Source organism: Anomaloglossus baeobatrachus, chromosome 7 (genome assembly GCF_048569485.1).
Source record: "Anomaloglossus baeobatrachus isolate aAnoBae1 chromosome 7, aAnoBae1.hap1, whole genome shotgun sequence".
Classification (NCBI taxonomy): Eukaryota; Metazoa; Chordata; class Amphibia; order Anura; family Aromobatidae; genus Anomaloglossus; species Anomaloglossus baeobatrachus.
This window is the reverse complement of record NC_134359.1, coordinates 275,428,583-275,572,761: the sequence shown is the minus strand read 5'-3', so window position 1 is coordinate 275,572,761 and position 144,179 is coordinate 275,428,583. Positions and strand designations below refer to the sequence as shown.

General features: G+C 48.7%; 2 protein-coding genes across 7 annotated transcripts; one reads left to right on the top strand and one right to left on the bottom strand.

Moving 5' to 3' along the window:
• The first annotated feature begins 27,847 nt into the window (after nt 1–27,847).
• Nucleotides 27,848–122,635, top strand: LOC142245443 (uncharacterized). Of its 6 annotated transcripts, none has more exons than XM_075318148.1 (4): nt 27,862–27,948; nt 92,029–92,103; nt 97,727–97,835; nt 117,289–122,635. In XM_075318148.1, the coding sequence occupies exons 3-4, from the start codon at nt 97,775–97,777 to the stop codon at nt 120,225–120,227; spliced, it is 3,000 nt and encodes a 999-aa protein (XP_075174263.1). In that variant the 5' UTR covers nt 27,862–27,948; nt 92,029–92,103; nt 97,727–97,774; the 3' UTR covers nt 120,228–122,635. The 6 variants fall into 6 exon arrangements, with proteins under 6 accessions (XP_075174262.1, XP_075174267.1, XP_075174263.1 ...); XM_075318149.1 differs by having other exon boundaries at nt 27,868–27,927; XM_075318150.1 differs by lacking the exon at nt 27,862–27,948 and adding an exon at nt 67,838–67,908.
• A 13,578-nt stretch (nt 122,636–136,213) lies between these two features.
• LOC142246726 (protein FAM200C-like) lies at nt 136,214–138,151 on the bottom strand. Its single transcript, XM_075319779.1, has one exon. It carries the CDS (start codon nt 138,149–138,151, stop codon nt 136,214–136,216), a length of 1,938 nt encoding a protein of 645 aa, XP_075175894.1.
• Between the last annotated feature and the right edge of the window lie 6,028 nt (nt 138,152–144,179).

The window sequence follows — 144,179 nt, the reverse complement described above, 5'->3', positions numbered from 1 at the left end:
GTCATAGACTATGTTTTGAGGGGACATTTTAACCCTGCGCTTTAAAGTTATTCGCCAAAAAACCTGTTTACATTAAAGTCAATTGAGCTCGGAGCTACAGGACATTAATAGGAGCTGTGATTGGTTGCTATAGGCAAGAAAGGACATTCTTAGTATAAGAAGCTTCTGTGTGAGGTAATATGATATCGGTGGAGAGACAGACAGACAGACAGGAAAAGAGGCAGACAGGAAAAGAGGCAGACAGACAGACAGGAAAAGAGGCAAAATGAAAGCATAAAGAAAAAACGACCAGACGTCTTGATTGCAGGTGAAAAAATATATATATTTATTGATCAAATAAGGTGGAATGAAATACTTAACAAAAAAGTGTGAAACAACTGAAAATATGTCTTATATTCTAGGTTCTTCAAAGTAGCCACCTTTTGCTTTGATTACTGCTTTGCACACTCTTGGCATTCTTTTGATGAGCTTCAAGAGGTAGTCACCGGAAATGGTCTTCCAACAGTCTTGAAGGAGTTCCCAGAGATGCTTAGCACTTGTTGGCCCTTTTGCCTTCACTCTGCAGTCCAGCTCACCCCAAACCATCTCGATTGGGTTCAGGTCTGGTGACTGTGGAGGCCAGATCATCTGGCGTAGCACCCCATCACTCTCCTTGTTAGTCAAATAGCCCTTACACAGCCAGGAGGTGTGTTTGGGGTCATTGTTCTGTTGAAAAATAAATGATGGTCCAACTAAACGCAAACTGGATGGAATAGCATGCCGCTGCAAGATGCTGTGGTAGCCATGCTGGTTCAGTATGCCTTCAATTTTGAATAAATCCTCAACAGTGTCACCAGCAAAGCACCCCCACGCCATCACCCCTCCTCCTCCATGCTTCACGGTGGGAACCAGGCATATACACTGTGTGCAGAATTATTAGGCAAGCTGTATTTTAGAGGATTTTTTTTATTATTGATCAACACCTATGTTCTCAATCAACCCAAAAGACTCTTAAATATCAAAGCTTAATATTTTTGGAAGTTGGAGTGTTTTTTTTTTAGATTTGGCTATCTAAGGCTATGTGCGCACACTGCGTTTTTACCCGCGGTTTTACCCACGGTTTTGCTGCAGAAAATTTTTAAGAAATGTTTGGAATCTTTCTGCACACATTTCCCAGCAAAACCTATGGGGAAAAAAATAGCTGTGCGCACACTGCGTTTTTTTTCTCAAGAAAATTCTTTCTGCAGAATTTCTTGAGAAAATTTCTTGAGAAAATGAGCATGTCACTTCTTTTCCGCAGGTGGTTGCGGTATTTCACTCCATTCACTGTAATGTAATTGCGAAATACCGCGGGTATACCGCAGGTAGCAAATGATGTGCGGTATACCCTCGGTATAGCCGCGATTTACCTGCGGTAATGTTCATCACTGCCTGCGGTTTGCAGGGAAGTGATGTCATTATGCCAGGAAGAGGAAGCGGAGCAGAGTAAACACACACATCACACTACCTGGTCGCTGCATGGAAGCACTTCCATGTGACCTCCAGGTGCCCGTGCAGTCTGTGTACCGCTCCAGCCCCGGGCTGCCGGCACTGCAGTATCAGTGTCTGCCCACAGTATCAGCAGCTTCTCACACTGCAGTGCTGGCAGCTGCGGGGATGACGAGCGCTGACTTCAGGAGGTTAGATGAGATCATTGGGACGACCTGGACTCTCATGGGTTAAAGTTTCTTAACATTCAGCCAGACATATTGTTCTTTGGTGTATTAACTCATGTTTGCTTAGCTATTGTTTCTCCAGACCCTTCCAGTAATCATTGTAATGTAGTTATGTATTGCTAATGTAATTACCTAAGTAGCCATTGTCTAGTCTGTGACTTGCCGACTCCATGTAGATATGCTGAGTCTTTCTATGCACATCATTTAAATGAACATTATCCATGCAGCTTGAAATTCATCCAATGGGAGAAGCAATCTTGTCCAACCAATCTGAGGAGGACGCAGTGTATCCTAAGGGAAAATTATGGCTATAAAAGGGATTTCTTTAAGTCACCATGTGGTTGTTGTTGATGGATGTGCATGATCCAGTCTAAGCTCTTAGGAGCTGACTAGAGGATCAGAATACCTTCTGGCTTCAATCTAGGGACTCCGGTTCTGATTGGAGACCATATCCCCAGTCTAGGGATTTCGACTCTGGCTGCCAGGATTATATCATCATACCAGAGACTACTTAAGGAAGAAACCCAGGTTGGGACAATTTGGTCACCTGGCTACAGACTTTGTAGACCTCACACAGCTTCCTAAATCTGGCGCTATTCCTTTCTCGGTGGGTGCCCGCCGAAAGCGGGGTGCTGCTGGATTGGAGTAAGTGACCCTGGAAGCTCTGAGGCAAGGACATTCTAATCCCTGGTGAGCCAGCGGAAGGGTGAGACTCTGTTGCCTGTTACATTTGCGTTTTGCTGGTTATGTGTTATGTGCCGTTAATATTTTGGGGATCCAATAAAGTCTTAATATTGTGATTCCCTCACCCTGTGTTGTCTGAGTAGTGTTCCACCCACGGTTAAGGAGGTCGTGCGTTCAGTTGGGATGAGCCCTGAGCCACGCTGTCTTTCTAAAGGCGGCTGGTTCAGTGGACAAGAGCACCCACTGAGCCCCGTGTCTCCACAATCATTACCTGCTGTGACGATCTCCTGCTCTGCTGACGTCAGCGCTGTCACTGCCTTCTATGCCCATCTCGCAGGCGGCCCAAGACTGTCACTAGCGGTGACGTCACGGGCTCTCGCGATACTGCTGAGAACGCGGAGGGCATAGAAGGCAGTGACAGCGCTGACGTCAGCAGTGCAGGAGATCGTCACTGCAGGTAATGATCTCAGCTAACCTCCTGAAGTCAGCGCTCATCATCCCCTGCAGTGACCTGGGCTGACCTATTGATGTTAGCTCAGGTCACTGCATTACTCTCCCAGCCAATGGGGAACATTCTGTTTTTCATTGACTGGGACATTGACTATGGTATGGATCGTTGTGAGACCCCCTTATTGGATTACTCCGGACCTGGAATTGATTGTTCTTTTCAATAAATTGGTGAAAGAGGGAATGTTTTGGGGTGTGTTTTTTCAAATAAAACTTTTTTTGTTGTCTATTTTTTTTTTTTTATTACTGACTGGGTAGTGATGTCAGGTATCTAATAGACACTTGACATCACTAACCCCAGGGCTTGATGCCAGGTGACATTACACATCTGGCATCAACCCCATAATTTACTCCGTTTGCCACCGCACCAGGGCAATTGGATGAGTCGGGGCAAAGCGCCAGGATTGGCACATCTAATGGATGCGCCACTTCTGGGGCGACTGTGGCCTGCTATTTTTAGGCTGAGGAGTGTCCAATAACGGTGGACCTCCCTAGTCTGAGAATACCAGACCACAGCTGTCCGCTTTACCTTGGCTGATGATCCAATTTGGGGGGGACCCCACGTTTTTCGTTATAAATTATTTATTTAATGTAAAATAACAGCGTGGGGTGCCCTCTGTTTTGGATTACCAGCCAATGTGAAGCTGCCAGCTGTGGTCTGCAGGCTGCAGCCGTCTGCTTTACCCTAGCTGGCTACAAAAGATATGGGGGACCTCACGTCGGTTTTTTTTTTTAATTATTTAGTTATTTCTTGGCTAAATACAAGGCTAAGCACCCTTTAGTGCCACATGAAAGTCTCTAAAGGGTGCCAGAGCTTAGAATATGTAGGGAGGTGGGACATTATATATGTTTTTCTCATCTATTATCTATCTATTCATCTATCCATATTTCCCTCTATCCATTATCTGTCTGTCTATCTATCGATTATCTATATTATCTATTTCAGTTACAGCATAAAAAACCGCAGGGACCTATCTGCGGAAAAACCGCGTCATAATCGCGGCAAAAACACATGCGGTTTTGGTGCAGTTTTTTACTGCAGGTTCGGTAATCTTCAACTCCCAGAAGTTTCTCGTGAAATTTTCTTGAAAAAAAATCACTTTTCTAGTGCGCACATAGCCTTATGAGGATATCTGTTTGAGCAGGTAACTATTACTGTGCAGAATTATTAGGCAACTTAATAAAAACCAAATATATTAACATCTCACTTGTTTATTTTCACCAGGTAAACCAATATAACTGCACAAAATTTAGAAATAAATATTTCAGACATGCAAAAACAAAACCCAAAAAAATGAGTGACCAATATAGCCACCTTTATTTATGATGACACTCGGCAGCCTACCATCCATAGATTCTATCAGTTGCTTGATTTGTTTACGATCAACGTTGCGTGCAGCAGCAACCACAGCCTCCAGACACTGTTCCGAGAGGTGTACTGTTTTCCCTCCCTGTAGATCTTACATTTTATGAGGGACCACAGGTTTTCTATAGGTTCAGATCAGATGAACAAGGGGGCCATGTCATTATTTTTTCATCTTTTAGACCTTTACTGGCCAGCCACGCTGTGGAGTAGTTGGATACATGTGATGGAGCATTGTCATGCATGAAAATCATGTTTTTCTTGAACGATACTGACTTATTCCTGTACCACTGCTTGAAGAAGTTGTCTTCCAGAAACTGGCAGTAGGTCTGGGAGTTGAGCTTCACTCCATCCACCCGAAAAGGTCCCTCAAGTTCATCTTTGATGATACCAGCCCATACCAGTACCCCACCTCCACCTTGCTGGCGTCTGAGTTGGAGTGGAGCTCTCAGTCCTTTACTGATCCAGGCTCTGGCCCATCCATCTGGCCCATCAAGAGTCACTCTCATTTTTATCAGTCCATAAAACCTTTGAAAAATCAGTCTATTTCTTGGTCCAGTCTTGACGTTTTATCTTATGTTTCTTGTTCAAAGGTGGTCGTTTTCAGCCTTCCTTACCTTGGCCATGTCCCTGAGTATGGCACATCTTGTGCTTGTTGATACTCCAGTAACGTTGCAGCTCTGAAATATGGCCAAACTGGTGGCAAATGGCATCTTGGCCGGTTTACGTTTCATTTTCCTCAATTCATGGGCAGTTATTTTGTGCCTTTTTTGCCCAACACGCTTCTTGCGACCCTGTTGGCTATTTGCAATGAAACGCTTGATTGTTTGGTGATCATGCTTCAAAAGTTGGAAATTTCAAGACTGCTGCATCCCTCTGCAAGACATCTCACAATTTTGGACTTTTCAGAGCCTGTCAAATCTCTCTTCTGACCCATTTTGCCAAAGGAAAGGAAGTTGCCTAATAATTAAACACACCTTATATAGGGTGTTGATGTCATTACACCGCACCCCTCCTCATTACAGAGAGGCACATCACCTGATTTACTTAATTGGTAGTTTGCTCTCAAGCCTATACAGCTTGGAGTAGGACGACATGTATAACAAGCATCATGTGATCAATATACTCATTTGCCTAATAATTCTGCACACAGTGTAGAGTCCATCCGTTCACCTTTTCTGCGTTTCACAAAGACATGGTGGTGGGATCCAAAGATCTCAAATTTGGACTCATCAGACCAAAGCACAGATTTCCACTGGTCTAATGACCATTCCTTGTGTTCTTTAGCCCAAACAAGTGTCTTCTGCTTGTTGTCTGTCCTTAGCAGTTGTTTCCTAGCAGCTATTTTACCATGAAGGCTGCCGCACAAAGTCTCCTCTTAACAGTTGTTCTAGAGATGTGTCTGCTGCTGGAACTCTGTGTGGCATTGACCTGGTCTCTAATCTGAGCTGCTGTTAACCTGCGATTTCTGAGGCTGGTGACTAGGATAAATTTATCCTCCGCAGCAAAGGTGACTCTTGGTCTTCCTTTCCTGGAGCGGTCTTCATGTGAGACAATTTCTTTGTAGCGTTTGATGGCTTTTGCCACTGCACTTGGGGACACTTTCAAAGTTTTCCCAATTTTTCGGACTGACTGACCTTCATTTCTTAAAGTAATGATGGCCACTCGTTTTTCTTTACTTAGCTGCTTTTTTCTTGCCATAATACAAATTCTAACAGTCTATTCAGTAGGACTATCAGCTGTGTATCCACCAGACTTCTGCACAACCCTACTGATGGTCCCAACCCCATTTATAAGGCAAGAAATCCCACTTATTAAACCTGACAGGGCACACCTGTGAAGTGAAAACCATTTCCGGTGACTACCTCTTGAAGCTCATCAAGAGAATGCCAAGAGTGTGCAAAGCAGTAATCAAAGCAAAAGGTGGCTACTTTGAAGAAACCCAGAATATAAGACATATTTTAAGTTGTTTCACACTTTTTTGTTAAGTATTTCATTCCACATGTGTTAATTCATTGTTTTGATGCCTTCAATGTGAATCTACAATTTTCAGAGTCATGAATATAAAGAAAACTCTTTGAATGAGAAGGTGTGTCCAAACCTTTGGTCTGTACTAATTATATATATATATCTATATATATAATTGCCTTATTCTGTCTGTCTGTCTGTCTGTCTGTCTGTCTGTCATGCTCCGAAATTGTGTCCTTACGGTGACACAAAGCTGATTGGCCGCTGGGCTCGCCATGGCCCCGCCCCCCCACACGGATTGGCCTCTCTCCCCGGCTCTCTGCAGGCCCCGCCCCCCTCACGCAATGCACGCTCGCTCTGGCCCAACTGACACGGAGCCGCGACTCCCAGGTGAGTACACACACGCATCAGATCACACTCACTCTCACACTCACTCTCACACACACCTCCCACATCACAACATGCTGGGATATCGCTTGCTTCTACACCGGCTCCGTCAGGATCCCGGCAGCGCCAGACATAACCTTGCGATGCTGGGATCTTGACGGAGGCCGTGAAAGCTGGTAACCATTATACACATCGGGTAACTAAGGTCCCTTAGTTACCCGATATGTATCATAGTTACCAGTGTACACCGGCTCACAATCACTCTCACACACACATCACACACACATCACACACACATCACATCGCATCCACACATCAAGGTCCTGCAGCGGCGGAAAATACAGACACATAACAGCACACACACATAACAGCACACACATACACACAAATCAGATCACACTCACACACACCTCACACATCACATCGCATCCACATACTCACAACATCCTGGGATATCGCTTGCTTCTCGGCGGCGGTACTGTGCTGTTAGCTTCCAGGACCTGCGGGAGGATCACATGGCCAGAAGCATGTGATATCCCCGGATGTTGTGAGTATAAGCGCGTATGTGCGATATCGTCAGTGTCTGTGTGTGTGAGTGGATGCGATCGGGTGTGTGTGAGTGGATGCGATCGGGTGTGTGTGAGTGGATGCGATCGGGTGTGTGTGAGTGGATGCGATCGGGTGTGTGTGAGTGGATGCGATCGGGTGTGTGTGAGTGGATGCGATCGGGTGTGTGTGAGTGGATGCGATCGGGTGTGTGTGAGTGGATGCGATCGGGTGTGTGTGAGTGGATGCGATCGGGTGTGTGAGTGTCGGCAGAGGAGCACGGCGTGCTGGAGGAGGCTGGGAGCAGAGAGGCTGATCATGGGGAAGGCTGGGAGGAGAGAGGCTGATGCTGGGGGAGGCTGGGAGGGGGAGGCTGGGACGAGGGAGGCTGATGCTGGTGGAGGCTGATGCTTGGGGAGGCTGATGCTGGGGGAGGCTGGAAGGAGAGAGGCTAATGCTGGTGGAGGCTAATGCTGGTGGAGGCTGATGCTTGGGGAGGCTGATGCTGGGGGAGACTGGGAGGGGAAGGCTGATGCTGAGGGAGGCTGGGAGGAAGGAGGCTGGGAGGAGAGAGGATGATCCTGGGGAAGGCTGGGAACGGGAGGCTGATGCTGAGGGAGGCTGGAAGGAGAGAGGCTGATGCTGGGGGAGGCTGGAAGGAGAGAGGCTGATGCTGGTGGAGGCTGATGCTTGGGGAGGCTGATGCTGGGGGAGACTGGGAGCGGAAGGCTGATGCTGAGGGAGGCTGGGAGGGGGAGGCTGATGCTGAGGGAGGCTGGGAGGAAGGAGGCTGGGAGGAGAGAGGCTGATCCTGGGGAAGGCTGGGAAGGGGAGGCTGATGCTGGGGGAGGCTGGAAGGAGAGAGGCTGATGCATGGGGAGGCTGATGCTGGGGGAGACTGGGAGCGGAAGGCTGATGCTGAGGGAGGCTGGGAGGGGGAGGCTGGGAGGAAGGAGGCTGGGAGGAGAGAGGCTGATCCTGGGGAAGGCTGGGAAGGGGAGGCTGATGCTGAGGGAAGCTGGAAGGAGAGAGGCTGATGCTGGGGGAGGCTGGAAGGAGAGAGGTTGAGGCTGGGAGGAGAGAGGCTGATGCTGGGGAAGGCTGATGCTGAGGGAGGCTGGGAGGGGAAAGCTGATGCTGGGGAAGGCTGGGAGGACGGAGGCTGGGAGGAGAGAGGCTGATCCTGGGGAAGGCTGGGAGAGGGAGGCTGATGCTGGAGGAGGCTGGAAGGAGAGAGGCTGATGCTGGCGGAGGCTGATGCTGGGGGAGGCTGGAAGGAGAGAGGCTGATGCTGGTGGAGGCTGATGCTTGGGGAGGCTGGGAGAGGGAGGCTGATGCTGAGGGAGGCTGGGAGGAGGGAGGCTGGGAGAGGTAGGCTGAGAGAAGAGAGGCTGATGCACACACACACACACACACACACACACACGCGCACTGCACAACACACCACACACACACACACACACTGGGAACCACAAACAACTGCCCTACACAGACACCCACACATACAGACAACGCTGCACACACACAACACCCAACACACAAACACCGCGGCACACACAAATATACGCACATACCGCACAACACACACATTGCACAAAACATACCTCCCCCCAAAACACACCACACACACACAAACCGCGCAACACACACAACGCTACAGACACACAGCGCTCCACAAACAACGCAACACACGCAACACACATACAACACCGCTCTCACCCCCCGCCACACCCAGACAACACCCAGAACATGTACAGCGCCTACACAAACACTTGGTAACTACACACAACAACATCTCTCTATATATATATATATATATATATATATATATATAACAAAAATCATACATGAACTACACAATACGTAAATTCTAGAATACCCGATGCGTAGAATCGGGCCACCTTCTAGTATATATATATATATATTGGCTGTATTATTAATTTCAATGGTACCTATATCAGACTACTCTATATAGCCACCAATGTTGTGAGGACCGTGACTGTGCCAGGAACCCCTGTTGTTCTTGTTTTTTTTAATCACATGGTGTGTCCACCTCAGGGCCGGCGTCAGCACGTGGCAAACACGGGCAAATGCCGGGGCCCTGGACAGCTGGGGGGCCCACTCGCGAGTGCCGGGGACCGCAGTCCTCCGCAGGAAACTGAGGCTGCCGTCCCTTTAAGGTGCTGCATCCTCCTGGTTTGAGCTTCATGTGTGGGCGGAGCTACGGCGCAATGTCCTGCTCCAGTCCCACAGAACAGATGAAGGAGGTGCAGTGCCAGCCAGCGACCCCCAGCACAGCACTGCCCACCGGCGCTGTGTGGGCCCCCTTCTCCACCAGTAATTTTGAGCGGTATGTTCAACACCCCTCCGCTCCACCCGATCTGCATGTGCCCTCAGTCCCCGCCCCCCACTTTATATACCCCAGTGAGTTGTAGGGGTTTCCCCCCTCCGAGAGGTTTGCCACCCAGAGCCGTGTGTGTGGGGGCCCCAGAGCTGTGTGTTCGGGCCCCCCAAAGCTGTGTGTGCACATTTCTCAGATGTCCCATCATAAGCTACAACTCCCTGCATTGTAAGGAGATAACTACAACAGTGTGTGTGTGTGTGTGTGTGCCTGTGTGGAGCAGAGCCGAGTGCGTGCCTGTGTGGAGCAGAGCCGAGTGCGTGCCTGTGTGGAGCAGAGCCGAGTGCGTGCCTGTGTGGAGCAGAGCCGAGTGCATGTCTGGGTACAGGAGAGTCGAGTGCGTGTCTGTGTGGAGCAGAGCCGAGTGCGTGTCTGGGTACAGGAGAGCCGAGTTCGTGTCTGGGTGCAGGAGAGCCGAGTGCGTGTCTGGGTGCAGGAGAGCCGAGTGCGTGTCTGGGTGCAGGAGAGCCGAGTGCGTGTCTGGGTGCAGGAGAGCCGAGTGCGTGTCTGGGTGCAGGAGAGCTTTGTGTGTCTGCAGCAGAGCTGTGTGTATGTGTGCAGTAGAGATGTGTGATATATACTCTGGACAGCAGAGCTTTGTAAATATGTGCTGTTAGGGCAGTGCAACAGAGATGTGTGTGCAGCAAAGGTGTGTGTATATATAGTCTATGGACAGGAGAGATGTGTATGTGTGCAGCAGAGCTGTATATATATATATATATATATATATTGTGAGACTTATGTGGGATTAGTGGATGAGGGCAGGTATATCTCACCCCGGTATCGGTCCTATGTGACTTAGCCTGGCCAGGATCACCTGGCTACTAATGGATTAATGGGAGGTGAAGGACGGAGGTAAAAGGAATCTGGGAAGTTGGGGGAGGGTCTCCATCTGGGAACACAGTAAGCCTGTCTGTGTAGGAGACACTTGTGAGGAGCAGTGCCTGATGTTTGTATGGTTTAGCTGGAAGGGAGAAGCCCTCCAGTTGGTAGTTAGGATAACACCGTGTATAGTTAGTGCCGGACAGGCAAGGATTTATTTTGTTGGTGTTTTTTTTCTTTTTGTTTATGCTTCACTGCAATAAACCTGACCAAGCGTCAGTTACACCTTGAATTCGGCTGTCTGCCTGAGGTGAATACGTGCCCTTTGAACCCAGCAAAGGCAATCCCGGAGCGTGTTATCACATTGTGGTGGAGAACGCGGGCAGCACGTTACAGCGCATCATAATGGATGACGTGGTGAAAGCGCTGGTACAATCCGCAGCTGTGCAGCAGGAGGCTAATCGCTTGATGTCGGCACAGTTGAAGGAACTGGTGGAATCGACGGTTAAAGACCGCCAACTTTTGCAGCAGGTGGCGCAGCGTCTGGCGACCGTACTGGAGAGTAATGCGGAGGCTGACCAGAGGGTGATTCATGTGAGTCGGTGCTGGCAGAAATTAACCACAGAGGACGATGTGGAAGCTTACCTGACCACGTTTGAACGGACGGCGGAGCGGGAAAAGTGGCCAAAGGAGCGATGGGCCGACTTGCTTGCACCGTTTCTGGCAGGTGAGGCCCAAAAAGCCTACTTTGATCTTGAGCCTGAAGCAGCGCATGACTTTGATAAACTAAAAGCCGAGATCCTTGCCCGGCTGGGAGTGACGACGGCCGTGCGAGCACAGAGAGTTCATCAATGGACTTATCAGCCCGATAAACCACCGCGGTCACAGATGTTTGACCTCATTCACTTGACCAAGAAATGGCTACAGCCCGAGGTTTTGACGGCGCCAGAGATGGTACAAAGAATCGTTCTTGATAAATACCTAAGAGCTCTACCGCCATCTCTGAAGAGGTGGGTAAGCCATGGAAACCCCACGACAGCGGATCAGCTAGTGGATCTAGTGGAGCGTTATTCCTTGGCAGAAGGACTTATGGACGATGCTATACATCCTCGCTCTTCCCCTTCTCGACGAGGATCTGGTAAGACTGTTCCAGGGTCATGGGGAGGAGGAAAACAGGACTGCTGGCCCTGTGAGGGCTAAGGTGCCAAACTATGGTCTTAGCAAGGGGCCCGTGAGGTGTTTCCGCTGCCAGGAGGCGGGCCACATTGCTGCAAACTGTCCAGTAACTGCAGAACCGATGCAGTGTGATGTCACGGACTTTGAAAAACGCAGGGCTATGGTTGCACGGGTAGTGTGTGTTGCTGCATGTCAAGGCGATATGAAAAAACACCTGTGTGAAGTGTCCATTGATGGCAATACTGTTGTTGCACTATTAGACTCGGGAAGTGTGGTGACTCTGGTAAAGGCCAGTCTGGTAGCAGTCCCGATGGGACCGTCAGATAAATTTTCTGTGACATGTGTGCATGGAGACACCTGCTCGTACCTCACAACGGTCTCCTGCATTACTACGCCCTATGGGTCTGTGCATCATAAGGTGGGACTAGTACCAGCACTATTGCATGATATCATTTTGGGCAGGGAGTTTCCCCACTTCTGGCAGTTGTGGGAGAACCAATTAGTACCCCAGGGTAGCCACACGGATGATCCTTCTCCCACACCTTGTGTGGGCCCGGAGCCACTAGAGGATGCCCCACAAGAGGGTTCAGAGGAGGAATCCGCTGAAAACAACCCCCAGTTCCCCTTTTCAGTTCTGGCGGGTGATTCCGATGAACCCGGGGCAGAGGCGGACACGGGTGGCTGTCCCCCTTCCTCTTGGCTGAATTTGGAAGTCCAGAAAGATGACTTCCAAAGTGAGCAAATGAGAGATCCTACCCTTTCTCAGGCTATAAAAAATGTTAAAATGATAAACGGGGTGCAGGTGGATGCAGGTACTAGGCTGTCTTACCCCTACATGGCACTGGAGAATGACTTTCTCTATCAGATAGAGAAGAAGGGGGATGACACAGTACAACGATTGGTTGTGCCGAGAGCCTACAGGCAGAGAGTGCTGGACCTGGCACACGGACACATGATGGGGGGACACCTGGGGGTCCAGAAAACTACCGAAAGGATATTACACTGTTTTGCTTGGCCCGGCATGCATCACGATATTCGCACCTATTGCGAGTCTTGTCCCGACTGCCAAATCTCTGCGCCTAGGCCCCGTTTCTGTAGCCCCTTAGTACCTCTGCCTATCATCGAGATCCCATTTGAGAGAATTGGGATGGATTTAGTTGGACCCCTCCCCAAGTCTGCACGAGGACACCAGCACATCCTTGTCATCTTGGATTATGCCACTCGTTACCCCGAGGCCATCCCTTTGCGTAACACGGCCACCAAGACCATTGCCAAGGAGCTGGTCCATGTGTTTAGTCGGGTTGGTGTCCCAAAACAAATACTCACAGACCAAGGAACACCCTTTATGTCTAAAGTAATGAAAGAACTCTGCAGGCTGTTACAAATAGCACAGTTACGCACCTCCGTGTATCACCCTCAAACGGACGGACTGGTCGAACGGTTTAACAAAACTTTGAAACAGATGCTCCGTAAGGCGATAGACAAGGACGGGAAGAACTGGGACTACCTACTCCCGTATTTGCTTTTTGCCATCCGGGAGGTGCCCCAGTCTTCCACCGGGTTCTCTCCTTTCGAGCTTCTGTACGCCCGACGTCCCCGTGGACTGTTAGATGTCGCTAAAGAAACCTGGGAGGGACAGGTCACCCCGTTCAAAAGCGTAATAGACCATGTAACCCAAATGCAGGACCGTATTGCGGCGGTGATGCCCATCGTTAAAGAGCATATGATACAGGCTCAAGGAGCACAGAAAAGGATTTATGATAGGGGGGCCAAGATCCGTACTTTTGCACCCGGAGATAGGGTATTGATCCTGGTCCCCACGGCAGAAAGCAAATATCTGGCAAAGTGGCAAGGCCCCTTTGAAATTAAGGAACGGGTGGGTGAGGTAAACTACAAAGTGTACCAGGCTGGTAAAAGGAAGCCTGAACAGATTTATCACGTGAATCTGATAAAACCCTGGAAGGACCGCCCAGCTCTGTCAGCAGGTCTGGCCCTTCCGGTCTGCAAGCAGACCATACCGGATGTCGGGATGGCGGAGACTCTGTCGGAGCGGCAAAAGACCGACGTCAAGCAGTTTGTAATCAACAATCACGAGTTTTTCTCGGAAAAGCCCGGGCAGACCACTCTCATTAAACATGACATCATAACAGAGCCTGGGGTAACAGTTCAGGTAAAGCCCTACCGAATACCGGAGGCTCGGCGGGAAGCTGTCTCCCGAGAAGTGAAGACCATGTTGGAGTTAGGTGTAATCGAGGAATCGCATAGCGCCTGGTCGAGTCCGATTGTGTTAATACCGAAACCAGACGGCTCCATTAGATTCTGCAATGACTTCAGGAGACTAAATGCGGTCTCCAAATTTGATGCATACCCTATGCCACGGGTCGATGAATTAATAGATCGGCTTGGAAAAGCCCGGTATATCACGACCCTAGACTTAACAAAGGGCTATTGGCAGATCCCGCTAACAGAGGCCGCTAAAGAGAAAAACGCGTTTTCTACACCGGAAGGTTTATACCAGTATGTGTATATGCCGTTTGGACTACACGGGGCACCGGCAACCTTTCAAAGGTTGATGGACCGAGTCCTGAGGCCCCATAGGCAGTATGCTTCTGCGTATTTGGATGACAGTCATTTACAGCCTGGACTGGGAGACGCACCTCCAGAAACTAGAGGCTGTGATTGAGGACCTGCGGGAGGCGGGTCTAACAGCAAACCCCAAGAAATGTCATATCGGGCTGGAAGAAGCCCGGTATTTGGGATACGTAATTGGGAGGGGAATTGTTAAACCCCAGATTGACAAGATACAAGCCATTCAGAAATGGCCGCAACCAGTCAACAAGAAGCAGGTGAGAGCGTTTTTGGGAATAGCCGGCTACTACCGACGGTTCATTCCCAATTTTGCGGCTACCGCTGTTCCCCTGACGGACCTTACCAAAGGGAAAGACTCTGTCATGATCAAATGGACCACGGCAGCCGAAGAAGCCTTCCATAACTTAAAACTAACTCTTTGCTCTCAACCTGTGCTAATGACTCCTGACTTCCGCAGCGAGTTCGTGGTCCCAACGGACGCTTCTGATGCCGGTATAGGGGCTGTATTGTCACAACTGAAGGACGGAGAGGAACATCCGGTCCTTTATCTTAGTCGGAAACTTAATAAGCATGAACGCAACTATGCCATAGTGGAAAAAGAATGCTTAGCCATCAAGTGGGCTCTAGAGTCCCTTAAATATTACTTGATTGGAAGGAAGTTCCGGCTGATCACTGACCATGCCCCTCTCAAGTGGATGCACTTGAATAGGGAACGGAATGGCCGAGTGACCCGGTGGTTCCTTGCACTTCAGGCCTACCGTTTTACAGTGGAGCAACGCCCGGGGGTGCGGATGGGGAATGCTGATGCCCTGTCTCGTGTGCACTGTTTTGTGGGTGCTGTTGCTCAGCTGCAGTGGTCTGAGCAGAGGGGGGGGATATGTGAGACTTATGTGGGATTAGTGGATGAGGGCAGGTATATCTCACCCCGGTATCGGTCCTATGTGACTTAGCCTGGCCAGGATCACCTGGCTACTAATGGATTAATGGGAGGTGAAGGACGGAGGTAAAAGGAATCTGGGAAGTTGGGGGAGGGTCTCCATCTGGGAACACAGTAAGCCTGTCTGTGTAGGAGACACTTGTGAGGAGCAGTGCCTGATGTTTGTATGGTTTAGCTGGAAGGGAGAAGCCCTCCAGTTGGTAGTTAGGATAACACAGTGTATAGTTAGTGCCGGACAGGCAAGGATTTATTTTGTTGGTGTTTTTTTTCTTTTTGTTTATGCTTCACTGCAATAAACCTGACCAAGCGTCAGTTACACCTTGAATTCGGCTGTCTGCCTGAGGTGAATACGTGCCCTTTGAACCCAGCAAAGGCGATCCCGGAGCGTGTTATCACAATATATATATATATGCAGCAGAGCTGTGTGTGTGTGTGTTTGTAACTACATATGCAGCAGAGTTGTGTGCAACAGTGCAATCAGGGTGTGTGTGTATCTATCTGTGTAGCAGAGCTGTGTGAGTGTGTATGTATGGAGCAGAGCTGTGAGTGTGGCCCCCCCCATAGCCATCTGTGCGCCCCCCGAGCCGTATGTGCAGCCCCCGAGAGCACTATGCAACCCACCCCAGTAATGTGTATACCCCCAGAGCTGTTTGCTACTCCAGTAACAGCTATGCCCTCCAGTAATGTCTATGCCCCCTGCCCCTCCTGTCATGTATATATTGTAGCCCCCAGCCCCATTTGTGATGTATATACAGCAGTGTCAGTGTGCACTGTGTACGGCCATGTCTGATAGTGACGACCATCATGCAGCACAGCCACATGGCCAGGAGGAGCTGGATGGAGACAAGCGTGAATGTGTCTGTATGTATGTATGATGTGTATCTATGTATGTCACTGTATATGACTCTGTATAGATTTGTCTGTTTATATGTATTTTGGTGAGTTTGTCTTCAAATATATATATATGTATATATGCCTGTACGTCTATGTATCTGTGTATAAGCATGTCTGCATGTGGATGGGGCCCACTGAGACTCTTCCGCCCGGGGCCCACAAAAACCTGGAGCCGACCCTGGTCCACCTTATTTGAGGAATGCAAATCAATCAACATATTTTCCAGGACGCCACATGACAGCACGGTAGGAGTTGCTCCTTTGACCTTTACAGGGACAGGAAACGCAAGAGTTTAAAAGCCCCTCCCCATCCCCCTTTCCTCAGTGTTTTTCCTGTCCCTGTACAGGACGGACGCAAGTCTTACCGTCGGGATGTACGGGGTCCAGGCGGATCAGGGGGGGGCTTGCTCTCTCCTTCCGGCCTGTCAAGCAGCCCCTGGCCGACACCTCTACAGGAGAGGTCCCTCAGCCGGCCGGTGGAGCAGGAGTTCCCGGCAAAAGCCGCTTCCCTCAGGTGAGGGCTCTCGGCATCCCGCTGTTTGCCGCGGCCATGTGGCACTTCCGGGTGTGCGCACGCCATGCGTTCCAGCCTGACACGCTGATGCATGTGCAGCGCAAAGTCTTCCGCATTTCCTGGTCGGAATATGGCGGCGCCCAGGAAGGCGGCGTGTGATCCGGGTCGGAACACTGGAGGCGGGAACGGGCCCTGTCGTCGCCCAAACAGGTATCAAACCTTGGGAACGGGGAAATATGCATTCTGTGTGTTTCTGTATAACGACCTGCTCACTGCTTATTACAATGGATGAAGGTGACAGGTCTGATGCTAGCCCCCCTGACGAGTCCCAGGGTCACGTAAGTGCAGGTGCGTCAGGAATCTGACCTGTAGTGGTGTGGGTAGAGCCTGATTCAGTCTCCCCTTCCGTTTAGGATTCTTCCACGGCACGCACCGGCACTATCCCTAAAAAAGTTCAGAGGAAGTCGGCCAGAATAAAAAAGTGTGCAGTCTGTCATTCACATCTGTCAGAGTCCTGCACTAAAATTGGAAATTTAGCCTTGGAACTTTCTAAGTAGATTATGCTGCATGGTGAGGTTGCTGCCTCATGTTTTGCTGGGCTCAGCAGACCTCATGTTTAAGTTCAGAATTTACCTGTTGATGGAACCTTGTGTGGATCCTCCTGTTGTGGTTTAATAACACATTTGATTCCACTCTTATCTCACCAGACCAGGTTCTGTCTGATTTACTCCTTCTATAGGAGGGAAAATTGTGGATATTAGGCTATGTGCGCACTAGACCGTTTTTCCCGCGGATTTACCCGCGGATTTGCCCCGGAAATTTCTTGAGAAATGTCTGCAATCTTTGTGCAGACATTTCCCATGAAATTCAATGAGAAAAAAAAATAGCTGTGCGCACTGTGCGGATTTTTCTCAAGAAAATTTCTTGAGAACATTTTCTCGAGAAACTTTCTTGAGAAAATGTGCATGTCCATTAATTTCCGCAGGTACCTGCGGTATTCCGGGGGTATTCCGCAGGTAGCAATGATGTGCGGTATACCACCGGAATAGCCGCGATTTACCTGCGGTAATGCCCATCGCTGCCTGCGGTTTTGCAGGAAGCGATGTCATTATGCCAGGAAGAGGAGCAGAGTAAACACACGTCACACTCCCTGGACGCCGCACAGAAGCACTTCCGTGCGACCTCCAGGTGCCCGTGCAGTGTGTGTCCTGCTCCGGCCTCGCGGCTCCCAGCACTGCAGGGTGTCAGTGTCTGCCCGCAGTGTCAGCAGCCTGTCACGCAGCAGCGCAGGCAGACACTGACATCCTGCAGTGCTGGGAGCCGCGGGGATGACGATCGCTGCTGTCAGGAGGTGAGATCATTACCTGCTGTGACGATCTCCTGCCTCCTGACGTCACCGCTGTCTATGCCTGTCTCGCGAGCGGCCCGAGACTGTCACTAGCGGTGACGTCACGGGCTCTCGCGATAAGTCAGTGACAGCGCTGACGTCAGCAGTACAGGAGATGATCACAGAAGGTAATGATCTCATCTATGCTCCTGATGGCAGCGCTCGTCATCCCCTGCAGTGACCTGAGCTGACCTATTGATGTTAGCTCAGGTCACTGCATTGCTCTCCCAGCCAATGGGGAACATTCTGTTTTTCATTGACTGGGACAGCGACTATGGTATGGATCGCCGTGCCCCCCCCCCCCTTATTGGATTACGCCGGACGTGGAATTGATTGTGCTCTTTTCAATAAATTGGTTAAAGAGGGAATGTTTTGGGGAGTGTTTTTTCAAATAAAACTTTTTTTGTTGTCTATTTTTTAATTATTACTGACTGGGTTGGTGATGTCGGGTATCTGATAGACGCCTGACCTCACCAACCCCAGGGCTTGATGCCAGGTGACATTACACATCTGGCATCAACCCCATATATTACCCCGTTTGCCACCGCACCAGGGCGCGGGATGAGCTGGGGCAAAGCGCCAGGATTGGCACGTCTAATGGATGCGCCACTCCTGGGGCGGCTGCGGCCTGCTATTTTTAGGCTGGGGAGTGTCCAATAACAGTGGACCTCCCTAGTCTGAGAATATCAGACCCCAGCTGTCCGCTTTACCTTGGCTGGTGATCCAATATGGGGGGGACCCCACGTTTTTTGTTTTAAATTATTTATATAATTTAAAATAACAGCGTGGGGTGCCCACTGTTTTGGATTATCAGCCAAGGTGAAGCTGCCAGCGGTGGTCTGCAGGCTGCAGCCGTCTGCTTTACCCTAGCTGGCTACAAAAAATGGGGGGACCTCACGTCATTTTTTTTTAATTATTTATTTATTTTATGGCTAAATACAAGGCTAAGCACCCTTTAGGCTACTTTCACACATCCGGCTTGAGCTCTGCGGCTCAATCCGGCTGTGCAAGCTATGCAACGGATGCGGTGAAAACACCGCATCCTTTGCATAAGTTTTTCCTGTGCGGCCAGTCCGGTTTTTGCCGCTTGCGGCATGCTACTGAGCATGTGCAGTGGCAAAAACCGCATGCGGCGGCCGGATGCGGTTATTGCCGCATCGCGCCGCATCCGGCCGCCATAGGCATGCATTGAAAAATGCGCCGCATCGGCCGAATGCGGCGCGATGCGGTTTTTTTTGCCACACGAAAAAACGTGCCAGGCAACGTTCCATCCGGCCGCCGCATCGGCTACATCTGCCGCATGCGGCAAAAAACGGACGGAACGCAAGGCCATGCGGCACAATGCGGCACTAATTAAAGTCTATGCAGGAAAATCGCAACCGGCAGCAAAAAAAAACGGTTGCGATTTTCATGCAAAGTGCCGGATTGTGCCGCATAGCAAAAACCGGAGGTGTGAAAGTAGCCTAAGTGCCACATGAAAGTCACTAAAGGGTGCCAGCTTAGAAAATGCAGGGAGGTGGAACATTATATAGGTTTTTCTCATCTATCTATCTATCTATCTATCCCTCTATCTATCTATCTATCTATCCATCTGTCCCTCTATCTATCCATCTATCCCTCTATCTATCTATTCATCTATCTATCTATCCCTCTATCTATCTATCTATTCATCTATCTATCTATCTATCCCTCTATCTATCTATCTATTCATCTATCTATCTATCCCTCTATCTATCTATCTATTCATCTATCCATCTTTCCCTCTATCCATTATCTGTCTATCGATTATCTTTATTATTTATTGCAGGGACAAACCTGCGGTAAATCCGCGGTAAATCCGCGGCAAATCCGCGGCAAATCCGCGGCAAAAACGCATGCGGATTTGGTGCGGATTTTTTCCGCAGGTCCGGAAATCTTTCACTGGCAGAAGTTTCTCAAGAAATTTTCTTGAGAAACTTCACATTTCTAGTGCGCACATAGCCTAACACATTATCTCGCATTGGAACTTGCCCTCCAGCTGAACCTCAGGGTGAGTTAATTGGTTCAGGTGTGACTAATTTGGCATGTAGGATACCACTCATGCAGTAGGTGTATCCTGAAGTTCACAGGTGAATTACACTCTTAGGGGTATCTCTGATCGGGCCTCACACCTCTGGCCTCGCGCCTCAGGGTTCTGGCCTCGTGATGACTCTGGCTCACGCCTCACTGCTCTGGCCTCCTGGGGCCTCGCACCTCCTGGCTCCGGCCTCGCGCCTCCTGGCTCGTACCTCACAACTTGGGGCTCCGGCATCGCGCCTCATGGGTTTGGCCTCGGCCCACACGCCACACAGCTCTGACCACACGCTAGCTTGACGCCTTGGGACTGTCAAGGCCTCACTGCTTGACGTCTCTGGTCTTACTGTTTCTCAGCCTTGCCATTCATGGCTTGGCTTCACTGGCTTTGGGCCTCTGGGCTTGTGCCTTGGGCCTCTGGGCTTGGGCCTTGTGCCTCTAGGCTTGTGCCTCGTGCCTCTAGGCTTGTGCCTTTGGGCTTCTGCCTTGTGCCTCTAGGCTTGTGCCTCTAGGCTTGGGCCTCTGGGCTTGTGCCTTGTGTCTCTAGGCTTGTGCCTCTGAGCTTGTGCCTTGTGTCTCTAGGCTCGTGCCTCTGGGCTTGTGCCTTGTGCCTCTAGGCTTGTGCCTCTGGGCTTGTGGCTTGTGCCTCTAGGCTTGTGCCTCTGGGCTTGTGGCTTGTGCCTCTAGGCTTGTGCCTCTGGCCTTGTGGCTTGTGCCTCTAGGCTTGTGCCTCTGGCCTTGTGCCTTTTAGGCTTGTGCCTCTGGGCTTGTGCCTTGAATCTCTAAGCTTGTGCCTCAGGGCTTGTGTCTTGTGTCTCTAGGCTTGTGCCTCTGGGCTTGTGCCTTGTGTCTCTAGGCTTGTGCCTCTGGGCTTGTGCCTTGTGTCTCTAGGCTTGTGCCTCTGGGCTTGTGCCTTGTGTCTCTAGGCTTGTGCCTCTGGGCTTGTGCCTTGTGTCTCTGGGCTTGTGCCTCTGGGCTTGTGCCTTGTGCCTCTGGGCTTGTGCCTTGTGTCTCTAAGCTTGTACATCTGGGCTTGTGCCTTGTGCCTTTGGGCTTGTGCCTTGTGCCTCTGGGCTTGTGCCTTGTGCCTCTAGGCTTGTGCCTCTGGGCTTGTGCCTTGTGCCTCTGGGCTTGTGCCTGGTGCCTCTGGGCTTGTGCCTGGTGCCTCTGGGCTTGTGCCTGGTGCCTCTGGGCTTGTGCCTTGTGCCTCTGGGCTTGTGCCTTGTTCCTCTGGGATTGTGCCTTGTGCCTCCGGGCTTGTGCCTCCGGGCTTGCGCATTACGCTTCATGCTTCTGGCATTGTGCGTCTGACATTGCGCTTGTGCCTCTGGCCTTGCGCCTCCGGCCTTGCGCCTCTGGCATTTGCGCCACTGGCCTTGCGCCTCTGGCATTGTGCCTTGCACCTCTGGCATTGTGCCTTGCAACTTGGGGCTTGCGCCTTGCGCTTCATGTTCCGGCCTTGCGTGTCTGGCATTGCGCCTTGTGCCTCTGGCTTTATGCCTTGTGCCTCTGCCTTGCGCCTCTGGCCTCTGGCCTTGCGCCTCTGGCTTTGCGCCTCTGGCCTTGTGCTTTGCGCCTCTGGCCTTGCGCTTCCGGGCTTACGCCTTGCGCTTCCTGTTCTGGCCTTGCGTGTCTGGCATTGCGCCTTGTGCCTCTGGCTTTATGCCTTGTGCCTCTGCCTTGCGCCTCTGGCCTCTGGCCTTGCGCCTCTGGCTTTGCGCCTTTGGCCTTGTGCTTTGCGCCTCTGGCCTTGCGCTTCCGGGCTTACGCCTTGCGCTTCCTGTTCTGGCCTTGCGTGTCTGGCATTGGGCCTTGCGCCTCTGCGCCTTGCGCTTCTGTGCCTCTGCACCTTGGGCCTTGCGCCTCTGCGCCTTGGGCCTTGCGCTTCTGCGCCTTGGGCCTTGCGCTTCTGCGCCTTGGACCTTATGCCTCTGCGCCTTTGGCCTTGCGCCTCTGCGCCTTTGGCCTTGCAGTGGCCTCGTCCCTTGCGCCTCGGGTTGCATACTTCGCATTGGGTCTCTCGCATCGGCTTTGGTTAGAGGGGCCTCACACTTCTGGAACGGCACTTGGCTTAGCCGTAATAGGCTGTCATGTTTGAGTTGGCCTAGTTTTCTCCTTATTATGGCTCAGACCTGGAATCTGAGTTCAGCTACGGTCCTTCTTTTCTAATCAGTAGTATTCAGCGGTGCTTAATTGCTTAGCTCTGGTCTTTCTTTTATAACTTATGACTAAAGAGAAATGTTATCGAGTTCATCCTATGGTGGAAAGAACTGAATGTAGCCAATCATGGTAATAGCCCGTTTTACTGTGACAGGTCCTTTGATGGCAATTGGACTGGTTTTCTGGCCATTGTTCAACATCCAGAATCTCGTAAATAACCTGTGAGGTTTTCCAGCCTCTTGTGGCAGGGAACTCCATAGTCTCCCTCATAGGCTCGCTGTTCTCACGAGAAAACATCCAGGGTCTCACCACTGCCAAATGAACTATCACTCTGTGATTATTGGAGGCCCTCACTCCTCTGGAGGATGTTCCCTGGTCACTATGGAAGACTGTGTGGTATGTTTACGCTAGTGTCCGATATAGTGGTACTTACAGGCTAATGGAGTATAGTGCATTTCTGGTTGGGTAGTCTACCCAGGTGGTAGTGGTTTTATTTCCGCCAGCTCAGGGCAACACTAGTCTCCTGTGTTTGCTGCCACGGATATGGCAAACCACTTCTTTAAATTCCAATATATATACTGTATACAGTGTATCTATGAGGTTGGCCACCTACATTTTCTGGGACGCTTCCTCCCATCCAGATTCCATACCCCGCTGTCCTTGGCATCTGCATCTTGGGAACAATGCTTCCTTCAGGTGGTCGGATGATGTACTTGGCTTGCTAATATCGGTCGACGTGCCTTCCGGACTCCAACTCTTCACGTCTTTGGTTCATGATGGTCCTTCTCATTACTCGAGGTCCAGTAGTTATGCCTTGTCATCTTGGGCTTCTGGAGCCAGGATATGAACTCTGGCGGTACGGTGGGCTGGTCTGTGACCAGGGGTAATCGTTTGAACCTCGGAGAGCTGATGTCCGTACTGACCTGGTTTATTAAGCTCGGACATGTTTATTCTTGATCTAGCCGGTGGTCATTCTATCGGGCTGTGGTTTATTCATTCCTTGATAGGCTGTTAAGGACTTTAACTTCTATTCTATAGTTGCGGTGTTCAGAATGTTCTTTAACCCATTTCGGGCATGTCTCACTGTCTCTGGTCGCTGTAGTGTAAGCTGTCTACCTCGTTTATTCTCAGTCCCAACAGGCAGAGCTCCTTCGCTCTTGGACGTCAGACGAGCAGTTCTGGCATATTTAGAGGCTACCAGAGTTGGCGCATAGCTTCTGCCCTCTTGGTGCAAATTGCGGGAAAGTGCTGAGGGAAGTCGATGTCTAAGACAACTGTCTCGGTAGGTTAGGTCCGCTGTTTCAGCTACTTACCAGTCCGCGGGTCGGGACCTCCCAACTCGCATTGGGGCCCACTCCGCCAGGGCTCTGTCCACTTCTTGGGCGGAGAAGGTGGGGGTTTCCTTGGATCTGATTTGTCGTACGGCAACGTGGTCGGGTCCCCACACGTTTTGTAAGCATTATAAACTGGGCCTTCTCACCGATCAGCACATGTTGTTCAGTAGCAGGGCTTTGCAGGCTGTGGTCCCCCCCTCATAGGGATTACTTTGGCATTCTCCTACCGTGCTGTCATGTGGCGTCCTGGAAAATAAGAATTACTACTTACCGGTAATGATGTTTCCAGGAGCCAACATGACAGCACGCTTATTTCCCTCCCGTCTGATTATGTACCGTGTGTTGTGCGTTCTGCATTAATAAAATGGTGTTATCTCCCATCCTGGTGTGGTACTTTAAAAAACACTGAGGAAAGGGGGATGGGGAGGGGCTTTTAAACTCTTGCGTTTCCTGTCCCTGTAAAGGTCAAAGGAGCAACTCCTACCGTGCTGTCATGTTGGCTCCTGGAAACATCATTACCGGTAAGTAGTAATTCTTATTTTTTCACCTGCAATCAGGACGTCTGGTCGGTTTTTCTTTTTGCTTTCCTTTTGGTTGTTTCAATTGCGACTGGTCCAGTATATATACGTAATCAATAAGTTGCTGTCAATGCTGCATTAGACTCATAGATTTATACGCAAATAACCAATATACAACTATTTTCCCTGTGGCTTCTGCTTTTCTGCTGACAGGGAAAGAGGCAGACTTGGAGAGATAGATGGACACTTGGAGAGACAGATAGAGACTTGAAGAGAAGGAGAGCGCTAGAAAGACCGTTACTTTCCTGGGCAATGCTGGGAAGTACAGCTAATATATATATCTCGCTATGCAGATACTCAGAGTTGCACCATGTATATAAGACAGGACACGTATGCTCAGCTACAACATATATGCTGCAAGCTATTATATCCACAGCTCAACATTATATACTGAGGAGCTATGTATATACTACATAGTGTAGAGACGTGTATATACTGTAGTGTGGATTCCGCAATATATACACAGGACCAAACTATATAAACATCTCTACACTATATACACACACAACTCTACATTATACACTATATATACCCAGCACCATACTATATTCTGCTGTATACATCAGATATGATACACAAAGACTGGTGTTTATACATCCTATGGGAGATAGTAACTGCAGGCATATATCCTGGATTATATACAGATGCACATATATAGGCAGGATTCCACACAGACACAGGCAGGTTTATATACTATATAGTGTGTGTGCGCTGCTCGGCATTGTGTGTGTGCGCTGCTCGGCAGTGTGTGTGGGCTGCTCGGCAGTGTGTGTGTGTGCTGCTCGGCAGTGTGTGTGCGTGCTGCTCGGCAGTGTGTGTGCGTGCTGCTCGGCAGTGTGTGTGCGTGCTGCTCGGCAGTGTGTTTGTGTGCTGCTCGGCAGTGTGTGTGCTGCTCGGCAGTGTGTTTGTGTGCTGCTCGGCAGTGTGTGTGCTGTTCGGCAGTGTGTGTGGGTCGCTCGGCAGTGTGTGTGTGCACCACTCGGCAGTGTGTGTGTGCGTTACTCGGCAGTGTGTGCGCGCTGCTCAATAGTGTGCGCGCTGCTCGGCAGTGTGTGTGCGCTGCTCGGCAGTGTGTGTGTGCGCTGCTCGGCAGTGTGTGTGTGCTCTGCTCGGCAGTGTGTATGCTCTGCTCGGCAGTGTGTGTGCGCTGCTCGGCAGTGTGTGTGTGCTGCTCGGCAGTGTGTGTGGGCTGCTCAGCAGTGTGTGTGTGCTGCTCGGCAGTGTGTGTTTGTGCTGCTCGGCAGTGTGTGTGCGTGCTGCTCGGCAGTGTGTGCGTGTGCTGCTTGGCAGTGTGAGTGCGCTGCTCGGCAATGTGTTTGTGTGCTGCTCGGCAGTGTGTGTGCTGTTCGGCAGTGTGTGTGGGTCACTCGGCAGTGTGTGTGTGTGCGTTGCTCGGCAGTGTATGTGCGCTGCTCGGCAGTGTGTGTGCGCTGCTCGGTAGTGTGTGCGCGCTGCTCGGCAGTTGTGTGTGCGCTGCTCGGCAGTGTGTGTGTGCGCTGCTCGGCAGTGTCTGTGCTCTGCTCGGCAGTGTGTGTGGGCTGCTCGGCATTGTGTGTGTGCGCTGCTCGGCGGTGTGTGTGGGCTGCTCAGCAGTGTGTGTGTGCTGCTCGGCAGTGTGTGTTTGTGCTGCTCGGCAGTGTGTGCTGCTCGGCAGTGTGTGCGCGTGCTGCTCGGCAGTGTGGGTGCGCTGCTCGGCAATGTGTTTGTGTGCTGCTCGGCAGTGTGTGTGCTGTTCGGCAGTGTGTGTGGGTCGCTCGACAGTGTGTGTGTCACTCGGCAGTGTGTGTGCGCGCTGCTCGGCAGTGTGTGCGCGCTGCTCGGCAGTGTGTGCGCGCTGCTCGGCAGTGTGTGTGCGCTGCTCGGCAGTGTGTGTGTGCGCTGCTCGGCATTGTGTGTGTGCGCTGCTCGGCAGTGTGTGTGCGCTGCTCGGCAGTGTGTGTGGGCTGCTCGGCAGTGTGTGTGGGCTGCTCGGCAGTGTGTGTGGGCTGCTCAGCAGTGTGTGTGCGTGCTGCTCGGCAGTGTGTGTGCGTGCTGCTCGGCAGTGTGTGTGCGTGCTGCTCGGCAGTGTGTGTGCGTGCTGCTCGGCAGTGTGTGTGCGTGCTGCTCAGCAGTGTGTGTGCTGTTCGGCAGTGTGTGTGCGTTGCTCGGCAGTGTATGTGCGCTGCTCGGCAGTGTGTGCGCACTGCTCGGCAGTGTGTGTGTGTGCGTTGATCGGCAGGGTATGCGCGCTGCTCGGCAGTGTGTGTGTGGGCTGCTCAACAGTGTGTGGGCTGCTCGGCAGTCTGTGCGTGCTGCTCGGCAGTGTGTGTGGGCTGCTCGGCAGTGTGTGCGCGCGCTGCTCGGCAGTGTGTGTGCGCTGCTCGGCAGTGTGTGTGGGCTGCTCGGCAGAGTGTGTGTGTGGGCCGCTCGGCAGTGTGTGTGGGCCGCTCGGCAGTGTGTGTGGGCTGCTCGGCAGTGTGTGTGCGCGCTGCTCGGCAGTGTGTGTGGGGGCTGCTTGGCAGTGTGTGTGCTGCTCGGCAATATGTGTGTGTGCTGCTCGGCTGTGTGTGTGTGCACTGCTCGGCAGTGTGTGTTTGTGGGCTGCTCGGCAGTGTGTGTGCGCGCTGCTCGGCAGTGTGTGTGGGCTGCTCGGCAGTGTGTGTGTCTGCGCAGCTCGGCAGTGTGTGTTTGTGGGCTGCTCGGCAGTGTGTGTGCGCGCTGCTCGGCAGTGTGTGTGGGCTGCTCGGCAGTGTGTGTGTCTGCGCAGCTCGGCAGTGTGTGTGTCTGCGCAGCTCGGCAGTGTGTGTTTGTGGGCTGCTCGGCAGTGTGTGTGCGCGCGCTGCTCGGCAGTGTGTGTGGGCTGCTCGGCAGTGTGTGTGGGCTGATCGGCAGTGTGTGTGTGTGGGCTGCTCGGCAGTGTGTGTGTGCTCTGCTCGGCAGTGTGTGTGTGGGCTGCTCGGCAGTGTGTGTGTGTGGGCTGCTCGGCAGAGTGTGTGGGTCGCTCGGCAGTGTGTGTTTGTGGGCTGCTCGGCAGTGTGTGTGTGCTGCTCGGCAGTGTGTGTGTGCTCTGCTCGGCAGTGTGTGTGTGGGCTGCTCGGCAGTGTGTGTGTGCTGCTCGGCAGTGTGTGTGTGCTCTGCTCGGCAGTGTGTGTTTGTGGGCTGCTCGGCAGTGTGTGTGTGCTGCTCGGCAGTGTGTGTGTGCTCTGCTCGGCAGTGTGTGTGTGGGCTGCTCGGCAGTGTGTGTGTGTGGGCTGCTCGGCAGAGTGTGTGGGTCGCTCGGCAGTGTGTGTTTGTGGGCTGCTCGGCAGTGTGTGTGTGCTGCTCGGCAGTGTGTGTGGGCTGCTCGGCAGTGTGTGTGGGCTGCTCGGCAGTGTGTGTGGGCTGCTCGGCAGTGTGTGTGTGTGGGCTGCTCGGCAGTGTGTGTGTGGGCTGCTCGGCAGTGTGTGTGGGCTGCTCGGCAGTGTGTGTGTGTGGGCTGCTCGGCAGTGTGTGTGTGCTCTGCTCGGCAGTGTGTGTGGGCTGCTCGGCAGTGTGTGTGGGCTGCTCGGCAGTGTGTGTGTGTGGGCTGCTCGGCAGTGTGTGTGTGCTCTGCTCGGCAGTGTGTGTGGGCTGCTCGGCAGTGTGTGTGGGCTGCTCGGCAGTGTGTGTTTGTGGGCTGCTCGGCAGAGTGTGTGGGTCGCTCGGCAGTGTGTGTTTGTGGGCTGCTCGGCAGTGTGTGTGGGTCGCTCGGCCGTGTGTGTGGGTCGCTCGGCAGTGTGTGTGTGTGTGTGTGTGTGTGTGTGTGTGTGTGTGGGTCGCTCGGCAGTGTGTGTCACCATGAGGCGGGGGTCTACAGTGGAGTTGATTTTTTGAGGGAAGACGTCACCAAAAGGGGCGGGGCCTCCTCAGTGCTGAGCTGTGGGCGGGAAGCAGCAGTGCCCGGGCCCTGTGCAGAGCGGACGGATCCTGACCCTGAGGTGGAGAATATTCAGCTTTTGGTGATTAGTTATAAATCTGGGGTCTTACACTGTATTTTAGGGGCAGAAATAAGTGTCTCCTGTCAGTGCTGGGGGCTGCAGGTCGTGTGTGTTTAACAGGGAATGTACTGAAGCTGCAGCACGGTGCTGTGGAAATTTCCATAAAGAAGAGGGGGGGAGAGGGTTACACAGGGCAGGGGGCGACGCTGCATGGGGAGAGGGGCTTGCAGGGGGAGAGGCTGCGTGTTGGGGGGGGGGTTGTTTGTAGGGGGAGAGGCTGCATGTTGGGGGGGTTTGCAAGGGGAGAGGCTGCATGTTGGGGGGTTTGCAGGGGGAGAGGCTGCATGTTGGGGGGGTTTGCAGGGGGAGAGGCTGCATGTTGGGGGGGGTTTGCAGGGGGAGAGGCTGCATGTTGGGGGGGTTGGCAGAGGGAGAGGCTGCACGTTGGGGGGGTTTGCAGGGGGAGAGGCTGCACGTTGGGGGGGTTGGCAGAGGGAGAGGCTGCACGTTGGGGGGGGTTGGCAGAGGGAGAGGCTGCACGTTGGGGGGGTTGGCAGAGGGAGAGGCTGCACGTTGGGGGGGGTTGGCAGAGGGAGAGGCTGCACGTTGGGGGGGGTTGGCAGAGGGAGAGGCTGCACGTTGGGGGGGGTTGGCAGAGGGAGAGGCTGCACGTTGGGGGGGGTTGGCAGAGGGAGAGGCTGCATGTTGGGGGGGGTTGGCAGGGGGAGAGGCTGCACGTTAGGGGGGCTCGCAGGGGGCCGTGCTGCACGTTGGGGAAGTATTTTTAGCCAAAGACGAGAACAACATAATTTGCAGCAACTCAAAACTGTAGTACATACCGTAGATGGGGATCCATAAGGTCCGTGTTAAAACAGGTGCAAGCCACATGTACCGGTATGGTCGTCCGTGTGGTACCGGTAAAAAATGCATGATACTGAAATGAATGGTTGGTTTTTAATGTGTAAAGCCTGAAACATTATAGAGAGATATAGAAAGATAAATAGAACAGATATACATGTAGTTAGCTTGACCAGCTGTTTTACACCATTTTTATTTAAAAAAAAAAAAAGACGTGGGGTCCCCCCCAAACTTTCATGTCCAGCACAGGAACAGCAGCAGGTGGAGGCTGCATCCCTCAGCTGTCTGCTGTAAATTGGCTGGTTATAAAAAAAATAGAGGGGATCCCACGTTTATATTTTAAATTTTTAGATTTAAAAAAACTACGTGGGGTCCCCTCCATTTTATTAAAAACTAGCCATGGTACAGCAGACAACTGGGAGATGATGTCATTAGGGTGGAAAGGGCCATGGTTATCAGCAAATAGTCTTATCTGTCAGATATAACGAAAACATAAAAAGCCAAATAGAAAAAAACACTTAGAGCAAATATAAGCTTAATACCATAACTCAAATAGAGCAACCACTTCAATTAAATATAACCTGGTGGTCAGAAACAGTAAGGCGGGCTTTGCACGTTGCGACATCGCAAGCCGATGCTGCGATGTCGCACGCGATAGTCCCCGCCCCCGTCGCAGGTACAATATCTTGTGAAAGCTGGCGTAGCGAAAATTATCGCTACGCCGGCTTCACATGCACTCATCTGCCCTGCGACCGTCGCTCTGGCCGGCGATCCGCCTACTTATTAAGGGGGCGGGTCGTGCGGCGTCACTGCAACGTCACACGGCAGGCGGCCAATAGGGGCGGAGATGAGCGGGATGTAAACATCCCGCCCACCTCCTTCCTTCCGCATATCCTACGGAGGCCGCAGTGACGCCGGTAGGAGATGTTCCTCGCTCCTGCGGCTTCACACACAGCGATGTGTGCTGCCGCAGGAGCGAGGAACAACATCGGACCGTCGCGTCAGCGTAATTATGGATTACGCCGACGCTGCACCGATGATACGATTACGACGCTTTTGCGCTCATTAATCGTATCATCTAGGCTTTACACACTACGATGTCGCATACGATGTCGCATGCGATGCCGGATGTGCGTCACTTTCAATTTGACCCCACCGACATCGCACCTGCGATGTCGTAGTGTGCAAAGCCCGCCTAAGGCCCATCAAGAGATGGGGAAAAGAGTACGTTGGTAACAATCTCTGCCTAATAATAAAGGGAGGTGCAAGGAGACCTGGCCTGACGCGTGTCGCTAGTTCAGCTTGATCAGGGGCGGTGGGTGTGACACGGTGAGAGATATTAGCATCATATTTTATATCTCGATTTTTCATTCGCCTAGATACTAAACACAACGTATCTAGCATGCTTTTATTGGCCAATATCCATTTGTTGCGATACCAGCGATCTCCTAGCAAAGCCAAACGGTGCGCTGGATTCAGTGCTCCGTGGGGACTCTGGCAATATGCTTTTCATATTTCTACGGATTCCGCTCTTTTTCAAAAGGGCGGATTGTGACGGAAGGAGAACAACGCAAGTGTGAAAGTACCCTTACCAAGAGCACTATAGTTAGGAATGAACTTCCTATAGTACCCTGCTGTACCCAAGAAGGATATTACTTGCTTCTTTGACTTGGGGGTAGGCCAGGAGGTGATGGCATCAATACTCACCTCTGTACATCCAGGTGACCCGGGCACAGATCCTATGCCAGTAGAGGGCGCCCTCCTCCTGCTGCATGAAGAGGTCAGAGTGAGAACGAGGAAGAATGGCGGGGAGGATGCTGGTGTAGGGGTTCAGGCCCTCATTAAAAATAGTAAAAAAAAAAAAATGAATAACATAACACGCACACTTGTAATTCCCATATTTTTGCATTAATAGAAGTAGATAATTGTGAGGTAAATCCGGAGATATGACGATAAATCATGATATTCAAGTATGTCAGGAAGCCCTCTCCTGGTGTCACCCCCCCTTTCCTTCACACAACTGGTTTAGCAACAAATCCCATGGCCATCTCCTGTGATATGGAGATGAGGTGGTGTGGGAACAATGGACACAGGATGACTCCCTGCCGTCACCCTGTAACAAGAGTTGTATCTCATTAGCAAGGCTATGGAAATAGCCAGACAGAACGACTCCAGTAAAAAATGGTTCATATCTCGCAAGCCATATTTCCGATAAATATGTCAACCATAAAAATGGTGTCTCCGCATGCGGACGATGCCGGCACACCCTTTTTATGGGAGCAGGACATTGGGAAATGCCCCAGGCGTGATATCAGCCAATGGGGAACTGGCAGGCAGGTCATGAGTCCCCTCGTTCTGTAGCTAAATTCATAACTGTCACAATGAGAGCATTGGCGTCCGCCTACGACGCTCCCAGGCAAAGTTATGGCCATATTCCATGTTGTGGATTTTGTCCATAACTCCAGCCAGGGGTGGAGCAGTGCTCCCTCTGAGGTCACGAAGGTAGGAGGGGACCTGGATTTGCCCAGGTTGATAACCCTACTTCGGCCATTTTCCAGTGTTCTTTCGCTGGGGGTCACGTGTGAGAAACATCTGTGGGAGTTCCTGGAAACCTGGTCTACAGCGCCCCCCTGTGGCCAGACGCACAAGGTAACTGATTGAATTTGCATACCTGTTTGTAAACCATGCTTTATCTGTAACTGTACTCTGACATATGTATATTCTGTAGATTCCCTATTGTATATATTGTAGTTTCTAGTGTGCTTTAGGCTGATTAAATTATATAATTAATCTTGGGCTGTTCTGCTATCTCGATCTTGAATCCCACGTCTGTGTGTTCGGCTAATAGTTACCGTGAAGCGGTTGGTGGCAGCGAGTTGTGCCAAGGATTATTGTGGGGAGGCCAGTGAGATTCGGGGAGATTTTATATATTCCGCCCGCGGAGGTCGGGGGAATATATACCCTACTCTCACCGGGGACCCTTCAATAATCGGCATAAGTAGTATAGCGGCCTCCTTGCTTATTGTCGGGCAATTCCATAATTGGCCTGACTATAAGAGGGGCGCTAGAGAGCGCGTCACGTGCTCTGTCTGTCGGTCGGGAGGTATAAAGGAGGGGTGACCCCCACTTGTTACCCCCCGATTGTGACGTACTGGTAGCCAGCGCGGGGGATTTCTGAGTGACCCCCCCCGGTGGTTCGTGACATATTGGTGGCAAGCGGTGGGATCGAGATAATAGTGTGTGTGAGTGTGAGACCCATACTCCCAGACACTAAAGACTGCCTGCAGCAGCTGTGGCTGCTGGGGTCTTCAGACTAGCTCAACACTAGAGTGTCAGAGTGCAGATACTGTAAGGTGTGTGGAGGCATCAGGTGTCAGTTCTGTGTCAGTGACCAAAGTCTGCAAGAATGGCTGAGAGCACTAGGAGCAAAGCCAAAGGAATGGCCGATGCTCAGGCCAGAGACGATGAGGAGGTTGTCCACGAGCCCTCCAAGAGCCCGACGCCAGAGAACAGCTCTGCAGAGGACATCGCACAACCTGGCACTGCTGGACAAAATGAGGAGGAGCTCGCCCAAGGGTCCTCAACGAGCCAGATGCCAGCCCTCCGCTCTGCAATGGACAGTGAATCACCAGGCTCCGCAGCGGGCCGCAGATCACCACGTGCCATTCCACCGAGCCTGGAGGCTCGGATAGCCTTCTTCAAATGGCTATGGCCCTTCTCCAGGCTGGAGACCAGGAGGGCTACAAGGAACTCCTGGCAGAGCGCAGGGCAGAGCGGCAGGCAGCGCGTGATGCTGAGGCTGCGGAGCGGCAAGCAGCGCGTGAAGAGCGCCAGGCAGAGCGTGAGGCTGCGGAGCGACAGGCAGACCGTGACTACCAGCTGCATCTAGCCAAGCTCCAGCCCTCATCAGCCACACGTGACCTTCAAGACACCAAACTTCCAAAGGTCCGTGTTGAGGACTTCCCAGTGCTGGAGAAGGATGGAGACTTGGACTCTTTCTTGACTGCTTTTGAACGGACTTGCCTGCAGCACCATCTGGACAAGGACCAGTGGGCCAAATACCTGACCCCCCGTTTAAGGGGTAAGGCCCTGGATATCCTTGGGGACTTGCCTGCTGAGGCAGATCAGGGCTACGACACCATCAAGCGGGCCCTGATCCAACAGTACAACCTCACTCCGGAGTCCTACCGCAAGAAGTTCCGGACCCTGCAGAAGGGACCAAAGGACTCCTGGGCTGACCACCGGCGGGCACTTGCCCGAGCTGCCGACCACTGGACCCAAGGCCTGCAGCTTTCCACCGGACCAGAGATCCTGGACTTGGTCATCACGGAGCAACTCTTGTGGAACTGCCCTGAGGATCTCCGCCAGTTCATCCGAGACCAGAAGCCAAAGGGGTCCACGGCTACAGCTGCCCTTGCCGATGACTACACCAACAACCGGGCCCCTGAGGCCAGGAGAGCGGCCACCAGCAGCACCTGGAGAGGGGGTAAGATGAATTCTGCGACTGCCCCACCTGCCCCTAGACTGCAGGGGTGTCCCCCTCAACTCCCCTCTCCAGGCCCGTGGCGGAACCAAGACGGTGCCACCAGTGCAACCTACCTGGACACTTCAAGGCCATGTGCCCTCAGCGTCCCAAGGCCCCGGCTCCGTCCCCGTCCCAAGGGCCGCCCAAGGTGTATTGTGTAGGTGGGGGTGGTGGTAGGTCCCTGGACAGCTTCCAACCTGTCACCGTCGGCCGGTCTGTGACCATAGGACTGCGAGACAGCGCCTCGGAGGTGACTCTGGTGCGGCCTGAGATGGTGTCCCCCCAAGACTTGATCCCTGGAAAAACCCTCGCTGTCTCCGGGATTGGAGGCACTGACCCGGCGCTGCCTGTTGCTGACATTTATGTGGACTGGGGCGCAGGGCGGGGGGTGAGGGAGGTGGGGGGTAACTGATCGGATCCCTGCAAACGTGCTACTTGGGACAGATTTGGGGCAGATAACCTCCCAGTTTGGGCCCCCCCCAAGGGCTGAACCTTCAGCCAGTACTGACATGACTCCTGACAATGTTAATGTGTTATCTATGAATGATGTAAGGGAGGAGGGAGTGAACTCTGATATTTCTGCTTGCACAGACACCATAGACACACACGCAGCTGCAGCTGTGACAGGAGGGGAGGGGGTCAGAGAAAGGTGTGACAATGCCTCTACAAGTAACCAGCCTGTGAGCTGGGATCTGTTGCCCTCTGCAGGGATAAGCAGAGAGCAGGGTGCTGCAGGGGGAGGACCAGTGTGTGGGGTGGGGGCTACCACAGCAAATGTGGGGTCCCCAGAGATTTCACAGCGGGGTTCTGTTGCTGCAGGAGGGGAACAGGCAGGTGAGATTGGGGCCGGTCCAGGAGCGGAAGTGCTCCCAGGTAAGATCTCGGTGCATGGTTCCCCCACAACCGGGGTGTCAGGAAGCCAGGTAGGTCTGCCTGAACCGGCGACTTGGTCAGGAACGGAGGAGGAGCAGGCACGACCCACGGTCGCAGCGGCTGTGGCCGCTGTCACCCGCAGTGGGAGTGCTGGAAGCCAAGGGGCCTCCCGGAGGTCCGATAGCTCTTCCCCTTCTGACCAAGTGGCAGCCGAGTCAGGCGGAGGCCAGGACACAGGTCCCGGGGTACTGACCGAAGATGTGACAGTCTCGTCGATTCTGGCCACATCTAGTCAGGGGTTTCAGGCAGCGTTAGAAGCTGACGACAGCCTGGAAGCTCTTAAGGAGCAGGCGGCCCAGCCTCCCTCGGACTCGGACCCGGAGCGAGTGGTCTGGGACCAAGGACGGCTGTACCGGGCCACGGTCCAGCAGGGTTCACCGGAGGCGTGGCCCAGGGACCGACAGTTGGTGGTACCCTATCCGTTCCGGACGGAGTTGTTGCGGATCGCACATGAGATTCCGATGGCCGGACACCTAGGGATCGCTAAGACCAAGGCCAGGTTAAACCAGCATTTCTACTGGCCAAAAATGGGGGCCGATGTGGCTGCCTACTGCGTTCGTGTGAAACCTGTCAGAGAGTGGGGAAGGCGGGGCCACACCCCAAAGCCCCACTAGTATCTCTGCCAATCATCGATGAGCCTTTCAGGAGGGTGGCTGTGGATCTGGTCGGCCCGCTGGCCATCCCCAGCAGCTCCGGGAAACGCTTCATACTGACGGTAGTGGACTATGCCACCCGGTACCCAGAAGCAGTGGCCTTGTCGTCCATTCGGGCTGACAAGGTGGCCACCGCATTGCTGGAGATTTTCTCCCGAGTGGGTTTTCCCCCAGGAAATGCTCACTGACCGGGGGACCCAATTCATGTCCCAGCTGATGGAGGCCCTCTGTAAGCAGGTCCAGGTGCGACATCTGGTGGCCAGCCCGTACCATCCACAGACTAATGGCCTGTGCGAGCGGTTCAATGGCACCTTAAAGCAGATGCTTAAGATGTTGGTCGACTCCCATGGGCGTGACTGGGAGCGGTATCTCCCACACCTGTTATTTGCTTACCGGGAGGTTCCACAGGCCTCAACAGGATTCTCACCGTTTGAGCTCCTGTACGGGCGACGTGTGCGGGGCCCCCTGGCTCTGGTGAAAGAGGCTTGGGAAGGGGATTTGGCCACCCCTGGAGTGTCGGTTATCGAGTATGTCATGCGCTTCCGGGACAAAATGCAGGCCTTGACGCAACTGGTACACGACAATATGGCTCAAGCCCAGGCCGATCAGAAGCGTTGGTACGACCAGAACGCTTGTGAGAGGACCTACCAAGTGGGGTCAAAAGGTGTGGGTACTGGTCCCCGTACCACAGGACAAGCTTCAGGCAGCCTGGAAGGCCCATACCTCGTGTACCAGCAGCTCAACCCTGTAACGTACCTGGTCACCCTGGACCCTGCCCGTGGAAGGCGGAAGCCCGTCCATGTGAACATGATGAAGGCACATCATGAGCGGGAGGCATGTGCGCTCCCCGTGTGCAACCTGCCCGAGGAGGTAGAAGCGGAAACCCTCTTGGATATGCTAGCCCAGGTCAGGGCAGGCGGATCCATTGAGGATGTGGAGGTTGGCCACCAGCTCTTGGAGGACCAACGGTCCCCAGCTGTGGGCCACCCTCCTCCCCTTCCGGGGGTTGTTTACCAACCAGCCCGGAAGGACTGACTTGGCTGTCCATCACGTGGACACTGGGGATCATCCCCCGATCCGGCGTTCAGCATATCGGGTCTCCCTGGAGGTGCAGCAACACATGCGCCAGGAGATTGACGAGATGCTGAAGCTGGGGGGTGATCCAGGCATCCAACAGCGCTTGGGCCTCGCCTGTAGTCCTCGTCCCTAAGAAGGACCGAACCACTCGGTTCTGCGTGGACTACAGGGGGCTCAATGCTGTCACGGTCGCCGATGCGTACCCAATGCCACGCATCGATGACCTGCTCGATCAGTTGGCCGAGGCTCAGTACCTGACCATCATGGACCTGAGCCGGGGATATTGGCAGATCCCCCTGACTCGCAAGGCCAGGGAACGCTCTGCCTTTATTACCCCATTTGGACTGTACGAGTCCACGGTGATGCCATTCGGGATGAGGAATGCCCCTGCCACTTTCCAGCGGATGGTCAACACCCTGCTCAAGGGACTTGAAGGGTACGCGGCCGCGTACCTGGATGACATTGCCGTCTTCAGTCCCACCTGGGAAGATCACCTAGAGCATCTAGCACAGGTGCTCAGGCGGGTCCACCGGGCAGGTTTGACCATCAAGCCGGGCAAGTGTCAGCTGGCCATGAGCGAGGTCCAGTACCTCGGTCACCGGGTAGGTGGGAGAACACTGAAGCCCGAGCCTGAGAAAGTGGAAGCCATCGCATCCTGGCCCACCCCCAGGACCAAGAAGCAGGTGATGTCCTTCTTGGGGACCGCTGGGTACTATAGGAGGTTTGTTCCATGCTATAGTAGCCTGGCAAAGCCCTTGACGGACCTCACCAAGAAGAAGCTGCCCTCTGCAGTCGATTGGACAATGGACTGCGAGACAGCCTTCCGGGCCCTAAAGGACGCCCTGTCCAGCCCGCCCGTGCTACAGGCAGCCGACTTCACGCGGCCGTTTGTAGTACAGACCGACGCCAGTGACTTCGGCCTCGGTGCGGTGCTCAGCCAGGTGGACTCTGCGAGCCAAGAGCACCCAGTCTTGTACCTGAGCAGGAAGCTGTTACCAAGGGAAGTTGCCTATTCCACGATGGAGAAGGAGTGCCTGGCCATAGTGTGGGCCCTGCAGCGTCTGCAACCCTATCTATACGGGCGCCACTTCATCGTGGAGACGGACCACAATCCCCTCAGCTGGTTGCACACCGTCTCTGGGACGAATGGGCGATTGTTGCGATGGAGCCTTGCGCTCCAGCAATACAACTTCACCATTCGCCACAAAAGGGGCCGTGACCACGGTAACGCAGACGGGCTGTCCCGACAAGGAGAGGTCGCGGACGGGCGCACGGGGGAACACCGGAGTGTGCTGCCCCCTAGCGCCCTCAAAAGGGGGGAGGTGTGAGGTAAATCCGGAGATATGACGATAAATCATGATATTCAAGTATGTCAGGAAGCCCTCTCCTGGTGTCACCCCCCCTTTCCTTCACACAACTGGTTTAGCAACAAATCCCATGGCCATCTCCTGTGATATGGAGATATGGAGATGAGGTGGTGTGGGAACAATGGACACAGGATGACTCCCTGCCGTCACCCTGTAACAAGAGTTGTATCTCATTAGCAAGGCTATGGAAATAGCCAGACAGAACGACTCCAGTAAAAAATGGTTCATATCTCGCAAGCCATATTTCCGATAAATATGGCAACCATAAAAATGGTGTCTCCGCATGCGGACGATGCCGGCACACCCTTTTTATGGGAGCAGGACATTGGGAAATGCCCCAGGCGTGATATCAGCCAATGGGGAACTGGCAGGCAGGTCATGAGTCCCCTCGTTCTGTAGCTAAATTCATAACTGTCACAATGAGAGCATTGGCGTCCGCCTACGACGCTCCCAGGCAAAGTTATGGCCATATTCCATGTTGTGGATTTTGTCCATAACTCCAGCCAGGGGTGGAGCAGTGCTCCCTCTGAGGTCACGAAGGTAGGAGGGGACCTGGATTTGCCCAGGTTAATAACCCTACTTCGGCCATTTTCCAGTGTTCTTTCGCTGGGGGTCACGTGTGAGAAACATCTGTGGGAGTTCCTGGAAACCTGGTCTACAGCGCCCCCCTGTGGCCAGACGCACAAGGTAACTGATTGAATTTGCATACCTGTTTGTAAACCATGCTTTATCTGTAACTGTACTCTGACATATGTATATTCTGTAGATTCCCTATTGTATATATTGTAGTTTCTAGTGTGCTTTAGGCTGATTAAATTATATAATTAATCTTGGGCTGTTCTGCTATCTCGATCTTGAATCCCACGTCTGTGTGTTCGGCTAATAGTTACCGTGAAGCGGTTGGTGGCAGCGAGTTGTGCCAAGGATTATTGTGGGGAGGCCAGTGAGATTCGGGGAGATTTTATATATTCCGCCCGCGGAGGTCGGGGGAATATATACCCTACTCTCACCGGGGACCCTTCAATAATCGGCATAAGTAGTATAGCGGCCTCCTTGCTTATTGTCGGGCAATTCCATAATTGGCCTGACTATAAGAGGGGCGCTAGAGAGCGCGTCACGTGCTCTGTCTGTCGGTCGGGAGGTATAAAGGAGGGGTGACCCCCACTTGTTACCCCCCGATTGTGACGTACTGGTAGCCAGCGCGGGGGATTTCTGAGTGACCCCCCCCGGTGGTTCGTGACAATAATTATTTCGGATTATCAGATGATTGTAAAGGAAAGCAGGAGAGGATTGCAGTTGTATTAATCTCAGATGTAGCTTTACAGCAGTCATGGCGAACCTTTCACAGGCCGAGTGCCCAAACTGTAGCCCTAAACCCATTTTTTTTTCCGAAGTGCCAACCAATCGTGTTATGTAATCTTAACCTTTACAGTCTTCTCCTCAGCAGGGGGCATCATGCTCATGCTTACCACACATTGAAGCTGAGCCCCTGCCCTCTCCAGACACCGCAGTTGGATTGATCTTTCTGGAAAAAATTGCAGCATATTAGACAGATTTTAGCATCGAATGCAATCAGATTTCACCCTGAAATTCACATCTACATTTCAAAGTCTGATCATCCTGAAATCCCCATAAAGACGTACGACTTGCTCCCCTCCCCCTTCATTGTGTAGTTATGTCCCCCTTCCTGGCCTCTTCCTGGTAAACATGTCCCCCATCCTGACATATATTTCCTACATTCTGGTATATTTGTCCCCATCATGGTAATTGTACCCAATTCTGGTAAATGTACCAATCCTGTAAATGTACCCATCCTGGTAAATGTACCGCATCCTGGTAAATGTATCCCATCATTGTAAATGTATCCCATCATTGTAAATGTATCCCATCCTGGCATGTTCCCCATCCTGATAAATGTCACCCTTCCTGCTAAATGTTCCCCATCCTGGCATTTTTCCTCATCCTGGCATGTTCATGTACCCCCATCCTTTCATGTTTCCCCCCATCCTGGTAAATGTATCCCCCATCCTGGTAAATGTACCCCTTCCTGCTAAATGTATCCCATCCTGGCATGTTTCCCCCCCTTAATTGCATGTTTCCCCCATCCTTGCAGCCATGTTTCCCCCATCCTTGCAGCCATGTTTCCCCCCCATCCTTGCAGCCATGTTTCCCCCCCATCCTTGCAGCCATGTTTCCCCCCCATCCTTGCAGCCATGTTTTCCCCCCCATCCTTGCAGCCATGTTTTCCCCCCATCCTTGCAGCCATGTTTTCCCCCCCATCCTTGCAGCCATGTTTCCCCCCCCCCCATCCTTGCAGCCATGTTTCCCCCCCATCCTTGCAGCCATGTTTCCCCCCCCATCCTTGCAGCCATGTTTCCCCCCCATCCTTGCAGCCATGTCCCCCCCCCATGCCATGTTCCCCCCATCCTTGCAGCATGTTTCCCCCCCATCCTTGCAGCCATGTTTCCCCCCCATCCTTGCAGCCATGTTTCCCCCCATCCTTGCAGCCATGTTTCCCCCCCATCCTTGCAGCCATGTTTCCCCCATCCTTGCACGTTTCCTCCATCCTTGCAGCTATGTTTGCCCCGGGCTCTGTTTGTTTGCCCCGGGCTCTGTTTGTTTGCCCCGGGCTCTGTTTGTTTGCCCGGGCTCTGTTTGTTTGCCCCGGGCTCTGTTTGTTTGCCCCGGGCTCTGTTTGTTTGCCCCGGCTCTGTTTGTTTGCCCCGGGCTCTGTTTGATTGTTTGCCCCGGGCTCTGTTTGATTGTTTGCCCCGGCTCTGTTTGATTGTTTGCCCCGGGCTCTGTTTGATTGTTTGCCCGGGCTCTGTTTGATTGTTTGCCCCGGGCTCTGTTTGATTGTTTGCCCCGGGCTCTGTTTGATTGTTTGCCCCGTGCTGGCATTGTCCCCCACACCTTGGCACAGCCGCACACAGCTTTTAAAAATAAAAAAAACCCCCTCACCTTCCAGCACTCGCTCCACCGTTCCCGCGCGGCCACAAGACGTCGACGCCGCATACTGACGCTCCTCCGTCTCCTACGCAACAGACCTGCAGCCTGGGAGAGGAGGAGTGTCAGAGCGAGGAGAAATGTCTCCTCTGCTCAATACAACTTTGAACTGCTGGCGCGATCACATCAGCAGTGCAAAGTGGCTCAGTGTGGCGACAGCGCGCGTGCCAGCAAAAAGGGCTCTGCGTGCCCAGTCCTGGCACGCGTGCCATAAGTTCGCCATCACTGCTTTAGAGTATGTGAGCATAACATCCGGCAGATGCCAGCTGTGATACACAGCCGACACCTTTCTGTAAGGCTGGGGTCACACAAGTGAATGCTCTCTCATGCAAGAGAATCAGATCACAGGTGAGGAGAAGATGGAGAACAGTTCTCAGTGTCGGGGTAAACCTGAAAGCACTCGGATAACAGTAGAGTGCAGTCCGATGTTTTACACGCTCCTATATACTACCAATGGGTGCGCGCCGTCCGATATACACTGCAATTTTTTTTTCTCATTCTGATTTGGCATTTGAAAAAAAAAGCGCTGGTCGGCGCTGCCCTATAGATAACACTGGAGTGAGCGCTATCCAATAAACCATCAGACAGCCCTCGTCCATGTTATCTATATATATAATTGTCTGTCTCCAAAATGACGTCATTACAGTGACAACTGTCGCATTGGCCGCTCGGCCCGGTCCCACTCCCCGCACGCATTAACGGCCCAGCCCTGCACACGTTGGCCCACTTCCTCCCACACGTGTTGGCCCGCTCGGCCCCTCCCACCCGCACAAGTTGGCCCGCTCGGCCCCTCTCCCCCGCAAACGTTAAGCACCTATACACCACCCCCAGGGCTATTCCACCTATTAGACTCCTCTCCCACCAGGACCTAGTCCTCCTATTAGACTCCTCTCCCCCCAGGACTGGTCCTCCTATTAGACTCCTCTCTCCCCAGGACTAGTCCTCCTATTAGACTCCTCTCTCCCCAGGACTAGTCCTCCTATTAGGACTCCTCTCTCCCCAGGACTAGTCCTCCTATTAGACTCCTCTCCCTCCAGGACTACTCTTTCAACACACACACACACACACACACACACTGCACAAAACATACCTCCCCCCAAAACACACACATGCACCCCATACACACACACCCACACAAACCTCTCAACACACACGCACCCCACACACACACCCACACAAACCGTTCAACACACACAGCACCAGACACAGCGCTCCACAAACAATGTAACACACACAATGCAACACACAAACAACACTGCTCTCACCCCCCCCAGACAACACCCAGAACATTTACAGCGCCCTACACAAACACTTGGCAACTACACACAACAACCTCTATATATATATATATATATATATATATATATATATATATAAACAAAAATCATACATTAACTGCATAATAATTGTAGAATACCGGATGCGTTAGAATCGGGCCATTTTCTAGTACACTCATATGAGCGAACCCTAAGAGCGGCGGCCGGAGCGCACGCTAATTGCTGCTGTTTAAGCATTAAAAAAACTGTACGTTTATTCCCTGCAGCAGTATTAATATAGTGCAATCATTATATCAATGCTGAGGGGAGAAAGTCGTGAAAAGAGCTACTGAGCATCCACAAAACCACCGGTCACTACAGGGCTTTATTACTGAAGGAAATTTACCTCCTGGGCTAGCGGCTATGTCCTGAGATAGTCTGTACAATCAGCGAGCGCTCATCAGCTGCAGCCTTCACAACTCCACTCTCTGAAGGCTACATAAGAGGCTTTTATATGTAAAGAGAACCAACCTCCAGGATTTTCCTAGATAAACTAAAGCCAGTGCTATACTGGCGCTATCATGCTAATTCTATACATACCTTTAGTTGTGAGATCGGATGTATAGTTTCTGAAATACAGGCAAGTGAAGTCTGTGAAATGCACTGTTATTTGATTGATAGGAGCCACAGAATATCTAATAGGTGGGTCGGGTTTTGCTACTTATTCCCACCCCTGTCTGTCTTCCCTCCCCGCCCCTGTTATTTATGCTAATTACAGTATATCACAAATTTACTACATCTCTTCACTAAGCTTGCATCTGAGTTGGTGTCTGTGCATAACACTTATCTCCGGCAGCATCTTTGTGAAGACAGTGTGACATCATCTTATTGTTTTGTGGCCTGTGCAAGGGTGGCGCATGCGCTCCTGTGGTCACAACAAAGGCAGAGGATGCGAGGGCGCATGACACCCTTGCATAGGCCACAAAACAATGAGAGAGAGACATAAAAGAAGAGAAACAGTAGGCAAGAGAGAGAGACTGGAGGCAAGAGAGAGAGACTGGAGGCAAGAGAGAGAGAGACTGGAGGCAAGAGAGAGAGAGACTGGAGGCAAGAGAGAGAGAGACTGGAGCAAGAGAGAGAGAGACTGGAGGCAAGAGAGAGAGAGACTGGAGGCAAGAGAGAGAGAGACTGGAGGCAAGAGAGAGAGAGACTGGAGGCAAGAGAGAGAGAGACTGGAGGCAAGAGAGAGAGAGACTGGAGGCAAGAGAGAGAGAGACTGGAGGCAAGAGAGAGAGAGACTGGAAGACTGGAGGCAAGAGAGAGAGAGACTGGAGGCAAGAGAGAGAGAGACTGGAGGCAAGAGAGAGAGAGACTGGAGGCAAGAGAGAGAGAGACTGGAGGCAAGAGAGAGAGAGAGACTGGAGGCAAGAGAGAGAGAGAGACTGGAGGCAAGAGAGAGAGAGAGACTGGAGGCAAGAGAGAGAGAGAGACTGGAGGCAAGAGAGAGAGAGAGACTGGAGGCAAGAGAGAGAGAGAGACTGGAGGCAGAGAGAGAGAGAGACTGGAGGCAAGAGAGAGAGAGAGACTGGAGGCAAGAGAGAGAGAGAGACTTGGAGGGCAAGAGAGAGAGAGAGACTGGAGGCAAGAGAGAGAGAGAGACTGGAGGCAAGAGAGAGAGAGAGACTGGAGGCAAGAGAGAGAGAGAGACTGGAGGCAAGAGAGAGAGAGAGAGACTGGAGGCAAGAGAGAGAGAGAGACTGGAGGCAAGAGAGAGAGAGAGACTGGAGGCAAGAGAGAGAGAGACTGGAGGCAAGAGAGAGAGAGACTGGAGGCAAGAGAGAGAGAGAGACTGGAGGCAAGAGAGAGAGAGACTGGAGGCAAGAGAGAGAGAGAGACTGGAGGCAAGAGAGAGAGAGAGACTGGAGGCAAGAGAGAGAGAGACTGGAGGCAAGAGAGAGAGAGAGACTGGAGGCAAGAGAGAGAGAGAGAGACTGGAGGCAAGAGAGAGAGAGAGAGAGAGACTGGAGGCAAGAGAGAGAGAGAGACTGGAGGCAAGAGAGAGAGAGACTGGAGGCAAGAGAGAGAGAGAGAGACTGGAGGCAAGAGAGAGAGAGACTGGAGGCAGAGAGAGAGAGAGACTGGAGGCAAGAGAGAGAGAGAGAGAGACTGGAGGCAAGAGAGAGAGAGAGAGACTGGAGGCAAGAGAGAGAGAGAGAGACTGGAGGCAAGAGAGAGAGAGACTGGAGGCAAGAGAGAGAGAGAGAGACTGGAGGCAAGAGAGACTGGAGGCAAGAGAGAGAGAGAGACTGGAGGCAAGAGAGAGAGAGAGACTGGAGGCAAGAGAGAGAGAGAGACTGGAGGCAAGAGAGAGAGAGAGACTGGAGGCAAGAGAGAGAGAGAGACTGGAGCAAGTGAGAGACAGGAGTGACAAAAGGCAGGAGATAAGAGAGACAGGAGACGAGAGACAAAATTAAAGAGCAAGAGACAGGAGGTAAAAGGTAAATTTCTAATGCAGGTGAGTATATGGTCAATAATATTACATAAACACAATGCACAATTTTGTGTGATCAGCAGTTTCCAAACAATGCACAATTGCCCCTTTACGACATGGGGGTAATAGGAGACTACAGACCCTCCCTACAGGTCTGAACAGAGAGATTAATTGTCCTGTGTGATATCTTTACCAATTGACACTCTATACCAGGGGTGGGGAACCATTTTACTGCCGGGGGCCATTTGGCAATTTCTACCAACCTTCGGGGGCCGCACCAAATTATCAATGTGAAAATAACCCTGCAATATTTGGTCAAACAATTAATTAACTCACCCGTAAAGTGGTGTCTGGAGCTGCTTCTCTTTGGTGCCGGTGTGATGTTTGATGATACAAATCACGTTGCTTCTGACAACTGCTTTTCCAGGTTTGTCTCTGTCTGTAGCGCAGTCAACTCTTTATATATACATCACAGGAGACGTTGGAGGCACATACATCACTGGAGGGGCTGGGGGCATATACATCACATTGGAGACTCTGGGACAGACGTGTACACAGCAGATAGGAGACGCTGGGACTACTGCATATACATCACAGGAGACACTGGGGGCACATATATGCCCCCTGTGATGTAAATGCCCCCAGCCCCTACTGTAATGTAAATACCCCCAACCCCTCCTGTGTTATGAATGTCCCCAGTGTCTCCTGTGATGTGTATGCCCCCAGCACTTCCTATGATGTATATTCCCCCAGCATCTCCAATGTGATGTATAAGTCACAGGAGATGCTGGGGCATACACATCACAGGAGACGCTGGAGGCAAACACAACACAAGAGGGCTTGGGGGGGCGTACACAACGCAAGAGGGGCTGGGGGGTGTACACAACGCAAGAGGGGCTGGAGGGCATACACATCGCAAGAGGGGCTGGGGGCACAGACATCACAAGAGGGGCTGGGGGCATACACATCGCAAGAGGGGCTGGGGGCACAGATATCACAAGAGGGGCTGGGGGCACAGACATCACAAGAGGGGCTGGGGGCACAGACATCACAAGAGGGGCTGGGGGCACAGACATCACAAGAGGGGCTGGGGGCACAGACATCACAAGAGGGGCTGGGGGCACAGACATCACAAGAGGGGCTGGGGGCACAGACATCACAAGAGGGGCTGGGGGCACAGACATCACAAGAGGGGCTGGGGGCACAGACATCACAAGAGGGGCTGGGGGCACAGACATCACAAGAGGGGCTGGGGGCACAGACATCACAAGAGGGGCTGGGGGCACAGACATCACTGGGGGGGCAGAGAGAGACCTCACTGGGGGGGGCAGAGACATCACTGGAGGGGCAGGGTAGCGCATACATCACTGGAGGGTCTGGGGGTGCACACATCACAAGAGGGGCACAAACATCATTATCACTGGGGGGGCAGAGCACAGGCATGACTGGGGGAACACAACACTGGGGGTGATACACATCATTGGGAGGGCACACGGCACAGGGCGGGCTGCACACAGCACTTGCAGAGCCCTGACATCATTAGGGGGACACAAACCTGGGGTAATACACAGCATGAGTGGGGGCGGGGGGACACAGCACTGAGCGTAGCACACAACTCTGGGGGGGTGGTACACAGAACTGTAAGGCCCCAAAGCACTGGACGGGGCACAGAGGGCAGGACTGCAGGCGCCGGGCACACAGTAGCATCAGTGCAGGAGCCGGGCACACAGCAGCGTCAGTGCAGGAGCCGGGCACACAGCAGCGTCAGTGCAGGAGCCGGGCACACAGCGGGGTGAGTGCAGGCGCCGGGCACATTGCAGCGGGAGTACAGGCGCCGGGCACGCAGCGGCGTCAGTGCAGGAGCTGGGCACATAGCAGCGGGAGTGCAGGAGGCGGGCACACCACTCCGGAGAGCAGAGGGGCGGGCACACACACACACCGCTGAGCACGCTGACACTGGACAGCGGCGCATGTGGTGATTTAAAGGGCCGGCAGCCTACAGAACCACAGCGGCGTACCCATCACTGCAGCCCGCGGGAATCTGCCCGGGGGCTGCATAAAAGGTTATCGTGGGCCGCATGTGGCACGCGGGCCGGAGGTTCCCCACCCCTGCTCTATACGATACTATTTACTCGATTTGCATTCCTCCACTTCCCCCCCACCCCGATCCCTATCTTTCCCTTGCCCCAGGTTTAATATAGTTATTTGAGCCTTTTCGTCGCTTTATAGGTTTTGCTGCATTTTTTTTGTATCATTTCTCATTTCTTTTCTTTCCAATTTTCTCTTTCCTAATTTTTGTTATCTCCACTCTCTTTTCAGTACATATCTGCTCTTATATATATTTGTTCTTTATATTGTCCCTCTTATTCCTTACTTCAGCTATCTTTATTGTACAGATATTGCCCCACTTCCGTCCTGTTGCTCCTCCTTTCTTGGCCGCACTTCCTGTGGTATTCCTTATACACATTCCATGCCCCACTTCCTGCTGCTCCAGCTTTGTTCCAGTTAGCGCCCTTTTACACCCCTCCCCCAGCCTCATGGTGACACACACTGCGGAGGAGCAGCACACACACACTGCCATTCCTCTGAGGTAAGGGCATGATATTTGTGCTATTTGGGACATGTGGTTTTTCTCCGTACCCGTCACTTATTGCAGTCTTTATATACTGATGGTCTCTTTCTGTCTTTACTTTTTGCTTGTTCTATTTCACATGCTAGCCTATATATATATATATATATATATATATATATATATATATATATATATATATATATATATATATATATATACAGTATATAAACCTGCGTGTGTCTGTGTGGAATCCTGCCTATATATATGCATCTGTATATAAGCCAGGATATATGCCTGCAGTTAATATCTCCCATAGGATGTATAATCGCCAGTCTTTGTGTATCGTATCTGATGTATACAGCAGAATATAGTATGGTACTGGGTATATATAGTATATAATGTGGAGATGTGTGTGTATATAGTGCAGAGATGTTTATATAGTGCAGAGATGTTTATATGGTTTGGTCCTGTGTATATATTGCGCAATCCACGCTACAGTATATACACTGGCACATCTCCACACTATGTAGCATACACACCGCCGCTCCACAGTATATAGTGTTGAGCAGTGTATAAAATGGCTTGCAGCATATATTTTGGAGCTGAGCATACGTGTCCTGTCTTATATACATGGTGCAACTCTGAGTATCTGCATAATATATATAAATGTATATATATATAACTAGCTGTACTACCCGGCTTCGCCCGGGTTAATAACTGCTGTTAACAAAATAGAATGTATTAACAAAAATGTATTCTGCACACAAAAACCACAAAACAAATAGATAGAAATGTAATTCTAATGTCTGTCTCCCCCTCTGTATATATCTCTTTCTCTCTCTCTCTATCTTTGTCTGTCTCTTTCCCTGTCTTTGTCTGTCTGTCTCAATCTCTTTCCCGGTCTCTTTTTTCCCCCGCTCTCTCTTTTTGCCCCGCTCTCTCTTTTTGCCCCGCTCTCTCTTTTTTGCCCCGCTCTCTCTTTTTGCCCCGCTCTCTCTTTTTGCCCCGCTCTCTCTTTTTGCCCCGCTCTCTCTTTTTGCCCCGCTCTCTCTTTTTGCCCCGCTCTCTCTTTTTGCCCCGCTCTCTCTTTTTGCCCCGCTCTCTCTTTTTGCCCCGCTCTCTCTTTTTGCCCCGCTCTCTCTTTTTGCCCCGCTCTCTCTTTTTGCCCCGCTCTCTCTTTTTGCCCCGCTCTCTCTTTTTGCCCCGCTCTCTCTTTTTGCCCCGCTCTCTCTTTTTGCCCCGCTCTCTCTTTTTGCCCCGCTCTCTCTTTTTGCCCCGCTCTCTCTTTTTGCCCCGCTCTCTCTTTTTGCCCCGCTCTCTCTTTTTGCCCCGCTCTCTCTTTTTGCCCCGCTCTCTCTTTTTGCCCCGCTCTCTCTTTTTGCCCCGCTCTCTCTTTTTGCCCCGCTCTCTCTTTTTGCCCCGCTCTCTCTTTTTGCCCCGCTCTCTCTTTTTGCCCCGCTCTCTCTTTTTGCCCCGCTCTCTCTTTTTGCCCCGCTCTCTCTTTTTGCCCCGCTCTCTCTTTTTGCCCCGCTCTCTCTTTTTGCCCCGCTCTCTCTTTTTGCCCCGCTCTCTCTTTTTGCCCCGCTCTCTCTTTTTGCCCCGCTCTCTCTTTTTGCCCCGCTCTCTCTTTTTGCCCCGCTCTCTCTTTTTGCCCCGCGCTCTCTTTTTGCCCCGCTCTCTCTTTTTGCCCCGCGCTCTCTTTTTGCCCCGCTCTCTCTTTTTGCCCCGCTCTCTCTTTTTGCCCCGCTCTCTCTTTTTGCCCCGCTCTCTCTTTTTGCCCCGCTCTCTCTTTTTGCCCCGCTCTCTCTTTTTGCCCCGCTCTCTCTTTTTGCCCCGCTCTCTCTTTTTGCCCCGCTCTCTCTTTTTGCCCCGCTCTCTCTTTTTGCCCCGCTCTCTCTTTTTGCCCCGCTCTCTCTTTTTGCCCCGCTCTCTCTTTTTGCCCCGCTCTCTCTTTTTGCCCCGCTCTCTCTTTTTGCCCCGCTCTCTCTTTTTGCCCCGCTCTCTCTTTTTGCCCCGCTCTCTCTTTTTGCCCCGCTCTCTCTTTTTTGCCCCGCTCTCTCTTTTTTGCCCCGCTCTCTCTTTTTTGCCCCGCTCTCTCTTTTTTGCCCCGCTCTCTCTTTTTTGCCCCGCTCTCTCTTTTTTGCCCCGCTCTCTCTTTTTTGCCCCGCTCTGTCTCTTTTTTGCCCCGCTCTGTCTCTTTTTTGCCCCGCTCTGTCTCTTTTTTGCCCCGCTCTGTCTCTTTTTTTTCCGCCGCTCTGTCTCTTTTTTTTTCCGCCGCTCTGTCTCTTTTTTTTTCCGCCGCTCTGTCTCTTTCCCTCACTTTCCCTGTCAGTCTGTCTTTGTCTGTGTCTCTCTTTGTGTCTGTCTCTTTTCCTGTCTGTGTCTGTCTCGTTCCCTGGCTGCATTGTGACACGCCAACATTCTATTTAAGGGCGTGGCTGCGCATTCTTATGAAATTCTGTTTGCACTGTGGCTCCCAGCTCCATTCGCTTTAATGGAGGCAGGTTTTTTGGTGAATACCTGTAAAGAACGGGGTTAAAATTTCCCCTCAAAACATAGCCTATGACACTCTCGGGGTCCAGACGTGTGAGTGTGCAAAATTTTGTGGCTGTAGCTGCCACGGTGCAGATGCCAATCCTGGACATACATACACACATTCAACTTAATATATTAGATGTGTATGTATGTATATATATATATGTGTGTGTGTGTGTGTGTGTATATACCCTGTTTTTCCAAAAATAAGACCTCCCCCAAAAATAAGCCCTAGCAGGGATTTTCAGCATTTTCAGAGCAAGGCTTAAATATAAGCCCTCCCCCGAAAAATAAGGCCTAGTTGCACGTCAATAATGAATTGTCCGTGCAGCTAAAAAAGTTAAAGATACTGCAGGATACTTCATTATAGACCGCAGATACCCCGCAATCATACTTACCAGACGCCGAGTGGGAGGACCTGCAGTGGATCATACACCCACACACATCCGATTTCACACAAAAACATCAGATCACACTCACCACATCCAGGGACACCGATTTCTTCTCGCTGGCAGAATCCTGAGAGGCTGCAGTGGAGTGCAAGGACCTGCCGCAATGCTAGCTTACAGGACCTGTGGAACAAGTAAAATATATCTTTGTACCGTGTTAGCCAGTAGAGATAAAAAAATTGTTTAAAAGAACAGAGAGTCCTCAGTGGTTGATACCTTTTAATGGCTAACTGAAAAGATGGTAATAATTGCAAGCTTTCGAGACTACTCAGGTCTCTTCATCAGGCATGGTATGATGGTATGATGATACCATGCCTGATGAAGAGACCTGAGTAGTCTCGAAAGCTTGCAATTATTACCATCTTTTCAGTTAGCCATTAGGACCTGTGGACACATGACTTCCTTCCATCATTTCCTGCGGCCGGAAGCATTGTGCAACACTGGATGTGATGAGTGTGTGTGTGTGATCTGCTGTGTGTGAGTGTGTCAGCCGGAAGCAGGGGAGGACGGCATGCAACACCCCCTGGAGATCACAGGGAGGACTTGGGAGCCACGCATATGTCCAGGTCTGGTAAGTATGAGTCTCCTGGGTGTCTGCTTTTTTGGGGGGTAAGCTTACCCTCAACCTTTTTCTCCAAGAATAGGACCTCCTCCAAAAATAAGCCCTAGTGCTTTTTTAGGGGGCAGAAAAAGTATAAGACAGTGTCTTATTTTTGGAAAAACACAGTATATGTATGTATGTGTACGTGTATGTATGTGTGTGTGTGTGTGTGTGTGTGTATATATATATATATATATATCATATAATCTGAATGTGTGTATGTGTTTGTGTATGTCCGGGATTGGCATCTGCACCGTCGCAGCTACTGCCACAAAATTTTGCACATTCACACTTCTGGACCCCGAGAGCGTCATAGGTTATGTTTTAAGGGGAAAATTTAACCCCGCGCTTTACAGTTATTCGCCAAAAAACCTGCCTCCATTAAAGCGAATGGAGCTGGGAGCCACAGTGCAGACAGAACTTAAGAAGATGCGCAGCTATGCCCTAATATGGAATGTTGGCGTGTCACAATGCAGCCAGGGAAAGAGGCAGACACAGACAGGGAAAGACCAAAAATGTACAAGGGAAAATATGGCACTGCATTACTGCAAAAGAGAGATATTTAGTTTATGTTTTGGCCAATGCATGTAAGCCCGGACACCAACGGCAAGGTATATCTCTATAATCCGGGAACCTAACTTAAATGCCGCTATCTGGGTTAAAATCATCCGTATCTGGGCAAAATGCCACTATTTGGACTATAAACCTCCATGTATGGGCAGCTAGGCTCCTGCTATAATGGTTATGAACACAGCCAGGTCTTAGGGCGGAGTGCCCAGTCAGAAAAAGACTCACTAGAAATATTAAAAAACTGACCCGCACATCCAACAAATGTGAACAGGTGCTAACTGAAAAAACATAGTAACTATAAATGCATACAGTCGCACACTGAAAAGTGGCTTTTTGCCCAGATACGGATGATTTTAACCCAGATAGCGGCATTTAAGTTAGGTTCCCGGATTACAGAGAGATACCTTGCCGTTGGTGTCCGGGCTTAATGCATTGGCCAAAACATAAACTAAATATCTCTCTTTTGCAGTAATGCAGTGCCATATTTTCCCTTGTACATTTTTGGCTTTTTCAGTGTGCGACTGTATGCATTTATAGTTACTATGTTTTTTCAGTTAGCACCTGTTCACATTTGTTGGATGTGCGGGTCAGTTTTTTGATATTTTTACAGACAGGGAAAGAGGCAGACACAGACACAGGGAAAGAGGCAGACACAGACACAGGGAAAGAGGCAGACACAGGGAAAGAGGCAGACACAGGGAAAGAGGCAGACACAGGGAAAGAGGCAGACACAGGGAAAGAGGCAGACACAGGGAAAGAGGCAGACACAGGGAAAGAGGCAGACACAGGGAAAGATAGGCAGACACAGGGAAAGATAGGCAGACACAGGGAAAGATAGGCAGACACAGGGAAAGATAGGCAGACACAGGGAAAGATAGGCAGACACAGGGAAAGATAGGCAGACACAGGGAAAGATAGGCAGACACAGGGAAAGATAGGCAGACACAGGGAAAGATAGGCAGACACAGGGAAAGATAGGCAGACACAGGGAAAGATAGGCAGACACAGGGAAAGATAGGCAGACACAGGGAAAGATAGGCAGACACAGGGAAAGATAGGCAGACACAGGGAAAGATAGGCAGACACAGGGAAAGATAGGCAGACACAGGGAAAGATAGGCAGACACAGGGAAAGATAGGCAGACACAGGGAAAGATAGGCAGACACAGGGAAAGATAGGCAGACACAGGGAAAGATAGGCAGACACAGGGAAAGATAGGCAGACACAGGGAAAGATAGGCAGACACAGGGAAAGATAGGCAGACACAGGGAAAGATAGGCAGACACAGGGAAAGATAGGCAGACACAGGGAAAGATAGGCAGACACAGGGAAAGATAGGCAGACACAGGGAAAGATAGGCAGACACAGGGAAAGATAGGCAGACACAGACACAGGGAAAGAGGCAATAACGAATAACGTTTGGAACACCATTCTAAGTCTGAACTGGGTGCAAAAAACCTAAAAAAACATCACTATGGGGAGATAAGGTATGCACACCAGTGACTATGTAAGGGGAATACATGGAATAGCAGAAACTGCTGTGTGAATACTGACTTGAAAAATCCAATAGCTATATGAAGAGTGAAAATGTGAAAAATGGAATCTGCATTACTGCCATGAACATATGAATCAAGAGAAATTTAGCTACTGTGATGTTTTTTTAGGTTTTTTGCACCCAGTTCAGACTTAGAATGGTGTTCCAAACGTTATTCGTTATTGTTAGTAGTTTTTCGTTTGTGAACCCTCCCCACCACACCTATTGCCAATCCATATAATACGCATAAATAGCCTGGGTCTCAGCTTCCCATACACGGTAAGTTTTTTAACTGCATGAGAGGACACACACAAGCTAGGGACCCCAACGTAGAGAAATACTTTGGCGTAGTGTTGGGGCTCTATTGCATTGATCAATTCAGTAGCTAAATTTCTCTTGATTCATATGTTCATGGCAGTAATGCAGATTCCATTTTTCACATTTTCACTCTTCATATAGCTATTGGATTTTTCAAGTCAGTATTCACACAGCAGTTTCTGCTATTCCATGTATTCCCCTTACATAGTCACTGGTGTGCATACCTTATCTCCCCATAGTGATGTTTTTTAGGTTTTTTTGCACCCAGTTCAGACTTAGAATGGTGTTCCAAACGTTATTCGTTATTGTTAGTAGTTTTTCGTTTGTGAACCCTCCCCACCACACCTATTGCCAATCCATATAATACGCATAAATAGCCTGGGTCTCAGCTTCCCATACACGGTAAGTTTTTTAACTGCATGAGAGGACACACACAAGCTAGGGACCCCAACGTAGAGAAATACTTTGGCGTAGTGTTGGGGCTCTATTGCATTGATCAATTCAGTAGCTAAATTTCTCTTGATTCATATGTTCATGGCAGTAATGCAGATTCCATTTTTCACATTTTCACTCTTCATATAGCTATTGGATTTTTCAAGTCAGTATTCACACAGCAGTTTCTGCTATTCCATGTATTCCCCTTACATAGTCACTGGTGTGCATACCTTATCTCCCCACAGGGAAAGAGGCAGACACAGACACAGGGAAAGAGGCAGACACAGACACAGGGAAAGATAGACAGACGGAGAAAGAGACAGACAGACGGAGAAAGAGACAGACAGACGGAGAAAGAGACAGACAGACGGAGAAAGAGACAGACAGACGGAGAAAGAGACAGACAGACGGAGAAAGAGACAGACAGACGGAGAAAGAGACAGACGGAGAAAGAGACAGACAGACGGAGAAAGAGACAGACAGACGGAGAAAGAGACAGACAGACGGAGAAAGAGACAGACAGACGGAGAAAGAGACAGACAGACGGAGAAAGAGACAGACAGACGGAGAAAGAGACAGACAGACGGAGAAAGAGACAGACAGACGGAGAAAGAGACAGACAGACGGAGAAAGAGACAGACAGACGGAGAAAGAGACAGACAGACGGAGAAAGAGACAGACAGACGGAGAAAGAGACAGACAGACGGAGAAAGAGACAGACACAGGGAAAGAGGCAGACACAGACACAGGGAAAGAGGCAGACCAAGAGACAGACACAGGGAAAGATAGATAGACAGACGGAGAAAGAGACAGACAGACAGGGAAAGAGGCAGACACAGACACAGGGAAAGAGGCAGACACAGACACAGGGAAAGAGGCAGACACAGACACAGGGAAAGAGGCAGACACAGACACAGGGAAAGAGGCAGACACAGACACAGGGAAAGAGGCAGACACAGACACAGGGAAAGAGGCAGACACAGACACAGGGAAAGAGGCAGACACAGACACAGGGAAAGAGGCAGACACAGACACAGGGAAAGAGGCAGACACAGACACAGGGAAAGAGGCAGACACAGACACAGGGAAAGAGGCAGACACAGACACAGGGAAAGAGGCAGACACAGACACAGGGAAAGAGGCAGACACAGACACAGGGAAAGAGGCAGACACAGACACAGGGAAAGAGACAGACACAGACACAGGGAAAGAGGCAGACACAGACACAGGGAAAGAGGCAGACACAGACACAGGGAAAGAGGCAGACACAGACACAGGGAAAGAGGCAGACACAGACACAGGGAAAGAGGCAGACACAGACACAGGGAAAGAGGCAGACACAGACACAGGGAAAGAGGCAGACACAGACACAGGGAAAGAGGCAGACACAGACACAGGGAAAGAGGCAGACACAGACGGAGAAAGAGACAGACACAGACGGAGAAAGAGACAGACACAGACGGAGAAAGAGACAGACACAGACGGAGAAAGAGACAGACACAGACGGAGAAAGAGACAGACAGACGGAGAAAGAGACAGACAGACGGAGAAAGAGACAGACACAGGGAAAGAGGCAGACACAGACACAGGGAAAGAGGCAGACCAAGAGACAGACACAGGGAAAGATAGATAGACAGACGGAGAAAGAGACAGACAGACAGGGAAAGAGACAGACAGACAGGGAAAGAGACAGACAGACAGGGAAAGAGACAGACAGACAGGGAAAGAGACAGACAAAGAGAGAGACAGAGAGATATATAAAGAGGGGGAGATATACATTATAATTACATTTATATCTATTTGTCTTGTGGTTTTTGTGTGCAAAATACATTTTTGTTAATACATTCTATTTTGTTAACAGCAGTTATTAACCCGGGCGAAGCTGGATAGTACAGCTAGTAGCTAGTACATGTATGTGTGTGTATATATATAATATATGTGTATGTATATATATATAATATTAATATTACATATATATATTATATATATATTTTATATATATATATATATATATATATATATATATATATATATATATATATATATATACATATACATATACATATACATATATAGTCATATGAAAAAGTTTGGGCACCCCTGTTAATGTTAACTTTTTTTCTTAGTAAAAATTTTGGTTTTTGCAACAGCTATTTCAGTTTCATATATGTAATAACTGATGGACTCAGTAATATTTCTGTATTGAAATGAGGGTTATTGTACTAACAGAAAATATGCAATCCGCATTTAACCAAAATTTGACCGGTGAAAAAGTATGGGCACCCTTAACAGTTTCTTGATTTGAACCCTCCTAACTACTTTTTACTGACTTACTAAAGCACTAAATTGGTTTTGTAACCTCATTGAGCTTTGAACTTCATAGGCAGGTGTATCCAATCATGAGAAAAGGTATTTAAGGTGGCCACTTGTAAGTTGTTCTCCTATTTGAATCTCCTACGAAGAGTGGCATCATGGGCTCCTCAAAACAACTCTCAAATGATCTGAAAACAAAGATTATTCAACATAGTTGTTCAGGGGAAGGATACAAAAAGTTGTCTCAGAGATTTAAACTGTCAGTTTCCACTGTGCGGAACATAGTACGGAAATGGAAGAACACAGGTACAGTTCTTGTTAAGCCCAGAAGTGGCAGGCCAAGAAAAATATCAGAAAGGCAGAGAAGGATGAGAACAGTCAAGGACAATCCACAGTCCACCTCCAAAGACCTGCAGCATCATCTTTCTGCAGATGGTGTCAATGTGCATCGGTCAACAATACAGCGCACATTGCACAAGGAGAAGCTGTATGGGAGAGTGATGCGAAAAAAGCCGTTTCTGCAAGCACGCCACAAACTGAGTCGCCTGACGTATGCAAAAGCACATTTGGACAAGCCAGTTACATTTTGGAAGAAGGTCCTGTGGACTAATGAAACAAAGATTGAGTTGTTTGGTCATACAAAAAGGCGTTATGCATGGAGGCAAAAAAACACGGCATTGCAAGAAAAGCACTTGTTACCCACAGTAAAATTCGGTGGAGGTTCCATCATGTTTTGGGGCTGTGTGGCCAATGCAGACACTGGGAATCTTGTTAAAGTTGAGGGTCGCATGGATTCAACTCAGTATCAGCAGATTCTTGACAATAATGTGAAAGAATCAGTGACGAAGTTGAAGTTACGCAGGGGATGGATATTTCATCAAGACAATGATCCAAAACACCGCTCCAAATCTACTCAGGCATTCATGCAGAGGAACAATTACAATGTTCTGGAATGGCCATCCCAGTCCCCAGACCTGAATATCATTGAACATCTGTGGGATGATGTGAAGCGGCTGTCCATGTTCGGCGACCATCAAACTTAACTGAACTGGAATTGTTTTGTAAACAGGAATGATCAAATATACCTTCATCCAGGATCCAGGAACTCATTAATAGCTACAGAAGCGACTAGAGGCTGTGATTTTTACAAAAGGAGCATCTCCAAAATATTAATGTCACTTTTATGTTGAGAGGCCCATACTTTTGCACCCGTCACATTTTGTTTAAATGTGGATTGCACATTTTCTGTTAGTACAATAAACCTCATTTCAATATATAAATATTACTCAGTCCATCAGTTATTAGATATATGAAACTGAAATAGTTGTTGCAAAAACCCAAATCTTTATTAAAAAAAGTTAACATTAATAGGGGTGCCCAAACTTTTTCATATGACTGTATGTATATGTGTGTATATATGTGATGTGTGTGTGTGTGTGTGTGTGTGTGTGTGTATACAGTGGTGTTCATAAGTCCTGCATAGGATAAATTGATTTTTCAAGTTTTAAACATTTTCTGTCAAATATCTTCGATGCTAATATGACATATTATATATGGTTTTGTTCAGAAAACAATTTTGCATTCTCTCCCTGTAATATTTTTAGCTTTTGAAGCAGTTTTGTCTGAAATTATTGCACCAATATGGGAGTTGAAAGCACAACTAAATATTGTACAGCTTCTGATCCAAAATTAGCCAATCACAGATGAGGTTCTTGTGACCAATCATAGCCTAGATATGGCAGCCAATCATATTCCATTACATTGCATCACATCTGCTGTTTAGTTTGTTTTATCTGTAGGTCTATCTAGTGAATCATACTGTAGAGCTTTATGATAGGAGCCTTCAGATTTTTGTCAGCGGAGGATCGTGTGCGAGTTGTGGTGCTACATGAAGAGGGTTATACTGGCCCCCAGATCGCAAGGAAGGTCGGCTGTAATCCGAGTACAGTTGTAAGAATTTTGCAGAAACATAAGCAGCTTGGAATTACCCAGGACAGGCCCAGATCTGGTCGGCCCAGAAAGTCAACTAAAAAGGAGGATAGAGTACTGATAAGAACATCCCTTGCCAATCGAAAGCTCACCTCTCCTCAGCTTCTGCGAGAATGGCAAGAAAAGTGCAATATTGAGGTAGCAACATCAACTGTTAGGAAGAGATGTTTGGAAGCCGGATTGAGAGGGTGCAAGGCCCGAAAGAAGCCATTGATGACAGCCATACAAAGACAAAGGCGAAAACTGTGGGCACTGAAATATTCAAAATGGAGGAAGGAGGAGTGGGAAAAAGTGCTATTTAGTGATGAAAGCACTTTTTGCATTTTAGGAAATGATGGCAAGTCTTATGTGAGAAGGTTTCCACATGAAGAGTACAAGCCAGAGTGTTTGAGCTTCTCTGTGAAACATCCGATGAAAGTAATGGTCTGGGGCTGTATGGCAGCCAATGGTGTGGGGAACCATTTTACTGCCGGGGGCCATTTGGCAATTTCTACCAACCTTCGGGGGCCGCACCAAATTATCAATGTGAAAATAACCCTGCAATATTTGGTCAAACAATTAATTAACTCACCCCTAAAGTGGTGTCTGGAGCTGCTTCTCTTTGGTGCCGCTGTAATGTTTGATGATACAAATCACGTTGCTTCTGACAACTGCTTTTCCAGGTTTGTCTCTGTCTGTAGCGCAGTCAACTCATTGTATACACATCACAGGAGACGTTGGAGGCACATATATCACTGGAGGGGCTGGGGGCATATACATCACATTGGAGACTCTGGGACAGACGTGTACACAGCAGATAGGAGACGCTGGGACTACTGCATATACATCACAGGAGACACTGGGGGCACATATATGCCCCCTGTGATGTAAATGCCCCCAGCCCCTACTGTAATGTAAATACCCCCAACCCCTCCTGTGTTATAAATGTCCCCAGTGTGTCCTGTGATGTGTATGCCCCCAGCACTTCCTATGATGTATATTCCCCCAGCATCTCCAATGTGATGTATAAGTCACAGGAGATGCTGGGGCATACACATCACAGGAGACGCTGGAGGCAAACACAACACAAGAGGGCTTGGGGGGGCGTACACAACGCAAGAGGGGCTGGGGGGTGTACACAACGCAAGAGGGGCTGGAGGGCATACACATCGCAAGAGGGGCTGGGGGCACAGACATCACAAGAGGGGCTGGGCGCACAGACATCACTGGGGGGGCAGAGAGAGACCTCACTGGGGGGGGGCAGAGACCTCACTGGGGGGGGGGCAGAGACCTCACTGGGGGGGGCAGAGACCTCACTGGGGGGGGGGCAGAGACATCACTGGAGGGGCAGGGTAGCGCATACATCACTGGAGAGTCTGGGGGTGCACACATCACAAGAGGGGCACAAACATCACTATCACTGGGGGGGCAGAGCACAGGCATGACTGGGGGAACACAACACTGGGGGTGATACACATCATTGGGAGGGCACACGGCACAGGGCGGGCTGCACACAGCACTTGCAGAGCCCTGACATCACTAGGGGGACACTGTCACAAACCACCGGGGGGGGTCACTCAGAAATCCCCCCGCGCTGGCTACCAGTACGTCACAATCGGGGGGTAACAAGTGGGGGTCACCCCTCCTTTATACCTCCCGACCGACAGACAGAGCACGTGACGCGCTCTCTAGCGCCCCTCTTATAGTCAGGCCAATTATGGAATTGCCCGACCATAAGCAAGGAGGCCGCTATACTACTTATGCCGATTATTGAAGGGTCCCCGGTGAGAGTAAGGTATATATTCCCCCGACCTCCGCGGGCGGAATATATAAAATCTCCCCGAATCTCACTGGCCTCCCCACAATAATCCTTGGCACAATTCGCTGCCACCAACCGATTTACGGTAACTATTAGCCGAACACACAGACGTGGGATTCAAGATCGAGATAACAGAACAGCCCAAGATTAATTATATAATTTAATCAGCCTAAAGCACACTAGAAACTACAATATATACAATAGGGAATCTACAGAATATACATATGTCAGAGTACAGTTACAATCAAAGCATGGGTTACAAACAGGCATACACAGTTCCAGCAGTTACCTTGTTGCGTCTGGCCACAGGGGGGCGCTGTACCCAGGTTTCTAGGATCCTTCCCACAGATGTTTCCTACACGTGCCCCCAGCGAAAAGAACCCTGGAAAATGGCCGAAGTAGGGTTATCAACCTGGGCAAATCCAGGTCCCCTCCTACCTTAGTGACCTCAGAGGGAGCACTGCTCCACCCCTGGCTTGAGTTATGGACAATCCACAACATGGAATATGGGCCATAACTTTGCCTGGGAGCGTCGTAGGCGGACGCCAATGCTCTCATTGTGACAGTTATGAATTTAGCTACAGAACGAGGGGACTCATGACCTGTCTGCCAGTTCCCCATTGGCTGATATCACGCCTGGGGCATTTCCCAATGTCCTGCTCCCATAAAAAGGGTGTGCCGGCATCGTCCGCATGCGGAGACACCATTTTTATGGTTGCCATATTTATCGGAAATATGGCTTGCGAGATATGAACCATTTTTTACTGGAGTCGTTCTGTCTGGCTATTTCCATAGCCTTGCTAACTAGCTAGCAGCCCCCACTACAGGGTCACGGCAGGGAGTCATCCTGTGTCCATTGTCCCCAAGCCACCTAATTTCCATATCACAGGACATGGCCATGGAGGTGTAAGTGGAACACTGAGAACAAGAAGGGAGGGGGCACTGCCAGGGAGTGATGAGGGATTATGACTGGAGTCATAATTCATCTTCATATCCCGGGATTTGCCTCACACCTCCCCCCTTTTGAGGGCGCTAGGGGGCAGCACACTCCGGTGTTCCCCCGTGCGCCCGTCCGCGACCTCTCCTTGTCGGGACAGCCCGTCTGCGTTACCGTGGTCACGGCCCCTTTTGTGGCGAATGGTGAAGTTGTATTGCTGGAGCGCAAGGCTCCATCGCAACAATCGCCCATTCGTCCCAGAGACGGTGTGCAACCAGCTGAGGGGATTGTGGTCCGTCTCCACGATGAAGTGGCGCCCGTATAGATAGGGTTGCAGACGCTGCAGGGCCCACACTATGGCCAGGCACTCCTTCTCCATCGTGGAATAGGCAACTTCCCTTGGTAACAGCTTCCTGCTCAGGTACAAGACTGGGTGCTCTTGGCTCGCAGAGTCCACCTGGCTGAGCACCGCACCGAGGCCGAAGTCACTGGCGTCGGTCTGTACTACAAACGGCCGCGTGAAGTCGGCTGCCTGTAGCACGGGCGGGCTGGACAGGGCGTCCTTTAGGGCCCGGAAGGCTGTCTCGCAGTCCATTGTCCAATCGACTGCAGAGGGCAGCTTCTTCTTGGTGAGGTCCGTCAAGGGCTTTGCCAGGCTACTATAGCATGGAACAAACCTCCTATAGTACCCAGCGGTCCCCAAGAAGGACATCACCTGCTTCTTGGTCCTGGGGGTGGGCCAGGATGCGATGGCTTCCACTTTCTCAGGCTCGGGCTTCAGTGTTCTCCCACCTACCCGGTGACCGAGGTACTGGACCTCGCTCATGGCCAGCTGACACTTTCCTGGCTTGATGGTCAAACCTGCCCGGTGGATCCGCCTGAGCACCTGTGCTAGATGCTCTAGGTGGTCCTCCCAGGTGGGACTGAAGACGGCAATGTCATCTAGGTACGCGGCCGCGTACCCTTCAAGTCCCTTGAGCAGGGTGTTGACCATCCGCTGGAAAGTGGCAGGGGCATTCCTCATCCCGAATGGCATCACCGTGGACTCGTATAGTCCAAATGGGGTAATAAAGGCAGAGCGTTCCCTGGCCTTGCGAGTCAGGGGGATCTGCCAATATCCCCGGCTCAGATCCATGATGGTCAGGTACTGAGCCCCGGCCAACTGATCGAGCAGGTCATCGATGCGTGGCATTGGGTACGCATCGGCGACCGTGACAGCATTGAGCCCCCTGTAGTCCACGCAGAACCGAGTGGTTCGGTCCTTCTTAGGGACGAGGACTACAGGCGAGGCCCAAGCGCTGTTGGATGCCTGGATCACCCCCAGCTTCAGCATCTCGTCAATCTCCTGGCGCATGTGTTGCTGCACCTCCAGGGAGACCCGATATGCTGAACGCCGGATCGGGGGATGATCCCCAGTGTCCACGTGATGGACAGCCAAGTCAGTCCTTCCGGGCTGGTTGGTAAACAACCCCCGGAAGGGGAGGAGGGTGGCCCACAGCTGGGACCGTTGGTCTTCCAAGAGCTGGTGGCCAACCTCCACATCCTCAATGGATCCGCCTGCCCTAACCTGGGCTAGCATATCCAAGAGGGTTTCCGCTTCTCCCTCCTCGGGCAGGTTGCACACGGGGAGCGCACATGCCTCCCGCTCATGATGTGCCTTCATCATGTTCACATGGAAGGGCTTCCGCCTTCCACGGGCAGGGTCCAGGGTGACCAGGTACGTTACAGGGTTGAGCTGCTGGTACACGAGGTATGGGCCTTCCCAGGCTGCCTGAAGCTTGTCCTGTGGTACGGGGACCAGTACCCACACCTTTTGACCCACTTGGTAGGTCCTCTCACAAGCGTTCTGGTCGTACCAACGCTTCTGATCGGCCTGGGCTTGAGCCATATTGTCGTGTACCAGTTGCGTCAAGGCCTGCATTTTGTCCCGGAAGCGCATGACATACTCGATAACCGACACTCCAGGGGTGGCCAAATCCCCTTCCCAAGCCTCTTTCACCAGAGCCAGGGGGCCCCGCACACGTCGCCCGTACAGGAGCTCAAACGGTGAGAATCCTGTTGAGGCCTGTGGAACCTCCCGGTAAGCAAATAACAGGTGTGGGAGATACCGCTCCCAGTCACGCCCATGGGAGTCGACCAACATCTTAAGCATCTGCTTTAAGGTGCCATTGAACCGCTCGCACAGGCCATTAGTCTGTGGATGGTACGGGCTGGCCACCAGATGTCGCACCTGGACTTGCTTACAGAGGGCCTCCATCAGCTGGGACATGAATTGGGTCCCCCGGTCAGTGAGCATTTCCTGGGGAAAACCCACTCGGGAGAAAATCTCCAGCAATGCGGTGGCCACCTTGTCAGCCCGAATGGACGACAAGGCCACTGCTTCTGGGTACCGGGTGGCATAGTCCACTACCGTCAGTAGGAAGCGTTTCCCGGAGCTGCTGGGGATGGCCAGCGGGCCGACCAGATCCACAGCCACCCTCCTGAAAGGCTCATCGATGATTGGCAGAGATACCAGTGGGGCTTTGGGGCGTGGCCCCGCCTTCCCCACTCTCTGACAGGTTTCACACGAACGGCAGTAGGCAGCCACATCGGCCCCCATTTTTGGCCAGTAGAAATGCTGGTTTAACCTGGCCTTGGTCTTAGCGATCCCTAGGTGTCCGGCCATCGGAATCTCATGTGCGATCCGCAACAACTCCGTCCGGAACGGATAGGGTACCACCAACTGTCGGTCCCTGGGCCACGCCTCCGGTGAACCCTGCTGGACCGTGGCCCGGTACAGCCGTCCTTGGTCCCAGACCACTCGCTCCGGGTCCGAGTCCGAGGGAGGCTGTGCCGCCTGCTCCTTAAGAGCTTTCAGGCTGTCGTCAGCTTCTAACGCTGCCTGAAACCCCTGACTAGATGTGGCCAGAATCGACGAGACTGTCACATCTTCAGTCAGTACCCCGGGACCTGTGTCCTGGCCTCCACCTGACTCGGCTGCCACTTGGTCAGAAGGGGAAGAGCTATCGGACCTCCGGGAGGCCCCTTGGCTTCCAGCACTCCCACTGCGGGTGACAGCGGCCACAGCCGCTGCGACCGTGGGTCGTGCCTGCTCCTCCTCCGTTCCTGACCAAGTCGCCGGTTCAGGCAGACCTACCTGGCTTCCTGACACCCCGGTTGTGGGGGAACCATGCACCGAGATCTTACCTGGGAGCACTTCCGCTCCTGGACCGGCCCCAATCTCACCTGCCTGTTCCCCCCCTGCAGCAACAGAACCCCGCTGTGAAATCTCTGGGGACCCCACATTTGCTGTGGAAGCCCCCACCCCACACACTGGTCCTCCCCCTGCAGCACCCTGCTCTCTGCTTATCCCTGCAGAGGGCAACAGATCCCAGCTCACAGGCTGGTTACTTGTAGAGGCATTGTCACACCTTTCTCTGACCCCCTCCCCTCCTGTCACAGCTGCAGCTGCGGGTGTGTCTATGGTGTCTGTGCAAGCAGAAATATCAGAGTTCACTCCCTCCTCCCTTACATCATTCATAGATAACACATTAACATTGTCAGGAGTCATGTCAGTACTGGCTGAAGGTTCAGCCCTTGGGGGGGGCCCAAACTGGGAGGTTATCTGCCCCAAATCTGTCCCAAGTAGCACGTTTGCAGGGATCCGATCAGTTACCCCCACCTCCCTCACCCCTCGCCCTGCGCCCCAGTCCACATAAATGTCAGCAACAGGCAGCGCCGGGTCAGTGCCTCCAATCCCGGAGACAGCGAGGGTTTTTCCAGGGATCAAGTCTTGGGGGGACACCATCTCAGGCCGCACCAGAGTCACCTCCGAGGCGCTGTCTCGCAGTCCTATGGTCACAGACCGGCCGACGGTGACAGGTTGGAAGCTGTCCAGGGACCTACCACCACCCCCACCCACACAATACACCTTGGGCGGCCCTTGGGACGGGGACGGAGCCGGGGCCTTGGGACGCTGAGGGCACATGGCCTTGAAGTGTCCAGGTAGGTTGCACTGGTGGCACCGTCTTGGTTCCGCCACGGGCCTGGAGAGGGGAGTTGAGGGGGACACCCCCTGCAGTCTAGGGGCAGGTGGGGCAGTCGCAGAATTCATCTTACCCCCTCTCCAGGTGCTGCTGGTGGCCGCTCTCCTGGCCTCAGGGGCCCGGTTGTTGGTGTAGTCATCGGCAAGGGCAGCTGTAGCCGTGGACCCCTTTGGCTTCTGGTCTCGGATGAACTGGCGGAGATCCTCAGGGCAGTTCCACAAGAGTTGCTCCGTGATGAACAAGTCCAGGATCTCCGGTCCGGTGGAAAGCTGCAGGCCTTGGGTCCAGTGGTCGGCAGCTCGGGCAAGTGCCCGCCGGTGGTCAGCCCAGGAGTCCTTTGGTCCCTTCTGTAGGCTCCGGAACTTCTTGCGGTAGGACTCTGGAGTGAGGTTGTACTGTTGGATCAGGGCCCGCTTGATGGTGTCGTAGCCCTGATCTGCCTCAGCAGGCAAGTCCCCAAGGATATCCAGGGCCTTACCCCTTAAACGGGGGGTCAGGTATTTGGCCCACTGGTCCTTGTCCAGATGGTGCTGCAAGCAAGTCCGTTCAAAAGCAGTCAAGAAAGAGTCCAAGTCTCCATCCTTCTCCAGCACTGGGAAGTCCTCAACACGGACCTTTGGAAGTTTGGTGTCTCGAAGGTCACATGTGGCTGATGAGGGCCGGAGCTGAGCTAGCTGCAGCTGGTAGTCACGGTCTGCCTGTCGCTCTCGCTCTTCACGCGCTGCCTGCCGCTCTCGCTCCGCAGCCTCACGCTCTGCGTGCCGCTCCGCAGCCTCAGCGTCACGCGCTGCCTGCCGCTCTGCCCTGCGCTCTGCCAGGAGTTCCTTGTAGCCCTTCTGGTCTCCAGCCTGGAGAAGGGCCATAGCCATTTGAAGAAGGCTATCCGAGCCTCCCAGGCTCGGTGGAATGGCACGTGGTGATCTGCGGCACGCTGCAGAGCTAGGCGATTCACTGTCCCTTTCAGAGCGGAGGGCTGGCATCTGGCTCGTTGAGGAACCTTGGGTGAGCTCCTCCTCATCTTGTCCAGCAGTGCCAGGTTGCGCAATGTCCTCGGCAGAACGGTTTTCTGGCGTCGAGCTCCTGGAGGACTCGTGGGCAACCTCCTCATTGCTGTCCACAGCACCGTCCTCCCTCTCTTCGGCTCCTGCCTTAGCATTGGCCAGTTGCATAGCTCTGCTCCTGGTGCCATCAGCCATTCTTGCAGACTTTTGGTCACTGACACAGAACTGACACCTGATGCCTCCACACACCTTACAGTATCTGCACTCTGACACTCTAGTGTTGAGCTAGTCTGAAGACCCCAGCAGCCACAGCTGCTGCAGGCAGTCTTTAGTGTCTGGGAGTATGGGTTTCACACTCACACACACTATTATCTCGATCCCACCGCTATGCCACCAATATGTCACAAACCACCGGGGGGGGTCACTCAGAAATCCCCCCGCGCTGGCTACCAGTACGTCACAATCGGGGGGTAACAAGTGGGGGTCACCCCTCCTTTATACCTCCCGACCGACAGACAGAGCACGTGACGCGCTCTCTAGCGCCCCTCTTATAGTCAGGCCAATTATGGAATTGCCCGACCATAAGCAAGGAGGCCGCTATACTACTTATGCCGATTATTGAAGGGTCCCCGGTGAGAGTAAGGTATATATTCCCCCGACCTCCGCGGGCGGAATATATAAAATCTCCCCGAATCTCACTGGCCTCCCCACAATAATCCTTGGCACAATTCGCTGCCACCAACCGATTTACGGTAACTATTAGCCGAACACACAGACGTGGGATTCAAGATCGAGATAACAGAACAGCCCAAGATTAATTATATAATTTAATCAGCCTAAAGCACACTAGAAACTACAATATATACAATAGGGAATCTACAGAATATACATATGTCAGAGTACAGTTACAATCAAAGCATGGGTTACAAACAGGCATACACAGTTCCAGCAGTTACCTTGTTGCGTCTGGCCACAGGGGGGCGCTGTACCCAGGTTTCTAGGATCCTTCCCACAGATGTTTCCTACACGTGCCCCCAGCGAAAAGAACCCTGGAAAATGGCCGAAGTAGGGTTATCAACCTGGGCAAATCCAGGTCCCCTCCTACCTTAGTGACCTCAGAGGGGGCACTGCTCCACCCCTGGCTTGAGTTATGGACAATCCACAACATGGAATATGGGCCATAACTTTGCCTGGGAGCGTCGTAGGCGGACGCCAATGCTCTCATTGTGACAGTTATGAATTTAGCTACAGAACGAGGGGACTCATGACCTGTCTGCCAGTTCCCCATTGGCTGATATCACGCCTGGGGCATTTCCCAATGTCCTGCTCCCATAAAAAGGGTGTGCCGGCATCGTCCGCATGCGGAGACACCATTTTTATGGTTGCCATATTTATCGGAAATATGGCTTGCGAGATATGAACCATTTTTTACTGGAGTCGTTCTGTCTGGCTATTTCCATAGCCTTGCTAACTAGCTAGCAGCCCCCACTACAGGGTCACGGCAGGGAGTCATCCTGTGTCCATTGTCCCCAAGCCACCTAATTTCCATATCACAGGACATGGCCATGGAGGTGTAAGTGGAACACTGAGAACAAGAAGGGAGGGGGCACTGCCAGGGAGTGATGAGGGATTATGACTGGAGTCATAATTCATCTTCATATCCCGGGATTTGCCTCACAGACACAAACCTGGGGTAATACACAGCATGAGTGGGGGCGGGGGGACACAGCACTGAGCATAGCACACAACTCTGGGGGGGTGGTACTCAGAACTGTAAGGCCCCAAAGCACTGGACGGGGCACAGAGGGCAGGACTGCAGGCGCCGGGCACACAGCAGCGTCAGTGCAGGCGCCGGGCACACAGCAGCGTCAGTGCAGGAGCCGGGCACACAGCAGCGTCAGTGCAGAAGCCGGGCACACAGCGGGGTGAGTGCAGGCGCCGGGCACATTGCAGCGGGAGTACAGGCGCCGAGCACGCAGCGGCGTCAGTGCAGGAGCTGGGCACATAGCAGCGGGAGTGCAGGAGGTGGGCACACCACTCCGGAGAGCAGAGGGGCGGGCACACACACACACCGCTGAGCACGCTGACACTGGACAGCGGCGCATGTGGTGATTTAAAGGGCCGGCAGCCTACAGGACCACAGCGGCGTACCCATCACTGCAGCCCACGGGAATCTGCCCGGGGGCTGCATAAAAGGTTATCGTGGGCCGCATGTGGCACGCGGGCCGGAGGTTCCCCACCCCTGCTCTATACGATACTATTTACTCGATTTGCTTTCCTCCACTTCCCCCCACCCCGATCCCTATTTTTCCCTTGCCCCAGGTTTAATATAGTTATTTGAGCCTTTTCGTCGCTTTATAGGTTTTGCTGCATTTTTTTTGTATCATTTCTCATTTCTTTCCAATTTTCTCTTTCCTAATTTTTGTTATCTCCACTCTCTTTTCAGTACATATCTGCTCTTATATATATTTGTTCTTTATATTGTCCCTCTTAGTCCTTACTTCAGCTATCTTTATTGTACACATATTGCCCCACTTCCGTCCTGTTGCTCCTCCTTTCTTGGCCGCACTTCCTGTGCTATTCCTTATACACATTCCATGCCCCACTTCCTGCTGCTCCAGCTTTGTTCCAGTTAGCGCCCTTTTACACCCCTCCCCCAGCCTCATGGTGACACACACTGCGGAGGAGCAGCACACACACACTGCCGAGCAGCACACACACACTGCCATTCCTCTGAGGTAAGGGCATGATATTTGTGCTATTTGGGACATGTGGTTTTTCTCCGTACCCGTCACTTATTGCAGTCTTTATATACTGATGGTCTCTTTCTGTCTTTACTTTTTGCTTGTTCTATTTCACATGCTAGCATATATATATATATATATATATATATATATATATATATATATATATATATATACACCGTATATAAACCTGCGTGTGTCTGTGTGGAATCCTGCCTATATATATGCATCTGTATATAAGCCAGGATATATGCCTGCAGTTAATATCTCCCATAGGATGTATAATCGCCAGTCTTTGTGTATCGTATGTGATGTATACAGCAGAATATAGTATGGTACTGGGTATATATAGTATATAATGTGGAGATGTGTGTGTATATAGTGCAGAGATGTTTATATAGTGCAGAGATGTTTATATGGTTTGGTCCTGTGTATATATTGCGCAATCCACGCTACAGTATATACACTGGCACATCTCCACACTATGTAGCATACACACCGCCGCTCCACAGTATATAGTGTTGAGCAGTGTATATAATGGCTTGCAGCATATATTTTGGAGCTGAGCATACGTGTCCTGTCTTATATACATGGTGCAACTCTGAGTATCTGCATAATATATATATATAAATATACTAGAAGGTGGCCCGATTCTACGCATCGGGTATTCTAGAATTTACGTTTTGTGTAGTTCATGTATGATTTTTGTTATATATATATATATATATATATATAGATGTTGTTGTGTGTAGTTACCAAGTGTTTGTGTAGGGGCTGTACATGTTGTGGGTGTTGTCTGGGTGTGACGGGGGGTGAGAGCGGTGTTGTATGTGTGTTGCGTTGTTTGTGGAGCGCTGTGTGTCTGTAGCGTTGTGTGTGTGTTGCGCGGTTTGTGTGTGTGTGGTGTGTTTTGGGGGGAGGTATGTTTTGTGCAATGTGTGTGTTGTGCGGTATGTGCGTATATTTGTGTGTGCCGCGGTGTTTGTGTGTTGGGTGCTGTGTGTGCGCAGCGTTGTCTGTATGTGTGGGTGTCTGTGTAGGGCAGTTGTTTGTGGTTCCCAGTGTGTGTGTGGTGTGTGGTGTGTTGTGCAGTGTGCGCGTGTGTGTGTGTGTGTGTGTTTTGGGGGGAGGTGCGCACTCCCAAACGTGCTCCATCCCCCATGCAGCGCACTCCCCATCGTGCTCCATCCCCCATGCAGCGCACTCCTCATCGTGCTCCATCCCCTATGCTGCGCACCCCCCATCGTGCTCCATCTCCCATGCTGCGCACTCCCAAACGTGCTCCATCCGCCATGCTGCGCACTCCCAAACGTGCTCCATCCGACATGCTGCGCACTCCCAAACGTGCTCCATCCGCCATACTCCGCACTCCCCATCATGCTCCATCCCCCATGCAGCGCACTCCCTATCGTGCTCCATCCCCTATGCTGCGCACCCCCCATCGTGCTCCATCTCCCATGCTGCACACTCCCAAACGTGCTCCACCCGCCATGCTGCGCACTCCCAAACGTGCTCCATCCCCCATGCTGTGAACTCCCCATCGTGCTCCATCCCCGATGCTGCGCACCCCGCCATCATGCTCCATCCCCGATGCTGCGCACCCCCCCATCGTGCTCCATCCCCCATGCTGCACCAGCATCAGCCTCTCTGCCCCCAGCATCAGCCTCTCTCCTCCCAGCATCAGCCTCTCTCCTCCCAGCATCAGCCTCTCTCCTCCCAGCATCAGCCTCTCGCCTCCCAGCATCAGCCTCTCTCCTCCCAGCATCAGCCTCTCTGATCCTAGCATCAGCCTCTCTCATCCTAGCATCAGCCTCTCTCCTCTCAGTATCAGCCTCTCCTCTCTGTCCCCAGCATCAGCCTCTCTCCTCCCAGCCTTCCCCAGCATCAGCCTCTCTCCTCCCAGCCTCCGTCCTCCCACCGTCCCCCAGCATCAGCCTCCCTCTCCCAGCCTCCCCCAGCACCAGCCTCCCCCAGCATCAGCCTCTCTTCTCTCAGCCTACCTCTCCCAGCCTCCCTCCTCCCAGCCTCCCTCAGCATCAGCCTCCCTCTCCCAGCCTCCCAAAGCATCAGCCTCCACCAGCATCAGACTCTCTCCTTCTAGCCTCCCCCAGCATCAGCCTCCGCCAGCATCAGCCTCTCTCCTTCCAGCCTCCTCCAGCATCAGCCTCCCTCTCCCAGCCTTCCCCAGGATCAGCCTCTCTCCTCCCAGCCTCCGTCCTCCCAGCCTTCCCCAGCATCAGCTTTCCCCTCCCAGCCTCCCTCAGCATCAGCCTTCCCCAGCATCAGCCTCTCTCCTCCCAGCCTCAGCCTCTCTCCTTCCAGCCTCCCCCAGCATCAGCCTCTCTCCTTCCAGCCTCCCTCAGCATCAGCCTCCCTTTCCCAGCCTTCCCCAGGATCAGCCTCTCTCCTCCCAGCCTCCTTCCTCCCAGCCTCCCCCTCCCAGCCTCCCTCAGCATCAGCCTTCCGCTCCCAGTCTCCCCCAGCATCAGCCTCCCCAAGCATCAGCCTCCACCAGCATCAGCCTCTCTCCTTCCAGCCTCCCCAGCATCAGCTTCTGTCCTTCCAGCCTCCCTCAGCATCAGCCTCCCGTTCCCAGCCTTCCCCATGATCAGCCTCTCTGCTCCCAGCCTCCTCCAGCACGCCGTGCTCCTCTGCCGACACTCACACACCCGATCGCATCCACTCACACACACCCGATCGCATCCACTCACACACACCCGATCGCATCCACTCACACACACCCGATCGCATCCACTCACACACACCCGATCGCATCCACTCACACACACCCGATCGCATCCACTCACACACACCCGACCGATCGCATCCACTCACACACACCCGATCGCATCCACTCACACACACACAACCGATCGCATACACTCACACACACAGACACTGACGATATCGCACATACGCGCTCACAGTCACAACATCCGGACATACCACATGCTTCTGGCCATGTGATCCTCCGGCAGGTCCTGGAAGCTCACAGCACAGTATCGAGGCCGAGAAGAAAGCGATATCGCCGGATGCTGTGAGTGTGTGGATGCGATGTGGATGCGATGTGTGTGTGAGGTGTGTGTGAGGTGTGTGTGAGGTGTTTGTGAGAGTGAGTGCGATCTGATGTGTGTGTGTATGCGTGTGTGTGTGCTGTTATGTTTGTGCGTGTGGAAGTCCTGCCGCTGCAGGACCTTGATTTACTGGTAACTATGCAAGCATGGTTACCAGCGCAACACGTCCCCTGCTCGCACGGGAGCCAACACCAGCATACGGCGGCGGCGTACGCTGATGTGGGCTCCCGTTGGTGAGGGGGGAAAGGGGGGGGAGTACAGTACTCACCTGGGATTCGTGGCTCCGTGACCGTGTCAGTTCGGGCAATGCGGGGGGGGGGGGAGCGAGAGCTAACTTCTATTGCGTGAGGGGGGCGGGGCGTGGCGTGGGCGAGTTGCCAATGCCTGCAGGGTGCCGGGGCGAGAGGCCAATCTGTGGGGGGGGGCAGAGCCTGGGCGAGCGGCTGGCCAATCCGTGTGGGGGGGCGGGGCCATGGCGAACCCAGCGGCCAATCAGCTTTGTGTCACCGTAAGGACACAAAACAAATAGATAGAAATGTAATTCTAATGTCTGTCTCCCCCTCTGTATATATCTCTTTCTCTCTCTCTCTCTATCTTTGTCTGTCTGTCTCTTTCCCTGTCTTTGTCTGTCTGTCTCAATCTCTTTCCCGCTCTCTTTTTTCCCCCGCTCTCTCTTTTTTCCCCGCTCTCTCTTTTTTTCCCCGCTCTTTTTTTCCCCACTCTTTTTTTTTCCCCCGTTCTGTCTTTTTTCCCCCAGTCTGTCTTTTTTCCCCCGCTCTGTCTTTTTTCCCCCGCTCTGTCTTTTTTTCCCCGCTCTGTCTTTTTTTCCCCGCTCTGTCTTTTTTTCCCCGCTCTGTCTTTTTTCCCCCGCTCTGTCTTTTTTTCCCCGCTCTGTCTTTTTTTCCCCGCTCTGTCTTTTTTTCCCCGCTCTGTCTTTTTTTCCCCGCTCTGTCTTTTTTTCCCCGCTCTGTCTTTTTTTCCCCGCTCTGTCTTTTTTTCCCCGCTCTGTCTTTTTTTCCCCGCTCTGTCTTTTTTTCCCCGCTCTGTCTTTTTTTCCCCGCTCTCTCTTTTTTCCCCCGCTCTGTCTCTTTTTTTCCCCCGCTCTGTCTCTTTCCCTCACTTTCCCTGTCAGTCTGTCTCTTTGTCTGTGTCTCTTTGTGTCTGTCTCTTTTCCTGTCTGTGTCTGTCTCGTTCCCTGGCTGCATTGTGACACGCCAACATTCTATTTAAGGGCGTGGCTGCGCATTCTTATGAAGTTCTGTGTGCACTGTGGCTCCCAGCTCCATTCGCTTTAATGGAGGCAGGTTTTTTGGTGAATACCTGTAAAGAACGGGGTTAAAATTTCCCCTCAAAACATAGCCTATGACACTCTCGGGGTCCAGACGTGTGAGTGTGCAAAATTTTGTGGCTGTAGCTGCCACGGTGCAGATGCCAATCCCGGACATACATACACACATTCAACTTAATATATTAGATGTGTATGTGTGTATATATATATATGTGTGTGTGTGTGTGTGTATATACCCTGTTTTTCCAAAAATAAGACCTCCCCCAAAAATAAGCCCTAGCAGGGATTTTCAGCATTTTCAGAGCAAGGCTTAAATATAAGCCCTCCCCCGAAAAATAAGGCCTAGTTGCACGTCAATAATGAATTGTCCGTGCAGCTAAAAAAGTTAAAGATACTGCAGGATACTTCATTATAGACCGCAGATACCCCGCAATCATACTTACCAGACGCCGAGCTGGAGGACCTGCAGTGGATCATACACCCACACACACCCGATTTCACACAAAAACATCAGATCACACTCACCACATCCAGGGACACCGATTTCTTCTCGCTGGCAGAATCCTGAGAGGCTGCAGTGGAGTGCAAGGACCTGCCGCAATGCTAGCTTACAGGACCTGTGGACACATGACTTCCTTCCATCATTTCCTGCGGCCGGAAGCATTGTGCAACACTGGATGTGATGAGTGTGTGTGTGTGATCTGCTGTGTGTGAGTGTGTCAGCCGGAAGCAGGGGAGGACGGCATGCAACACCCCCTGGAGATCACAGGGAGGACTTGGGAGCCACGCATATGTCCAGGTCTGGTAAGTATGAGTCTCCTGGGTGTCTGCTTTTTTGGGGGGTAAGCTTACCCTCAACCTTTTTCTCCAAGAATAGGACCTCCTCCAAAAATAAGCCCTAGTGCTTTTTTAGGGGGCAGAAAAAGTATAAGACAGTGTCTTATTTTTGGAAAAACACAGTATATGTATGTATGTGTACGTGTATGTGTGTGTGTGTGTGTGTGTGTGTGTGTGTGTGTGTGTGTGTGTGTGTATATATATATATCATATAATCTGAATGTGTGTATGTGTTTGTGTATGTCCGGGATTGGCATCTGCACCGTCGCAGCTACTGCCACAAAATTTTGCACATTCACACTTCTGGACCCCGAGAGCGTCATAGGTTATGTTTTGAGGGGAAATTTTAACCCCGCGCTTTACAGTTATTCGCCAAAAAACCTGCCTCCATTAAAGCGAATGGAGCTGGGAGCCACAGAGCAGCCAGAACTTCAGAAGATGCGCAGCCACGCCCTAATATGGAATGTTGGCGTGTCACAATGCAGCCAGGGAAAGAGGCAGACACAGACAGGGAAAGACCAAAAATGTATAAGGGAAAATATGGCACTGCATTACTGCAAATGAGAGATATTTAGTTTATGTTTTGGCCAATGCATGTAAGCCCGGACACCAACGGCAAGGTATATGCTATAATGGTTATGAACACAGCCAGGTCTTAGGGCGGAGTGCCCAGTCAGAAAAAGACTCACTAGAAATATTAAAAAACTGACCCGCACATCCAACAAATGTGAACAGGTGCTAACTGAAAAAACATAGTAACTATAAATGCATACAGTCGCACACTGAAAAGTGGCTTTTTGCCCAGATACGGATGATTTTAACCCAGATAGCGGCATTTAAGTTAGGTTCCCGGATTACAGAGAGATACCTTGCCGTTGGTGTCCGGGCTTAATGCATTGGCCAAAACATAAACTAAATATCTCTCTTTTGCAGTAATGCAGTGCCATATTTTCCCTTGTACATTTTTGGCTTTTTCAGTGTGCGACTGTATGCATTTATAGTTACTATGTTTTTTCAGTTAGCACCTGTTCACATTTGTTGGATGTGCGGGTCAGTTTTTTGATATTTTTACAGACAGGGAACGAGGCAGACACAGACAGGGAACGAGGCAGACACAGACAGGGAACGAGGCAGACACAGACAGGGAACGAGGCAGACACAGACAGGGAACGAGGCAGACACAGACAGGGAACGAGGCAGACACAGACAGGGAACGAGGCAGACACAGACAGGGAACGAGGCAGACACAGACAGGGAACGAGGCAGACACAGACAGGGAACGAGGCAGACACAGACAGGGAACGAGGCAGACCAAGAGACAGACACAGGGAAAGAGGCAGACACAGACAGGGAACGAGGCAGACCAAGAGACAGACACAGGGAAAGAGGCAGACACAGACAGGGAACGAGGCAGACCAAGAGACAGACACAGGGAAAGAGGCAGACACAGACAGGGAACGAGGCAGACACAGACAGACACAGGGAAAGAGGCAGACACAGACAGACACAGGGAAAGAGGCAGACACAGACAGACACAGGGAAAGAGGCAGACACAGACAGACACAGGGAAAGAGGCAGACACAGACAGACACAGGGAAAGAGGCAGACACAGACAGACACAGGGAAAGAGGCAGACACAGACAGACACAGGGAAAGAGGTAGACACAGACAGACACAGGGAAAGAGGCAGACACAGACAGACACAGGGAAAGAGGCAGACACAGACAGACACAGGGAAAGAGGCAGACACAGACAGACACAGGGAAAGAGGCAGACACAGACAGACACAGGGAAAGAGGCAGACAGAGATATATAAAGAGGGGGAGATATACATTATAATTACATTTATATCTATTTGTCTTGTGGTTTTTGTGTGCAAAATACATTTTTGTTAATACATTCTATTTTAACAGCAGTTATTAACCCGGGCGAAGCTGGGTAGTACAGCTAGTACATGTATGTGTGTGTATATATAATATATGTGTATGTATATATATATATAATATTGATATTATATATATATATATATATATATATATATATATATATATATATATATATATATATATATATATATATATATATATATATATACACATATATAGTCATATGAAAAAGTTTGGGCACCCCTGTTAATGTTAACTTTTTTTCTTAGTAAAAATTTGGGTTTTTGCAACAGCTATTTCAGTTTCATATATGTAATAACTGATGGACTCAGTAATATTTCTGTATTGAAATGAGGGTTATTGTACTAACAGAAAATATGCAATCCGCATTTAACCAAAATTTGACCGGTGCAAAAGTATGGGCACCCTTAACAGTTTCTTGATTTGAACCCTCCTAACTACTTTTTACTGACTTACTAAAGCACTAAATTGGTTTTGTAACCTTATTGAGCTTTGAACTTCATAGGCAGGTGTATCCAATCATGAGAAAAGGTATTTAAGGTGGCCACTTGTAAGTTGTTCTCCTATTTGAATCTCCTACGAAGAGTGGCATCATGGGCTCCTCAAAACAACTCTCAAATGATCTGAAAACAAAGATTATTCAACATAGTTGTTCAGGGGAAGGATACAAAAAGTTGTCTCAGAGATTTAAACTGTCAGTTTCCACTGTGCGGAACATAGTACGGAAATGGAAGAACACAGGTACAGTTCTTGTTAAGCCCAGAAGTGGCAGGCCAAGAAAAATATCAGAAAGGCAGAGAAGAAGGATGAGAACAGTCAAGGACAATCCACAGTCCACCTCCAAAGACCTGCAGCATCATCTTTCTGCAGATGGTGTCAATGTGCATCGGTCAACAATACAGCTCACATTGCACAAGGAGAAGCTGTATGGGAGAGTGATGCGAAAAAAGCCGTTTCTGCAAGCACACCACAAACTGAGTCGCCTGATGTATGCAAAAGCACATTTGGACAAGCCAGTTACATTTTGGAAGAAGGTCCTGTGGACTAATGAAACAAAGATTGAGTTGTTTGGTCATACAAAAAGGCGTTATGCATGGAGGCAAAAAAACACGGCATTCCAAGAAAAGCACTTGTTACCCACAGTAAAATTCGGTGGAGGTTCCATCATGCTTTGGGGCTGTGTGGCCAATGCAGACACTGGGAATCTTGTTAAAGTTGAGGGTCGCGTGGATTCAACTCAGTATCAGCAGATTCTTGACAATAATGTGAAAGAATCAGTGACGAAGTTGAAGTTACGCAGGGGATGGATATTTCATCAAGACAATGATCCAAAACACCGCTCCAAATCTACTCAGGCATTCATGCAGAGGAACAATTACAATGTTCTGGAATGGCCATCCCAGTCCCCAGACCTGAATATCATTGAACATCTGTGGGATGATGTGAAGCGGCTGTCCATGTTCGGCGACCATCAAACTTAACTGAACTGGAATTGTTTTGTAAACAGGAATGATCAAATATACCTTCATCCAGGATCCAGGAACTCATTAAAAGCTACAGAAGCGACTAGAGGCTGTGATTTTTACAAAAGGAGGATCTCCAAAATATTAATGTCACTTTTATGTTGAGGTGCCCATACTTTTGCACCAGTCAAATTTTGTTTAAATGTGGATTGCACATTTTCTGTTAGTACAATAAACCTCATTTCAATATATAAATATTACTCAGTCCATCAGTTATTAGATATATGAAACTGAAATAGTTGTTGCAAAAACCCAAATCTTTATTAAAAAAAGTTAACATTAATAGGGGTGCCCAAACTTTTTCATATGACTGTATGTATATGTGTGTATATATGTGATGTGTGTGTGTGTGTGTATACAGTGGTGTTCATAAGTCCTGCATAGGATAAATTGATTTTTCAAGTTTTAAACGTTTTCTGTCAAATATCTTCGATGCTAATATGACATATTATATATGGTTTTGTTCAGAAAACAATTTTGCATTCTCTCCCTGTAATATTTTTAGCTTTTGAAGCAGTTTTGTCTGAAATTATTGCACCAATATGGGAGTTGAAAGCACAACTAAATATTGTACAGCTTCTGATCCAAAATTAGCCAATCACAGATGAGGTTCTTGTGACCAATCATAACCTGGATATGGCAGCCAATCATATTCCATTACATTGCATCACATCTGCTGTTTAGTTTGTTTTATCTGTAGGTCTATCTAGTGAATCATACTGTAGAGCTTTATGATAGGAGCCTTCAGATTTTTGTCAGCGGAGGATCGTGTGCGAGTTGTGGTGCTACATGAAGAGGGTTATACTGGCCCCCAGATCGCAAGGAAGGTCGGCTGTAATCCGAGTACAGTTGTAAGAATTTTGCAGAAACATAAGCAGCTTGGAATTACCCAGGACAGGCCCAGATCTGGTCGGCCCAGAAAGTCAACTAAAAAGGAGGATAGAGTACTGATAAGAACATCCCTTGCCAATCGAAAGCTCACCTCTCCTCAGCTTCTGCGAGAATGGCAAGAAAAGTGCAATATTGAGGTAGCAACATCAACTGTTAGGAAGAGATGTTTGGAAGCCGGATTGAGAGGGTGCAAGGCCCGAAAGAAGCCATTGATGACAGCCATACAAAGGCGAAAACTGTGGGCACTGAAATATTCAAAATGGAGGAAGGAGGAGTGGGAAAAAGTGCTATTTAGTGATGAAAGCACTTTTTGCATTTTAGGAAATGATGGCAAGTCTTATGTGAGAAGGTTTCCACATGAAGAGTACAAGCCAGAGTGTTTGAGCTTCTCTGTGAAACATCCGATGAAAGTAATGGTCTGGGGCTGTATGGCAGCCAATGGTGTTGGAAGGCTTCATATTGTGGAGGGTATGGTTAATGCAAAAAAAATACATAGACATCCTTAATGAGAAAATGCTGCCTTCTGCTCAACACCTGTTTTCAGGGGATTATATCTTCCAGGATGATAATGCTCTTTGTCACAGAGCTAAGACAGTAACGGAATGGAAAAAAAAAGAACAAGGTGGCTACTATTGACTGGCCAGCTCAGTCCCCAGACCTCAATCCAATTGAAAATTTGTGGCACAAGGTATCAATAGAGATATCTAAAAACAGCCAAGGACCAAGAGAGAGTTGATTGAGGCTTTGATACAGGCCTGGAACCACATCATCACTGGTGAACATCTGCAGAAGCTTGTTCACTCAATGCCACAGAGATGCAAAGGCTGGCCAATAAAGTATTAAAAGCTAAAGATGCACTCAAAAGGCCCTTTTCAGGACTCTGAATTAAATAAAAAAAAAAAAAGTCTTAAAAAGTAAAATTTAAGTCTGTGTGAACTTGCATTGGAAGGTAATGAACTTAGAAACCTGCTCACCAATCTACACTGTACTGGTGTAGGTATGATTATAGTGTAAAAAAAAAAAAAATCAAAAATGCACATATCATAACAATTTATACACTTGGGACATTAAAAAAATGATTATGGCATACAATGAGGGATTACAAAAACATATATATGTTCCACCAGTTTCACTGTAGAGATGCAGAAGCATGAAATATATAGTATTCTTTTATGCCTATGCAGGACTTATGAACACCACTTATATATATGTTCGTGTGTGTATATATATATATATATATATATATATATATATATATATATATATATATATATATATATATATATATATATATATATATATATATATATATATATATATATATATATATATATATATATATATATATATATGTGTGTGTATATGTATTATATATATATATAATACATATACACACACACACATATATATATATGTGTGTATATATATGTATATATATGTATGTATATATATATATATATATATATATATATATATATATATATATATATATATATATATATATATATATATATATATATATTTATTAATATTACTCCCACTGCACAGTACCACTTCTCCTGTCCTGTATACTGGGTGTAATTTTGTTCATTGGATCTTAACATGGGCTTTATAATTGGAAGGATGGTATTTTCTATTCTTTTATATTCAGAATTGAACTCTGCTCTAAATCCTTCTGTCGTGAAGGTGTTTTTCTAAAATGGACCCATCTAAGTTTTGAGGACTCCCCATCGGAATATGACATATACTGATTGAGAAAACCTCTCCATATGATTGGAACGCCACTCCTTATTTATGTATGGGATACACCTCTGGAGCCCCCCCCCTTTTTTTTATATCAACCTTGTCTGTTTACCTGTTGGTCCGCTTAACTATGATAGGTCTCTGTATGTTTATATTTATCTACATATACTCACGCTATCCCCTGTATACATGAGCGGTCTGGGTTCTGCCTCGCCGCCGCCGGCTTTACCATCTCTATGACAGCGATGCAGGAGCCGGATGACGCGTCCCTGCTCCCGCGCATGCGCCCTGTTCTGCTTGACTTGCATGCGGCGCCATAGTCTCGGACTGAGCATGCGTCACTGAGATGGATGGCGTAAACGGAAATAGACCGTGGAGGTCTATTTAAAGCAGCTTTGAATGGAGAGAGGGACACCTTCCGTCCCTGATGAAGCCGTGAGTGGGATGCACTGCTCCCTGGGCGAAACGTGTTGGTGAGCTGGGGGAACCTTTGGGTCTGAGGAATCGGCGCTCTGGCACCTTTAATTGGCACTTGCTTTCTGAGAAGGTATTCATATGGCATTGTTCACCTTCTAATGGCATAAGGGCTTATCCCCATTTATTGCCTGCTACCGTGTTTTTCCAAAAATAAGACACTGTCTTATATTTTTTTTGCCCCCCAAAAAAGCACTAGGGCTTATTTTTGGAGGAGGTCTTATTCTTGGAGAAACACGGCTGGGGGTAAGTTTACTCCCCAAAAAATAAGATACCCCCCCCACTTCCCAGGAGACTCATACTCACCAGACCAGGACGTCTGTGTGGTTCCCAGGTCCTCCTGTGATCTCCGGTCGGTGCTGCACGCCGTCCTACCCTGCTGCTAGCTGACACACACACAGCCGATCACACACACAGCCGATCACAAACACAGCCGATCACACACACACACACAGAGCAGATCGCAGATATACACAGCAGATCACACACAGCCGATCACAGATACACACATCCGATCACAGGTGCGCACACAGCCGATTACAGGTGCACACACAGCCGATTACAGGTGCACACACAGCCGATTACAGGTGCACACACAGCCGATTACAGGTGCACACACAGCCGATTACAGGTGCACACACAGCCGATTACAGGTGCACACACAGCCGATTACAGGTGCACACACAGCCGATCGCAGACACACACACAGCCGATCGCAGACACACACACAGCCGATCGCAGACACACACACAGCCGATCGCAGACACACACACAGCCGATCGCAGACACACACACAGCCGATCGCAGACACACAAACAGCCGATCGCACACACACACATCACACACACATCACATGCAGCACTTACGGCAGCAGGGAATGAGAGCAAGTCACGTGTCCGGCCGCAGGTCCTGTTTGTCGCGCTGCACCGCACTGCCTCTCAGGATTCTCCCGGCGAGAAGAGATCGGTGTTGCTAGATGAGGTGAGTGTGTATGCGATCCGATGTGTGTGCGATCCGATGCTTGTTTGTGTATGTGATTTGATGCTTGCGTGTGATCCGATGTTTGTGTGTGAGATCTGCTTATGTGTGCGATCCGATGTTTGTGTGTGAGATCTGTGTGTGTGTGTGTGTGTGAGCTGATGTGTGCAGGTGTGCGATCACTGCAGGTCCTGCTGCTCGGCGTCTGGTGAGTGTGATTGCCGGGTGCCGCTGTCAATAATGAAGTGTTCTGCAGTATCTGTAACTTTTTTAGCTGCAGGAACTCTTCATTATTGATCCGGGACTAGGGCTTATTTTTGGGGGAGGGCTTATTTTTTGGAAAAACACGGTAGCTATGTTCTGCTATAAGCAGTGCATGTGGATCTCTTTATAATCGGGAGGTTTTCCTACTTAAGAACACTTAGTACTTTGTTCAATGTCTAGGTTGAGTTTACTCTATGGCGATTTTCTCTGACCCTTCTATGCACTGAAGCACTTTATTTATATATGTGTGGCCAGTTTGCATATTTCCCCCCTCATATTGCTCCTATCACTGTTGAGTACTTACTCCAAATCTAACATCAAACTGTGTGTGTGTATGTGTGTGTATATATATATATGTGTGTGTGTATATATATGTGTATATAAATATGTATGTGTATATATATATATATATATATATATATATATATAATATATATATATATATATATATATATATATATATATATTGTGAGGTAGCACGGTCGGCTGCGCAGCAGAAGACACGGGATCCAGGCATTAAGGTTCACAGCACACGGTTTTAATGTCCAAACAAAAGTCCATAACACAATACATGTCCTCTCCAGCAGAAAACTCAGGGAGTTCCGTTCACTCCCTCACCCCCGGCACACCTGCCCTCGTTCCTGATTCTATTTAACCCTTCCTTCAGTCTGTAGGGAAACAGCATTAACCCTATAGTGGATTCACTTTCTATCATGGAGTGAGCACAACCTGGGCGAGACATACCGGCCGTCATAGATAACCCCGGTCACAGTCTCACATACTCCCTCAGTTCAAGCGTGTGGGGTTGAACTCCAGCCATCAAACACGGGCCGCGGGACAAGGCATCGGCGTTGCCCTGCAACCTACCGGCCCGGTGTTCAACCGTAAACCGGAAGTTCTGCAGAGAAAGGAACCACCGGGTAACCCGGGCATTCCGTTCCTTGGCGGACCTCATCCAGACCAGTGGAGAGTGATCCGTCACCAAGCGAAACTGCCGTCCCAGCAGGTAATAGCGTAGGGACTCCAAGGCCCACTTGATCGCCAGGCACTCCTTCTCCACTACGCTATAATTCCGCTCGGGAGGGGTGAGCTTCCTACTTAAGAAGGTGACGGGGTGTTCCTCCCCCTGAACCACCTGAGACAGCACTGCCCCCAGGCCGACCTCCGAGGCGTCAGTCTGTACTATGAACTCCTTCCGGAAATCAGGGTTGACAAGAACGGGCTGTCCGCACAGGACCCCCTTCAGGGCCCGGAAGGAGTCCTCGGCCTGCGGAGTCCAGCGCACCATGACGGACGTCTTGCCTTTGAGAAGGTCAGTCAAGGGGGCTGATAGTCCCGCAAAATCCTTTACAAACCTCCTGTAGTACCCCACGATACCCAGGAAGGCCCTAACCTGCTTCGTGGTCAGGGGTCTAGGCCACTTCTGGATCGCCTCAACCTTGTTAATTTGGGGCTTAATCACTCCTTGGCCTATCACGTAGCCCAAGTAGCGGGCTTCCGTGAGTCCCAATGCACATTTCTTGGGATTGGCTGTCAATCCGGCTGTTCGAAGCGCGTCCACCACCGCTTGTACCTGTTCCAAGTGGGTCTGCCAATCGGAGCTGTAAATAATGATGTCATCCAGGTACGCTGATGCATACGCCTGGTGGGGTTCCAGCACTAAGTCCATCAACCTCTGGAACGTGGCCGGAGCGCCATGTAACCCAAAAGGCAAGACAACATAGTGGAAGAGACCCTCCGGCGTAACAAAAGCGGTTTTCTCCTTGGCGGACTCCGTTAGTGGCACCTGCCAGTACCCTTTGGTCAGGTCGAGCGTGGTAAAATATCGCGCCTGTCCCAGCCTATCAATCAGCTCATCCACCCGGGGCATGGGGTAGAGATCGAACTTGGATATTTCGTTCAATCTCCTAAAGTCATTGCAGAACCTTAAGGAGCCATCGGGTTTTGGTATTAGGACAATCGGACTAGCCCATTCACTCCGGGATTTTTCGATGACCCCCAGGCGTAACATTGTCTTTACTTCCTCCGATATGGCTTGTCGTCGAGCCTCCGGTACCCGGTATGACTTCAGGCGTACCTTCAGGTGGGGCTCGGTGACAATATCATGTCGTATCAGACTGGTCGTACCGGGCAGCTCGGAGAAGACATCGGGGTTCTGCTGAACCAACCGTCTGGCCTCTCGCCTCTGTTGCTTGGTGAGGGCTTCTCCAATCCTTACTTCCGGTTCGTCCTCTCCGGAGGTCGCTGGAGCCGGATGTGAACGACCCGAAGAGGAGGGAGGTGGGGAAAAAACAGCCATCAGGCTTTCCCGTTCCTGCCAAGGTTTTAATAGGCTGACATGGTATATTTGTTCAGGTTTCCGCCTACCGGGCTGCAATACTTTATAGTTAACCACCCCTACTCTTTCCTTTATCTCGTAGGGGCCTTGCCACTGAGCCAGGAATTTGCTCTCCGCCGTGGGGATCAATACCAACACCCGATCCCCGGGTTTAAAGGTCCGCACGGTGGCTTGTCTATTGTAGCGGCCGCTTTGCGCGGCCTGAGCCTCCTGTAAATGCTCCTTCACAATTGGCATGACCGCGCTTATGCGGTTCTGCATACCCAAAATGTGTTCAATCACACTTTTATGGGGGGTGGGCTCTTGTTCCCATGTTTCCTTTGCCAGGTCCAACAATCCCCGGGGATGTCGCCCGTATAACAATTCAAAAGGCGAAAACCCCGTGGATGCCTGTGGCACCTCTCGTATGGCAAACATCAAATAGGGAAGCATCATATCCCAGTCTTTCCCGTCTTGAAATCACCCTTCTTAGCATGGTTTTCAGGGTTTTATTGAAACGCTCGACTAAACCGTCCGTTTGAGGATGATACACAGACGTACGCAACTGCTTGATCTGGAGTAGCCGGCATAGCTCTTTGGTCACTTTAGACATGAATGGGGTCCCCTGATCCGTAAGGATCTCCTTGGGCAACCCCACCCGGCAGAACACAGCAAACAACTCCCGAGCTATAAGCTTTGCTGCAGTATGTCTGAGAGGTATCGCCTCGGGATACCAGGTGGCATAGTCAACGATCACTAGGATGTGTTGGTGCCCTCGAGCGGACTTTACGAGGGGCCCCACCAGATCCATCCCTATCCGTTCAAAAGGGACTTCTATAATGGGTAACGGTACCAACGGACTGCGAAAATGGGTCAGGGGTGCAGTAAGCTGACACTCCGGGCAGGTTTCGCAGAACCGTTTTACCTCCCCAAAGACCCCGGGCCAATAGAACCTTTGCAATATTCGCTCCTGCGTTTTCTTGACCCCTAGGTGGCCACTCATCAGGTGTTTATGAGCCAAGTCGAGGACCCGCCGGCGATGCGGCTGGGGCACCACCAACTGTTCTACCCCTACGCCCCGTATTTCATCTACCCGGTAGAGTAAATCCTGCTTAAGAGCGAAATGGGGGTACCTTACCTGGGCACCGGGCAGCTGTGCCACCCCGTCAACTACTGTCACCCGACTCCGGGCATGTATTAACGTAGGGTCCTGGAGTTGGGCTGTCCCAAACGTATCCGGGGACGCCTCCAACTCCGGGAGGGGCTCGACCGTCTCAGCCTCTCCTGCCAATACCTCTAGGGGCGACCTATCGGGTTCACACTCTGTCCCTATCATGGTGACCCCTACGGCAGGTGTCCCGGATTCAGGATTGTAGGGCTCAGGTTCCGGACCGACCAATATCTGAGGGGACTTAGGGGGTCCCCTCCATAAAGTCCAAAAATAGGGCAGATCCCTTCCTAGGATCACGTCATAAGGAAGAGTGTTAAGAAGTCCCACCTCATGTTGCACCTGACCGCAAGGTGCTGTGATGGTGACAATCCCCGTGGGATAGTCGCGGCGGTCCCCATGTATGCAAACCACCCCCACGGTGCGTCCTGTGGCCTTTACTTTAGCTCTCAAGGTGGATTGCACAAGGGTCACTAAGCTTCCGGAATCCAACAATCCTGTAACCGGACATCCATTCACCTGTATTTGGCACAAGTGGGGCTCTGTCTCTGGGGAGACCAGGTCAGCGGTACACACCACCTGAGCATACATTGAACCCCGCCGGGTAACTCCACAATCCATGGGCTCCGTGGTGAGTGGACACTGGGCTTCCATATGTCCCACCCGCTGGCACCGCCAACATCTAATGGGGACGGAAACCCCCTTGATGGGTTGTCGTTTAGGGTACAGAACCTTCCGGACCTCAGGAATGGCGGCCGCGGCCTCAGACGGGACGGTAGGGGACTCCTGTACCGTTGTCAGCGGTGGGTCCTTGGCCCTAGGCTTGGAGGGGCCGGACCGACGGGCGGTACGCAAAGTCTCAGTGTCCCGTATCAAGTCCTGCGTAGCCACATGCCGCTCTACCAGGGACACTAATTGGTCCAGGGTACTCGGGTCACCCTGTCCGACCCACCGTTGAACGGTGACGGGTAAAGTGCGCACAAAACGATCCACTACTACCCTTTCCACCATTTGCGCCGGGCTCAGAGTGTCAGGCTGCAACCACTTTTTTACAAGATGCAACAAGTCATAGGCCTGGGAGCGTACGGGTTTGGCTTCCTCATAGAACCACTGATTTACCCGCTGAGCCCGTACATAGGTATTCACCCCCAACCGAGCCAGTATTTCGGCTTTCAGGGTCACATAGTCAATGGCGTCCTCGGCACAGAGGTCCAGGTACGCTTTTTGGGGTTCCCCCGTCAGATAGGGCGACAATACCTCAGCCCACTGCGGGGTCGGCAGCTTTTCCCGCTCGGCCACCCGCTCAAACACCGCCAGGAACGCTTCCACATCATCACCCGGGGTCATCTTTTGCAACGCTTGTCTCACCGCTTTCCGGACGCTGCCGTCGTCACCCGGTCCCGGGGTTGTTGCTGCCGGTCCGGCACGGATCGACTTGGCCAGGAGAACCATCTGTTCTTGGTGCCTTTTTTCCTGCAATTGCAAGGCTTGCTGCTGACGTGCATTGGCCTGCTCCATCTGTTCTTGGTGCCTTTTGTCCTGCACTTGCAAGGATTGCTGCTGACGTGCATTGGCCTGCTCCATCTGTTCTTGGTGCATTTTGACCTGCACTTGCAAGGATTGCTGCTGACGTGCATTGGCCTGTTCCAACTGTTCTTGGAGTTTTTTTTCCTGCACTTGCAAGGATTGGAGCAGGTGTGCATTGGTCTGTTGCTGCTGTGCATTAGCCTGAGCCAAATGCTTTAGTATGTCCTCCATGGCGTCACCGGGTTTGGGCTGTAGTATAGCCGCTCGAATCCAGGACATGCGCAGCTGGGTCACCAGGGATGGATGCTACACCTCACCGGCTGTCATGCCCGCCGATTCTCCACCATATGTGAGGTAGCACGGTCGGCTGCGCAGCAGAAGACACGGGATCCAGGCATTAAGGTTCACAGCACACGGTTTTAATGTCCAAACAAAAGTCCATAACACAATACATGTCCTCTCCAGCAGAAAACTCAGGGAGTTCCGTTCACTCCCTCACCCCCGGCACACCTGCCCTCGTTCCTGATTCTATTTAACCCTTCCTTCAGTCTGTAGGGAAACAGCATTAACCCTATAGTGGATTCACTTTCTATCATGGAGTGAGCACAACCTGGGCGAGACATACCGGCCGTCATAGATAACCCCGGTCACAGTCTCACAATATATATATATATATATATATATATATATATATATATTAGAAGGTCGCCCGATTCTAGGTATTCTAGAATTTATTGTGTAGTTAATGTAGGATTTTTGTTATATATGAGGTTGTTGTGTGTAGTTGCCAAGTGTTTGTGTAGGGCGCTGTAAATGTTCTGGGTGTTGCCTGGGTGTGGGGGTGTGTGAGAGCGGTGTTGTGTGTGTGTGTTGTGTGTGTGTGTTGTGTGTGTGTTGCGTTGTGTGTGGAGCGTTGTGTGTGGAGCGTTGTGTGTGTGTGTTTTGGGGGAGGTATGTTTTTGTGTGTGTGTGGAGTAGTCCTGGGGGGAGAGGAGGATAAATGGGAGGAGTAGTCCTGGAGGGGGAGAGGAGGATAAATGGGAGGAGTAGTCCTGGGGGGGAGAGGAGGATAAATGGGAGGAGTAGTCCTGGGGGGGAGAGGAGGATAAATGGGAGGAGTAGTCCTGGGGGGGGAGAGGAGGATAAATGGGAGGAGTAGTCCTGGGGGGGAGAGGAGGATAAATGGGAGGAGTGGTCCTGGGGGGGGAGAGGAGGATAAATGGGAGGAGTGGTCCTGGGGGGGGAGAGGAGGATAAATGGGAGGAGTGGTCCTGGGGGGGGAGAGGAGGATAAATGGGAGGAGTGGTCCTGGGGGGGAGAGGAGGATAAATGGGAGGAGTGGTCCGTGGTCCTGGGGGGGGGAGAGGAGGATAAATGGGAGGAGTAGTCCTGGGGGGAGAGGAGGATAAATGGGAGGAGTAGTCCTGGGGGGGGAGAGGAGGATAAATGGCAGGAGTTGTCCTGGGGGGGGAGAGGAGGATAAATGGGAGGAGCAGTCCTGGGGGGGAGGATAAATGGGAGGAGCAGTCCTGGGGGGGAGAGAGGAGGATAAATGGGAGGAGTAGTCCTGGGGGGGAGAGAGGAGGATAAATGGGAGGAGTAGTCCTGGGGGGGAGAGAGGAGGATAAATGGGAGGAGTAGTCCTGGGGGGGTAGAGGAGGATAAATGGCAGGAGTTGTCCTGGGGGGGAGAGGAGGATAAATGGGAAGAGTAGTCCTGGAGGGGGAGGAGTCCTGGGGTGAGATGTATAGGTACCCAATGTGTGCTGGGGGCGTGGCCAAGTGGGCACAGTGCAGGGGCGGGGCCCGGTTAACAATGCAAAGCGGTTTCCATAGTTACCTGATGTGTACCATGGTTACCAGCGTGCTCCGGCACACATGTGCCGGGAGTCGGGGTAAGCTAGTAACCATGGTACACATCAGGTAGTTAACTATTCAAAGCGACAGTGCTAGTTCATTTTTTGTTTGTTGGTCTCCTGCTGTGCAGCACGCATCGGCGTGTTTGACAGCGGGAGACCAACGATCTGAATGGGCAGGTAGCCGGCATACGCTGGTAACCATGGTACACAATCGGGTAATTAAGGAAAGTGGTTTCCATGGTTACCCGATGTGTACCATGGTTACCAGCATGCTCTGGCATGATTACAACAACGCAAGGGTATGTCTTGGCTGGGATGCCGGTGTGGGCTCCCGGGGGCAACAGTCATCTGGGAGTCGGGGCTCCGTGTGGGTTCGGGGAATGCGTGCGGGGGACGGGGCCAGGCCGAGCGTCCAATGCGTGAGGGGGTGGGGTCTGGCAGAGCGGCCAATGTGTGCGGGGGGCCGGGCCGAGCGGACAATCCGTGCGGGGGGCGGGGCCGAGCGGCCAATGCGACGGTTGTCACTGTAATGACGTCATTTTGGAGCAAGACAGACAGAATAAGGCAATTTTATATATATATATATATATATATATATATATATATATATATATATATATATATATATATATATATATATATATATATATATATATTCAGGTGATATTTCACTGCATACTGGGATATATTTACACTATTGTATATCTAAATGCCATTCTTGCCACCTGCCCTGACTGCAGTTTTTCTCATTGTATTGTGACGCCCTGGCCTATCGGGTCGTCACAGGGTATTGTGCAATCTGCCCTTCTGCACAGTATCCACCCTCCTTGGTTAAGGATCCTGGTCCTTTGGTGTTTATAACAGCTTAGCCAATCAAAACCCTAGGAACACTTCCCACTTTTACCTACCAGTCACACCATTGTGGGGCCTAAAGGGAATAGGGCCGACCACATGGTGAGGAGAAAGTGAGGACAGTGACAGTTGAGTCGAGTTAAGCAGTGGAGAGAGGAGGTGAGGTGGCTCTCATGAGGAGAGGCCACAGAGGAGAGCTCCTGTATACTAGGTGGCAGACGTTGGTCTGGGCCCGGTAGGACCTGGAACCCGGTCGCAGGGGACAGTGTCAAGGGGCACGGACTGCCGAGGAGGGCAGCCGCCGGCCTTGAGCTATCACCGGGCAGGGGCCAGGACACGACGGGGTCCATGGACCCCAGGCCGGAAAGTAGCTTCAAGCATTCCGGTAATTTACCCGACGGGGGTGAAGACTTCAAGTGTCATCCCCAACCCGCTCCAAAATCGGGGGTACTAGCGCACCGATGGGATAGGACTTTCCCACTACAGTCCAAAGAAATCCTACACGTGAACCCTGAGAGCAAGCTCACTCCGTTAGCCATACGGGTGAGTGGGACCCGAAGAGTTTTATACCCACGGGTCCAACAGAGACGAAGGTGCCAAGGACAGGGCCACAGGCTAACAGCAACTCCAAGGGCACGGATCCAGGCGTGCTCCCCGCAGGCTGCAGCGGTGCTCAGAATTCTGGTTTACAAGCTGTTGGAGTAGTTATTCTGGGACTGAGTGAGTACATTGGAAGATCCCTGTTCCTATTCCCCACGGCACCCAACTACCATCCCAACCATCAACGGGCCCCCAGGACACAAACCACCTACCCACGGAGGGGTTAAACATCATGCTGCCACACCATCGTCACCGGGCTCCCTAACAGCAGTGGTGGACCCTCACATTACCACGCACCGTGGGTGGCGTCACGAACTTTCCAAAAAAATCCTGTACATACCCCCCCCCCCCCCTTCATTTAATCGAGTGGCCGAGCGACCCCCGGGTCTGGAGACCCCTCGATCCACTCCGGATCCGAGCAGCAGCAGCCCGGATGCTTGCATGGGGCAGTACAGTATGTCTTTTAATTATTTTATGTGTGATTCCCAAAATCCCTCCTTATGTATTTAAATAAAATTGTTTTGCAGTTTGATACTCCTGGTGCTCCTGTCTCTACAAAGAAAGGCTATACCAGGATGTCGCTTATATTTTGCTTTGAAGATGTGTCCAATGAACTCTCCCCCCCCCCCCAAAGTCTGTATAAATGTTTGTGCTCTGCAACATGAGTGTGTTAATATATTCACCTAGCGCCTTCTCCGGTATCCGCTGTGCTCCTCTTCTGAGTGATGTTTTCTGGAAGTCTCTTTTACAATGTAAGTCTATAGAACCTCGTTCGGACATTCATAGATTTACATTGTAAAAGGTCACGGAGAGCACAACATGACCCAGAGATTCTGGAGAGCCGTGACGTCACTGAGAAGAGTAACAGAGCGCACTGCGACCTGGAGAGTCTGCAAAGCAGTGACGTCACTGAGAAGAGGAGCAGAGGAGCAAAGCTCAGTGTGACCCAGAGAGTCTGCAGAGCAGTGACGTCACTGAGAAGAGGAGAAAAGCTTAGTGTGACCCAGAGAGTCTGCAGAGCAGTGACGTCACTGAGAAGAGGAGCAGAGGAGCAAAGCTCACTGTGACCCAGAGAATCTGCACAGTGGTGATGTCGCTGAGAAGAGGAGCAGAGGAGCAAAGCTTAGTGGGACCCAGAGAGTCTGCAAAGTGGTGACATCACTGAGAAGAGGAGAAGAGTGGTGCTGCATTTGACCACAACTATATCATCATCACTTCGGCTTTATCTTTTTAAAGCCTTGTTACCTTTACTCCTACCTATATTAACCCCTTTACCCCAGAGGATGGTTTTCACCTTAATGACTTGGCCATTTCTTGCATTTCTGACCAGCGTAATTTTAACGGGTTATAACTCTGGAACACTTCAACAGATCCTGGCGATTCTGACGTCGTTTTTTTGTGACATATTATACTTCATATTAGTGGTAACATTTTGACAATATTTTTGCGTTTGTTTGTGAAAATATCGGAAATTTGACAAATTTCGCAATTTTCAAACTTTGAAATTTTATGCCCATAAATCCGAGAATTATGTCACACAAAATAATTACTAAATATCATTTCCCACATCTCTACTTTACATCACCACAATTTTTGAAACCTAATTTTTTTTGTTAGGACGTTACTTAGAAGGGTTAAAAGTTCATCAGCAATTTCTCATTTTTCCAACAAAACACCCAAACTTAAAACCTTTATAAAAACTTCACCCTCACACTGCTCGAAACCACATCGAAGAAGTTTATTAACCCTTTAAGTGTTTCACAGGAACCAAAGCCATGTGGAAGGAAAAAATGAAAACAAAAGTGTTACTTTAGCCATAAAATTTTGCATTTTCACAAGGGTATAAGGAAAAAATGAACCACAATTTATTGTACAATTTCTTCTGAGTACGCAGATACATCATATGTGGTAACATTTTTCTATTTGGGCACACGGCAGGGCTTGGAAGGGAAGGAGTACCATTTGACTGTTCAAACACAAAATTGGTTGGAGTCATTAGAGGACGCTGTATTGCGTTTGGAAAGCCCCTGATGTGCCTAAACAGTAGAAACCCCCCACAAGTAACCCCATTTTGGAAACTAGTCTCTCCAAGGAACTTATCTAGATGTGTGGTGAGCACCTTGAAGCTCCAGGTGCTTCACAGAATTTTACAACGTTGAGCTGCGAAAATGAAACAAATTTGTTTTTTTTCCCACAATCAGCTTGCACTTTCATGCGATGACTGTCACCGCAGATGCAGTGAGCGCATGAAAGCATGGCGTACTGGGTACGTCCTTGGTCAGAATGGCACTGACTTTAATGACGTACCCAGTACGTCAAATGTCGTGTAGAGGTTAAGTAGCCGGAGGTACCGTAAATACAATAAGGGTGGGCCGCTACTCATGGGCCACTGCTGTGTGCTTGCCCCCAGGCTATAATTTTCCAGCCAGTCCCTGTGTGGGGTGCGGGCTGTATATGGGGCTATATGGGGTGCGGGCTGTTTATGGGATACAGGTAGTATGCGGGGGGTGCAGACTGTTGTATTACATTTTTGTTTGGGTGGGAGGATCGGTGACAAAATATATCTCGTGGCTTCTTACCTGATCTTTCCTGATCTTACCAACGCGCCTGACAAGCCTCTATGGTAAATGTAAGTGGTATAAACGGTCCTGGATCTTGGCTCCGATATTTCATATTGGACTGCAAATATTTAATATGTCATGTGTGCATCATGTTCAATTTATACAATAAAAAAGAGGACAGGAGTCCTGGGACATGTCATTGCATTGTAATAGGATTCCTGTGACTGTTTGTTATTTTCTTATTGTGTCTAGGAATTGCATTTCCTTGAAGTTCCACATCACAATCCAGAGGTGCAGGGAGAACATCAACAGGAAAAGCCATAAAATGTAATTATCCTGATCTCTCCCCTGGAGGTGACTTTACTGGATGTGGGATGAGCATCAAAGGACAGGTGTTAAGAATGTGTGTAAGACTTTCCAATCAAATGGAAGACTTGTTTCTGCCCCCCCCCCATACTCCTACTCATAAGGATAGTGTGAGAAAACATATCAACACACGGAGGGTGGTTGTAACCCAAAATGAAAACCAGTAGAAAAATCTAGGACTGGTTGTAGGCCGTAGGGACTGGAGTTGGATGCGAGACGAGTATGCAGTCCAGTGTGGTAGATCTGAGAGCGTCGATACTTCCTCTTGCTGGGAGGACGTGGAACTTCACGGGGACTGGATTGACTCTCTCAAACGGCTCCGTTGTGCTAGACCGGGCAGTGGCAGGAGGACAGGGAGCATCCACATTAATAACAGCTGAGGTGAACTTAGAGGAAATGCGGCTGTTGGTGTTTGATACTAATGAAGCGTACTATGAGATGTGCCCGCTACTTCTCGTGTAAAGTTTCCATTCAGAAACTGTAGTAAAGAATTGTTGTGTAACGGTCAGCACACACGGCGAGTAATACTGAGCGAATGTGATAAAAATCACATTCCACTGGGACCAATATTACTCTATGGGCCCGCTTCCATTAGCAATTGTTTTCTCAGCCCTAATCGGACTGAGAAAACAGTTGCAGCATGCTGCGGGTGCAATGCGATCCTGTTTCACTTGCACCCATACAAGTCTATGGGGTGAGAGAAACATCGCACTGCACTCGCATTACACCAGTGTAACGCGAGTGCAGTTCGATTCTCGCATCAGCCAGCAACGGAAGAGAGAGGGCAATAAAGCCCTCCCTTTCCTCCGCAGCGCTGGCCCTCCCCTCCGCAGCTGTGGTCTGATTGGACTACAGTCACATGACACTCCGCTCCTACTGTGCTGCGAGCGTGAGCAGAGTGTCATGCAAGGACTCGTAGTAATCCCCATGTGGCCTCAGCCTAATAAGAACTATCAGTCTCCGTTTCCTCCGCGATCCGGTCTTGGACTGCCAAAGACAGTGGCAAGAAGCGACCTCCTGAGAGGATTGAACAGCACCGCACCTCTTCACACACCCAGCCAGAACCACAACAGTTTTCCTGTGAAGTGGGGCCATGTTGCTTATAGGAGGAAAGCCCTCGCCCGCAACTACCACCTCCTGGTCCAACTTTAAATCATCACGGGAGGGGCTGGGGCACAGACAGCACTGGGAGATCATAGACATCTCAAGAGTTGCATACAGCACTAGGGGGTGGCACACAGCACTGGGGGGAAAGCATGTTCAGGATGGTGGAACGGGAGCACATCGCGTGCTAACTCTGCCCACAAAGTAAGTTCTCAGCATGGAGGAACTAATTGTTTGCCGACGCAAAGTTTATTAATGAACGCTACGTGTGCATCCTCGCAGTGCACATAGGGATTTAAAGGGACGGCATACAGCAGGTTGCTGCTGCCGGCCCGAGTGCTTCGGTCCCTGGTAATCTGCCCGGGGGCCACAGAAAAGGTCCCCACCCCTGGTTTAGACCATACTGAGCTGCACATAAAAATAAAAAAGAACAGATGATCTGTGTAATATCTCATTAATAGCACAAGTGAACGACATTAAAAAAAAATGCTTCGAACACTATTAAACAAAATAATATGTACCCCAAAACTACAACAGTTCCAAACAAAACAATTCACATTTGATAAAAAAAATTAGGGCATCCGAAATGTCAAGACTAGTGCTAGTCGAACTCACAAAAAACTGGGACTGGCATATCCCTGCTAAATTTAAAAAAAAAAAAAAATCCACTCCGGAATCCGGTACCCATATAAGTCTATGGGGATCAGAATCTGGAGATTAAAAAACGTTGGTGGAAGGGATAGGGGGTAGGAACGTGCACTGTATACTCACCGAGGCTGTGTCATGGCGGCAAGCTGCTTCTGGGTCACGCTTCCCCTTTCGGAGCCCACAAATTACTCTCATTGAATATTCGCTGCTTTGCCTGCCCACCGACACGTGTATTTGGTTGCAGTTAAACACGCCCCCACCCTAAGTGGCAGCATGTGAGCTGATTACAACCAATCACAAGCGCCAGGACGGCCGGTGGGCTGGGAAAGCAATGCAAGTGTCTGCGGGTCAGTATGGTGGTATAAAATTGTTTTATTTAATCGGCGCAGGGTCCCCCATATTCTGATGCCATCTGTGTATCAAAATAAGCCCAGAGTCACACGTGTGAGGGACTCTCATCACATCACCCGAAATGGCCTGCCGCTCTCCGAACATGAGCGTGCAGCTCCATAGAAACACAACGGCCGACCCGCTCCTATCAGGAGAGTGTCCAGCTGTGCCGTGTGATGCGAGACTCGCGCGAGTCCTTTGCAAGTGTGACTCTGGCCTTAGTGAAACCACATGTGGCTTTTTTTTTTTTTAATTTAAATAAATAGTTTAAAAAAAAACCAAACAAACAATGAAGTGCGGTCCCCACAATTTTGATACCCAACCAAGATAAAGCCAGCTGGGGACTGGTATTCTCAGCCCGCAGATGTGACAATTTCGGTGCTTTACAGGCTCTTCCCTTTGCCCTGGTGCGATGGCAGATGGCGATAGCGCAGAGCTGCTACTAAACCCTAGGTTGTGATAGCACTCGTGTCTGAGATACCTGCATCACTAACCTGTAAATGAAAGTAAATAAGTACAAACACAGAGAAAAATCCTTTATTTGGAATAAAATACAAAAACACACCCTCCTTCACCACTTTATTAACACCAAACACCCCTCCAGGTCCGGCGTAATCGACATGAGGTCCCACGCTATTTCCAGCTCTGCTACATCTCACAGCTAGCGGCCATAGAGCGCAACCACCGGCTGTAAGTGCAGACAATGACTGAGCCATGATGAGCAATGATTGCAGGCAGACACTGTCACAGGCTGGGGGCGCGTCTGACTGTAACCAATCACAGACGACAGGACAGCAGGTGGGCGGGGAAAGCACGAAAAGCTGTGTGTATGCGATGAGCCTATTGCGCAGTACAGGAAGTGAATGCGCGACCCGTAAGGAGTTTGCTGCCATGACACCAAGTCGCCGTTAGTATGAAATGCTCGCTTAATTCTTGTTTTCTTTATTTTTCCTTTAAGTTGCCCAGTGCTGAATCCGGATTTTGCACTCGGAATCCTGGGCCTGGGTCTGGCACCCCGGCATTTTTGAAACTGCGCGGATCCAGACTTTTACAGTCTGGGTCTGCTCAGCCTTAGGCCCTGTGCGCACTAGGCATTTTTACCCGCAGTTTTGCTGTAGAAATTTCTTGAGAAATGTTTGCAATCTTTCTGCAGACATTTCCCAGCAAAACCTATGGGAAAAAAATATCTGTGCGCGCACTGCGTTTTTTTCTCAAGAAAATTCTTTCTGAAGATTTTCTTGAGAAAATGTGCATGTCACTTCTTTTCCGCAGGTACCTGCGGTATTTCAATCCATTCACTGTAATGTAATCGCGAAATACCGCGGGTATACCGTAATGTTCATCTCTGCCCTGCGGTTTGCAGGGAGTGATGTCATTATCACAGGAAGAGGAAGCGGGGCTGGAGCGGGATACACACATCACACTCCCTGGACGCCGCACGGAAGCACTTCCGTGTGACCTCCAGGTGCTCATGCAGTCTGTGTCCCGCTCCAGCCCCGCGGCTGCCAGCACAGCAGTGTCAGTGTCTGCCTGCAGTGCTGGCAGCCGCGGGGATGCTGAGCGTTGCTGTCAGGAGGTATGATGAGATCATTACCTGCTGTGACGATCTCCTGACGTCACCGCTGTCACTGCCCTCTATGCCCGTCTCGCGGGTGCCCGAGACTGTCACTAGCGGTGACGTCACGGGCTCTCGCGATACTGCTGAGAATGCAGCGGGCATAGAAGTCAGTGACAGCGCTGCTGTCAGGAGGCAAGAGATCGTCACAGCAGGTAATGATCTCATGTAACCTCCTGACAGCAGCGCTCGGCATCCCCTGCAGTGACCTGGGCTGACCTATTGATGTTAGCTCAGGTCACTGCATTGCTCTCCCAGCCAATGGGGAACATTCTGTTCTTCATTGACTGGGACTGACTATGGTATGGATCGCCGTGTGACCCCCTTATTGGATTACGCCGGACCCGGAATTGATTGTTCTTTTCAATAAATTGGTGAAAGAGGGAATGTTTTGGGGAGTGTTTTTTCAAATAAAACTTTTTTTGTTGTCTATTTCTTACTGATTGGGTTCGTGATGTCAGGTATCTGATAGACGCGTGACATCATTAACCCCGGGCTTGATGCCAGGTGACATTACACATCTGGCATCAACCCCATATATTACCTCGTTTGCCACCGCACCAGGGCAACGGGATGAGCTGGGGCGAAGCGCCAGGAGTGGCACGTCTAATGGATGTGCCACTTCTGGGGCAGCTGCGGCCTGCTATTTTTAGGCTGGGGAGAGTCCAATAACCATGGACCTCCCTAGTCTGAGAATATCAGACCACAGCTGTCTGCTTTACCTTGGCTGGTGATCCAATTTGGGGGGGACCCCACGTTTTTTTGTTTTAAATTATTTAATGTAAAATAACAGCGTGGGGTGCCCTCTGTTTTGGATTACCAGCCACGGTGAAGCTGCCAGCTGTGGTTTGCAGGCTGCAGCCGTCTGCTTTACCCTAGCTGGCTACAAAAGACGGGGGGACCTCACATCGTTTTTTTTTATTATTTATTTTTTGGCTAAATACAAGGCTAGGCACCCTTTAGTGCCACATGAAAGTCACTAAAAGGTGCCAGCTTAGAATATGCAGGGAGGTGGGACATTATATAGGTCTTTCTCATCTATTTATCTATCTGTCTATCTCTATTCATCTATCCATCTTTCCCTCTATCCATTATCTATCTGTCTGTCTGTCTATCTATCGATTATCTATCTATTATCTATATTATTTATAGCATAAAAAAAACCCGCGGTTTTGTTGCGTTTTTTTACCGCAGGTGTAGTAATCTTCAACTCCCAGAAGTTTCTCAAGAAATTTTCTTGAGAAAAATCACTTTTCTAGTGCGCACATAGCCTTAAAGCCGCTGTACACGCTGCAATATCGTGACCGATATCGCTAGCCTGTGTACCCGCCCCCATCGGTTGTGCGGCACGGGCAAATCGCTAGCGCGGACCCGTCACACTACTTACCTGCCTAGCGACGTCGCTATGACCGGCGAACCGCCTCCTCTCTAAGGGGGCGGTTCGTTCAGCGTCACAGCAGCGTCACTGAACCGCCGCCCAATAGAAGCGGAGGGGTGGAGATGAGCGGGACGAACATCCCGCCCACCTCCTTCGTTCCTCATAGCGGGCGGACACAGGTAAGGTGAGGTTCCCTGTTCCTGCAGTGTCACACATAGCGATGTGTGCTGCCGCAGCAACGAGGGAATACATTGCTAGCTGCAGCCTGCTTCTACCACTAGGTGCCGCTGTACTGACTCTGAGGGCGGCACTGGTGATATAGGAGGTGGTGATGTCGGCAGCGATTGGTGGCTCAGTGCCCACACGAGATTCTAGTAAAAGCGTCCATCTAGAACATTCCACAAGAGTTTTCCTTCTGTCTGTGACTTCTACATTTATTATTTTCACAGTTTTGAAATCCAGGCAAATATCCGAGGAAGATTCATCTTGAAGCCATAATGGAGAAAGGAGAAAGCGATGTGTGGGGAGATGAGCGGTGCAAAGAGGAGGATCCTACAGGTAATCACCCCGGCGAGGAGTAATGACTAGTGATGGCCGGACCCGCAGATACCCGGGATCGGCAGATGCAACCAGGTCAATAGGGACCTGAATCAGGCGCTTTTAAAACAGTGTAGAACTTAAAAGAATAGGTGACCCCTAAAGTATAACGCCAAAATTGTTAATTAGGGGAAAACCCAAAAGTTACCAAAGGACCACAATATAAATGCAAAAGGGAAAAAATATTTTATTGAAATAATTTACAAAGATGGTGAAGCCATAAAACAAGGAAGAGTGGCTGAGATGGAAAATGCCACACAAGGGGAACAGAGTAACATACACTCCAACCAACCTCCCTAGTGACACCCAGTAAAGGGTTAATTACATATAGTAGTGCCAATTACAGCAGCATATACATAACCAGAAAAATTGAAAACTAGTCAGCGACTCACAGGTTAAACGGTTTGATTGCACACACTATAGACCAGGGGTCTCAAACACGCGGCCCGCGGGCCGCATGCGGCCCCTGAGGCTGCTTGTTGCGGCCCGCAGACCCCGTGACAAATCGCGGCTCTATGCTGAGGGTCGGCGCCGGCAGGAACTTGCATTTGAATCCATCTGTGGTGCCGCGCAAGGAGCTGTCAGTTCTATCCCAGTTGCTGCTGCTGCCTGCCAATCAGATGCAAGGAGGTGACGTCATACAGCGACGTCACTTCCTTGCATCTGATTGGCAGGCAGCAGCCATTGGTCCAGACACAGCTCCTCTGCGCTGCACCGCAAATGGATTCAAATGCAGTGAAGTTCCTGCCGGCGCCGACCCTCAGCACAGAGCCGCGATCATCACGGGCCGCGACAAGCAGGTAAGGTACGTGCTGAAGATCAGGACCCGCTGCGTGCTGGACACAGCGCGTCCTGATCGGCGGGGCCGCAAGTCTGCTCCTTAGGAGACCGCAGCTGCCCGTGCCTGCGATCAGGGGTTCGGGCCGCTGCGGTCTCCTCGCTGTGCTCTGCCTAGGGAGGACGCTTCAGACGCCGCAGCATAAATTCACATGCTGCGGCCTCTGGAAGCCACACCGCAGTTCCGTTTTCACTGCGGGCCGTACACGCACAGTGGGCATGGGATTTTTAGAAATCCCATGCCCACTGTGCTTTTACCATACATAGCAGGGTTTTGGACGCAGCTGAAGCATGCTGCATCCAAAACTCTGCAAGTACTGATCGTGGGCACACAGGGAACGGAGGAAAGGTGAGGAGATTTTTTTTTTTTTGTTTGCGTATTACTAAAGGATGGGCAGAATACTACAGGGATGGCCACAATACTACAAGGGTGGGCAGAATACTACAGGGCTGGCCACAATACTACAAGGGTGGGCAGAATACTACAGGGCTGGCCACAATACTACAGGGCTGGCCACAATACTACAGGGCTGGCCACAATACTACAAGGGTGGGCAGAATACTACAGGGCTGGCCACAATACTACAGGGCTGGCCACAATACTACAGGGCTGGCCACAATACTACAGGGCTGGCCACAATACTACAGGGCTGGCCACAATACTACAGGGCTGGCCACAATACTACAGGGCTGGCCACAATACTACAGGGCTGGCCACAATACTACAGGGCTGGCCACAATACTACAGGGCTGGCCACAATACTACAGGGCTGGCCACAATACTACAGGGCTGGCCACAATACTACAGGGCTGGCCACAATACTACAGGGCTGGCCACAATACTACAGGGCTGGCCACAATACTACAGGGCTGGCCACAATACTACAGGGCTGGCCACAATACTACAGGGCTGGCCACAATACTACAGGGCTGGCCACAATACTACAGGGCTGGCCACAATACTACAGGGCTGGGTAGAATACTACAGGGATGGGCAGAATACTACAGGGATGGGCAGAATACTACAGGGATGGCCACAATACTACAGGGTTGGCCACAATACTACAGGGATGGGCAGAATACTACAGGGATGGGCAGAATACTACAGGGATGGGCAGAATACTACAGGGATGGGCAGAATACTACAGGGATGGGCTGAATACTACAGGGATGGGCTGAATACTACAGGGATGGGCTGAATACTACAGGGATGGGCAGAATACTACAGGGATGGGCTGAATACTACAGGGATGGGCTGAATACTACAGGGATGGGCAGAATACTACAGGGATGGGCAGAATACTACAGGGATGGGCTGAATACTACAGGGCTGGCCACAATACTACAGGGATGGGCAGAATACTACAGGGATGGGCTGAATACTACAGGGATGGGTAGAATACTACAGGGATGGGCTGAATACTACAGGGATGGGCTGAATACTACAGGGATGGGCTGAATACTACAGGGATGGGCAGAATACTACAGGGATGGGCAGAATACTACAGGGATGGGCACAATACTACAGGGATGGGCACAATACTACAGGGATGGGCACAATACTACAGGGATGGGCACAATACTACAGGGATGGGCACAATACTACAGGGATGGCCACAATACTACAGGGATGGCCACAATACTACAGGGATGGCCACAATACTACGGTAATTGGCAGAATACTACAGAGCACAATACTACAAGGATGAGCACAATACTACAAGGATTGGAACAATATTACTGGGCACAATACTACATGGCACAAGGATGGGCACTATACTACTGGGCACAATACCACAAGGATGAGCACCTTACTACAGGGCACACGGATGGGCACATTACTACAAGATTTTGGCTAAGATTACTATATGATGTTGCTAATTGTAAAACAATTACAAGAAGGTGATAAAATGTAAAAAAAAAAAAAATCCTAAAGCATGACTTTTTTTATTTACATTAAAAATGCTTTTCTGTATATAAACTTAACAAAAAAAGTACACGTTTGTTATAATAAACAAGCGAAAAATGTTTACAAAAGTGATCCAAGATGTATAGAAAAAAAACATGGATTCATTAAAAATGTTCACTTTGTCCTGCAAATAATGCGGCCCCCCTCATTTTTTTTTTTCTATATGCGGCCCATACACCCAGCTGAGTTTGAGACCCCTGCTATAGACATTCCACAGAACTATCCACTCGTCAAGTGTGTACAGCAGCAATTAAGCTGGTTAGTAACTGCTGTGTGCGCTTCATAAGCAGACACAAACACAAACAGACCCCCATAAAACAACACCATTTCTGTGCCAGGCAGCATGCAAAAATAAGGAGATTGTGTACACATATATATGTGTGTGTGTGTGTGTGTGTCTAATATATATATATATATATATATATATATATATATATATATATATAATCTATCGTGTGCAGAATTATTAAGCAAGTTGTATTTTAGAGGATTTTTTTATTATTGATCAACAACTATTTTCTCAATCAACCCAAAAGACTCATAAATATCAGCGCTTAAAATTTTGGAAGTTGGAATGGTTTTTTTTAAATTTGGCTATCTTAGGAGGATATCTGTTTGTGCAGGTAACCATTAGACTATGTGCGCACGTAGCGTTCTGTCCCTGCAGAAATTTCTGCAGCGATTTGAACAGCACACGTGCGCTTCAAATCGCAGCAGAAAGAGTCCGTAATGGGAAAAAAAAAGCCAATTTCATGCGCTCTGAGTGTAGCCCCTCCCATAGACAGAGTGGGGACTGCATGCAAATCGAAAGTGACGCACATCCGGCGTCGCTGTCGATATTGTAGTGTGTAAATCCTTTATGATACGATTAACGTTCGCAAAAGCGTCGTAATCGTATCATCGGTGTAGTATCCGACATTTCTATAATGTAGCTGCAGCGACGGTATGATGTTGTTCCTCGTTCCCCTGCGGCAACACACATCGCTGTGTATGAAGCCGCAGGAGCGAGGAACATCACCTTACCTGCGTCACCACGGCTCACGCCGGCTATGCGGAAGGACGGAGGTGGGCGGGATGTTTACGTCCCGCTCATCTCCGCCCTTCCACTTCTATTGGCCGCCTGCCGTGTGACGTCGCTATGACGCCGCACGACCCGCCCCCTTAGGAAGGAGGTGGTTCGCCGACCAGAGCGACGTCGCAGGGCAGGTGAGTGCATATGAAGCTGCCGAAGCGATAATGTTCGCTACGGCAGCTATCACACGATATCGCTGCTGCGACGGGGGCGGGGACTATCGCGCTCGGCATCGCAAGCATCGGCTTGCTATGTCGTAGTGTGCAAAGTACCCCTTAGAACGCGCGCTTCGGGCAGCAGCCGAAGCGCTGCGCTCCAATACGCCACGTGCGCACGTCTCCTGCATAATCTTCATAGATTATGCTGGGGACGCAGGACGCATGCAGTTACGCTGCGGTGCAGAGCACAGCGTAACTGCATGCAATACGCACACGTGCGCACATAGCCTTACTGTGCAGAATTATTAGGCAACTTAATAAAAACCAAATATGTTTCCATCTCACTTGTTTGTTTATTTTCACCAGGTAAATCAATATAACTGCACAAAATTTAGAAATAAACATTTCTGACATTCAAAAACAAAACCCAAAAAAATGAGCGACCAATATAGCCACCTTTCTTTATGATGACACTCAACAGCCTACCATCCATAGAGCCTGTCAGTTGCTTGATTTGTTTACGATCAACATTGTGTGCAGCAGCCACCACAGCCTCCCACACACTGTTCCGAGAGGTGGATTGTTTTCCCTTCCTGTAGATCTCACATTTTTTGAGGGACCACATGTTCTCTATGGGGTTCAGATCAGGTGAACAAGGGGGCCATGTCATTAATTTTTCATCTTTTAGAGCTTTACTGGCCAGCCACGCTGTGGAGTAGTTGGATGCATGTGATGGAGCATTGTCCTGCATGGAAATCATGTTTTTCTTCAACGATACTGGCTTCTTCCTGTACCACTGCTTGAAGAAGTTGTCTTCCAGAAACTGGCAGGAGGTCTGGGAGTTGAGCTTCACTCCATCCTCAACCCGAAAAGGTCTCACAAGTTCATCTTTGATGATACCAGCTCATACCAGTAACCCACCTCCACCTTGCTGGCGTCTGAGTCGGAGTGGAGCTCTCTGCCCTTTACTGATCCTGCCTCTGGCCCATCAAGAGTCACTCTCATTTCATCAGTCCATAAAACCTTTGAAAAATCAGTCTTAAGATATTTCTTAGCCCAGTCTTGACGTTTTAGCTTATGATTCTTGTTCAAAGGTGGTGGTTTTCCAGCCTTCCTTACCTTGGCCATGTCCCTGAGTATGGCACACCTTGTGCTTTTTGATACTCCAGTAACGATGCAGCTCTGAAATATGGCCAAACTGGTGGCAAATAGCATCTTGGCAGCTTCAAACTTGATTTTCCTCAATTCTTGGGCAGTTATTTTGCGCCTTTTTTGCCCAACACGCTTCTTGCGACCCGGTTGGCTATTTGCCATGAAACGCTTGATTGTTCGGTGATCACGCTTCAAAAGTTTGGCAATTTCAAGACTGCTGCATCCCTCTGCAAGACATCTCACAATTTTGGACTCTTCAGAGCCCGCCAAACCTCTCTTCTGACCCATTTTGCCAAAGGAAAGGAAATTGCCTAATAATTAAGCACACCTTATATAGGGTGTTGATGTCATTACACCACACCCCTCATTACAGAGATGCACATTACCTGATTTACTTAATTGGTAGTTGGCTCTCAAGCCCATACAGCTTGGAGTAGGACAACATGTATAAAAAGTATCATGTGATCAAAATACTCATTTGCCTAAACATTCTGCACAGTGTGTGTGTGTATATATAATATGCAGACCATTGTAACCCACATTACTTTGAGTCATGCTGTTAACACACAACGACCTGGGGCACAGAGTCCCAAATAGAACAAATCAGCATGCTCAGCGCCATGTGGTCCTACTCTCCCACATAATACGGCGGTGGCCCACCGAGGATGATGGGAAGGAGGACATAAGTCATCCCCCCCCCCATCACCACAGCAACCCCACAACAACCACAGTGCGCGATAGTCCGGGACAGTGCATGCGCATGGCGCGTATGTGTCCATGGGAATGTAGAGGAAAGAGTAGAGCAGGTCAACGTGCTCAGCGTCACGCCATCCTGCTCCACACGACGCGGCAGCCCACCGAGGAAAAGGCGAAGGGGTGACATAGTCCTCCTCCCATTTCCACGGAGACGCCACAACAACCACAGCGCGCGGAAGGCTGGGACATCACACGCGCACAGTACGTCTGTGTCCAGGAGCAAGACAACCTCATTCAGTAAGTGGAATCATTACTGATAACCAAAAAAAGGGGTAAAGATAACAGATACCGCCTTGATAAATGTCAGGATATTTGATGACTGCAAGGATATGATATTACATAAACAAAAAGTATGTGCAAATATAAACCTGCACAATTGTTTAGTGACACAAAATACAAAACACGGCAGTGCATACATCAGTCCAGCACTCCAAAAAAATACAATTTAATCATACATATCAAAAAATAACAAATGAGAGCACATGCCACCAAAATCATCGCCAACAGAGGATGGAGCTTGTCAGAAGTTGATGGACGACTCTGCAATGCTCAATGGGGGTAAATTACCAATCTGAGAAAAATTATGGACACAATCCAAAAGGGAAAATGATAGGGCAATCAAAAACAGAATAATATTTACTGGGTGTCACTAGGGAGGTTGGTTGCAGTGTATTTTCCTCTTTTTCCCTTGTGTGGCATTTCCCATCTCAGCCACTCTTCCTTGTTTTACTGCTTCACTTTCCTTTATAAATGATTTCAATAAAATATTTTTTCACTTTTTCATTTTTATTGTGGTCCTGTGGTAACTTTTGGGTTTTCCTCTAATTAACAATTTTGGCTTTATACTTTAGGGGTCACCTATTCTTTTAGGTTCTATGTCTATCCTCTTGGACCAGACCATTCCTTTTAGGAATTATTTGTAGGTTTTGCTTTAAAATGGTGGTAGAAGGGATAGGGAAATTAGAGCAAGCGCGTTATACTTACCGGTCTCACACACGGCTAGAACGCTACTTCCAGGGCCACTCATTATCCTTCATACACATGCACTGCTACCCTCACCCATCGGCAGTGCCGGTGTCTGTGATTGGTTACAGTCATACTGCGCCCCCACCCTGTGTGTCTGACTGCCTTCAATCACAGATGCTGTATGAGTTCCTAGATTGGTGTAAAAATAAATAAAATTGGCTTGGGGTCCCCCCATATTCGGATACTTAGCACAGGTAAAGCATATGGCTACAGGCTGCAGCCCCCAGCCGTGTGCTTATCTTGGCTGTGTTAGAAATTTAGAGGGACCTCATGCGGCTTTTTATAAAAATTATTTAAATAAATAATTTTTAAAAACCTGCGTGCGGTCCTCCTCAATTTTGAAACCCAGCCATGATCCCACCTGTCTCCTCCCCAAAATCCTTTAGGATGTAAGCCCGCAAGGGCAGGGCCCTCTTCCCTCTGTACCAGTCTGTCTATTGTAACTTGTATATGTATTCTGTATGTAACCCCCTCATGTACAGCACCATGGAATCAATGGTGCTCTATAAATAAACAATAATAATAATAATAATAATATAGCCGACAGCTGGGAGCTGGCATTCTCAGGCTGGACCCCCCCAGCCTAAAAATAGCAGTCTGCAGCCAACCAGGATTGTCTGCTTTATTGTGGCTGGGTTCCAAAATTGGGATATGTATGTCTTATGTTGATACACGGCCTTTATCTGCGCTGGGTATAATAATATGGGCGACCCTACCCCCATTTTTTTTAATTTATCTTAACACCAATCTAGACACACACAGCGTCTGTGATTGAAAGCAGTCAGACACGCTGTCACACCGAGAGGGGCGCGGTCTGACTGCAACTAATCAGACGCTGCAACTGCCGGTGGGCAGGGAAAGCAGTGCATATGTATGAAGGCTATTGAGAGGCCCCAGAAGTAGTATGAGCAGCCCCAGAAGCAGTGTTACAGCCGCACGTGAGACTGGTGAGTATAAAGCTCCAGCTTTTCCCTTTGTTTTGTGTTTCAGTTTTTGTTACCATAAATTCCCTCATTCAGCTAAAATACGGATTATATATGGCTGACAGTGTGATATCGGTATGTGTGATAACCCTGGCTGTGCATCTACCATATGGATTTAAGAATAAACTGAGATGATAGATCATCAATGACACCTAGGAAACCTCATTAAGGCTATGTGCGCACGTGTGCGCTCTGCACTGCAGCTAAAAGGTCCGCTTCAGAGCACAGCTGAAAAGCTGCGTTCTGAAGCGCCTGCAGAATTCGTGCACTTTGCATGGTGCCTCTCCCTATAGACAGCATGCAAAGCACACGGAAGAAGTGACATGTCACTTCTTAGAACGCAGCGATTCGGGCAGCAGCCGAATCGCTGCGTTCTAATAGGCCACGTGCGCACGTCTCCTGCACAATCTCCATAGATTGTGCAGGTGACGCAGGACGCATGCAGTTAAGCTGCGGTGCAGATCGCAGCGTAACTGCATGGAATACGCACATGTGCGCACATAGCCTTAGTGTTTTTTATGATATCCATCATGGCTCCGGGATTAATATGTAACGTATGTAGCAGTAGTAATTTTTTTTTAACTTCGTTTTATTAACAAAATAGTCAAGTCAGACATGGTACACAACGGATTGTACATAGCAAAAAACAAATTATAAAGTACCAATCAAGCATCAAAGCTAATCTCAACCATCTCTGGTGCAACGCTATCGTCTATCTACTTTAACATTGCAACAATCAACGTATCTCTGTGATAGACATGCAGGCAGCTTATTCAGAATTAGTCTGAGATATCCATAACTAAAGATCACAGAAATAACACAACAGACAAAAATAAAGTATAACCATACTATCACTATTTGCCGCTGGAGGATGTCACACCTTCAAATTGCAAAAAGAATCTTTAGCTACATTAACCTCTCTCTCAAGTTTCTGTGAGTGTGCTGGGAGAGGAATTCCATAGATCCCAGATTTTACCCCACAGGGGTGTACTAACATATTCAATGCGTCACCAGCGTTCACGGTCAACGCTCTTCTGAATGCCAGGCACTTCCAGTCATGCGCATTAGACCTCTCTGAAGATGGGACACATACACTCGTCTTCATACTTCGCTTGACCGTAAGTGCCCGGCATTCAGAAATGCGGTCGCAGCAAACACAGGTACGCGCGTCACCACTGGTGATGCTGAATTGAATAGCATCTTAGTACGCCCTTGTGAGCCTTGGTGGGCATACTAACATGCTAAGAAGGCGGACTACTCGGGGGATATAACGCCCATGGGACTAGTCCCCCATGGTCATTAGCATAAGATAAAGATCTTTAGAAATACTTTTTCTAAAGATCTCTTTATCTATGCTAATGTACACAAGGACAAGCATATTGCACCTGACAGGTTCCCTTAAACAACTAACTCGATGACTGCCCTATTGGAATCCCATCCAAGGAACAATGAATGCGATTGCACTGTAGATGTTTAGTCAAATGCGATTTTATTGTGAAAACATATATATAAAACATCCAAAAAAGTGGAAAACAGGGAGCCACCAGGAGGAGCATAAACCAAAGTTCTGAAGCTGATGGTTCCACCTGCGTTCCAGCGCGCGCAATGTGGAAGTGATTTGAATGGAGGTGAGCAGTCGGAGCGCCATGCGCCATAATCGCCTGAGAAAAGCACAGGTTCTTAATTAAAATACATCGTTTTAATTGGTTACGGGTAGTTTATATAGACGGCTTGACTCCACCCTGACATGCCTCTTTGAGAAAGCATTAGTGAAACGTACGTCATAGGTGGAGGGGAACGCCAATGCTGTTGAATGTAATAAGGTAAATGCTGTTTTTCAATGCCATTGATTCTATTAACAGACAGTTTTTTACAGGATTGGTAATATCGTCAATATGAGTTTTTGCATGTGGTATATGTGATGCTATGTCTATGGTATACCTGCATGTTATGTGGACAATGTGTCAAATTTTGAGTTACCACGTAGACTATATATGAGTGTACCGCACCCTTGCCAGCGGCCGAGCCGCTCGGTACCGGAGCCGTGGCGGCTCGAGGGGTCTCCGGATCCGGGGGGGGTCCGTGCAGACACTCGAATTAAAAGAGGGAGGGGGGAGTATGTACAAAAGATGGTTAGAAAGTTTGTGACGCCACCCACGGTTCGTGGTAATATGAGGGACCACCGCTGCTATTGGGGAGCCCGGTGACGATGGTGTAGCAGCAGGATGTTTAACAACCCTCCGTGGGTAGGGGGTTTGTGTCCTGGGGCCCGTTGGGTTGTTGGTGTTGGGGTGCCGTTGGGGATAGGAAAAGGGTTTTTCAGTGTACTCACTCAGTCCAGGAATAACAATACCGACAGCTTGTAAACCAGAGTTCTGAGCACCAATGCAGCTTGTAGGGAGCACGCTTGGGTCCGTGCCCGTGGTGTTGCTGTTAGCCTGTGGCCCTTTCCTTGGCACCTTTGTCTCTATTTGGACCCTAAAGTATGGAACGCTTCGGGTCCCGCTCACCCGTATGGCTAACGGAGGGATCTTGCTCTCAGGCTTCACGCGTAGGATTTCTTTGGACTGTATTGGGAAAGTCCTATCCCATCGGTGCGCTAGTACCCTGATTTTGGAGCGGGTTGGGGATGAATCTTGAAGTCTTCACCCCGTCCGGTAAATTACCGGAACGCGTGAATCTACTTTCCGGTCTAAAGTCCACGTACCCCGTCGTGCCCTGGCCCCTGCCCGGTTTTAGCTAAAGACCACTGACTGCCTCTTCGGCAGTCCGTGCCCCTTGACACAATCCCCTGCAACCGGGGTTGGTTCCAGCTCCTACCAGGCCAAGACCTGCCACCTAGTAACTACAGGATCCCTGCTACAGGCCAGTGACCTCTCCCTCTGAGTCACCTCAGCCTCCTTCCTCTTGCTCCACTTTCCTTTGCTCAACTGTCACTTTTTCACTTTCTCCTTACCAACCCCTTAAGTGGGTGGTCCTATTCCCTTCAGGCCCTCCCATGGTGTGTCTGGTGGGTACAGTGTAAAGTGTTCCTAGGATTTTGATTGGCTAAGCTGTTAGCAACACCAAAGAACCAGGACTGGTAACCAAGGGTGGATACTGTGCAGGAGGGCAGATTGCACAATACCCTGTGGCGACCTGATAGGCCAGTGCATCACATGAGCACAGCCAGCTGGCTTATTATTTATATGCTAATGATAATGTACATATAGCTCAATGCTATTTCCCTCACATGCAGTTATATTGTTTGACGGGTCACATATACCTATGCGTATTATATACTGAATGTAATAAGGTAAATGCTGTTTTTCAATGCTATTGATTCTATTAATAGACAGTTTTTCACAGGATTGTTAATATCGCTAATATAAGCTTTTGCATTTGGTACATGTGATGTCATGTCTGTGGTATACCTGCATGTGATGTGGACAATGTCAAATTTTGGGTTACTATTAGAGATGAGCAAACCGGTCGCGGTTCGGCTCGGGCTTGGTTCGTCGAACGGAGGCCGTGTTAGAGTTCGGTTCGGCGAACCATTCGACGAACCGCTCGAACCCCATAGGAAACAATGGGAGGCAATCACAAACACATAAAAACACATTATACATGTACACATACAGTTAATAAACATTGCCATAACACTTACCGGTCCCTGCGATGCGTCCTGCACTCTGTCTCCCGCAGCTTTTCCATTGGTAATCGCTGCATCCTCCCAGTAACCAGCAGTGATGACAGGACCTATCGTGACGTCAAAATAGCCATGTGACCAGTCATGTGTCTATTATCTTATTGGCTACAGACTGGGTACATGGCTTTGACATCATGTAGGTCCTGTCATTGCATCTCTCCGGTACACTGTGCACGTTTGAGCATGTCCGTGTACCGGCGAAATGCTCTGGTACATGGTCGACTCCCCGTTCCTGCATGGGGCGCTCTTTACAGAGTCAGCCACATGCAGGAACTAGCTGTCACAGCCAGTAAATGGCGGCATTGGGAATCACGTGATCGGAGCTCCGATCACGTGATTCCCGATGCCGCTATTTACCCGTCTGTCAGCGGGGACGTCACCGCTTACAGAACGCAGTGGCACCGGGAATCGCGTGATTGGAGCACCGTTGCTATGGTAACCCGTCTTTCAGCGGTGATGCCACCACTTACATCCGGGAGCCTGTGGTCACTCTCACTGAGTGATTACTGCACGGGAAGCAGTAGCGTCCTTCCTCACATGAAGTGCTGTCTGATGTAGCAGAGCTGCATGTGTTGAAGGAGAAAGAAGACAGAAGAGCATGGATCGTGGAGGGAGTAATAAACATGGAGTCTCTAAGTGTGTCTGTGTATTTATTTCTAGTAAAGTATTTTTTCTCTGTGTGGTGTCTTTTTTTTTTTTTTTTTTAACCCTTTACTGGAGATTCTTAATGGCCGGGTCAAACTTGCCTGACATTAAGAATCTCTGAATTAATACTAGCTAGTAAAACATAGCTAGTATTAACTCATTATTACCCAGCAAGCCACCATCACCAGGGCTGATGGAAGAGTTGGTATTTTGATTGCCTGACATGACAGTACTGTAAAAATAAATCATTAAATAAAATGTCGTAGCACTCCGCGGTATTTTTGATTATCAGCGCAGATAAAGCAGACAGATACGGGATGCCACCCCCATCTGCCTGGCATTACCTTGGCTGGCAATCAAAATACAGGGAAGCCCATTAATTTTTTTTATTTAAAAAAATAGTTTAAAAAAAAAAATGACGTGGGGTCCCCCCATTTTTGATAGCCAGCTAGGGTAAAGCAGACGGCTGTAGCCTGAAAACCACAGCTGGCAGCTTTACCGTGGTTGGGGATCCAATGTGGAGGTCACCCCAGGCTCTTTTTTATAATTATTTTATAAATAATAATAATTACAAAAAAAAGTAGGGTCCCCCCCAAATTGGATCACCAGCCAAGGTAAAGCGGACTGCTGTGGTCTGGTATTCTCAGGGTGGGAAGGTCCATAGTTATTGGCCCTTCGCAGCCTAAAAATAGCAGGTCGCAGGCGCCCCAGAAGTGGCGTATCCACTAGATGCGCCAATCCTGGCACTTCACCCCAGCTTATCCCGTGCCCTGGTGCAGTGGCAAACGGGGTAATAAATGGGGTTGATACTAGCTGTAAGGTCACCTGACATCAAGCCCAGCAGTTGGTGATGTCATGGCGTCTATCAGATACCCGACATCACAAACTGTCAGTACTAACAAAACAAATAGACAAAAAAAATGTATTTGAAAAAACACTCCCCAAAACATTCCCTCTTTCACCAATTTATTGTAAGGAAAAAAATAAGGGGGTCTCACGATGACTCTGGATCGTCTAGAATATGGGGGACACGCTCAGGGAACGTATCCCCTATTTTCTATTTTCTAGGGGTGCAGACCCGCCATGTGAGGAGTGTGGGTGCAATGAATCTCAAACCCACTCTCCCCGGGTCCACAGCAGCAGAGTCCATGTCGTAACTGTTGCTACCAAAGCTGCAATGCCCTGCTCAAGAGGTAAGGGCATGTCTAATCAGGAGAACTATTCTACATTTCCAAATATTGGTATTTGCTGATATTATTGCTATTCCACCTACTATATATATTGGGGATAGGATCTTGGAGATGGAATACCTCTTAAGTCCAGTTATCCAGCTGAATGAATACTAAACAACAGAGCTCGTTATTTAGACGTGTTTTCTTGTGGCGTATAACGTACTCTCATGTTTGGTAGTCGTTCAGCAGGGCAACTATAAAATCAAATACCTCCATTTGAAAATGTAGTATAGCTCTCCTGATCAACTATGTTCCTTACCTCATGAGCAGGGCATTGCAGTAGCTTACAGATGCATGGTTACCACCACTCACTGTGTCTGAACACAGGAAGCTGAGCTGACAGCCGCTCTGTGCATGCACCAGCGTCTGTTGTGAAGGAGGGGGCCGCGGGGGATCAACGCTGCACAGGTACCGTGGGAGACCGGGGAACACCGGTGGGGTTATAGGGGGTGACCTGGCAGGGCCTGGGGAGGAGTTTTCTGTCACATATGTCATGGCCCTTTCGACAGAAATCAGAGGAGTACAGTGAATATAGCCATCGCGCTGCTGTGCGCGCAGCCATCTTTGATTTCGGGGAGGGGGTCGGGGGGGGCACCTTGGCGACACCGGGGGACCGGAGGGGATCGGGGAGTAGATTTATCTCCCATCTGACATGTTTGTTCATGCCAGATGGGAGATAAATAATTTTTTAACGGCGCTGTCATTTACTGTAACGTGATCATCGGTATATGGTGTATACCGGTGATCACGTGAGCGGGGACCGGAAAAAACGGCCTGAATCATGATCTCCAGGGTCTCAGCTACCCCCTGAAACCCCGGAGATTTTCTGACGCTGGGGGGCACTATTCATTTAATTCTGCCTGCTGTTTATAAACGGCAGACCAGAATAAGGCTACATTCACACGACCGATCCGTTTTTGCGGTCCACAAAAAATGGTCCGTTTTTTTCACGGGTGCATCCGTGTGGCATCCGTTTACAGTCGTATGTCATCCGTTTACAGTCCGTATGTCATCCGTTTGCCTTCCGTTTTTTTGCGTACTGCAAAAAAACAGAAGGAGGGAAAATACATAAATTTTCCCAGGATCCATAGCTTCAACCTACATGAGGCGGTCACATGTTCACTCCAGTGCCATTTTCTACTGCTTTTCACAGCGTTAGAGCGCTCTAGTGATTTTCCTGTGCTTGTACACTTCATATCAGTCTTTTCTGTCATTATAATGGCAGAAAGACACATAATGTCCCACTCTCCTGCATTTTGTAATTTTGCACCCTTTGGTGCCTTTCATGTGGCACTAAGGGGTGCTTAGCCTTGTATTTAGTCAAAAAAGTAAATAAATTTTAAAAAAAAATGACGTGAGGTTCCCCCTATTTTTTGATAGCCAGCTAGGGTAAAGCAGGCGGCTGCAGCCTGCAGACCACAGCTGGCAGCTTCACCTTGGCTGGTAATCCAAAACTGAGGGCGCCCCACGCTGTTATTTTAAATTAAGTAAATAATTTAAAAAAAACACTTGGGGGTCCCCCCAAAATTGGATCACCAGCCAAAGTAAAGTGGACAGCTGGGGTCTGATATTCTCAGACTAGGGAGGTCCATGGTTATTGGACTCTCCCCAGCCTAAAAGTAGCAGGCCGCAGCTGCCCCAGAAGTGGCGCATCCATTAGATGCGCCAATCCTGCTGCTTTCCCCAACTCATCCCGTTGCCCTGGTGCGGTGGCAAACGGGGTAATATATGGGGTTAATACCAGATGTATAATGTCACCTGGCATCAAGCCCTGGGGTTGGTGATGTCAGGTGTCTATCAGATACCCGATATCACCAACCCAGTCAGTAATAAAAAAAAAATAGACAACAAACACATTTTTATTGGAAAAAACACTCCCCAAAACATTCCCTCTTTCACCAATTTATTAGAAAGAAAAACAAATCCAGGGCTGGTATAATCCAAGGGGTTCCCTTGACGATCCATACCATAGTCACTGTCCCAGTCAATAAAGAACAGAATGTTCCCCATTGGCTGGGAGAGCAATGTAGTGACCTGAGCTAACCTCAATAGGTCAGCCCAGGTCACTGCAGGGCATGAAAAGTGCTGCTGTCAGGAGGAGGTACATTACCTGCGGTGACGATCTCCTGCACTGCTGATAGCAGAGCTGTCACTGACTTCAATGACCGTCGACTTCACAGCCAAGTATTGCAGGAGCCTGTGACGTCACCGCTAGTCACAGTCTCGGCTCTGCAGCTAGAGGAAATGTGAAGCGGCGGCCATGGAAGACAGTGTCAATGCTGAGGTCGGGAGGGCAGGACTTCATCACCGCAGGTAAGCCGAGTGGGGCCAGGTGGGCAGAGCCTAGCGGGATAATATGTGCGGGTATGAGGTGGGCGGAGCCTAGCGGAGCTGTGTGTGGGTGCGAGGTAGGTGGAGCCTAGCGGGGCTATGTGGACGTCCGTGTCGGGGACTGCATGGCTGGGGACAGGTGAGTGAATGTGTGTGTGTGTGTGTGTGTATGTGTGTGTGTGTACATACCGAGTGCAGGAGGCGGACCCGAGCGGGAAGTGTTGGCTCCCTGCACACGTACCCAGGGTACATATCTGGTTACTAACCAAAGCGCTTTGCTTGGATACCCGATGTTTAGCTTGGTTACCAGCTTACCGCAGGCTGCCAGCGATGGCTCCCTGCACTCTGTAACTGTAAAGAGCCACGCTTTTGCTCATCGAACTGTTCTCGAACTTAACTCGAACTTTTAGCAAAAAGCTCAAGTTCTAGTTCGATCTAGAACACCCCCCCAAAATCACTTGAACATGAAATTGGCGAACCTCGAACTCTGCTCAACTCTAGTTACTATGGAGACTTTATATGAGCACAGCCAATGGCCTTTCATTTATATGCTAACGATATCGGACATATAGCCGCAGCTCAGTGCTATCTCCCTCACATGCGGTTATATTGTTTGACGGGTCGCATATACCTATGCGCATTCTATTTCCTTTGTATGCTGCACCTTAATTGGCTCTGTAGGTGGTGTATACACTTGGTTATCCACGATACACAGACCCAGCTTTAGGGGATGCGGCTATAAGGTTTAATTTTTTTTGTAGTTTCACGAGCGCAATCTTCAATTCTTATATACATATTAAATTCTGTCTATAAATGGATACTGATAATCGACCTTATTAATAGCATATGTAATAGCTTATATAATATACAACTATTAATTGTAGAATTACAGCGTATTATAACAATTGGCGGATTATCTAATATATAAAGCTCTGTGTATGTCCGCTAAAGGAATCCGCACCGTCGCATTTACAATCACGAAATTTTGCACAGACACTCCATGTGATTCAGGAAACATCGTAGATTATGTTTGGGCAGGAAAATTTAACCCCGTGCTTTCCAGTTACTATACAAAAATCCTGCCGCCATTAAACTAAATAAAGCTGGGAGCTGCTTGCTATAAATAGCAACTGTCAGTGGTTGCTATAGGAACAAAAACTGTTAGTATAAGATAGGATAGAGAGAGACAGAAAAAGACAGAGCGAGACAGCGCAGGAAAGAGACAGCCGGCCAAAGAGACAAATACAGAGACTGAGACAGACTGATGCAAATACAGAGAGATAGAAACAGACAGACAGAGACTGGGAAAGAGAGAGAGAGACAGTTACTATCCTGGGCAACGCCCGGGTACTACAGCTAGTTTATTATAATTACCGTATTTTTCGGACCATAAGACGCACTTTTTTTCCTACAAATTTGGGAGGAAAGTGTGGGGTGCGTCTTATGGTCTGAAGCTGCGGGGTAGGGAGCTGTGTGGGGAGTCAGCGCTATGCAGTGGGATCACAGTAGGCAGGTAGGGTCGCTGCTGCAGGATGCCGGCTGCTGGAGAAACCACGTGTGCCCGCTGCTTAAAGTCAGTGAATATTCATTAGCTGCTCCCCGCCCACCTCTCTCTGCAGTCAGCGGGTGGGAGGAGCAGCTAATGAATACTTGTTTAATGTAAACAGCGGTCACACGTGGGTTCTCCAGCCCCCGGCTTCCTGCAGCGGCTGGGGAGACTGTGTGTCCGCTGTGTAGGAGGCAGGAGCAGGGGGCCGCTGCAGTTATGTCTGGCCCGGGGGGGAAGTGCAGATCACTGCAGTGTCCGGGCCAGAGCACGGCATACCTTCACAGCACAGCCGCTGTCTCTGTGCTGAGGGCTCAAATTACTTTCACTTTGCTCCTGCTGTCTCTACACTAGAAACAGTCTCCCGTAGCTGACAAGGACCTACAGTGGTGTAATGAAGAGGGGTGGGCCAGAGCAGCACAGAACAGCACAGTGCCCTGTCTCTTCATTACATCACTGCAGGTCCTTGAGATATGTGAGCCTTTGTTTGTAATGCCAGGACCAAACTGAAGCATGGTGAGCAGCACAACAGTAAAAGTAAGGCAATAAATAATATAGTATAAAGGCATTACTGTACACCTGGATGGGGTTGGAATATATATATATATCTATATATCTCTTTACACACACGCACACACTATATAACTATATACACACACACACACACACACACACACACAATCCAGATTGGAGGATCACACACATAATGATGGGGAACATACATATACCACGATGGGGGCCATATATACCTGGAAGGTACCCAGAATGGAGGATATGAGGACAGAATTTGGGGATATTATTACCTCAGTAACACTATCAGCAGTAAAATAACAGTGTGTCATGACCATATTCTTTTACTTTAATTTTATTTTTTTCTATTTTTTCCTCCTCTAAAACAAGGGTGCGTCTTATAGTCCGAAAAATACGGTATACATATTATCAGCTTCAGCACTTTCGTTTATGTCCCTCCTGGTGGCTCCCTGTTTTCCACTTTTTTGGATGTTTTATATATTTTTTTTCACAATAAAATAGCATTTGATTAAACATCTATAGTGCAATCGCATTCATTGTCCCTTGGATGGGATTCCAATCGGGCATTTAGTGAGTTAGGTTATGCACACACGATAATATAAACGAAATGTAAAGGACAAATTTGTTGATTAACTATCCCTTTAACAACTACCTGTTAGATCACTGCAGCATATACATGAACCTTAACCCTTTCACTGCTAGAAGAAATTTTAATATGCTCCAACTCAGGGTAAACGATGAGCAGACACAAAGGGATCTGCGATCAACAACACACAGTAACCTTCTGATCCCAGATTCCCCCTGAGATCACATCAGGCTGTGAGACACTCATGACATAGTCACAGCCAGGAGTGGATTATAAGAGAAAGCAGAAAATTCCCTGGGTTTATCCAGCCTTATGTGTGCTGCAATTCCATTGCTTCCTAATACACGAACATATGGCTCCTCCACCCTGCACTGTGCAACTTGAGGTTTTCCCTGAGGCGGTGTAAGGAGCTGTAACAGTCACTGCTCAGAGAGAGATGTCTGATACAACCCTCTACTGTCCCTGAAGGCTGAAAGAGACCGGCTGCAGGGAGAATATAACTGATGATATAACAAGTTTGAGGCTCAACTTTCATTTTGATGTATACTGATGGTTTTTCTGTTCTCTTATGCATTTTATGTTGTAGAACATTCTCTATTTACACAAAGGGATACGTTGCCAACAACGATAATTTTTATGCCGGTATAAAATATTCGATCAATGACAAATGTTTTATTGTTTGACATGTGATGTTTGCACTGAGCAGTGATCAGTAATCCACATTATTACAATTGATTTTGTAGGCAATCATCACATTTTCTTAATGACACTTTAGACAGTTAATAGAATGCAATACAATTTCTATGACATTTTTTTACTTTTAAATTTGTAATTTTCATATTTAGATTACTATAATTTAAGTTTATTTTGTTTAAAAATCAAATACGTTTTCTTTTTGGCAGATGACTGTACCAGCACCTCCGAAGGACATCTGATACCTTCATATTTTAAAGCAGAAGATTGTAGCATCACACAAGATATATATGAAGAGCATGGAAACATCTCAAATATACTCTCAGCCAATCATCGGAAAGAACTATCATCTGATCCTGTTAAAGAACTATCTCCTAATCCATCAAAGACTGTTAAGCAAAACAATAGTGTCAGAAGTGTGAAAGATGAAACCGCGCACACAAGGTTGAAGACAATTTCATGCTCAGAATGTGAGAAATGTTTTACAGATGAAACGAAATTTGCTAATCATTGGAGAATTCATGTAGGACTGAAGCAATTTTCATGCTCAGAATGTGGGAAATGTTTTAATTTCAAATCTCAAATTCTTAGACATGAGAGAATTCACACAGGGGAGAAGCCATTCTCATGCTCAGAATGTGGGAAATGTTTTAGTGACAAATCTCTAATTCTTATACATGAGAGAACTCACACAGGGGATAAACAATTTTCATGTTCAGAATGTGGGAACTGCTTTAGTTCCAAATCTGATCTTCTTACACATGAGAGAATTCACACAGGGGAGAAGCCATTTTCATGTTCAGAATGTGGGAAATGTTTTAGTCGCAAATTTTCTCTTGTTAAACATGAGAGAATTCACACAGGGGAGAAGCCATATTCATGTTCAGAATGTGGGAAATGTTTTACAGATAGCTCTCAACTTCTTACACATGAGAGAATTCACACAGGGGTGAAGCCATATTCATGTTTAGAATGTGGGAAATGTTTTACGAAGAAATGTTCTCTTCATAGACATGAGAGAATTCACACAGGGGAGAAGCCATTTTCTTGCTCAAAATGTGGGAAATGTTTTATACACAGATCTACTCTTCTTACACATGAGAGAAGTCACACAGGGGAGAAGCCATTTTTATGTTCAGAATGTGGGAAATGTTTTTATCTTAAATCTCATCTTCTCACACATGAGAAAATTCACACAGGGGAGAAGCCATTTTCTTGCTCTGAATGTGGGAAATGTTTTCTTTATAAATCTCATCTTCTCACACATGAGAAAATTCACACAGGGGAGAAGCCATTTTCTTGCTCTGAATGTGGGAAATGTTTTATACACAGATCTACTCTTCTTACACATGAGAGAATTCACACAGGGGAGAAGCCATTTTTATGTTCAGAATGTGGGAAATGTTTTTATCATAAATCTCATCTTCTCACACATGAGAAAATTCACACAGGGGAGAAGCCATTTTCTTGCTCTGAATGTGGGAAATGTTTTCATTATAAATCTAATCTTCTCACACATGAGAAAATTCACAGAGGGGAGAAGCCATTTTCTTGCTCTGAATGTGGGAAATGTTTTCTTTATAAATCTCATCTTCTCACACATGAGAAAATTCACATAGGGGAGAAGCCATTTTCTTGCTCAGAATGTGGGAAATGTTTTATACACAGATCTACTCTTCTTACACATGAGAGAATTCACACAAGGGAGAAGCCATTTTCATGTTCAGAATGTGGGAAATGTTTTCATTATAAATCTCATCTTCTCACACATAATAAAATTCACATAGGGGAGAAGCCATTTTCTTGCTCTGAATGTGGGAAATGTTTTCATTCTAAATCTCATCTTCTCACACATAAGAAAATTCACATAGGGGAGAAGCGATTTTCTTGCTCAGAATGTGGGAAATGTTTTATACACAAATCTACTCTTCTTACACATGAGAGAATTCACACAAGGGAGAAGCGATTTTCATGTTCAGAATGTGGGAAATGGTTTCATTATAAATCTCATCTTCTCACACATGAGAAAATTCACATAGGGGAGAAGCCATTTTCTTGCTCAGAATGTGGGAAATGTTTTATACACAGATCTACTCTTCTTACACATGAGAGAATTCACACAAGGGAGAAGCCATTTTCATGTTCAGAATGTGGGAAATGTTTTCATTATAAATCTCATCTTCTCACACATAAGAAAATTCACATAGGGGAGAAGCCATTTTCTTGCTCTGAATGTGGGAAATGTTTTCATTATAAATCTCATCTTCTCACACATAAGAAAATTCACACAGGGGAGAAGCCATTTTCTTGCTCAGAATGTGGGAAATCTTTTACACACAGATCTAATCTTCTTACACATGAGAGAACTCACACAGGGGAGAAGCCATTTTCATGTTCAGAATGTGGGAAATCTTTTACAGATAGATCTTCTCTTCGTAGACATGAGAGGCTTCACACAGGGGAGAAGTCATTTTCTTGCTCAGAGTGTGGGAAATCTTTTACAGATAGATCTTCTCTTCGTACACATGAGAGGCTTCACACTGGGGAGAAGCCATTTTCTTGCTCAGAGTGTGGGAGATCTTTTACAGATAGATCTTCTCTTCGTACACATGAGAGGCTTCACACTGGAGAGAAGCCATTTTCTTGCTCAGACTGTGGGAAATATTTTACAGATAGATCTTGTCTTCGTATACATAAGAAGCTTCACACAGGAGAGAAGCCATTTTCTTGCTCAGAATGTGGGAAATCTTTTACACTTAGATCTTATTTTCTTTCACATGCGAGAATTCACACAGGGGAGAAGCCATTTTCTTGCTCAGAATGTGGGAAATGTTTTACAGATAGACCAGCTCTTTGTAAACATGAGAGAATTCACACAGGGGAGAAGCCATTTTCATGTTCAGAATGTGGGAAATGTTTTAGTCGCAAATTGTCTCTTGTTATACATGAGAGAATTCACACAGGGGAGAAGCCATTTTCTTGCTCAGACTGTGGGAAATCTTTTACAGATAGATCTTCTCTTCGTACACATGAGAGGCTTCATACAGGGGAGAAGCCATTTTCTTGCTCAGACTGTGGGAAATGTTTTCTTAGGAAATTACAACTTGTTAGACATCAAAGAATTCACACTGGGAAGAAGACATGTTAACCTATTGGTGACAACCTAATTTTTTTTGTTATATGTTTATACCAATAAAACAAATGACTATACTGCATAAAAAGAAGTTGATACGTAACATTTACCTTCTGTCTACTATGTCAGCCTAAGGGTGCTGTTACACTGAGTTCCTCTCCCTCTTCAGTGATCCTGTCAAGGCCTTCATCCGAACCCCTCCCCTAAAAAAAAAAAGGGATTTGGACATATGCGCTGATGGGACCACTGACTATAATGGTGCAGATAAAGTCTGTTGTGCACCATTTTCGGGGGTATATGCTTACTGGAGGTTGACACCCAGACGCAGTCTACTACAGCTGGGTGTGCGCCTCCAATAGGCGTATACGCCCGAAAATGGTGCGCGACTGAGCACATTGGGATTCTGTCAGTGCATACATCAGAATCCTGTTTTGTGGGGGGTTCGGACGGAAGCTCCAATAGGACCAATGAATGTGGAGAGGAACACAGTGTGAAAGCACCCTTATCTGTCAGATGTCCTTTTATTTTGCCAAAAGGGTTAAACATTTAGCAGCAAGTTTTAGCTTTGATTTATTTTAGACCAATTTACACAACTTATTTTTTAGGGGCATACTTGTTTTCAAGTGACTTTCAGGGGCCTATGTATTTGATAGTTCCTTGAAGGAATATCACTTTTAAAATAGCACTCCACGGAGTTCTGGATCCAGTCCTGGCTGAGGTGGAAGCAGAGAGGGGACGCTCCCACCACCCCCCAGAAACACCGACTGATACAAGCCCCCCGATCAAGTGGCCAAGCCGAGAACAACACAGCAGGCAACCGAAAGGTGGCAGCTATGGAACGGTACCTGTTAAAGAGTGCCGGCAGCGGAGAGGGATCCGGGAGAAGCGGCGACACTGACAGGCTGCGAGGAGAGGAAGGAATTAGCATGGTGTCTTAGAGTCTGACAGGGGAGGAGCCAGAGTTTCAGGTGTGAGACGCGGTAAGGCCGGTTTCACACATCCGGCTTTTCTCCACTTTGTCGGATCCGGCGCGCTCCCGTACACTGTATACAGTACAATGGGCGCGCAACAAGCTCTGGTCACATGCTGTCATGTGACCGGAGCATGTGACCAGGAAGTTGCAGCGCGGCGATTGTAATATAAACACTGTACGGGAGCGAGCCGGATCCGATAAAGTGGAGAAAAGCCGGATGTGTGAAACCAGCCTAAAACAGAGCCGGAGAGTGAGAGATGAGGGAGACGTGAGTGGGGTGACAGAGGAAGACTGAGCTGGAGAGAGATGGATGCAGGGGAATGAAGAGGGAGGATTGTAATGGGAAGATAAGGGTGATATGGAGGAAGATGGCAGCAAGGCAGAGGTGCATGGAGGAACAGGAGTGCTGGATGAAAACACAGACAAGCAGTACATGAGGAACAGCTCTGACCAGATCCACGAAAAGCTCAATGCAAGCTATAATACCCCTAACAAAGGGAATAAAAAGCATCCTGGTGGTCTCTGAGTGCCAAAGACTTTCTTAAATATATCTCATCCACAGGGTATATAAAACTCCCAGTCTACTATTTAAGATGGGACTCAGATCAAACGCACAGTGTGTTAGGTGTGGACAGGATGATGCCCATTTACTGCATGTTCTCTGGGATTGTGGACGTATTGGTGATTTCTGGAACCAAACCCTGGGACTCATAGACCAAATATATCATATCACAATACAACCGTCGCCCCGCCTCTGCCTGTTGGGTCTGTGGGAGGGAGGAGTGGATCCGGACTCTCCAACAGCCATGGGAATAGCCCGTATTCTGTACCAAGCAAGAAAGCTATTAGCATATCACTGGTTAGATCCTCTGCCACCAACATTACTGGAGCTTAAAAACAAATTAAATAACGTCATAAGATTAGAAAGGGGAGTTTATCTAAAAAGAAAAACGAGAAAGTTTTACAACATTTGGCAGCCATGGATGGAGCTACCGGGCCTTCCCTCCAATGCACTGGTTCAGGATGCAATGCTGGACCGGTTACTGTTGTACCTGCAGTGATGGAATGTGTGAGGAAGGAAATTAAAACTAGTGTTTTCTGTGGCGAAGTGGATTTTGAATGACGAGGTGAGAGAGGACTGGAAGGGTTTGATTGATGACTGCACGGAGAGGGAGGGGTGGGCGAGTATAGCAATATGATGTGGAGCGACACGGCTGATGGAGGAGGTTTTTTTTGTTAGTCTGAGGCATTATTGCATAATCTAAGTTCGGTTTATTTGTGGAGCCACATGGTTTGTAGGCTCAATTTACATAATATAACTATGATTTGAGAACCTTATTACTGTTTCTACATATATGCAGAGAAAGAAACTGATTTATATACAATATATGGTTATTTGAAGTTTACTGTTATCAGTCATATGAGATGTGTAGTAATCTCTGTATTGATTCCTAATTATTTAATAAAAAAAGATTGATTTAAATAAAAAAAAGCATCCTGGTACACTGCTATCACAAATCTGCAAGCTACTGGGAGAGGGAGGCAAAGGATCAGTGCAGACAAGGAGATCCAAGAGAGCAGCACCACCTGCAAGACAAAACAAGTACACACAAGAGTTTAATGTGGACTATAAAAAAAACTGGCTGAAGAAGTGGCATCTCATCTGTCTAAAGAGATTAAGGTAGCCATTGAGGCAGCTATACAAACAGCACTAGCTGCTATCTAAAAGCAGCTAAATGATCATGTAATTAGACTGTCAGAAACAGAACAGAGAATATCTGAGTCTGAGGAGGCAATACTGATTATTCAGGAGCAAACAGCAACTCTAGTGAAATAATAATAATAATAATAATTTTATTCATTTATATAGCGCTATTAATTCCACAGCGCTTTACATACATTGGCAACACTGTCCCCATTGGGGCTCACAATCTAGAGTCCCTATCTGTATGTCTTTGGAGTGTGGGAGGAAACCGGAGTACCCGGAGGAAACCCACGCAAACACAGGGAGAACATACAAACTCCTTGCAGATAGTGTCCTTGGTGGGATTTGAACCCAGGACCCCAGCGCTGCAAGACTGCAGTGCTAACCACTGAGCCACCGTGCCGCCCGTGAAATCTAACGACTACCTGAAAAATAAGGCAGAAGACCTGGAAAACAGGTCGAGACGCAACAATCTACGTATAGTGGGGTTGCCAGAATCGGTATCGCCGGTGCAGCTGGATAATATCTGTGAGTTAGAGCTACCACAGGCCCTAGGTATAAAGGCGAAATTTAGAGTAGAAAGAGCCCACAGAGTGGGACCACTGAGACAACAGGAGGCGAATAAGGGAGAGGGTCAAAACCCACATAAGAAAACCCCACCAAAAGTCAGGTGATAATCAAGTACCTCGACTACAAACACAAAGAGGAAATACTGAAGGCCTTTAGAGACCGAAAACACCCACTGCAATATCAAGGCAACAAACTGTTAATCTTTGGAGATTATTCGGCTGAAGTCTCCAAAAGGAAAAAGGAATTCAGTAAAATATGCTGATTCCTGTACAACAAAAAAGTAAAATGCCAGCTGCTATACCCTGCTACATTGAAAGGTAGAAACCCCAATGGCTCGTTTGCATATTACAAAGATTATAAGGAAGCAGAAAACATTTTCATGTCAGAGCTTGACAAGAACCGGACGGACGGAAAAGAGAGAGGACCTAAGGGAGGAGGGAATAGCAGAAGAGGATCTCCTACGGGCACAGGAAAAGACACAGGACAATACAGGGGGTAAACGCAAGCAGAGGTCAGAGATGAAAGGAGACCAAGTCAAGGACAGCAGCACAGCCCTCGTATGGGACACAGGGACCAGCTCTTTGAGAAGATTCAAGATATCTGAACTGGATTTTACTTTTTTTTCGATCGAGGAAAGGTGTTGATGACAACTTGCTAAGAGGAGAGGGGAGAGACGTTGCGAAGGAGGATGTGGGAGGGTCCTCCAAATTCCATGCCCCGCTCCCCCCGCCCTTTTTATTTCTTTTTTTTTTTTTTTTTAACGTCTAGGCTCAGGGACGCCTTTCAGATCCAAACGAAGTAGAAGTGATCTGAACAGTCTGATGGATCCCCAGAACCAGAGTTAAATCAGATTTGAAATTATCAATGAAGTTTCGGCATATTGTACTAATTTCTGCATAAGGTTCAAGACCTTTCTATGTTGATATGGGGATAGAATATGTATGTTATGAGGTGTGACTAGGGAGCATAATATTTTGGCCAAGAAAAGGGCAAGTCACTAACATGGCGAAAAGCGACGAAAATGTCTCAAAAGGGAAAGCTTGTTTCATAGTTATTTGTTTCCTGTTATTTTTACAAGGTGGGAAAAGGTAATGTCAATTTTGTGGTGCAGATTGTGAACATAGTGTCGGTCATGTCGTCTCCCTCGATGCTGGGGTCCAAAGGGGGGGAAACAATAAGAACAGAATACATAGGTAACCATGGTACAAATAGTAACGTGGAATGTTAAAGGTCTGAGATCACCCAACAAACAAGCAATGATATTAAGACACTTGAAAAGACTAAAAACAGATATTGCTTTATTACAGGAAACCTACTTGGGGAGGGAGGATTTTTTTCGCATGAAGAAATACTGGGTGGGCATCGTCTTTGGGGCAGCGGCACAAGGTAGGAAGGCGGGTACCATGATTTTAATAAATAGCTCAGCCATGAAGTAGTGGCACATGAAGAAGACGATCAGGGAAGGTGGAAGCACTTAACAATTACTAGTCTAGCTGGCAAACTCAGTATATACAATGTTTACGGCCCAAACTCACAACAGACCACATTACATAACGGCATAAAGGCCACTATATTAACAGATGGGGAGTCCAACTTCATAGTAGGAGGAGATTTCAACACAGTCCCAGACTCAGCTGAAGACAGAAGGGTGGGGGGTGGGGAGGAGGGCAGGTGGCGTAGACAGGAGCTCAGACAATAGGGATGTAACACTGGAAGACGTAGGACTGAAAGACATTTGGAGACTAACTCATCCGCACGATAGAGATTATACACACTTCTCCCACCCACATGATAGTTGATCGCACATTGACCAGATTTGGATATCTCTAGACCTTGTGAATGGAGTACAAAATTGCATGATAGAGAATATGGTGATTTCTGATCATAGTCCAGTGAGGTTGGGCATTAGAGAGAAATTCAAGAGAGGAACAGATATTATATGGCGATTTCCATCGTTCCTCCTTACACAAGATAATTTCCATAAGGTATTACAGTGGTGGGGAGAATTCACAGTGCATAACAAGGAACACAGATCCCAATGTTGTACTGGGAAACGGCAAACGCCCCTAGCCTATATCAAGAGGACGCACGAGTCTCTCTGTCTGTTTGGTGCCATTTTCTACTGTGACCAAGAAGAGATTACACATCCGACTGTGTCTGGTGTGGATTCTTTTATGCATGCACTTGGCCCATATCAATTCGGCCAGGCAGTAGGCAACTAGTGATCTCTGGTTATGAGTTCACCTTAACATTATTGGCTCCCAACGTGGCGCCAATAGACGGAGACACCTGAAATCCTGATGAACCGGCAACTGGAATGGCATGACGTGCTGGACACCCCAGGAAACTGATCACTTCCGAACGAGAGTACGGTAGGTCTGCTGATTTTTCATAATCTGTAGTCTTCCCGTGGTCTCGGTGGGGTGTGTGGCACTGATTGCCTGACTGTGTCCGGTTTGTTGGGGTATCTGTTGACGGGCAGACGGGTCTCACGGCTATTGGCCATATTAATCTCGGAAGAACCGTCACATATTCAGTTGCCTGCTGCCTGTTGTGTATTTGTGAAGAGAGCATGTGGGTTTGTGAGTTCTGTTAGTTGTCGCCTGTGATATGGTTTGTGGTTCTAGTGGAAACTTAAGTAGTTAATACGGTTTGGTACAAGACCTAGAGATATAGGGCAGGTTTTAATTGGTCAGGTTAGGCACGTGTTTTTCACGGGCTCTCAAATTTGTTGATATGGTAAAGGATATTGTCTGTGGTATAGTATACGGTTGTCGCCTGTGGTACAGTTTATGGCTCTGTAAGGAAATACGTGGGACTGCTGGTACGTGGTAATCTTGGGGCCTAGCGCAGTGTAGCGTGGAATGGCTGGTACGGATACCATTGGGGCATAGCGTTTAAGTTGCGCATTGTGGCTGGTACGTGGTAGTCTTGGGGCCTAACGCTGGACGTGAAATGGCTGGTACGGATACCATTGGGGCTTAGCGCAAGCTTGGGTGATATAATTGGTATGAGGTGTCTTGGGGTCTAGAAAAAGCGCTGGACGTGAATCGGCTGGTACGGGCACCTTGTAGCCAGGGGTGACACCATTGGTGTCTTTATGAATTATGGACCATGTAGAAACTGGGCAGGGACACCGTGACGAGGCGCCTGCTGCAGACTTAACAAAACTTTACTTAGTGTTCAAGTTGTGTGTCAGTTGTGAGTCATCTCCTCCTGTGTTTGTTTGTTGGTTTTGTTGGTGTTGTTTATCTTGAGAGAAAGATGGAAAAATTGGTGAAGCGGTGTCTAGTTGTGCCGGAAAGATCCGGATGAGTGGACTGTGTTGAGATGTGGGGACTCTAGGCCGCAATCCTGTGATAAACCATGTGCTAGTCATGGAGGCAGACATTTTAGGTAAGATTTTAAAATGGTGGATGAAGCACATGGCTGAATGGAGTAGTACATACTTAGACAGAAAAATTAGTGTTTTTAACTGTAGTTGGACCAGGACTGTGGATATGTAAATCTGTGTGTATATGTATAGAGTATGGAATATAGGCAGGAAGGATAATTGGTTAAACTTGTAAGTTTAGCAGAAGTAAAATCAGTTTCTCCCTTCCCCCTCTCATGTGGTTCAACCGCCCTTATACAAAGAAGCCATGTGCTATTCTGGCAGTGGCCATTTTGTTAGTAAATCTGTATGGAGCCCTTCAGCGGAGCTGACAAAACTGCAGCCACTGAATAACATGAAGTGTTAGTAAATGTTTATAGCACTAAAAGATGGAATATTGAATGATTGGGTGGTTGTGGAAGACACTTAATATAGATCCAGGGTGCAGGTTGGATTGAGTCAGGACAGTCACAAGGAGCAATATCTTATTAAATTAATAAGCAATAAAAGAATAAGAGAAAAACCTTAAAATAAACGTACCTTTGCGGCAGATGTCATGATAAATAATACATATTCCAATTACGAATATGGCGAATAATCCTGAGAGTTGAATGTTTTAAAAAAAAAAAAAAAAAAATCCAACAGAAGGAGAGAGATATCACTCGTGTCCAGGCAAAATGAACTGTGCTTTTGGGGGAAGTAGCAATTTTTAGAAAAAAAAAAAAAACAAAACCTGTGGGGCAGGTTTTTCATCTCACCTTCGATCTATTGTGAGTCAGCTGTGAAGAAAAAAAAAAAAAAAAAAAAAAACCCAACAGGCCAAACATGGGGGGTTTATCCTGCATTTAATTCATTGCAAATTATATTGGAAAAAGGTTATTGACAGTAGTTTTTTATTTTACTAATTTTATCCCAAAGAAATAAAAGTTAACTGTGGACATGTTTAGATTCATTGATAGCTTTTCAAGCATAGAGGTCTGTTGGATAATCTCCTCAATGATTCAAAAATGAACGCCCCTACATCCAATATCCAGAGGTTGTGCTACGTTATTATAGTTAATAATAATAATAATAATAATAATATAATAATAATTTATTAATATATTTATTAATAATTACAATAATTTGTTTTAAGGAATGTGGATTATTTATGGAATTCTGTGTTTTATATTTAATGTATTGAATAATCTGCTTTCTTTGCAGTGCAGATTTCTGTGGTTTAAGCAAAGGTTATAAAAACCATTGAAAGGGTTTTCCATTATTAAGTTACAGATAAAAACAATATTTCTGCTGTTCCCGATTAGGTACAATCTATACAATGTGACTTTTATACCTAAATGTAGAGCTCCGGGGCCACACACTTTTTGAATCTAATTATGTTTTGGATAATAGATTCAAAAAGGGGGGGAAAGATGATGTGGAAAGTCACACATATTATTTAAGGTTTTAATTTGTTCATCGATTGGGTTTTTCTATTAAGTGTTCTTTATATTTTTATCTGTAAGGACGATACAGCAGACATACATATATCTCATGATTGCTCTGATGTAACAAGAATTGTCAGGTTTTGAACATGTCTCAGATGTGGCCATTGCTAATGCAGATTTTGAGTTTTTCCGTAGATGGATCCAGATACCAAGATGCTGGTTGATTCTGCACTGGATATGCTGAGGTTACGCAACATGAGGTATTAAAAAATCAAACCACTCCTCTCTCATCAAAATAGGAGAATGAGATGAAGATTTGCGATCACTGTGGTTCGTAGAGCGGAAAGGGGTAAGATAGTCAAAATGTGGAGTGTGACGTCATAAATCTATAAAGACCGTAGATAGTGTATATGAGCCCAGGTGGAGGCGCTCTCCTGTTATCAAAAGAGCCGGTGACTGATGGAGCAGGCAACAAAGAAGCAGTGAATGGGCCTAGAGTTGAGAGTCCTTATACAAAGCAGACCAGTACCTCGGTGGCTCCTGTCACGTCCTCCGTGACATTGGTCACTCCTTGTGTTCTTAAATCCTTACAGGAACAAGCGATTCAGCAAGGAACGGCGTGTGAGACGCAGGGAGCCAGTGACTGAGGAAGGTCTGTGGATAAAGGGCGGTAAGCTTTCTCTGCCATGAGCGCTCTACTCAATAATGGCCCAGGTAACCCATGTGACAAAGGTGTTGGGATGGACAAGATCTGGGCGGCACCACTGCTCAGTACCCAGGTGGCCAGACACATCCAGTCTTGTAAGACGTGTGCCTATTAAGGTAGAAAAAACTGTAAAGACCTCGTAGCAACACCCCCCTCATCCGCTCTACTGCTCCGGTGATTGCAGATTAGTCATATACATCTACCATGAGTAGGTTTATATGAGTTTTGTGCGTGTTGTGTGAATTTCTTTTCAGGCCTGCTGTGAAACATATCCAGTGTGGAAAACATTACTGCTGAAAAACTCATGGTGCTGGTGCTATGTAAAGATGGAGTTCCTAAAAAGCGGTAAAAGTACATATTCTATAGCAGAGGTCACTATAGAGGTCAGTACCTGGGGATGCCCCTGATGAACCCGTCTGCCGTTGTGAAGAGGGGAGAAACGCGTTGCGCTTCTTTCATGCTAAGTGTCTGACAAATATGTGTTTATTTTATTAGCCTGAGTGTGAATTGTACAGGGAGAGTCTGTGATTGGACGAGATCTCCTCATGACTTTACCTGGCCTTATTATTATTATATTTATGCAGTGGGTACATGTTATACATGTGAGATATTTAATTTATTTTAGGGTTTGGTTCTTGAATTTGCTGTATCATATTGATTTAAGCTACAAACAGCTATGTAAATACAGAGTGTGAATATTTAATCTTTGGGAATTAATTGGATATATATAACTGCATATTGACGCCTCTTTATCCCCAGTATCTCACGGTTTCTATATTCCCTCACTGACATTAGCAACACGTATTAGCTTAGCAGTGTAGGGATAGGGAGGGTGAGCCGTCGGTGAGCGGGGGCGCCAATTCGCCTTATAGGGTGCCGACCTCCGCTGCGAGGTAGGGAGAGTTTTAGGGCTATTGCCCCAATCCCTGCCCCCTCCTTTATTGGAATATCTTATTGTGTCTATAGTCACATGGGTGTATGTTGTTTGGAATTTTAATGATTATAACATAAACATGTAACGATCCACAAGATAATGGTGAACGCTGCAAATCATGTAACAAATGTTCGTTTTCCTTAATAATTCAATCTTTATATAAGGTATTTTTGGTTTAGTACCTAGAACGTGATTATATTTCTCACACATACTGCAGATACAGTGTGATATCCTGACCAGTGATGTATGAGCCGTATACAACTGCCTGTATAGTGTGTTAAACATGTGTATCCTCCAATTCCAGATCCTAAATCAGTGTCAGGAGCACGTGGTCTCCAGCCCGGAGACTGGGTGATCCTAAAAAGACAAGTCAGAATGATCCCTGAGTCAGAATCAGGTGGACCGATCCAGCTTATCCCAACCACAGCATCTTCCATGAAGCTTGAGGGAAAACCCATCTGGAGACAGCAGCCGCTGTAAAGAGTCCATCGTACCAGCAGAATGAGGGTCACAACACACATAGTGCTGGATTATCTCATATAGAACTTTATGGAGAATTTCTAGATTGGGGATGATACATGGGAAATAACCATAAGGGAACAATGGGTACAGGAATATTACACAAATAAGGGCTCATGGTGGGAAAGACATTATCTGACCTGAACCGATCAATTATTTTAAGGGTTTAAGTGACTTAAGGATAACATACACTTATAGGTAACTGGTATTGTTTTATTTGTTGGTATTTGAAGCCGTAAAAGTGCTACTCTGTGTTACTGAAGGTAATCGGATCCATGTGTAAGGGAAATCTTGTTAAAGGCCTCCTGGTGGTAGATTATAGACCAGAGACAAGAAGAGATCCATTAGTGTTGTGATACAATCAGGTATATTCGGGTAGAAAAGTCTCGAAGACGCGGACAGCACTCGGATATTGACTGAGAATCAGCCTTTCAGAAACAGTAACGCTAAAAGCTGCAGCATAACAGTAAGAAGCTTATTCTTACAATTGCCTTACTCTTTCTAATCGATTAATCTCGAAATCTGAGTGAGCTCGTCAGCATTAAATAGTCTGTTCTAGTTACCTGTGCCTCTGTGAACTGTGTGTGCGGGATGTGATCAACTCTCTGATCAGCAGTCTGTACCAGCGGGGGCAAAAGCTTAGTATTGCTTGTATAGCGGATAGCAAAACGGAAAAAGGTTGCAGTTAAAGCATTAGAGCTGATGTGTTAGAGGACCATGGTAGGGTCAGAAGGTTAATAAAGTATTTAGGGGGGACTGTTGAGGAGAGCCATAAAATGAAATACTTAATTAACCTCTGGACATAGAGCATTGTGGGAAATATGTCGATTTGTCTTACATAATTCAGGTTTCAGATCATATGCATGACACAGATATAAAGGTGGCTGCCATTGCCTGTTTCTCCACACCTTGCCTGGAATGCAAGGAATGTCCAGATGAAAGAAGATACCATATAAGGGAAGATCCCTGGTCAAGCTGGAAATCACAGACCAAACCATCAGCATGGATGCACCAGATGACGTCCCTCCCATCGTCATAGTTTCGTCCACTGGAGTCAGACCTGCCCATCAACAGCAACACGGATCTCCCCATTGGCTAGCCCATGAACTGTCCCACTAAATATGCATATCTGAACTTGTGTACGCCCCTAGCCTATATCAAGAGGACGCACGAGTCTCTCTGTCTGTTTGGTGCCATTTTCTACTGTGACCAAGAAGAGATTACACATCCGACTGTGTCTGGTGTGGATTCTTTTATGCATGCACTTGGCCCATATCAATTCGGCCAGGCAGTAGGCAACTAGTGATCTCTGGTTATGAGTTCACCTTAACAGAGGGGTCGTCTGGTGGGGTATGTGGCCATGATCAAACGGAAGACCAATGAGAACTATAACTCCCATAGTGAGGCAGTGCGGATAGCATATACAAAGTATTTGGCAGACAGGTCTACCATGGCAAAAAAATAAATGATTGGAGGCAAAAAGGGGTTTTGATGAATGGGCCAAGAAAAAGGAACAATTATTTGGGTTGCACAAGAAAGCTGACCTACATAGATTCGGTAACAGGGCGAGGAGGATGTTGGCAAATCTGGCAAGGGGTAGCAGAAAAGTGACGGGGATCTCTAAACTGAAAACAAAGGGGGAGATGTGAACGCAGATCCCAAGGACATTAATAAATTGTTGGGAGACTATTATAGAAAGGTATACGGGCCAGGGAATAATGACATGACTGATGAGACAGAATGGTTAAGGCAAGCCCAAATGCCCAGCTTAACAGAGGAAGATCAGGGAGCCTTAAACGCAGACATTACAGTGGAGGAGGTGGTAAGAACAATCAGGGAGCTTAGCACTAATAAGGCATCGAGACCCGATGGCTTCAACAGTGAATTATATAAGGCACTGAAGGATATGATCTCACCGGATTTAATCTCCGTCTTCAATGCAATCCTGGGAGGAGCAGAAATCCCCAAACATGCCAACATAGCGTACATCAAATTACTTCCTAAGGGGACCAAAGACCTCGACGATCCATCTAGTTACAGACCTATATCACTCATTAATCAAGATTTAAATATAATTTCCAAAATCATGGCTAATATACTGGCCATGATTTTACCCAGGATAATTACAGATCAACAGGTAGGGTTTATTAAAGGGAGAAATGCTGTTCCCAACATCCGCAAGACAATTCTAGTGGTAGATACGGTCAGATTGGGGTGCAATGAGGGAGGGACAAGACCTGCACTAGTTACACTCGACGCCGAAAAGGCGTTTGATAACGTAAATTGGAGTTGGCCGGACAAGATGATGAAGGCCACAGGGATTGTGGGTAAAAAGTGACTTTATATCAGAAGTCTATACACCAACTCTGGAGCTAGGATACATACCCCGGGCTTTCTCTCGGACGTGTTTCCTTTCATGAAGGGGACAAGACAGGGTTGTCCGTTATCTCCCTTGCCATTGAATCTGGCAATCGAACCACTATCAAGAATACTACAGGGACATAATAGTTTTAAAGGGATTAAGATAGGGGGATCAGAAATAAAGACAGCTTTTTGCTGATGACATTATACTGTATATGGGGGACCCTAGCGCGGATTTGCCACAGACTCTTGTCTTAATTGAAATATTTGGATGATTTTCAGGCTTCAAGTTAAAAAGAAATGTGAGATCCTGTTCTTAAAGGAGTATCATAGGGCAACAGGGAGAAACTCAAGTGATGGTTGTCTATGTGGGATACCTATAGCACAAACATCAATCAAATACTTGGGAGTACATATAGGAAGAACGGTGGAAACAATATACAAATTGAACTATGGTTCAATAATCAGGAAAATTATAGCTCAATTAAAGGGATGGAAAGGTCTAGCTTTACCATTATTGGCAATGTGCCATCTGATTAAAATGATGAGTTTTCCTAGGCTGCTGTACCCCTTTTAGACAATCCCGTTGCTGCTAAAACTAAATGATGTTAATATACTCAACTCAGCCTATGCGGATTTTGTGTGGAGGGGAAGGAAACCCAGAATAAAACTGCGTACGCTGATGAAGTCAGTGGAGGAAGTAGGACTTAGTTTCCCAGACGTTCAGGAGTACAACCTTGTGTGTATCATGAGACACGTTATTAATTGGCTGAGAGGAACGAGTAGACACTCAGACCATGGTATAGAAAACAAGTATGCATCACCACGGGATCTGACATCCATTCTTCATTCCCCAATGTCTAGGGTTGAAGGGCACATAAGAAACTCCATTACATTCCGGGATACCATGCTAACCTGGAAATTGGTAAGAAGGAAACTGGGGCTTTCATGGAAAGTATCTAAGTATCTAAATCCCTGGGCATTCCCAAACTTTCCTCTGGGACGAGACAATAAGTTATTTATTAGATGGAAAGAAAAGGGCACAAAGAGAATGAAAGATGTTATGAATGTGGAAGATAGATGGTGGATGACAGGACGGGAAGTGCTCGATAGATTTGACCTCAACAGTTCACATATTATTCAGTATGAACAATTGAAGTATGGAGTAATGAGAGATCTTGGCGAGATTGGAAGAGAACTGAACAAGAGTCAGATTGATGAGTTTTTGGAATGTGATGTAGCGAATGTAAATTTCTCTCAAATTTACCGAACATTTAGGGGTGTGCTTATATCTCGGGAGGATAGTCGTACTTTAACAGCTTGGGTGAAACAATTGAAAGGACGAGAAGTGGTAGGCGATATACAGAAAGGATGGGTACAAGTGCGGAAACACGTTACCAATGAGGGATGGAGAGACACTCAATTTAGGATCATACACAGGGCCATTGTAGGTTTTAATATACCAGGAAGGGATTCACTGTGTCCTAAATGTCAAAAAGAGAAAACTGATATGATACATTGGTTATGGGAATGCAAGGAAATCCAGAGGTTTTGGAATCAAGTCAGAATATTTGCCCAGTCAACATGGGGAATATCTTGCAAACTAGAGTTAATGGTGTGGATTTTCCACTTCTTTGATGGAGGAGTTGGGGGGGGACCAAACATGCAGGACAAGAAGAATTTTACAATAATATGTGATGTAGCCATGATAGACGGTGCATCTTAAGACACTGGATTCAAAGGGAAGGCCCATCTACAAAGGAGGTTCTCGGCTAAATTCACAACCTCATGAGGTTAGAGAAAATAGAAGCGGAAAGGGACAAAGGGAAGATGACAGCTAGGTTTTTTGGGAGGTGGAGAAATTTTTTTGAAAGCCAATTCACACGGGGAGAAATAGACCTGATGACACTTTTTATACACTCGGAATAGTACCTTATGAACGAAATAGAAAGATAGTTTGGGCAAATTGAGGACTACCTAAGATGGAGCTCTGGGAGGAGGGGGAGACGAGATGACGAGGAAGTATCAAGACACGCTATTACAAATGGAAGCATTTAAGGATGGCACAGAGGTTTAATGTTTTGTATTACATGTATTATATTTCAACACTCTTGTTTTGGTTCAGTATGTATCATCCAAAATTTCAAGCTGGGGTATCACTCCTTTATTCGTCACATTGTGGAAGATGAATGTCCTTCTTATGTAAGCATACCTATTTTGAAATGTGTTTACAAAATTGAAAAAAACAATAAAAAATGTTTAGGAAAAAATACCACCCCACAAAATATTCAATTTTATAAATATTCAAACGGCTTTCAGGAAGTTTAACTCTTCGGGTGCTTCATAAGAAATAATGCAAAATGTAATTATTGGAATGAAAAACTGTGGGACTATCATAATGTGTGGGAAGGCTGTGGGTGCCCTATAGTGGTGTGGTGGCCATCATATAGTGTGTGGGGGTCTGCAATCGCTCTCTATGGGGAGGACTGTGGGGACCACCATCAACAGGGCAACTACATCATGTTTATTTTTCTGTATTTTTAATGTGGGAAAAGAGGGGTAATTCAACTAAAACTATTTTTTATGATTTAAAAAAAAAAATCTGTATGTTTTTATTGTATTTAGTAGTTCCTTTAGGGCAGGGGTCAGGAACCTTTTTGGCTAAGAGAGCCGTAAACGCCACATATTTTGAAATATAATTCCGCGAGAGCCGTACAATATGTTTAAAGGGCCATTGACAGATCAATCGCTCCAATGTTCACTTAGTACAGCAAGGAATGCTCCTCCCTGCTGTATAAAGCCACAACTGGACTGAAACAATGGTAATTAGCAGTAAAAAAATCAAATAAATAACTTACATTGTGAACTTGCGATGCATGACATCAGTCCAGCAGTCTGGCTTCTTCTTTTTCCTGCGCATGACTGGAAGCTGGCATTCTTCCCACCTGATGTTGAGAGAATGCCAGCTTTGAGGCATTCGCAGAAGAAAGAAGCTGGAATATTGGACATGTCACACAACGCATTGTCAGTTATGTCAATTATCTATTTTATTTTACAGCGAATTATTGTTTAGGTCCAGCGGTGGCTTAGTGCAGCAGAGAGGAACACTCCTTTGTGTACTAAGTGACCGCTGGAGCAATTGTATCTGTCAGTGGCCCTTTTAAAAGTGTTGGTCTTACAGAAAATGAACAAAAAAGAGAGGCTCAGACCCATAGGGAACTAAAGCATTTACTACTTAAAGTGGTACATACAAGCAGGCACACCCAGCGTAATAAATAATTGAACTTTATTAAATAGTCTCACTGTACATAAAGTGCACACATTGACTTGTATTTAATTTTAAAGAACAACAAATCTCCGAACTCTTTTTTTTATAACATAATAACGTTTTAATGCTGTTGCTAACCAACGATGAATAGAATACTTCCTACCATTAATGTGACTTCTGGTGCTGCATGGATTTGCTGATGGCTTTGTAATCTGGTTCATACGTGGTGAGGTTTAGCTTCATGCAGGCGTTGAGACTTCCATCCGTTAAACGTGAACGTATGTTAGTCTTGATGTGCTTTAGATGTGAGAAAGACTGCTCGCATGCATAGGTAGAGCCAAACATTGTCAGTACAGCAATAGCCACACGCTGCAGTGTTTGGTATGTGACAGGAAGTGCATTCCAAGTTTTGACAATCAGCTGGTCTGCATGTTGGAGTTGTTTCATTTCTCTCCACTTGTGTTTGCTTGCCAACTCTGCTTGCTGTCGTGCAAGTTTTTCCAGATCTTCATTAAGTGATTTAAACTTATTCAACCACATGTCTGAAGCCTTCAGGTCAGCAGCTTGTAGCTCAAAATCTCTGATGGAGACACCAGGGATATAACTCAGGTCAGTGCTGTCCAGTGCACACTCATGTGGATGAGTGATGAACTTAAAAAGACGAGTGTGCTCACGAAATTCTCCAAAGCGCGCTTTGAATGATTGCAGGAGATTGGATGTAAAGCCTGCTAGCTGCTGAATATCAAGATGTTGTGCAGGGTCATTTGCTGTGCATGCATCTTTAAACTCTCCCAGTTTTTCAAAGTGTATTAAACGACCTGTTTCAATGTCTGCGATAAACAGTTCCAGCTTATTTTCAAATGCAAACACAGCTTGTTGAAGCGATAAAACTGTATTGCCAACGCCTTGCATTTTCACATTGAGCTGGTTCAGATGTTCAGTCATATCTACAAGATAGAAGAACTTCCGGAGCCACTCAGTGTTGGACAACTCAGGATGGTCAACGTTTTTCATTTCAAGAAAAGTTCGTATTTCACTCAGACAAGCTGCGAAACGGCTGAGCACCTTCCCTCTTGACAGCCAGCGCACGTTGCTGTGCAGAAGCAGACCAGGATAATTATTCCCAACTTCATCCAGGAGTGTTTTAAACTGGCGATCATTTAAAGCACGGGCAACAATAAAGTTGACCACCTGAATGACAAGTGACATCACCTCACCAAGCTGCTCACCAAACATCTGAGCACAAAGTGCCTCCTGATGTAGGATGCAGTGAAAACTAAGGATAGGTCTTTTTTCATGTTCACGAAGAAGCGCTACAAATCCTTTGTTTTTTCCTACCATGCATGGAGCACCATCAGTACACACTGAAATAAGTTTATGCATTGGTAGATTTTTTTCTTTAGTGAACTCAGTGAATGACTTGAACAAATCATCCCCTCTTGTTGTCCCTTTCAGAGGCAAAACAGCAAGACTTTCCTCATGTAACGTGTCACCGACAGCATACCTTGCAATGATGCTGAATTGAGATATATGGCTTACGTCAGTTGATTCATCCAAAGCAAGAGAAAAGAACAGAGCTGTATTTATGTCCTTCACTTGGGATGCCTCAATCTGATTTGCCATCATGATGGCACGGTCATGAACTGTTCTTGCTGACAGAGGCATGTCTTTTATCCGTTTGATAATCTTGGCTTTATCCGGAAAATCATCAAAAAGTTCATTGGCAACATCAAGCATAAATGTTTTGGCATACTCCCCATCTGTGAATGGTTTTCCGTTTCTGACAATTGCCAAAGCACCAACAAAGCTAGCCGAATTTAAGTCACCTTGTTGGGTCCAAACTCGAAGTTGCTGCTGACTAGCTTGCACTTTGCACAGCAGCTCTTGACAGGCTTTCTTCCTGCTGTCCCCTGCAGGATATTTCGATGCAAATGAAGCATGGCGCGTGTCAAAGTGGCGCTTTATATTTGACCGCTTCATGGATGCAATTTTATCATTGCATATAAGACAAACTGGTGAACCTGCTCTCTCCATAAAGGCAAATTCGTCTGTCCACTCCTGCTGAAAAGTACGATACTCCTCATCCTTCTTTCTTTTAGCCATCTTCTTCAATAAAGGGCAGTACTGTGGGGTGAAAAGAAGGCTCTGAGTCATTATTTCTTTAATTTGTGGATTTGTCTGCAAGCAGGGCCAACTCCAGGTTTCTTTTGGTCCTTGTGCTATAGAACTTTAGTAGACCTCTAGAAGAGCTGTCTTCTTTTCGTCACGGGTTAGTCGGGTGCTGACGCCGGCCGTGTTCAGCTGTCACTTTCAATACCCCAGCATGGCCCACCATATGGGTAAGATGTCAGCTGTAGGGATACCTACTACACCCCAGTAGCCCCCCCCATCCAGTGACTACAGGTGGTGTGCCCTTACCCATACCTATTACACCCAGTGACTACAAGCAACATCACCCACCCCTGCCTACGTACCTATTACATTCAAAACATCATAATTTTATCTAATAAAGCCCCATTTGTGTTTAGATATTTTCTTACCTCAAATTTTATCCTTGGGGGGAGTCCGCAATTTGATTGAAGGTCGCTTCTTCTCAACTTGGTGTTCTTCACCAATATGGCGCAGATAGCTTCACAACTTCCAGTCTTTCCGATGAAAAAACAGTCACTGAGCAAAGAAGAGACACTGTGACAGGAACAGTCAAAACTCCTCTTCTGGGACATAAATCTGAGGTCAGAACAATAGGTAAGTATAAAGGGGCTTTATTAGCTAAAAGGAGCAAGTACTTCAGCAGTGAATGTAGCTCATTGCTGAACTAATAACTCAGTTTTTGTATCAAAGTGACATTCATTTTAATTTAACACAGCTTATCTTGATCACTTTATTGAGAGTTTGTCACACAAGCTTATTGTTTCTCACATTTTCCCATATATAGAATAACCCACATTCACACAGAGAAAGGCTATGTGCGCACTTACCGGATTTTGCCGCGGATTTGCTGCATGTTTCGCTGCAGAAAATGTTCATAACATCTCTGCAGTGAATCACCAGCAAATCCTATGGAGAAAAAAAATCCTGTGCGCACTGGGCGGAATTTGACAGCTGCATGTTTTGCTGCGGAAATCCCGCAGCAAAAACAAGTGCATGTCACTTCTTTTCCGCACATCGCTGCGGGATTTCCCTCCATTGACTCAATGTTAATCATGAAATCCCGCAGGGAATAACGCAGGCAGCAAATTCTGTGCGGTTCACTGCGTTTTCCTGCGTTATTCCCTGCGGTATTTCGCGGTTTACCTCCGGTAATGTACATCACTTGCTTGCGGTTTTGCAGGGAAGTGATGTCATTACAGGAAGAGGAAGCCGTGCAGAGAGTAAACACAAACACATCACACACACAGACATAGAACACAGACATAGAACATAGACACAGACACATAGAACACACATAGAAAGAAAACGGAAATATAGAAAACAAAGAATGTGGGCTCCGCTGCATATTCACCGTCCAGCCGAGGTAAGCACACAGCGGCGGCCCGGTATTCTCAGGCTGGGGAGGGAGAGGGGCAGGGGTAATGTCCCCCGCCTCACTCCCCCTCCGGCAGCTGAGAATATCAGCCGCAGCTGCCCCGGCACTGTCGCATGCATTATGCGGCACTACCGGCGTGTCCTCGGCTCTTCTTGCCACCGTGTAGCAGTGGTGGCAAGGTAATACAAGGGGTTAATGGTGATGGGGGACCACCGCCATTAACCCCAGGCTTGATCATGGCAGCGTCTATGTGACAGCTGACATGATCAACCCGTAAGTAAAGTGAATAAAACACAGACACCGAAAAATCCTTTATTTTAAATAAAACCAACAAGCCTCGTTCACCATTTTATTAACCCCTCCCGAACAAAGCTCCGGCGTAATCCACACAGCTCCGGCTCCTGCGTCCTGCACTGCTGACATCCAGCCGCGACTGTCACAGACACAGGCTGAATGCAGCAGACAGCAGAGGTAATTACCGGTCATTTCCCACGGCCGGTAATGTGAACTCACTGCCGACCGTGGGAAATGCAGCGATCTGTCATCTATCTATCCCTCTATCTATCTGTCTGTCTATCTACTATCTCAGAATTAAATGACCTTTTTTTTTTTTTTTCTTCAATGTGCTTTATTGCATTGAATGCAATAAAGCACATCCCAACCCGCACGCGGCAAAACCGCGGCAATACCGCGAATAATACCGCGGTAAAGCATGCGGTTTTCGGGTGCGGTTTCCCGCGGTTTTTTACCGCGGGTGCGGTAATCTTTGAGAGCATGCGGAATTTTCACAAGAAAATTCCATTTCCCAGTGTGCACAGAGCCTAATACAGCACAGAAAATTGCACTCCTCAGTGCTGCCTGCGTGAGGCTAGAGAAGCACAAGGACTGTGTATACTGCCCAATTTCAGTCCAGAAATGCTGCAGCATTCCTCCTGCCACTGAGCTCCTATTGACATAAAGACCCTGACAATAAATGTTGCAGGTCTGCGCTGACCTCCTGTTATGCTCAATAGGAGCTCAATGGGAGCCCACAGGACTCGCAGAAGCATTTCTGCACTCAAATTGGGCAGTATACACAGCCCATGTTCATCGCGCCAACACTGAAGAATGAAGTACAATTTTCAGTGCTTCATTCCTCAGTGTGAATAGGAGCCTAAGTGTGCCAAAAATCTAGTTTCTCTGAGAATAAGACAGTCTTATATTACCGTCACCCAAAAACGTGGGGTGTCTTTGAAAACACCTGGTGGAAGCGGTGGGCTTCTAACAGTAGAGGACCACCACTGATGTCACAGTCCCATCACTGCTATCCGCTGCCTGTATACCGCTGCCTGGAATAGTGGAGGCTGCAGCGCTGGCTGTGATAGGATGTGACATCTTGCACAATCCTATCACCTCCACCGCAATCCTGGAAAGCACAGGGGTGTCACTGCCTTAAGTGCTGTATACAGGCATCAGTTAGCGGTGATTGGCCTGTGACACTATTAGGCTGCTTTCACACTGCAGATTTTTTTTTTTAAATATGCGCTGATTTTATCTGCTATCCATAGAAGTCTATGGAGACTTGTGGATTCTGCATCCATGCCACAGTTGCAGAATCTGCTGCGATTCAACCTATTGCAATGTCCTATATTTGGCGGAACTCCCATAGACTTCTACGGGGCTGCAGATTGCATTCCCGTAAATATAAATAAGCATCAGCATAATGCAGTGAAATCTGCATAGAGAAAATTTTGATTACGGCAGATGTTATCTGCCGCTGATTCAGCGACAGATAAAATCTGTTCTACAGTGTGAACATAGCCATTTCCCCAAATAAAACCTCTCCCTCAGGACTCCCCTGGAATTAAATGACTTCTGCCACCTATATTTCATGCTTGGGGGCTTTTAGTGATGTGGTGCTCTCACTCCATTCATTATCTATGGAACTACCGGGGACCAGCCAGATGCCGCTGTTTGGACAGGAAGGACCCCTGAGAATAAAGCCGCAGACACACCGCCTGCCCCCCATAGTCATAAAACTAATGGAAGAGACAGGCAGCTGACAGCAACCAATGAGATTCCAGCTCTCATCTCTAAGCGGTCCTTTGGAAGGTGAGAGCTGCATCCTGATTGGTCATTGCGGATAATTCTCATGCACTTGCTCATATCAAGCTGCTGCAATTCATAGCAGCCGGTGCGGATCCCAGCCCCGTGCACCGGCTCCGTTCTGCAGTATGCGCCCCTCCTGACAGCGGGGAATAGTTGCTACATGCCAGGCTGAAGCTACGGACAACTCGGGGTAGAAGTGGCAGTGATGCGCCCGGGAACGCCGGGATCCCACCCGCCCTGCACCATGCCGCCACTTACAGATGTCATCATCGCACAGCAGAGCAATCTCCATTCCACCGCCGCCTCAGCTCAGCCTCATCCCGCCGGCCGTCCCCGCCAGCCCTTCCCCGGGCAGCCTGCGCCCTCCTGGGGGAAGATGTGCAGTCAGTGCACAGGAGCTGCCGGCCGGTGACGTCACGGGAGGGGCACGGGCGGGGGAGTTATGGGAAATGTAGTCCATGCTCCCCAACTACCAATATCAGCGTGCACCGCGGCCTGATGGAGCGCGGTGCATGCATCCTTCCCATAGACAGGTAGGAGCCCTGTCTGCGAGCCAGATACGGCCATCAAAAGAGCCATATCTGGCTCGCGAGCCATAGGTTCCCGACCCCTGCTTTAGGGTAATTTACTCGCCATCGGCCGATTGTTTGTACTACAGGATTGCTGTATATAGCAAAAATAGTCATGGTCTCCGATGAACGCTAGCCATGGATTGGTTTTCTTACCAGTTCAATTTTGACGGGCACGGTGTTTTTAGCAGACCCCCAGTTGTCATGATAAACCATCGGCGCACTGTGATTGTGTATCTATTACTGAGACTGAACAACTGATTGCGTCTCACTTTTCTGTGTATTTAATCTGGGACACAGCTGACCACTTGCCACCATTCATATTGGAGTTTTGACATGACACAAGTCAGGTATTGAAAATGTTTTTAATTTTAGTTGGTTAGGGACTGTCTCAAGATGGGTACACCTTGACGAGGTGAGACGGCTTTTTACCTTTTTGCAAAAATGTATATACTAAGTACCCTGTTTATTAAGCACTTGCAAATTATTTATTTATAGTCAGGGTATTTTTCATACAATTTTTCTCTTTGTTTTTTTCTAGTCTTAAAGGGGTGGTTCACCCATTTTTTTTATTTTCTCTATGAGTTCCACTTACCATTATAGGCGTTTTCTTCATTGGCTTGTATTATCAGTTGTCACATGACCCCCTGGGGCTGCGGCCGCTGGTATCCTCTGACGTCCCAGCAAGTTCCGAGCTCTCAAATTTGTCGGGTACGTCAGAGGAGGCTGGCACCGCTCACATTGATTGACTGGGCTGTGGGCGGTGACTACCGCACGTCACAGCTCAGCATCGAGGGGAGGATCCGGAGGGTGTCAGTGTGGAGTGGTGAAGATAGAGCGCGCCACTTACCATCGGTCAGCTGTGGGAGGTACGGGGTGCCAGTGTAGAGTACAGGGGGAGTTTCTTCAGCTGAAATCCCCCGTCACGCAAGTATATGATCACACTACCCGCCTGCTGTGCTCCGCTGTCAGGAGAGCCTGCGGTGTCGGCAGTGTGATCATGTGCTCCTACCAGCAGCACAGGTGACCGGACGCTGCACGGGACCAATTAGCTCCACTCTGTCACCTGCACAACAAGTCCCAGAGTGGAGACAGTTAGTGACATGCTCTGCTCTGACACATAGTGTGCTATATGTCACTATCTTGCTCCACTCTGGGACTTGTTGTGCAGGTGACCGGATGATACATGTCACTAACTTGCTCCACTCTGTGACTTCTGCTGCATAGTACCAAGTTTCTCCACTCTCACCTGCACAAGGAGTCCCAGAGTGGAGACAGTTAGTGGCATGTAGCATCCAGTCACCTGCACAATACACAGTACACAATACATACTATGAAATAGATCAGAAAGACCAAATGTTAAAAGCTCTATTACCATGATTAAGCCGTGCACACAGGAAAGAGGGGAGGGAACAGTTTTGGTGGAGATCTGAGGGGAGGGAACAGTTTGGGTGGAGATCGGAGTGGGTGTGAGATAGATTGCTAGTTACTGCAATGGATTATGTAAGTTGTAGTAACTGAACCCAGGAAGTCAAGAGAGCGATTAACTCCATCAGAGCTGGAGCCAGAAATGAGGATGTGCTGCTAGAGCACGATAAAAGCTAATATTGCTAAAATAACATGATAGATGTGTGGAGAGGCACATATTAGCAAGATTTATGAGAAAAAAAAAATCAGTTTTGGTAACTGGACAACTTCTTTAAGGCTGCAATTCACATGCTTGTAATATTGCATGTTTACTGAACATCGTTTCAGCTCAGTTTTTTGGTGTTTTTTGTAGAGAGGAGTAACTGATCTGTTGGGGGCCTAGGTTGGAGCTTGGGTACCCTATCTGCCAGGCAGGCAGACGGTAGTGGTCGCCTGCAGGAGACCGGGAAGACGACCGGTGGAAACGTAAGGGACCGGTATAGGGTAGTGGCTCGCCGGAACCGAACCGGGGAGCCAATTG

What these genes read in the sequence shown, in the direction of transcription:
- LOC142245443 (XM_075318147.1), top strand. Translation starts at nt 97,775, where the DNA reads ATGGAGAAAGGAGAAAGCGATGTGTGGGGAGATGAGCGGTGCAAAGAG. An exon ending in CAAAGAGGAGGATCCTACAG is followed by an intron (nt 97,836 to 117,288) that starts GTAATCACCCCG and finishes TCTTTTTGGCAG; the next exon opens with ATGACTGTACCAGCACCTCC.
- LOC142246726 (XM_075319779.1), bottom strand. Translation starts at nt 138,151, where the DNA reads ATGGCTAAAAGAAAGAAGGATGAGGAGTATCGTACTTTTCAGCAGGAG.